Here is a 144,179-nt window from a genome sequence, read left to right as displayed (position 1 = left end):
ACATTAGACTTTCAGGCCGGGGTCGTGATGCTGATGTTGATTTTTTCTTTCTTTGAGCGCCTGCTTCGCCGATAAATACACTAAGCACAGCAACATCGACATCACCAAACAGTATTTGTGTGTCAGTTGAGCAATGTCCAATATAAAAACCAGTTCTATACACATCTGGTAAGAGTCGCGAGAAATCAGCGAATCAACAGCGAGATGCACCGACATCTTCCTTGTTCAACGTTTGTAAAAAAAAATATCAAAACTTATATTATACATTCAGAGCTGGCGCAAGCCCATACTATCCTGATATATGTATGATAGTACATTAAAGCAAATTATTTATTGAAAAAAAGCTATTTATAGTTTGTCATTATGCTTCTCCCTGTCCTTTTTATCAGATTTAAAAGACCTGGCGAGCTATAAATCACAGTCCTGCTTACCGGACGAAAAAAATTCTGCTAACAGTATCCCAGCATCGCACAAATTTTTCTTGTCTAATATATCAGGCATTGAGGCCAGGTTTTTTTTTTTTTTTTTTTCTTTCACAAAAGAGGACGCCCTATGTTGGCTATGGTGACCCAGCGCGAAGCTGTGTTTAGTGTAAGTCAGATTTCTTTGTTAGTTTGATGGGACATCAATCAGAACCTCAGTATTTACCATTGCAGCCCCAACATCATCGTTCACTTGTCCCATTGAATGTTGTAGAATGAGAATGAGTTATTATACCGACTCACCTGTAGCGGCCGAACCCTTGCGTTTTTGTTGCGATATATTTTATGCAAGAGATAAAAGAGAGGACACTGTTGTGGAAATGTCTTTGTCGCCCTTCCGACATCGGCGACAACCATCCCAAACTGAACAACGACAAAAGTGTATTCTTCTTCTAGTGTGTAGGAAAGAAGGGCCATACCCGTCCTTAATAAAGGATATTTCCTAGGTAGACGAGGAAATGGTGTGGAGAATGTGCGTTCCTGTATGTCTTTATCGTTTGTATGTGAGAGAGGGATAGAGAGAGAGATCGCGCGATCGAGAAAAAAAAGAGCGAAAAAAAGAGAGACGGAAGAAAAGAAGAAAACTAAACATTTTTTTAAATTGTGAATGATAAGTACAAAAAAGATCAGACGAGAATGAGATCAAATACAATATTGATTAAGTTCTATATCTCAAAAAAAAAAAAAAAAGAATCTGTGCATGTGTGTGTGTGTTTGCGCGAGTCTGTGTGCGTGTGAACCATAACACACCGAACATTACTCACAGAAAGCACCAAGTGACTAAGTTTTGCACTTTATTCAGCCAAGGCACTGTTTTTCATGAGAATAAGTGCTGCTTGCTGTACATACTACTTGCTAAGCCAACGAGTGATTGTCCACACCAATCTGATCTTATTTCTCCACACACTCTCTCTCTCTTTCCAATTTTCCTTTTATACATTCCTCATACACTGAGTAAGCACGCGTATACATGAACACACTGTACACATATTAAAGTACAACTCAATGCATTCAGACTTCTTTTAAGTACTATCTAATTATTGTCTGTGACACCGGTAACACTGATATCATAAACACTAGCACCTTCTAGCAAACAGCCAAGAGATTCTATTTTACTCACATTAATACAAACATGAAGAGAACTGAAAAAGTTCTGTCGATATTGCAGATCTGTGAACTTAAAATAGTTCATGAGAAAGAAATGTCTTTTGCCCAAATATCTTTGAAATGAACAAATGGAAGCTGGTGTAGACAAACACAAACTGTTCTGCTCAAGTTTCCACTCTCTTAATTAAACACTTGCACATCCACCCACACATCCTTTCACTCAATTATCTCCAGGATGTTTCAAACCTGGAAGAAAGTTCCGAGTACACTTTTTAGGAAAAATCTTGAATGAACTGTCAGTCAGCCACTGTAAATAAATGCAGGTGACCCGTTAGTAAGCAAATACTAAGTAATTGGAGATGAATTGATAGTCAACAAACAAACAAAGCTGTGACTGTACTTGGCCATGACCATACAGGGTGAGCTGCTTTTATTAGTCTGATCATCGTTTGTTTTACGGCACTGGAAATGTTCATCGAATGTTTTTTTTTCTCTCTGGGACCTATTCCTTCTCATCTACTCCCTTCCTCTTTCGGGAAGAAGTTTTTCTGATGCTGGAAGCAGGTTAAGCTGAGCTGTACCATCACGAGTTCTCTTCACCAAGTCAGTCGACGACCCAGAACCAACCTTCCGAGAATTTAATTTCTGTTTTTGAGTCGATGTGCTCAAACAATCAGTACAGTCCTGTGTTTTGGGCAAGCGAAACAACGAAAGATTGTTTGAACACAGCATATGGAGGTGGTGGGGTGGTTGTGACAGTTATGGAACGCAGACCATCTTGGCTGTCCATGAACCAAGCAATGCTTTGACACCTGAACCCATGTTCGCAGCCGGTTCGGTTCCTTGCTTGTCGAGAGGAAAATAGAAGTGCGTGTACACACCACTAGATGGCAATGAACATGTACGTGTGAACGTGTTCACAGCACACCTCGCTAGTCTAGTCATTAGAATATTTGCGTATGAGGCTTGCGTCAGGGCTTTGCCTTTGGCTCTCGTCACATGACACCCTGCGGCCTCTGGTGATTGGCTTGTGCTTGATTCGCCGCTCGCAGCACGACAGCAACTGCACCTCAGGGTCGTCCTTGATCTTCGACACGTGGAGGCGCAGGTCACGCATGCGTATGCGCAAACCTCGCGCCGGAAGCAGGCAGCCGCGCAAGATGGCGCTCATGTTCTCTCTCAGGTCGAGCTTGTCGAGGGCTAGCATGGACGAAGGATGAATGCTGTTCTTGAACTCCTCCAGCTTGAGGGACCTTTGGTCAGCGTACGGCTCAACTCTCAGGCAGGTTTCCAAGACGATCAGGCCGAAACTGTAGATGTCGTCTTCTGGAGAGTACATCTCGTTACGTAAGACTTCCGGTGACAGACAGAAGAAGGGTTTGGCGCTGACCACCTCAGCGTCCGGGGGAAACGGGGGCAGCGAGGTAGGCAAGCCCCACACAGACGAGGTTTTCCATCCCTGTTCACCTGCACACACAACATGATCATGATCAGAGACCACTCCTTCAAGCTCTCGTTAATCATGACCGTGCAACTTTCGTTTTTACCTGCCTGGTAATTAATCTGTGTCTTAATCTGGTCGTTATTGCCAGTCTCAATCTGGTTAAATGAGTTCATCTATCAAATCCAATCTCTTGACGAGAAAAAATGGGCATTCCAAACTCAGGATTGGAGAATAAAATATATTTTCCCCCTTCCGGTGTATGCGTTGGTGTGCGCGTGCGTGTGTTGCTATTTCGCACGTAAACAAGGGATAAACATCTGTTTACCATCAGCGTCTCCAGGGTAAGCTCCATGTGGACCAGCCCTTCTTTGTGCAGGTAGTCCAGCCCTCGAAGGGTTCCCTCCAGTATCAGGGGCACACTGTCCTGCGGCTGGTAGAATCCGTTGCTGAGGAAACTGCGGGCGGAGATGAGGTCACCGGTGAACAGGAACGCTGGAGGGTTGTACGTCCGGGTCATGCCGAAAAACGGGGCCACGTCCGGATTTCAGACACCTGCATCACAGCCAGAAACAAATAAATGTGTGACGATTTGAAAAGATGATACTAGCAGTAAACAGAAAGACGAAGAAAGCATAGAGACGGAAAGTAAACAAGTGTAAATTTAAGTATACAGCTTCGCTTAATTTTAGATGTTTTCTTGCATAATTATTTACTGTTACCTGTGGGGTTTTTTTTTTTTATTATTTACAACAAATTTTATCACGTGAAAATTACTGTCAGTTTCCTGTTAAGATCTCAAACAAGTATCCTCCTGCGTTTTGAGTTTGTTTTGCTCGTGTTATTCACCTACACCTATTAAAAGTTCGTAAGAGATTTTCGAAACAAACAGAAGAAAGCAACAAAAACAAAAAGAGCAATAAATTTTAGAGAATAAAATTAAAGAACAGGAAAGAAGATAGACATGAGCAGAAATTTGATCAGACTGAAAACGAGGAAGCTGATGCAGTGTACCAACAAAAATTACAGATTTTAAATAGTGATGTCCTCGTTGCCTTGGTGACAATGGACCATCTTCAGTGTGAGGAGTAAAATTTCTACAAAGGTAAGGTGACAGAAACTGCTTGTTTCACAAACAAACATAATTACACGATGAAAGAGACTGAGAAGAGCCTCACCTGAGCCTGGCTATTTCCCTGATCAGTTCAGCATCAGGTGGGCTGTGGAAGTAGCTCCGCCCCATCACCTGCTCGTCCACATCGCCGATCTGAATGCAGCCAGTGCGGAAGGCACACCACAGCCCTGGGAGGTCCCGCTGGCTTTGAAGGGACTGGGCAGGTGGGGAGGCTGTCGTAGCCAGAGTCTCCCATCGGGTGCTCCGTCAGCGAGACCATGATGGAGGCTCTGCGAGATTTCACGTCCAGGGAGAAGACGATGTTTTCGGCCGTCAGATCCCGGATGTACAAGGCACCAAAGCCGCTCAGTTGGTCCCTGATAGGCTCCAGCTTCTCCATGACCTCCAGCAACTCGCGCTTCTGGGACTGGAACTTCCGGTGGTTGACGCGGATGTCATCCATAATCTGCTTGTACAAGGTAACAAACCTGCCGACACAAGAGAATGTTGTCCAGTTATTAGTTTTGCCACAAAGGTACGACAGAAAGAAGAAAATTATGTTAATAAATTATAAAATAGTTTTGTGTTGTCTCACTGATAACGGCTTGTGGAAGACGAGGTTCGTTAAAGCTAGCAACACTAACAAAGTGGCAATACAATACAGTGTCATAAATAAAAGCAAGCTTCACAGTAAGATAATCAGTCTTTGCGATTTTTTTTTTTTTTTTACCAAGTGTGAGGAACACTGTTGTCGATGTCACTGACGAAGGTATCGAGACGACCCCGGTACTTGAGGACCATCTGCTGGTGGCACTCTTTACTCTCCTGCACCATCTTGGTCAGCTTGGCACTTCGACTCTTGAAGTACATGGCAGGGTCCGTGCTAAACACGGAGGACCGCCGACGCTCGCGAATCTTTCCATCACATCAGAGAATGGCTTCAATACATTTCTCAGAAGGTTCTTCATCGTCACCTTGGGCAGAACCATCATGGACCCCCGGAAGTTTCTGGCACCGCCGCTGGCTTTCGACATCTTGGAGAAGTTGTGCAGCTGTCGGAAGCGACCCCCACCTCGCCGGTGATACAGCTGCATCAGTTCCTCGCCGAGGTCGTCGTCAGAGGATGAGGAAGCCCCTGTCATGGTGGAGCACATGGAGGAGTTCAGAGACGTCCGGTCACTCATGTCACTCACGATGCTGTCCATCTCTTCGTCCAACAGAAGCAGGTGCTGCTGCGCCTTCAACTTGAACTCCATCTCCATGTTCTCCACCACCTTCAGTTCATTCATACGTTCGTCCACCAGGTCGACGAGCCGCCTCATGATAATAGTGTCGATCTCCTCCACCCATTTCTCCGTCTGACAACAGAAGGATTATTATTGTTGTTGTTAGTTGTTGTTGTTGTTGTTGTTATTATTATTATTATTATTATTATTATTATTATTATTATTATTATTATTATTATTATTATTATTATTATTATTATTATTATTATTATAGGTATGCCCAGCACTCCGATTTCTCCATGACTATCAATCCCACCACTTCAGTCTGGCTATTTTTTAATTCATGCATACATTTCTCTATTTAATTTTTTGAGTTTATTTTTATTAATTACTCTAGCGTAAAAACTTTATTGACTATTTATTTGTTTTGATTAATTTTCTCTAATTGTTTTCGTTAATCGCGCATGCCTTTATTTTTATTTTATTCGCTCTTGCTTGCGTGTTTTCTCTTTATCCCCATCTATCGCTTTTCATTCCTTCGTTCTTTCTCTCGCACATTATCAGATAACAGACGACAACGCACATGCTGATTACCTGTCCAGTTCCAAAGTTTGGCATAGGTGGGATGCTGCTGGGGTCCCACTTCTCCAGCTTGGACAGCGTCTCCCGCTCTTTCAGGATCTCGCCGAACTTGTCGCAAAGTTTGAGAGCCTCCTCTTCCACTGTCGTCTCAGAAGACCTGTGGTCTCCGAAGCCTTGGTGTGAAGAGCCTCCAGCTTCTGGGCGGTGGTGGTGAACTTGTCCACCAACACATCGTCCGACACGCTGCACTGCGCGATCGTGGTTTCCAACATGTTGGTGCAAATGTGCAGGAGATGTTTCAGCCATCTGCATGAATGAACACCAAGAAAGTCAAGACCAGAATGATGATTTTGTTTCATCTGTAATAGAGCTTGGACAACAGAACAACAATGAAACTTTTAGTAAGGAGCTAGTTCCTCACCTGTAATGATGGTTGACAGAATTATGCTGAGCTTTAACGAACACGTCCTTCAGTCCTTTCAGAAGTTTTTCGTATTCCTCGGTAATGTAGTCATGGTCCACGTCCCAGTGCATGCGAGCGCTCGTGGCGGATATGAAGAACGCTTGTTTAGGGTCAAAGTTTGGCCAGACATCCTTCAACTTTTGGTAAGCATTCTGCTGGACGCGTGGCTTCTGTTCCTTGGGGATTTGGTCCCAGCGGTTGCAGACGAAGATGGCTGAGCTTGGGTCGAAGACGTCCAAGCCATCGGCCATTTTGTTGTAGCTGAGAATGGACCGCAGGAACTCCAGCAGCTGTACACGGGAGGAAATAAATTAATGGTGATCCAACAGAACCACGCAAAAAGGACTGATGAGTTCACTTTGCATTCACTAAATTCTAAACATTAAAAAACAGAAACAATTGTTGAACACTCTTTTAAAAAGTAGAGCGTCAAAAGCTATTTTGATGTCCAGGACACAGAATGATAGATTTTTGGATATTGTTTTTTGCGCACAGGTAAGCAAGCAAATGTTCACACACACACACACACACCTGGTCGTCCTGCACGCCGCCGGCGTGATCCGTCTTGATGACGTAGATGTAGGCGGACGCGCTGTGGCTCTGGACGTACTCCATGGTGCACCTGTCCATGATGTCGTTCTCACCTATGCCCTGGGGTGTCCACCAGTGTCACTCCACTCTGTAACAAAAACAATTTGTCCATCCCTTTGCATTTCTTTCCTCTCAGAAGTTACATGGTGCTGTCGGGATTAATTGTCCATTCTACTTAAAACTGTTCTCAAGAAGAAATTTTGAAACTTCTTTCAAAAATCGCTTCTATACCATTCAGGTGCATTGCTTGGGTTCACAAGGAACTATATATCTATGTCTCTGCTTTCGTCGGCTAATCGGTATTTTTTAATCAGGGACCAGCTAGTAAGGAGCGGTTAGGATGAGAGCAGGATTAGGGGACCTGCTCTGGGGCCTCCACGTGTTCGTGACGCCAGGAACCAGTCGCCGGAGGGGGATAAAGGGTATTGAAATTCAAAAGTAAGATCGGCCTTACAGATACAGACAGATAAACAGTCTTAACAGTGCATGAGAGCTGATTTCTCCCGTTATCGTTCGATCATCGAGGTAATTCAAACTTGAGAAGTTAGTCTACACAGTAAGATATGATGATAGGGGAAGAAAACTGATATGACTTTTTTTCTCTCTCTCTCACACACACACACGTGTACATATAAATTATTATATAAATTTGAGTGCGGTTGTATGCGTGTGTATTATTGATGGTGTTCCATAACAGTCTCCTTTCTTTGAACCTCCATATCCCGATTTCAGAAACTGAAGTTTAAAAGTGATTTTTTTTTCGTAAATTTCTGGCATGCCCGGTCTAAAGCCTTCGGAGTAACTGCTCACCTGCAAGATGGCAGCAGGCATGTAGACATCAAGTTTGCTGAGTTTAGGCTTCTGCTCGCGCTTCGTGTGGTCAGTCTCCGCCGCGATGTCTTCCAGGCCACGGCGCGCGTCGTCGAGGTCAGTAAAGTTCAAGTGCTCCACGTGGCCGTCGGCGTAGAACACGTCGGCAGAGTAGTCGCTGGCGTAGCGGAGCGTGCACACCACGGCCGTGCAGCTGAGGATGGACGTGGGCAGGACCTCCATCCCCAGCAGCAGGTTCAACAGAGTGCTCTTCCCTGCGTTTGTCTCACCTGCAGGTGGCCAGAGATAAGAGGGAGAGAGTTAAGACATGGACAAAGTACCGAAAATGCAAGAAATAAATCTGAAAGTTCAAATCGCAAAGTGAGATAATGGAGCAAAAAGTAAACAAACCGAATCAGATGGCAAAAAACACCACAATCAAACATCGCAAATATTTATCAAGGGGCACAGTTTTAGCCCCTCCTTCACAGGACACGTATCATCAAATAAATCGCCATGGTTGACAAACACGCCGGCTACATAAAAACTTTGCCATACAAAGCCACATATTCGATGATAGATGCCCGGTTAAAGATATTCTTCTTTTGCATTCATGCAATGTAAGATTCCGAACACGCACTGCTGATTAATGTAACATCGACGACAAGGAATCTGATAAGAGACGCCATTAACATTATCAGCAGGTTGCTGACTATTGTAGTGAGCTCTTTCTTTTTCCAAGGGATTGCCGTAAGCATCAACTATTTATTTTTAAATAAAAGCCAGGGTGGAGAAACGCATTTCTCTTATAAACGCCCACTGACGAACTTCATTAATGACCCTTGACTTGCCAGCAGCCATGTACGACCCCGATATGACAAAAAAAAATTCGTTTAGAGATACCTCGGAGGCTTGTTCTCTGTCAACCCATCTGTACAATATGTCTTGCTCCAGAAAATACCCAAGTAGGACTGGCTATTTATCTGTCAGAAAGCTTACATGAGGTCTATGGCTGGCATGGAGGAGGGAGGTTCCCACAGCTTATTTCTTTCACAGATAATAAGCAACCGGGGTGGTTGCGAGGGTTAGGTGTGAGCCTGTAATTTCCTAGTCAGGGTGTGCTGAAGTATTCAGATTGTCGATTTGTGGCTGGTAGTGTGGGTCGTGGGTACATGAACAGTAAATGTTGTTAGCAGGCTGTGCATGTAAATGGACGATATTCTTAGGGACGCTCGGCGGTTGTATTGTACTGGGCGGTACAACCTCACGACTGTCCCTACATCAAGGCTAACTGCTACAATGATCTTCTTGTACCGAGCCCCTCCGGACATAACATAGTCACGCACGTTCCCTGGATTAAATGTAAATACATGCACACACACACACAGGGAGGGAAGGGAAGGTAAACATTATGCAGTGTGGATCAAACGAAAGAAGCATGTAATATAACAGAAACTTTCGTGACAGTAGATGAACACACACACACACACAAACACACACACACATATTATTCTGATCCTTAACATACCTGCCACCACCACGGAGCATTCTGACTCGGTCAGTTTGCTTATGCGCGCCTCGATTTCGCTCAAGACGGGGAGCGGGGTTCGGTTCCCGTGGTTCCTGACAGGTGACTGCAGCACCTGCTCCAGCGACTCCATCACCTCGCTCTGCAGTCCCCGCAGCGCCTCCTGCGCCGCCGACAGCTGCTGCTGCATCGACACCGTCATGCATCTGCTGGACTCACGGCGCTTCAGGGCGCTGAACTCGTGCTGAAACGATCATCATGGTCGTCGTCAATATCATTTTCATCGTCCCATCATCATCATCATTGTCGTAGTTGTCATGGGTAGTGTTTTGTTTTGTTTTGGTTTTTTTTGTTTTGTTTTGTTTTTTTTGTTTTGTTTGTTTGTTTTTGTTTTTTTGTTTTTGTTTTTTTTGTTTTTTTTTGTTTTTTTGTTTTGTTTTTTTTTTGTTTTTTTGCTTTTGGTAAGGATCTAAAAAAGAGTTGCTCTTTGCTGATTGGTCCTTTCCAGACCACGTGTCTCGCTCTGCAAGTCTCTATCACAAGTTCCTGCCGCTTCAACAGCGGTGTAGCCAGGTGTGATGGCCAGCTGGTGAGCTGTACAGGGCTGCCCAAAACATTTTGTCACTCCCACTCCCATATTTTAATTTTTACAATTTTTTTTTTATCGTGATCGTGAAGCGTGCCGACACAACCAACAACACGAGTGCAGACGGCCGAAGGCAGAAGTTGCGAGTGTTACTTTCAGGGAAATCAACAAGCCTCGTTTTCGACAAAAATCTATTCACCGACATTGTGCGCCACACCAGTGATGCCGACGTTTACTCTCACCTTTGTGCCTTTTATTATCAAGTTCGGATAAAATGGTAGAATAATTGACTGCAAGTTTAAATCCAAAATTTTTTTTAATTGAGTAAACTGATGTCCTCAACACACGCCGGCATTAACTGAAAGTGACACGAGTGCACGAGGCGCATGCGCTGACGGCGTTACCCGGCAATCAACACAACGCCTGCTGTGCGTTTCGATAAGCACCCCGGGGGTCTGTAGCTCGGGTGGGGCGCGTGTGTGTCAGCTAAAACAGACTTCGCTCCTCTCCAAAGTTCAGTCTATTACTACCTACCGTCTCATAACAAGAACAATTTTCAATATCGTTTCAGAGTTCGATAGGTCAACATGATAACAGAACCTAAATCACTTTGAGGATTTGTCACTTGCTCTCCTTCCGGTCAAAGTTCTCCGCATTTTTCTCAAAAACCCGCTAAATATAGACGATTTAATATTTTAATATCTCAAACAGCTAGTCACAGTTTACCACTCACTGACGAAAGTTTCTAAAAGGAGTAACAAGGGTTTCTTGTCAAATTAACACATTTAATTTTAGTTTCCAATTTTTTTACTTATGCTCAACTATGTTTGCGTGCAGGATCCTGGTTCATTTATTTATAGCGAAATTAGTGGTCACGAGTGTCTCCAGCGGGTCCTTCAGCACCCGGGTGTAACTCTTCCACCCACGTACCCACCCACAATCACTTGAACATTCAAAGGACACTGGTTCGCCGGGTATTATTAATCAATAGTGGTTAGGGTAAGAAAGGAGAAATTTTACCCGGGAATATAAAGTTCGTTTAGCAGTCCTTCAGACAAGCTCAGCTTGACTCTGTAACCCCACGTCAGCAGTAAATCTCCTCCATTAGTAGCATGTGTCACGGTGATATGTCAAAGTGTCACAGTGGGCGGCTGATAACAAGGGTTAGGAACAGTCGTCATTCAGAGGACGTTTGGATTTTTAAAAGTTTAAGTGTGTCAAAAAAAGAGAATGTTAAACACTTAAGATAACAATTTTATGGGAGCAAAGAACTGAGCAGAATATACGAAGAATAATTTTTGCCAATCAGAGGCTATGGGTGGTGCGCCTATTCTGCTCTAAGATTTTTACCACTTCTGTCGGTCAGTCTGATACCTCTGAGGTAACCTCAGTCGTGGTCCAGTTCTGCCGCACTCAGAAAATTAACAGTAAAACAGTTTGTGTAACATTTGAGACGATTTTCATTTATCAAATGCGATGCAGAGACGATCATCACATCCTTTGTGACGGGCAAAGCTTCCTTTTAAAGGCGAGACAACTATTGCATTAATCACTCTGGGTAAGTTAGATAGGAGACAAGCTGAAATAAATAACAAGTCAGACTGGTTAAAATAAATGAATTAAACAAATATCAGTTAAAAGTGAAATAAATAGATTGGAAAGAAAAGAAAGAAGTTGAGTCAGAAGTCTTGGTTTGACAGCAGGGAGACGAAGCCGAAGTCCTACCTGTATGTCGAAGTTTCGCTCCATCATCTTGTTTTTGTGCAGCATGAGTCTTTCTCGAAAATCGTCGAGGGACTGGCATTTCCCAAGGGGCACACTATGTTCCTTGGCCATTGATCTCACTTTGCCCAAAGACATTTCCAAAATGTCGCATGTCCTTATGTCCTCCATTTCTGTAGACTTCAAGTGACGATGTCCGATGTCTTGTTTCTTGAACTCCACGGCAGTCTTCTAGCTGCTTCTAAAACACTTATGGCTTAGTTCTTCTCAGAAACACTTGAATCAGGATTTGAGCCCTGTTTTTTAATTTTTTTTTTCTTCAAAGATTTCAGGATTTCTTGAACTCATCAAAGAGTTTCAATCATAGTATTTTTAAATCCAGTTACTTTTTTGAATTCCTTTCTAATACAGGAATCGGATTTTTTTTCCTTTGTCCACTTTCGCTGTTTTCAAATTTCCGTTTCAAGACAATTGCTTAGCGATGTCAGCCTGGTCTTGAATTGGTGTCCGTTAGTTAACCCTGCAACGACAAAAAAACAATCGTCCACTTAGTCTCAATGTCTGTTGACACGGGAACTTCTCAGTTCGTGAAAATATTTGTCTTTTTTAGAACCGCGCTCTCGTGGCGGAGTCCTGCGATGTAGGTAAGCATCGGACAGGTGGAGGGAAAATATAGACTAGGATAGATGTACGTACAACTGTACTCGACCCTGGCTATAAATCAGGGGTGTGCACTACTGTCGTCTGCTGCACACTGCGCCGTCACCTACGCCTGTTGGCGAGTGTGGGTCTGGCTGGCCGGCCGGCTGGCTGTCAGCACGTATGACGATTGTCAGCTTCCTACTCTGAAGGACAAAGTTCTCCAATGTAAGTCTAAGCGCTGATTGGTCGCTGTCACAGGATCTGATGTCCTACAACACTGATGCAATGAATACCCTGTCGTTTGGGGGTAGAAGGGGGGATGTAGGCGGTCCAGAACGCTTGTTCATCATAGGTGTGTGTGTGTGTGTGTGCAGTGGGTGGGGGAGTATATATGTATATTTTTATAGAAGAGTTCAATAAGATTCGCTTTCAGCAGTGTGGGTTGGGCTGTAAGGTTATGCATGCCTCACCTGTCCATAAATTTGAGGGGATGGCCAAGCCGCACAGACATTTCCATGTACAGAAAATTAAGGTATGCATGCCGGGTATCAGGTTTACACTGATATGATTAGTGTTCACACTTACAGTCGGTGTTTGCATTCTGTCTACGGTCACTTTGTAGTGTTCATACTAATATTCTAGGTGCTAACACTAATGTATCTCTGGTCACACTAATAGGTCTAGTGTTCACTAACATGTGAATGTTCACAAATAGACATGTTTACTGAGGTTTATATCAGAGCAGCATGTAATGGTTTGCTGACGGGGGAAATGGTAGCTACAAGAAAAGTGTTGAGGCCTCTTACATCTCGTGAAAATGTGTTTGGATTTTTTTTTTTTTTTTACTTTCAGTTGGCTTCGCTCTGTGAATTTCGGGACCTTGCGGTATAATCAGTATTGTGTGTGGTTTTTTTTCTCTCTCTCGGTCTGTTTCACTAACCCTAACCCTCTGTCCCTCTGTTTTTCTGTGCGTCTTTCTTTTTTCTCTCCCGCTTTTTTTCTTTCTCTTTCTCTCTCTCTTTCTTCATCTCTCTGACAAACAATGACCCTCTCTCTCTTTCTGTTTTTGGCTCCCCTTCTCTGTTTCACTTTCTTTTTCCTTCTGTTTTTTCTCTATGTCTGTTTATTTCTCTCTAAATATTTCTCTTTTTTGCAAATCTCTGTTCCCTCTCTCTCTCTCTCTGATTCTCTTTGTGACTGTAGCAGAGAAGGTACTGACGCTTAGAAATGTATATCAAACGATTTCTCTAGCAAACTACATTAAAATCATCAACTGCATCAAAATTAGCACAAAAACAATTCAAGTGAACACAAGTTGTAACTAATTGTTTCAAGTTTTTCATTAATGTAAGTTATTGTAAAAATAAGAAAATGTAAAATTGGATCAAACAATGATAGTGTTACACAGGATGTGTGTTTGTGTGTCTGCATTCTTAAGAGACGGAACGTGTATAAAGAGAGAATGAATGCATGATGGTCAGACATTGTTTATTGCCTGAGGGTTACAGACCTATTCCTGGATTCAAACAGAACGACAATGTTTTTTCTTGTAAATTTTTTCTATATATTGTCCTCTGTTTTGTTAATATTATCCTTGAGTATCTCCAATATCATAATTTTGATGTTAGGGGCATTAAAGGTATCGAGTGTCAAGCATCAAAGGGTTTTGTTTTATATCTTTCTGATTCTCAGTCTCTCTCTGCTTCTCTCGTTCCCTTACTCATCCCCAATCTTGCTTTCTTTTCTCTTCACATCCACTGTCTTTTCTTTTCATCCTTTCTTTTCTGATCACTTCTTCTCCCTCGTTTTTCTTCTCTCTCTCTCTCTCTCTCTCTCTCTCTCGTCACATTTATTCTCTATTATCTTCTCTCTATCTCTGTTCACTTCTACTCTCCTCATCTCACTACTTCTCTTCCTCTCTACTCCTCCCCTACCTCTCCTTTTCGCCCTACTCTTCCAACACTTCTCGCTGCATCTCTCCTTACTAATCTCTCTCTCTCTCTCTCTCTCTCTCTCTCTCTCTCTCTCTTATCTTCCTTTCGTCCCTTTCTTGTCCCTATCTGACTACTTCTATCCTTTCTGCTCTTCAATGGCGTTTACAAAACTATCTACTTCTCCTCTTCTGTCACTTTTCCTCATTCTCTACTCCTTTCTTTTTTCGTCTTTCTCCACCGCTTCCCTCTTGTTTCCCGTCACTCTTGGTTCATTCTGTAACTACTTCTCTCCTTTATACTCTTCCCTCGCTTTCTGTCTCTTTGCTCTTCTGTCATAATCTCAATCTTCCTTATTTTCTGCTGACTCTAATCCTTGGCTTGGTCTTTTTGATTTTACCTTGAATGTTTGGCCGTCCGCCACACGTAGATTGACTGACGGAGTAAACTAATTCGCGGCGGCCATGTCTCACGTGAGGAGGGGAGGGGAGGGGAGGGGACACGAGCGAGGAGAAGCTTGACAATGAAATCATCAGGAAGTGAAAGTCTATCCGGGGTATACCGAGAAACCTATCATGAACTTCACCTGTTGCGCTTTCCGTAATTAAGAACAGCTTTGTACCTCTATGTCCAACTTCTATAAACCTCTGTTCGCTCTTTAAAAGACCCTCTAAAGAACCCATACATAGTGCGGGTAGCCTATATAGTCCTTGCTAGATGGCCCTGTAAACCTACTACAAAATGATTGTGTACAACCTCAATATAAGCCTCGTATATTCCCTGTATAAATGACCCTTTGATAGCTCTGGCATTCTATAGAATGGTCGAGTGCTTAAAGAGAGATGGTTACAATAGAATCCACTATCATTTTAAAATTCTTTCTTTCTCACTTTTTATCCTCATTTCTGTCCTGCAGTAGAAAAAAGTGAAGCCTTAGTTTATACTATTCTTCCTAATATTTTACGAAAAGAAAACGGTTTATGTCCATACCTTATTGACAGCTACCGAAACTTCTGATAAACTGCTCCACGGAAATTCCCATTAGTTCACAGCGACGACGAACACACATTATCCAGACCTTCCTTGGCTGTGATTTGGAGCGTGAATGTGACTTGGGTGAAGCGAAACTGCATCCACACCTCTGTGCACTCAGTAGATATTTTATTTACTCCGGGTCCACCACTGACATGAAGTCACTGCATTAACCTCCAGCACCTGAGGGAAGAAGTTTTGTCCCGGCGACTTCAAGTGCCTCACACCACTTTGACTCAGGAGTGTCTGTTCAAGTGTCGAATATGTGGGTCGGTGGGGAAGCCGGAAGTTGCAAAAAGCGTGACGTCACCGGCGGTCCCAGACCTGTCCCGCCAATATACTTGAGGAGCTGACACCGCCAAGCTTATCTAAGCTTTTTAAAATAATTTAAGGCCCGCCCACTTCTCGTCGGGCTTATCCGGTTTTTATATTCCCTTTCAACGATAGAGGGAAGCTCACCACCGTGTCGGCCATTGCAAGGTGGATGAAGAAGTGCAGAAATGTGCGACTGAGAGTGCAGGCATTAATAACCTGTCTGTGGCTTTGTGCTTTCAAACTGTTTAATCGTCTTCTTGTCTAAAGTCCATTACCCCTTTCCCCCTTCCACCACCACCCCGAAAAAAAAGGGGGAAGAAAACAGCATGGCGACCTGCCAAATGTAAAGTACAAACGTAAGAGGAAAAAATAAACTGCGGTGTCTTCCAACACATGTGACGTAGGCGTTATGGTCGACCTCTGACCCACTTCGCTAGCTGAACTAGCCGCTCTGTACAGCCACCATGGCAGAAATGTGTACTCCAGGTACTTGAGAAAGGGGTACACGATAGGGAGTGGTTCGTGGCGGGCGTATCACAACAATCGCAACTTTCTGTCGTCGTTTCATCGATTTCATCGATTTTCTGTGTTATCGGACCTGAAGGCTGGAAGGTGTTGACGTTTCACTTCTGACAAACTGTGACCCGAGGACTCTCGACTTGCAAGCTGATGGAATGCTTGGTCACTGTGGGTAGCTAATCACATATTGGGGACATTGTCACCTGTGCTGTGTGATCTGATCCTTCGCCGATCGTTGTCGGGTACCTGTGACGAAGCCCTGGACCTAACCCCACGTGGTAGGTAAAGTTGGTTTTGTCTGCTTATCTGATGTATATTTTTTCTAATTACATATCCACATGCGTCATTATGTAGTTAGTGTTGGGGGGTGCATATTGAGTTCTCCGTTTGGGGTGGAACGTACCTGCGGACATTACGGGGCCGACGTGACCCAGACGCCCCCGTGTGTCGCCACCTCCCTAAACGTGGGCGGGTAGGGCATGCCTTGCTTGCATGTACAGGTCTGTCTGTGTGTCAGTTCGTGTGTCCTTCCCTTCGTTCGTGTATTAGTCGTCTCCTTTATCACACGCGTTGGTAAACACATCACACTGTCACAAGATATGAATGTGAACACACGCACAGCCTCAGGCACACACATTCTCCAACGCACGCGAGTAGACAATTGCAGAGACAGAGAGAGAGAAAGACAAAAATAAAGTGAGAGCTTAAGGAATATATATCTATGCACACTAAGATGTTTCAAACATACTACTGACCTCTTTCATGGTCTGCTGAGCCCTGCATTAAAACTGAGAGTAAGGCGCCTCTCGCACACCTTGACATAAAGTACACTGCTACAGACTGTCATTGAACCTCACTGATGAGGACACTAAACAAATTGTCACCAAGCTTCAACCGTGAGAATACTGAGAAGGTATGTCTGCTAAGGACCGTCACCGGGTGTTTACTGAGTAATGACACTAGTAACAATGAGCGAGGCAGGCTGATGACAGACTGTCACTGATAATGAGCACACCTGAGAGGGACGTTACCGTCACTGGGTGGTGACAACGGGTGCAACTTACAGAGACACATGTTGTAGCCTGTCAGTGAGCTGCACAGTTAATCATCATTGAGTACAGACAACAAAGTCACTCAGGCGTGACGCCTACCTGCCATATTGTCACCTGATGCCGGCGTGTGTCAGGTCGGGTCGCTAGACCTTCAGTCGATGACATGCATCATTTCTGGCTGTAGGCCTGGCTTTGGGTTTAATTATTCCGATCACCTCTCACCCCGGCGGTGATTGCGTGCTCAGCGATATTAATAGAGCTGACAAAGCGCTTCCTGCGTTGTGAGATGTCAAATACTTAGCAAGTAGACCTTATACTGCCACAGGGCACTATCTCACAGTTTATAAACCCACAGGGAAAGATCTCACAGGCTTCATTTCTGACTTTAAAGCTCCTGCTAGTTAGTCGTTGTCTCAACCAATAAAATAATCCCTCTCCTCTTCACACCATCCTCTTTCATTTTTTTTTCCCGTTTATTTTCTTCCTTAATTTAGTTTAAAGTTGCAGTCGTTATCATTCTATAAAGTAGATATCATCGTATTTGAAGTCTTCCTCGAAGAAATACAACCTGGGTGAGCGGGGTAAGTTAGGGGAATACTTTGTTGGTGGAGAGCCAAGACTAAGCGCCAATGCGAGACTGTCTCGATGAGAGGACACCTTGTCACGTGACAGCGATACCTTGTCATTAAAGTACAGTACACACCTTCTTCCCTCCACGCCCGCCTAGCTACTGCTTCACAGTATTTTTTCTAGCCATGGTCTAGGTTTCTAGGATGTAGGTGTGCTCATGCTTGCGTTCTGCCGAGCGTGACACTTGAACTCGTCAGACTTCCGTAATTATGAGCCGCTTGCCAAACGGGTAGGTGTAGTGGGTATCATAGAAATGTTAATGCTGTTTCAGATGAATTGCTGGTTTCTTTTTATTAAATAACCCCTAGTCGTATCCTTCAAAACTCAGCAGAAAGAACTAAAGAATCCTCGGATGACAGAGAACGACGCGTGTCTGGACATCCTCTGTAGGGGGCCTGCAAACCTTTTAAATAAGAAAGAAAAGAGATGGGATCGTGTTTTTCTTCTGTGATTGATTATTTGTGAGCTGTCAGGTCTTAAAGAAGCGAGTTCACGAGCGGTCAGAGCAGCAGGGATTGCCATGGTACCCGGAGTACTCCACCTAGTCGACCAAGCCGTAGAAAGAGTATTTTTGGAAATTAAACCGAAATTTGGCCTTAACATCGTCTGACTGACGACCACACGTGCAACCAAGCCCACCAATGATGTCCATTTATTACTTAACTGACAAATATTAAGATTAAACCTACAAGCTTAAGGTGAGCAAGGATTTCAAAGATATTCCAGATCATTCCTCGATCTCTATTAAATATAAGTTATTTATCAACACTAAATGGCAATTTAAAAAAGTAAACACATTAAACAAAATTTAACAGAACTAAGGCAACAGAAATAAGCGAGTGCTCTTCAACAGAAATCTATAAATATTTCTTAATAAAATCATGTACAGAGAAAGTGGTCCAAAAGATTAGTGAATATTTATCCGTTTATTAGGACACCAGGAAGTTATCCAAGTGTTGACAGCAATTTCACAATGTCCCTGTGAGCACCCGATCCCACCTGAGGTCATGTGAGACGCGATTGAGCAAAGTCTTGAAATGAGCGAAATCTTATGCAATACTGGTCCTTTCTACATGACAACAACGATCATTATAGATAACAGGAAGACATATATTTTATATAGGATGTAAGTTTTGTTGTTTGTTTATTCACGTGCATATCTTGTATATTTTTTTAACCTTATTTGATTTTTAAAAATTCGTACTTTCAACAAAATGATATGTATTATTTTGGGTGAAAATTAATATCATGTAAAACCTACTTTGACCTGGACAGAATAATACAAATGATTTGTATATCATCGAAATAAGTGACGTTTAAATTGCAACGGTTTCGTGGTTAGAGCTTGTACATATGAGTTTATTGCCGGTTTCATGAGCCTTTTTGAATCATGCATCAGAGACGACGATTAAGTTCTCTCGAACAAGGGAGTGTCATTGCATGCGGGCGTCAGTGTTCGAGAAATTAGCTGCCGATTGAAAGTTGTTCCCTCTGTCAAACTCTACGAGACCGCTACAAAGAAGTGTTGCAGAGCGAAGACACCCTGGACGCCCACATCCACGACCAGACTCCAGGACAGGTTTATTGTTCTGTCGGCTGTAAGACAAAGAACAGCAGCTGCTGGCACACGCAGGGTACAGCTGCAAGCAGCCACCAACGTAGCTGTCAGAGACCAGATGGTTCTAAACCGGCTCAGGGAGGGCAATCTTCGGTCAAAGCAACCCAGAGGTCCACCCTGTCATAATACCTTCACACGGCGATGTTGTCTCAAATGGACACGATGTAGTCTGTCATGAACAAGGCAACAGTGGACCGCAGTCCTCTCACTCATTAATCTCGCTTTGCCAGGTCCTTCCAAGATGGCTGAATCTAGAGACGACAGGGAGAGGGTCCCACTGTGGTGGAGCATGATCGTTATGGTGGTGGAATCATCATGATGTAGGGTGGGATGGGGAAGGCCTACATTACTCTCCTCTACCTGATGCAAGGCAACCTGACAAGCGGGGTATACAGAGATAATATTTTACAGCCTCTGGTACTCCCAGACTGCAGACCATTGGTCGTCAATGACTTACCGCAGCAGCACCAAGTCAACAGCATGAACAGGCCGGCCTGTTACCCAGATCCACATTCCATTGAACATCTGTGGGATGTGGGGCCAGCGACTTTGAGCAAACCACCCCCAAGAAGTTGACCTCAATCAGCTCAACCTGTTTCGTCAGCGAAAGTGGCAGGCAATTACTCAAACGACTCAGAAAACATTGATTCTACCCATGAGACGACGGTACCCTACCTTCAGTCCAATGACAATGGTCACACGATACTGACTTTCATTTTCTCTTATATCATTTCTCTAAACTTTGAAAACATGAGTTATGTCAGACCAAGCTCAGATTCTTCCTATTAAAATGATTTCCTTCTTTAAAATTGCCTGATAATGTTTAATTCAATGAATAAAGAAATGCTTTTATGCGTGTGTGTGTGTGTGTTGGTTCGAAATAGTGATATACTATACAACTGGCCTTTCCATTGTTTTGAGCAGTATAGGCGGCTTGATATGATGACGCTTTTAGTGCAAGCGTACCGTCACCAAAATTCAAAACAAAGGTGAGGAGATAATCTTACAATTGAAAACAAAGGTGAAGAGATAATACAACAAGGGCTATATCACGAAATAAAGATCAGACACCAACGACTGTATGACGTCAGCTCCGAGCAACGACCCTCGATGATAATTTCTTTCCGCCTACGCCGTCGACACCGGCACCAAAGACACGATCAACCCGGATGTTTCCGCTAGCATAAGCGACATGGAGGCCATGGAACTCATCCCATGTCTTTAATAAACTCACCAAAGGGTAGGTGAATAGTTGCTTGCACTCGCTACATTTATATCAGGACGGTTTATTGTGGACAGGAACTTGAGAGATCCTCTTATTCACTAGGCTATTTTTAGCGTCGTGACGGTTCATCGGCTTCCTTTAGGTCCTCCTAACCCAGCACCTGAGGAAGAATGGAAAAGGACAGGTGCTGACATTGTGACTTCGAAAGCCTGAAAACAGTCTATGTGCTTGTTCTCACACACTCTGAGGTGACAGATGACTCCCCGAGGAAAGGGTGTGCGGTAGCTGCACTCCAGAAGCTTGTCTGACTCCGGTCATGTACCCATCTACCCAGTTCTATGAAGCACTGTAATAGAGATTTATACTTCTCCCAGAATCTTTTTCTGCCGGAGTAGGGTGGTGAGGTTTTTTGTCCGAATCATCAGGATGAGCCCATGACACACAGAAAAACGGAGACACAAGACAGTGAAAATAAGACAAGGAGACAGAAGCAGAGACATTAAGATATCCAGAGGAAGGACAAGAGATTTAACGCCTGAAAAGAGAGATTAAATCCCTGAAACACTGAAACTATAAAAAAACCTCTTTTATCCCTTTGTATTTGGAATAAAATATAACCTGACTGCGATAAAGTTCGTTGTGCTATGGCAGCTTTACATACAGACATTTTTTCACTGGCTTTTATGTCAGCCGGTTCTTGCTAAGCTTGCCGTAGTTAAGTCCATAGGTCTGTCGGTTCATGCTAAACTTGTGGCAGTTATCTGAGCTCTATGTCGCCCTGCTGGTCTGTAGAAAGCTCTTTTTCCCCAAGGTCTTTTCGGTGTTCAGTAAAACCTCCAAAGACCTTCCATATTACGACTCCATCGGTAACGACCAAAACATTTTTCACGGACATATTTCATTTATAATCGTCATCTCTGTCATGACTACCTCCCCAATGTGCGACAGTCAGTGCTCTATTATGACTTTTTTGCAGTATTGAAAAATATGAAGTACGTTTTAAAGTACACTGCTTCTGGCCGATTGTTTACCTTACATTACGACTTTCCCAACTCCGCAGAATTCAGGTCCGAAAGACAAATCTATCTCTTATGAAAGGAGTAGCTATTAATATTATATTACCAACAGATCCATACGTTGTTCAGCCACATTCTTACTAAACAATAATGGCCGCTTGGCAATACACATTCAAAGAACAAAGTACACGAAGGCCCATAAAGCGATCCTTTCTTAAGCATTGAGTTTTTTTTATTATTGGTCGTCATTATTTTTTTAGTGTGGATGTTCATATCAAATGTATATCCGGAGGTTTAATTAAAATCGCATGATGTGCATTAACGAAGTTTTCTCCTAAATCAGGTCCCCAAAAGATCTTTGTGTCGCCATTATTGTTTGTTGTTGTATGTGCAGACGTTTGGTTACTATCAACCAGGTGTTACTCGAGCATTCATTTGGCCTGGTCGATTCGGTTGGGACGATGTAGTCTTACGTGGGACAGTAGGGTCATGGCGGGGTCGATTTGATGAAGGCGGGAGGTCAATATTGCCGGGGGGATTTTGGTTTTGTCGAAATGACCGGACCTCGTTCATTGTAGTCTCTATACCAGCGCATGTCAGTCAACAGTGCTTCATTAAAGACCTTTTTGCAGAAGTCACGTATCTATAAAAATAAAATTCTTGATAAAATACATGTCTGTTGATCAGTTGTACTTACCTACAAATCTTCAGTCAAGCACAACAATGCCAAAATAAGCATGACCAAGCGAAAGCAAAAATGACTAAAAAATTATGATAAGATTTTAAGAGCTTTATTTCAACATTCAAATTCATTCAACATTTCATCATTAAATGAACTAGACTTTTTATGCTTAAGTGCCTTAAGTCATGCTTCCTGCGATAAAAGCAGACTGGCTGATCTCTCTATTCCGACCTCTTTCAGTTACAACCTGATGTTGGTGGATTGTAGTGAGTATAAATAAAGATTTTTTACTGTATTTGCAGCTGCACTCGTGGCAAACATGTCTGGCCGCGACAGAATCCCTCGCATCAACAGCGTGCAGGACCTGTCCATGATCTCCGATCTGGACACGGCTTTGGATGTCATGGACCAGCTCGAGATCAACATGGACGGCGTCAACGACCTTGACGATGCCTTGTCCCGAATCCGCGGCAACTTCAACAAAAGTCAAGTAATAGAAATGTACATCAAGCAGGCAAGTGATTCTACCCACCCTTTGTCTGTCTGTATGTCTGTCTGTCAATCCGTGTAGCCATTCAGCAGTTCGTGCGACTGTCTTTCTGCCTCAAAATATTCGAATCGCAATGGGACAAATAAGTGTATTGTGATATTTTCTTGCTTTCACATTCGACTCCTTCTTTTTTGTGATTTATGATAACATCTCTACATCATTTTAATGTCCGTTTATGGCAAGATAACCGATGAAGGTTTATGTGTTGACGTTCGAATGTGACTCAGCCCTTTGTTTTAACAAAAGTGACAGTTCTTTCTCTGTGTGTGTCTCTTAACTGTGACGGGATGGGGGAAACATGAGGAGGAGAAGCAGCAGTGAAGGCGCGCCACTGGGTCACATCCTGTGCCCTTCTCAACAGGTCTCTCACCTGGGGGCCTGTCCACCCCTTAATGTTGTTGTGAATACCGACAGAGCAAACACATAAACACTGCTCAATGTACAAGAGGAAACGTTTGTGGACATGTGCAGTCACTAGTGTGTTACGAATGGAAGATCTTAGTCCCGAACAAGTTCCACCAAAATATGTATATATTTGCAAATAAGTTTTAGCAAAGATGGTGAAGACTTTCCTCCTTTTGCTTGGAGCACACAGTCCACGCACACACATTTGTAACATCGTCAGACATCAGGATTTTATGGCGTGTTGATCTGAACTCTGACATCCGGGACTGTGAAAAAGTATCACAAGGCTAGATAGACAAGTCTGTCTGTCTGTCTGTCTGTCAGCATCCATTGTCCTTACACTCGACAAAACGATCACATCCTCATTCTTACAATTTATATCTTTGTGTGGGTCTCTTTTTGTAAAGTGAGCTGAGCTCCCTGCCGAGTGAAGAAGTGCGAGAGATAAGTTTTATTATTATTTGGGGGGGGGACTAAAAAGTGTAAGTTTATAAATCTGCCAGAGCGCATTTTCTTCTTTAAATTATTCAGATGGGCTCAGTACCGTTAGTCCTCACTTAGCGTCGTCTTGAGGTTCTTAAAAACTTAGACTTTAAGCGAAACAATGCATAACAAAACTAGTTTTACCGTTGGTTAATTAATATACATACTAACAAAAGCTATGTTCCTGCGATATAATTCCGGTCGTCTAAACATAATGAAGCCTCTAAGACAGGGGTCTCAAACTCAATTTACCCGGGGGCCACTGGAGGCAGAGTCTGGATGAGGCCGGGCCGCATCAGGTTTTCCACAAGAAAAGCTCTTACAAAAACATTCCAATGTTATCAAATGTCTTATTTTTTCATCTTATTTTTGTGTTAAAAAATAAAAATAAATTAACAAATTCATAAGAAAAAAATAAATCAATTAGTAATAAATGAATAAATTGAAAATGAAAATATAATAATAATACAGCAGATATAGAAGACTGAAGAAAATATAGTTGCTGACCAGAGAAATGTAATTATTATTATTCAGATTCAAATGTCTGTATTAGCATTTCTTTAACATTTAACTTTCTGAACATGAATGGAACATTGAACATAAACTGTTCTGAACATGGCTTCTTCTTTCCTCTCTCTCTCTCTCAATCAATGACATACAATAGTCTACAAACATCCATGTTCAATAAAGCTCTTCATGCTTTGTACCCTTTGTTGTGCACGGTAGTTTTGAGACATTCCGATTGAAGCGAACTGCGTTTTAATAAAATGTCCTCTGTATTCGTGCCCAGGGTTAGAATCACATCACAGAATCATATTAAAGTCTTAAGTTTTATGCGAAATTTAAAAATAATCTTAGTGGACATTAGCAGTGGGCGGTGGCGTGTGGAATGCATTTGTTGGGTGGGGAATGGGTTCAAGACGCCGTGGGAACTAAACACAAAGCCGACCGTCTTCACGGTTGATTAATAATGTCAAACTAAACCTGAACATCTCACATTTATTAATTTTTGTTTTTGGTGTAGTTAAAATCTTACGGCGTCTGATGTTATGGCATGTATTTCTGGTTAAGAACGGCCAGCGAAGACACGTTCGACAACATACCACGTGGGCAATAATTAGCTTTTCTTGAAATTTGTCCGTTGATTTCCTGCAACTTAATGTCACATTTACACGACAATGTTTTTATGAACCATATGCATCTTTAACCTCAGGCGGTCCCAAAACATCCGGTACAAGATATGTTTCGTTGTTTACGTATGGAATGAAATGATGTTGACATGGTGTGTTGCATGCCGTACAAGCTTGAATGAATCATGTAACTACTAAACAACAAAGCTGTGTGTTTATTGGATTAGTTGACTTTTTCAATTAGAGATTTAATTGAGAGCCTCGAGAAAAAGGGGAACCCGGATTGCCAAGTGGTTGTGGTGTCGGTGTCATGGGATTGCACACTGACAGGTCGACCTGGCCCTGTAGAAGGCTGGCATGGAAAAATGAGAGAGATGGGCACATTCCTCACATAAAAGGGTGTCCCGGAGATGACATCTCTCTTCCCATGGACCGAAACGGCCTTCACCTTTACACCTACCAAAAGGGACAACAAAGTTACTCACGAGGCGTCCATATTCAAGAGCAATCAATGTGAACAACAGTGAACAGTTTGCGCAGACCCAGTAGGGAGAAGCAGAGGGATGGGTTGGAAACAAGGAGGTGCTTGTATCCGACTCAAAACTCTTGTCATGATAATAAATAGGGTCACAGCGAGAAAAACATTGACATTGTTTATTAACTTTGCTAATCCGAAGCAAGAGGTGATACAATAACTATTAATTATTAACATACGGTCTGGCTAGCTGTATATAAATATTCAACAGTTTATTCAGTTTTTTGAAACACATTCTTGGAAGCATGTAGACAAGTTAATAATCCATTTTGTTTAAGACAAGTTAATAATCCATTTATTTACGTTCATACATATGGACAATCATATGTACACGTCTGGCCATCGACATGGCGGCAGGTGTTCCCTGGAGTAAATTGTCACTGATGCTTCCACCCAATAGCTGCGATCATGTTGTACAGGTAGGCTTGGTCATAACTACCTTTGCTGAGGTCAACTTCTGGAAGGGGATCACCGTCGGTAATGAGTCGAAATCCTTCTGCAGAAAGTGGCAATCATGCACAATCAATGAACTTCTGATTGGTCCTCTCCACAGTGTGGATCCGTCAGTTGGACCAATGAGTGTTTTTCAGAGATGGCGGACTGGAAGCTCGTTCACGTGTGAAGAGCAAATGAACCACAAAGGGCGACCAATGAGAAGCTCTAACAGATGCATTGCCCCACCGCGGTGCCCAGTGTTCACAGCCGTGCCATCAGTTCCAACTGCCATGAAGTAGACGATTCCAGAAGGAGCTATATATAGTTCGAACGTTCTACAGCAATCTAGGCCTGCGTAGTAATGACGTCATTATTTCTAATTTTGTTTACATAGCAACGTCTTTAGACCGATAGCTGACGTCGCTCCCTCGTTGTTGCTGTGTGACGTCATTATTAATTTCGTCACTAATGCACTGAGCTGAATCGTAATAGTAATCAGTCATCAGTAATAATACGTCATCAGTAAATATCTACAAGGAAATATTCATTCAGGTAATACAGAGCTAGAGGTCAGGCAGAAAATAAGGACTTTAAGCACAAAACATTTTATATCAGAATTCTGAAGGAAGGACATTTCTTGTGGTAATAAACTTGTCCATATTTGAAATGAGGATAGGGAACTGCACAAAGCCTGACGTCGTCAACATCGGGGACATGACTGCATCCTGCTGTGCACGTGCAGCGGGCTCCCTGCACCAAGAGCAGGGGTTTGAACAGTTGTGCTTTGAGAGGGTAGTTGTCATCAGTCGGCATGTCTATAAACCAGCAGGCAGCATTATGAATGTTTAGGCACGTCAAATTTTAATGGCCTGTGATCCGGCACATAACGGCACGCTTGACTTATCTTTTTCACTTTATCTTTAGTAATGACTTTGTGGGAGATGGAGCGGGGAGGCAGCTCAAAATCTTTCTCCTTCTGTGCTCTATCATGTTTACGTCCTTTAGCACGTGTTGCCCCTAATTTGACCCTATTGAGCCTCTATATACCCTGAATTCCTCATTTGCAGTGAGGAATTTCGGTTTCGTTTCTGTATCTCTCGGTTCTTTCTCCAGCAACGCCCTGGGCGGCGAACCTTGCTCACCCTACCCTGGTCTGATGTCAACAGATTCAACTGAAGTTTACAAGTCTATTCTTTCACAAGACTAAAAGATAACATTACACATTTTTCACGACATGGTGCAAGTTAGTTAGGGAGGAGACTGATGTCGAAACATCATATATTCCATGGAGCTATATTGTATGTTTTTCTTTAATAAAGCAGGGTATATTTTTGTTTGGTCAACAGAAACATCTGCTCTGCTCGCTGAGGTGTGCGCCGACAGAAAATTACACATTACAGAGAATCCTCCCATTCTGTAAATACTGCTTGTCCTTTGTAGCGTTATAATGCAGAATAGACAATTTTTGACAAAGATAACATGACATCAGGTTGGGACAGCAGTGACAACATGGTGGTATCATTGACAGTAATGTTTTCGTGACCTGACCTGTGTTGTATTCAGAAACCACAGGTACATCGGTACTTCCAGGTTTGCATCAGACCTTCACAACTAGCACTCCTAGCTACTCTGTAGTCACAGCTTTGAACATGAATGGGTAATTTTTTCACTGTGATGCTAACATGAAATAAGATGGGTATACTATTATCCCACAGTAACATTATCATGAAACATTTCTTCTGAGACAACATCGCCATTTTCACATTATAATTTGGAAGTAAAATGTAGTCTATGTTGAAGAATTGCGAACGACCACATGAAGTGCAATATGAGTGTGGGCGAGATGGTGTACAAGCGGTTGAGCACACTAGCATGACTAAAATATACATTACATCAGAATGAGGGCGTTTGAATGGTGTAAGAAGTGTCGCTCTCCTTCATTAGCCTTAATAAGAAAGGATATAAGAACCCATATGGACAATATCATCACCTATGTCCGGTAATAACAGATCTCCAGCTTTAGCAAAGTATTGTTTACGACAATCAGGAGAGCCCTCAAAAGGAATGTTGAGAGTAGCTGTAAGAGGAATGGATGTGTAATTCGAAGAGAAAAGTAGAAGAGCAAAAAACAACAAACAGAAAAACAGAAGCTGTCATGTGCAGACTTCACTGAGATAAGGTTAATAAATGTTTAAATTTGCAGAGCTAGAGCAGATGTGAAACAAAGGGAAAAATACCAGGTGTGGGCGAAGAAACACGGAATACACAAATGTCACGCGCCAGTCGACACCCGGACGTTCTAATCAGATAATGAGATATTAACCCATGAAACCCAATCATTTAATGCCTCACCTAGCATCCAATCAAGCCGAGGTCATGAGAGCGCAATGATTTTAATTGAAAGCACCGCCAAAGAAAGTTTTACATTTTTCAGACTCCTTTCTCCATCTACCCCATAACGACACATGCAACTTCGGGGATAATGAACTCAGAGTTTCTCGTGAGCTAAGAGTTTCTCGGGAAAGATTAGATAGAAAGAAAGATGGCGTCCCCAAGCGTGTTTATACCTAATGAGAGATGAGTCGTGTTCAGTTGCAAATCGTGTGACCTTATGACACTACTCTGTGCGAGGTCACCCCTTTGTCTTTCCCCTCGCACGCTTTTTGGACAGGGACATCGGATATGGAAGGTCGGGTGCTACTGCGGGTGCTGGCGATGGTCTGGAAAGGTTTAAAGTTCAGAGCCTGCAGTGTTTCGCTGGAGATATATATTTCAGGGAAATAACGGTCCCCTTCTGGGAGGCAGATGGCGGGGAAGGATAGAGGGAGCCGGAGACAACACTATTTACACTGGTTTTAAACTTGAAACATTTAGATGTTCACTCATTCTTTTTCTTAGAATTTTAAAAAATTTTCCCTTTTCATAACTTTTTAACTTAACCTAAACTTAAATGCTACGACTTTATTCATCACTTGTTTTTGCCTGTTTTGGCTCACTCTCACCTTCTGCACTATCAGAACAAGAGTTGCCGAGCGCTTTACGCTACGACGTATGAATGACACGAGCTCGTATATCGAATTTCCACTCGTAAGTAAAAACAAAATTTCCACGAATTTTTTTAACTGTATCTCGATTTACTCGTAAATCTGTTCACTCGTCTGTAGAGGGCTTGCTGTATGTGTGTGTGTGTTTATCTGTGTGTTGACGGATGCTGATTATCCTCGCTATCTTCTGACAGCGTAGAAAAGGAAAGTGCGTGTTTATCTTGTACACGGCTTCGCTGATTAGAGGAGAGAGGAAAGAGGGAAGAGGATATGAGAGAAACGTAGACAACACACGCAGGTCTTATCTCGCCCCAGCCTGGTCCTCCCCGTCCCCTCGACAATCTGCTCACGACCTCGCCTTCGCAGTCCTACCCCACAAGGCTTCTAGAACATGCTAGATACCTGACTGATAGTGTTGAGCTTTTTACATTATCCATGAGCCAAACCCAGATTCTGAAAATAGAAATTGGACAGCCCCCTGATATCTCGTTCCACACACGCATAATACACCTTGCGACATTTCTTTCACCTGATATCTCCAGTTTGGTGACTGGAGTGTGGACGTGCAAAATTGCAGGAACTTTCTCGGAAAGTGGACCAATGTCAGCCTGGCACGTCCCTTATTGAAATGCCCTGTGGCAAGTGTCCAGTTTAGTGACGGTTTGTTGTCAACAAGACAAGGTACAGCCTCGTCATGCAAGCAACACCAGAGACTACTGATCTTCAACAAGGTCTTATTTGGCCGAGGACCGCACGTTTCTCCTCCTCTCCATCGTCCTTTCCCCTTTTGGGTGTTACCTGTTGGTCCAACATTTTTCTTCATCATGTTATTCATGTTATGTATGTTGCTGTAGACGGAGATATTTTAGCTTCTAATTGTCAAAAAAAGTTTTCTTGATTGTTATCAACAGAAATAGCAATCGGGTGCTATGTCAAGCGAACGCCGTGAATTTGACAGAAATTGTAAATATGAAACCTCAATGAGAACACCTTTGTATAGTCTAGTGAACGCTGATGTTCGGTACACTTACAGCTTTTAAACTAAGCCTTTCACTCAGAAAATATACATGACCTCTTGTATGTCGATAATCCTATTTCTGTTACTGAGCTGAGAAATATGAGTTCCGTTTTCTATTTATGTACACAACTTATTGAAATGGTAAAGAGAAGTACACACCTGTGAGGATTCTTAGAGATCCGGTCAATGAAGGTGAATCGCTACAACCGTGTTTAACCTGTTTGCTTTAAATGAGTAAGAATGTTTGTGGAATTGTATGTATGCTTGTTTAGTTGATTTGTAAATGATCACTATTTAAACTTGTTTATGCATTATTCCCTTTAATGGGTTATTCCGCAAGTCACGACAAAGTTTACATCTAGTTATCTACAGGTACAGCCCCGCCTTGAAATCGGTCGAAGACATTATCAATAATGTTCGTGCTCCTGTCTACCTTTCTTCCCCACATTCATACCCCCTCTCTCTCTCTCTCATCCCCTCTTATCCCCTGCCCCCTCCACGTGCTACTTCTTCGCCTGCGAGCCGCCTGATGCAGTCACGTGACAACTAACCTGTGCGGGGTGACAGGGGGCAGTGATTTACAAGTGGTGCAAGCAATCGCAACCTGTTTAAGTAAACGTTGATTGACCTTTCATGTCGGTCTGCAGTCTGCTGCACTCACTACCTGTCATTATCTTCGCTGCCCCCGTCTTAAAATCTCACCTGAGTCAGACACGAGACTCCAGGTTGTTGGCAAGTTTTAACAGAACACAGCGAGGTCACTAGCTTTCCTAGGGAAATGTGCTGCAGGTGTTTAGTTTGGGGAAAGCGTACCTGCGTTGCCATAAGTTCGAACTGTGGGCGTCCATGAAGACCGCAGTCTATGAGTTTAGAGCTCCCGATAATGTATTTCTAGAGCCCTCTGAACCCGGGGGCAAGCTAAGGCTTTTCCTTGAAAACTGATAAAAAAATTTTATTGTTATAATATTATTGCTCAAATTTTTAATCAGTTTCTTATTATAAATAACAACCACTCATCTGAAAATAATTGTGTACACGTATTAGCCTTTTTAGTCGGAGGTGTTCCTCGCTGACTGCTCTCCCCTGACGTTGCCATGGCGTCTCGCGCGGGTGCGAGCCATTGGCTGCCCTTATTTACCTGGTCTTTTCACCTGGGCAAAGCAGACTTACTCTAAACTTCACATCGTGGCTCAAAACGACAAACTATTAGGTAACCTTTGACTCTGGCACAAAATATTAATATCAGGGCCCGGAAGGTGGAGCCACGAAAGTGATCTCCCTTGCAAAACAAGCGATTCTCTTTATTGCATTCGCTCTTCCTTCCTCATTTTTCTGGGGCTTTTTTTCTTCTTTCTTTCTTTGCACTCTTTTACGATATTCTGATGATTAATGATTGCTGAGAGTAGAGATGTTTCATTTTTTTGCATATCCTGGAAATTAACAGTACAAATGTTGCAAAAGTTTCAGATAAAAAAGATTTAGATTCCTCTTGCAAAGCAAGAACAGAGCGAAACAAAACTCAGCAAACTAAATACTGTGCGTTTTGTCGCATTTCGTAGCTGTCCATTTCTTGAACATCGTCCATTATTTTCTCGATCATTGTAATGTTTCCTTCGACCTGTGGAGAAGCGGCCAAAAGTTTCGGTTGTAACTAAGCGTCAAATGCAGTTTTGTTTGTTCTGTCGTTTGTTCATCCATTTGTTAGTTTGTCTTTTCAGTTCCTTTCGTTTTGTTGTTTTATTTGTTCTTGTTTTTTGTTTTGTTTCGTTTTGTTTTTTGCTGTTGTTTTTGTTGTTTTGTTGTTGTTGTTGTTGTTGTTGTTGTTGTTGTTGTTGTTGTTGTTGTTGCTGCTGCTGCTGCTGCTGCTGCTGCTGCTGCTGCTGCTGCTGCTGCTGCTGCTGCTTTGTTTTGTTGGGGTTTTTTGTTTTTTTTTTTTTTTATTGTATTTTGCTTATTTGTGGGGGGGTTTTTTGTTGGGTTTTTTTTTTTTTTTGTCAAACGTACGACCAGAGAAATAGCTATCAGCAGACGACATTTATTTTTGTGTTCCTTTGTGGTTCGTGTTCCGACCCGGCAAGCAGTTCTAAGAAACAGCCACAACTGTTTATGTATTTCTTGCAAAGGGAAGAAGGTGGGATGGGGGGGGATATAGACTCCTAAAGACTTTAGAATTTTTACGATAAAATGAACTTTTTTTTTAATCGCAAACAGAAAGAAGTAGTCGAAATTAAAAAAAAAAAAAAAAAAAAAAAAAAAAAAAAAACCTTCAGGTGACAAGTAAGAAATGCTTTCAAATCGCAGCTGGATATTTTGAATCGTTTTGAAATGTAATGATCGCATTGAGGCTGACCTGCCTGTTCTCCAAACTTTTCGCCATGTTGATTCCTGCCTTTGTACTAGTGTAATATCGTCTTTGATGTGACCTTACAGATTCAGTGACCTTATGATTCAGTAACTGAAGGCCGATGCCGACGTGGAGTTTGAAATAGTCGAGACTCGATAACAGCGTTTGGGAAACCCGGAAAATTCTGGGTGCTGACTGAAGGTGTCGGGTGGCGAACAATCAGCGCTTGTCAGGGAAAACGAATGTTCACCATGGCATTCCTCACCACCTCACTCGACCTTGCAAATTCAAATCTTGTTTTCGTTTGCAGGATGGTATACAGTGAAGTAAGCGATGAAACCTCCAGGAGTCGAATTGTGTGCAGTGAAAGATGAGACGTCTGGGTGTGAATAATGTCAAGATAACAACAGCAAGGGTTAGGGAAAGACGAGATGTCGAGAGTATTTTTTAATTTGCGTGGACCTTGAAAGTTTTGGGGAAAAGGGAAGAGAATCCTGTTAGTGAAAAGTGAAGAGCGAGTGTAGTTGCATAGCATTTCTTGAACTTTCACTTTCTGAGAAATGCAGTGTTGATGGACATCCCAGGCAGTGTCTGATGTCATGCTCACCTCTTGGTCTATTGAACACAGAGTGGATGGGCGAGTGAGTGTGAATGTAAGTGAGTGAGAGTGTATATTGTGTCGTATTACTTGCACTCAGGACTTGGGGTCCAGGGCCTCGTTAGGGTGGACACTTCGGGGTGTGTCGTAAACTTCCTCTTTCATCTGCAGGTGCTACCACGCTGTCATTTGTTATAAATTGCTAAGATCGACCGTTAACAAGTGGCTTTTGTTCACAAGGTTAACTCAATGAAAACAAAGAAATTTTTTTTCCCTTGACCAGTCTTTTTTTTTTCTTCTTTCCATTTTTCTCTCTAGCTTTCCTTCTTTCTTTCTCTCCCACCCCCTTTTTTTGTCTTTTCCCTATTTCTTTTATGTTCTTTCTTTTTTCCTTCTTTCTCTTCTTCCTAAAGCGGTAGTAGAATTTTTGCGCTAGTAACCAAACCTACTATTAGGTGAACATCAACCAACAATTATAACTCTTCCAAGATTTTCTTTTTTCTCTCTCTCTCTATTTCTTTTTCTTTCTCTCTCTTTCTCTCACACACACACAATGACTATGTCCATTTGTAAAGAGTGTTTGCGTGTATGAGAGCAGTTGAAGAGCCCATACTCCATAGACTGGAGAGGAGATAATGTACGAAGTGTTCGAACATACAATGGCTCAGCTCCAGATACCAGACAGCCACGTCATAACTACAGGGACTATCCGCTCAGTAGATCGACCACATACTTAACCTTAGTCTTCAAGTTGTCGACTGCTTCACTTTCAGATCAGGTTTTCCCCAGGAACTCGAGCCCTGACATAGGTCTGAATAGGTTTTTGCGGCGTTACGTGCAGAGCATGAAAAGCCATCAATCAAGCCATGACCTGTAACTAAAGCTCACTCGTAATGGCAGCTCACGTGAGCACGCGGCGCTGGCGCACCCGGGATTAGAGAGCTGAAAGTGGCGAACTGTAATCAGGGAAACGTCTCAAGGGGAAGTCCCTAACATCCCGAGCTCGGGGACCAATCAGCGGTGTTGTTACAGGACCGTGACGGCTGACTTCGCGCGTGACGCGTGGGAGAGAGGTGGCTGGCATTGGCGGAAAGCCAGCTGCAACGATCCAGGCAAAGAACAGGCAAAGAAAATAATAATAATAATAATAATAAGCAAAAAAATAGAACATTCATTTCCCTTGAAAGCGTTGAAGTTCCTGGTTTGAGTTTGGCCATCATCATTTTACAAACCATCTGATGTTCCTTTTTTTTTTTTTCTTTTTCTCTGTATTTATCTTGTCGCTCTTACCTAGGTAATTGGTTGCTAGTGTTTACCATCCTGCACCACCTGGAGCTGTATCAATGTAATAAGGAATAGAGAAAGAAAGATAAAGACATGATCAAACAAACAAAAACTAAACAAATTAAAAAAACAAATAAAAATAAGAGAAAATAATAAAATAAAAACAATGTAGGAACAAATAAATAATAAAAAAAACAAGCACAAACAACAAATAGAAGCAAAAAGAAAATAAGAGAAAACAAAAAATATACAAATCAATGAACAGAAAACAAAGACAAGGAAGATGAAAGGCGGAGTTTAATATTTTCACTGCTGTACAAGTTTTGTATCCGTGTCCTACAAGGCCCCCAGAAAGAGAGACAGTAACCTCATCAATGCTGAGACTCCGGTCAGTAGTGGGACATGTTGCTGGAAGGTCTTCACAAGCTGGTCGCAATGATATGACAGAAAGTATTGTTTACAGTGAGATAGCTTTGCTTTGCGCAGTCACGTCAGAAGCGACCCGGGGTGGAAATCGAGAAAGGCTTGTGGCTGCAGGAGGTCGGGTGGGTTGGGGTGGGTTGGGTGTGGTGAGGTGAGCAGAGGTGTGGTGAGGGCTGGAGGGGTCACTTGCAGGTGATGTAAAGACGTTAATAGGAATCCTTTGATTCTCCCGCTCTCCACCCGCATGTCATCTTCCCGGTACACGATCGGTGGTGTCGGGTGTCAAAGAAAAGGTTCTCACATTCGCACAGCTTTTCAAGCGAAGTTTATATTTCTGGAAAGCTGACGCGCATTTTTAATGCTTCTCAGAAACCGGTCTCACAATATATAACAACGGCGCATAATAATCTTTCACTATGTGCATCAAAATTTAATTGTAAATGAGTTCAGAGAGAGAACAGCATACGGTGACTGCAATGTTTCTACTGTTCCTATTTTCATGCATCGTACTATTTATTAACTTTACTCTCGATTGGTATGGTAGATGAAAATATTCAGTTAAGATTTGTCTATGAAACCATCTTGTTATTCTTTCATCAACAACTAGTCATGATTTATATCAGCTTGTGGATGCTGGACGAAGTCTGACAACAAAAATTGTGTCTGTGCTCACCAATGGTGGTCACGTGACACGGATCTCTCAACAACCGGCAAAACTTGATGTTTCCCAACAAGTGGTCTAAAGTCATATATCTATCAACAAAAAGCTGTGTTATGTGTCTATAAACCGTGAAGTGCAAGGTGTCTATCAGCAACTAAGTCACATGTACTTTGCTAAACAAACAATCATACGTTATGAGTTAAAGACAACAATTAGTCACGTCTGCCTTTAAATTGTCTTAAGTTGGCTGCTCTAACTACCAACGTGCTTGCAAGTAAAGCCCACAAAACAAACGAAGAGAAAGAAAGATGCAACGAATGGAAGAAAGGAAGAGGAAAAGTGAATGAATAAATGGATAAAAACTATAAAATTACACGAAGTACGGAATGGAGCCAGCAAGATATTCTCCGGTGTTGAACAGAAGGTTTTGCGAGGAAAGGTCTAGAGTCTAGACGTTGGGGTGTGATTTGTGGGAGTGCTGAATGTTCATCAGCTACAAATAGCTAGGTGTTTGTGATGAGTGTCTAGCGGACTGACTGCACACAATGTTTGTTTGACACACCTGAGTGAGCAGTGAACAGCGTCTGCACCTCAGCCGATCCCTGGTCTACATCGCACTCAATGCGCGGCTGCCGGGTGTGAACGGACCAGTTTGCTCAGCTTTTGTAATGAGTTCCTTTACAATTTCACCTGGACTGGAGGCCAAACTATTTCTGAAATGTCGTCGCAACTTCACAAAAAAGGACATGGACTAAATTTTTTTTTTTTAAAACATTGAATACAAGTGTGCTCTTGAAAGAACTCCTTCATAACAAAAGAAAAAATTGAAGTCTGACAGGCATAATCCCGAACACCAGAAAATGTGACTGGGGACATTTGGTGACATGTCATCGACTTATCTTTTTTTCATCAGACATTTTATATTAGACATTTTCTGTTGAAAGAAAATGTGCTAATCTAGTTGACATCAGGCTGGTTAACCAACGCATGTGCGCAAACGAACATGAACGTAGTAGTTAGCTCCCAACTGACGTTGGGATCACGTAGCAAGAATCAGCAAACTGTTCTCTCTGAAAATAGCGAGACCTTACGATACGATACTTTGTATAGCAATATGATATATCAGGCTCCCGCACGAGTACAGCAGCACTAGTTTATATTGTTAAGATTTTAACATATAATAACCATAATTATCGAGAATAACATGCGAAAACTATGACCGAAAATGTAAAACCAACAATTAAGCTGTAAATAAAAGGTAATTATTTAATTATTTAATTTGACTATAATTTCACTACACATTTTAATACACTTCTTATTAAACACTTCTTTAATACACTTTTCTTATTATGTTCTTCATATTTCTTTAACATGTCTGGTTATGATTAAGGCTCTTGCCGTGACAAAAGGGGAATCTGACAGTAGTTAGCTGTATCGATACCTTAAGGACTCGTACAGACCAGAGCAAACAGTAATAACTAAGCACGTGTGAAGACAGCTCGGTGACGGACGTGCTGACTGTGTCATGGGTCACGTGGAGACACGTGACGATTAAAAACTCTGGGGCTGGGGAGGTAAAACATCGAGGGGGTAAGTGGGGGACTGCGGATGGTTTTTTGATGGACCGAATTAAGTTCATGTCCGATACTATTTCCCTAAATCCGGGTAATTACCCGGCTCCTTGTCTCGAACTACTCGCTACATCACCTTGCACAGCGAAAGGTCGAACTCATGACGTCAGTGTACATAGATACACCTAATTAATGTGCGGTTCCAGCTTTCTCATTGGCTGAGGCTTGTGCAGTGTAAAAGTATCCATGTCCAGTCGTGGTGTATATATAATATGTCTTGCTGACCTTGTCCTGCGCATCTGCGGTATTCACCCAGATTTGGGAAAGGTATCCAGCACTAAACTTTGGACATGTGCAGTAATGTTGACACTATGACAGGCGATCAGAGCAGTAACAATTCATGACACAGTGGACATGGATCTTCCTGTCCCTGATATTATTTACAACACGTGTGTGATATTACTCATGATTTCTTACAGTGACAGGCAAGATACAGCTGTCTGACAGAAATACAGCTTCGTCAACCACAATCGCAGTCAGGAATGAAGTAATAGTGCGTGGTCTTTTATATCAGACAGGAAGTAACTCTTGTGGAAACCTTGCACAAGATACAAAATTCAATACATTCAGTCCTTCCGATGCATTCGTGTTTTCGTGCGTGCGTTCTTGAATTTTCTAGAAAAGGAGCTGTAGCAATAAAAGACAAAGAAACAGAACCTGAGTCAGACCTGTGATCATGTAAACTGTCAGACAGCCACTAAACCTAGTTAGATATACTGTCACTGTGTCCCGAACTTGTTATCGGCAACATTACTTTACTAACAGTCTTGCTCAGTAAACAGAAAGAAGTTGGTCACATCCTTTCTCGTATTTGAATTTTAATTTAACACATATTTATGTCTCCTGTGTGAAAGCTCGGAGCTGATTTAAAACATGCAAAAACCCATTTCCGCGGTTTAAACACCTTAAGCACCGTCCAACCCCTAGTCCTCGACTGATTAAAGGTTAGAGAACTCGATTGCCAAGGTTTTATTAACATCGTGTCAACAGTAGTCAGCAAACTCGCCTGAGAGAGAAGCAAATAGATCTTTCAACACTTTTTTTTATTTCATCCTGTTCGAGGTTTTATCTGGTTCTTGAATGCTGAACACGCTCGAGCCAATGGCCCTCGTACTTGCCAGCCCACGTTGACGCTAAACAAATGAGTGCAAGACGACCATAAGGAAACATGACATTTGACCTTTCTAACTTTATGCTTGTATCCAGGTTTCTCTCTCCTCCCTCGGCTAGGTAGGCAAACGCACAAACATACGAATAAACGATTTATGCACGCAAACAAACACATACAAACAAGAAAACAACGCACGAACTTTCGTATTCATATGCCTACAAATTATAGGTGTTTAAGTGCTGGCAGGCAATAACGGTTTGTGGCGGTGTAAAACTCGTCTGCCGAGACACTAACACCATTGACTGGACCACCGCGACGCTATTCTCAGAGATGACGAGGGACTAAACAGTAAAAGACAATCCTGTACACAGCACTTGAAAATCGCTTGCAGGTGTAAGTGTTGGACAAAAGACATTAATCCCACCTTTCCTTATTACCTCTTCTGTAGTCACAGTCCAGGTGAGCAAAACGGTTGGCACTTGCACTCGCTGACCTCAGGAAAACATTACCGGCTTGACAAAAGGTCTTAGACCAGTGGTTCTTAACCTGGGTTCGATCGAACCGTAGGGGTTCGGTGAGTCGGTCTCAGGGGTTCGGCGGAGCCTCCGCCACGGAGGTCAAGACACACCTGCAATTCGTGATGACACTAAAGAAGGGTTCGGTGAATGTGCATATATGAAACTTGTGAGTTCGGTACCTCAAAACAAGGTTAAGAACCACTGTCTTAGACCATTGAGGAGTGTTAACTGTGACATGCAATCTACAGCTAATGAGTGCACAGGACGAATATGCTAATTAGGTAAAGTCATGTGTCGAGGTCTGGACTCCACTGTGCATAGATGAAAATTTTTACATCTCACGAACACGAAAGGTAAACATCCTCAAATTATGGGAATTAATGCCCTGTTATAATCATCCTCAGTCCAGTAATTATTTAATTATTTAACTTTCCAGAAGATTTGAGATTAAGTTTTCAGATTGACTAGGGTTTGCCTTTATGAAGGAGCTCGAGTTGGTCTTTAAGTTAGACTGCCACAGTTAGTCACGTGTAAAGTTCAGCTTCTTTACAACAGACTGCAGGTGATAAAGAATGGAAAGTGGGATGTAAGTGCAAGTTCCCCGCAGCTTTTCAACACCTACTTTTGTATTGGAGCTGACGTTGGAAGAAAGGAGAAATTTATAGCTGCTACTTAATGGTGGGGAAGTTATGCCCCTTTTTTGCACCTGTCCATGCAAGCCGTGCCCTCCACCCCACCCTTCGCTACTGGAGCTGTTCCGAGATCCGATGACAGTCGGGTGTTTTTATTGTTCTTTGAAGACTGCTGCCGAACACGCAAACGGACACGAACACGCGCGCATACGTACACACGGACATCTTTAAATACCCGGACATCTTGTTTCTCTCCTGACACTGAGCTGAGCTTAGCATCAGAAACTAGTTCTCAAAATCTGAAGCAAATAACACGACTCCGTTCTGTAGCAAGTCTGCAAACATCACCATCCCCAGAAAGATGTTGCAGATACAAACAAAATAAAACAAGTAATAGAAAATGTTTTTTAAAGCACACTTTTATTTAAACAACTAAAAACGGTAAAAAAAAATCCTTACGTCTCTGGATTTTCTTTGACACATATAACTTAAAATATACAAGTGTTAGGGTACCTAACAGGGACACAGAAAGAGCTCTAGGATGATGGGAAGGGAGTGAAAAATTGATTACAAAATTTCAACTGGACTCTCAGACAGACAGACAGACAGACAGACAGACAGACAGACAGACAGACAGACAGACAGACAGACAGACAGACAGACAGACAGACAGACAGACAGACAGACAGACAAAGAAAAGTGTGTAAAATGTTATAAGGGGTGAAGCAAATGAAGAGTGAGGAGAGTGGTTTGGTTGGTTGATAACTAATTGCGACAGTAGTAGTCATGTTTACAGTCATAGTTAAGTGGTTGTAGATATATAATTATATATATGTGTGTGTGTTGATGCAATCTCGCTCTAACAAGGAACATAAGCGAGAAAGGGAGAGTCGAACTCTACAAGTAACGACTAAGAGAGACTCAGACAAACAAAGCGGACACACCGTCTGACAGACAGAATAAAGTTTAAACTGTACTCACTGCCGACACACAAAAGGAACTCATGACTACTCACACTCTCTACATTTAACAATTCCTGCAGGACCGGGACATGAAGGAGGTGGTGAATGCTGACCGCAGCAACAGGGAGCAGATGATCAAGATGTTCAACGAGGCCTCCAACTACCTGAACAAGCTGCCCCCTCACTTCCGGCAGGACCTCGAGCACATGTTCCCCACTTACCTGGAATGGGTGAAGAAGATAGAGAGCGAGCTACAGAAAAGTGACTGCACCATCCTTTTCGCAGGTGAGGTATAAGGGGGAAACTCTCTATTCGGCATCACACCTCATGATGAGATGATTGATGATTGTTGAACGATGGTGGAGAACGAGAAAGATTTTTTTAAAATATTTTTATTACTCGCTTCCCCGAACTTTCCAACAGGTGAAACGGGGGCCGGAAAAAGCACCCTCATCAACTTAGTCGTCGGCTGCCAGATCCTGCCAACGGACATCATCAACGGCACCAAGACGATCTGCGAACTGCGCCATTCCGAGACGGAGAGAAAGGCGATCTTTCACTACTGCGATGGGAGAAAATCCTCCATGCTGGTGTGTCGCACAGAGCAGGAGGTCAGCCGCTTCCTGGCCGAGCTGACCAATCACGTGACCATGGTGGACCAGCAAACGGACGAAAGCCCGTATGAGAAGATCGAGATTTACTGGCCGCTTCCCATTCTGGGCGTAAGTCACGTGACTGGGAAGCTGGACTACAGCAACCCAGTCAAACACTCCACTACCTGACACAAAAACGCATGATACCCTGTACAGAACCAAGAACCAATCAAATGTCTGAAAAATAACAAATTAAACAAAAAACATGGCAAACGAGTGATGTTCGGAGATCGGGTTCCGATGATGTTTTCTTAACATCTAATCTTATTTAAGAAAACTTTCATCACTGTCACTGTCACTGTCGCTGTCATGTGAACCAGTCGTTCATCCTGACGACCATGTTCTTCATTAGTTGTTACTAACTCCGATTGGTTAAATGTTTGGGGGTCGTATGAGGGGAATTCCCCTCGGATGGTGGTGTAATTATCCCGGTATCATCTCTTAGTCAGATTACAGCTAATCTTAGAAATGACTTTGATAAGCGGCATTCACACAGGGTATCATGATTGCAGATGCCAGTGTTGGTGTTGTGTTACTGAATGTCGTTTGTGATGACTCAGTAGGTGGGATGTGTGACAGTTTTTATGTGCGGAATTCTGGTTGCTGTGAGGCAAGACGGTTCTAGGAACTGGGGAGGTGGTATTAACAAGGAACTGCGAAGCGGGAGGATTCAGAGAAAGGAAGATCGAGGTGGATAACCCCAAAACACGCAAACGTGGGTACAAGTGAACACAGACGACCTACCATGCACACACACACACACACAAGCTTACACACATACAAACACACGCCACACACGCATGTACTTAAACACGCACACATATTTTACACACACACACAATAACACACGCAAGTGTACAAATACAAACGACCGCCCATACATATGTACATGTGCGCATTAAAAACTCTCAAACATACACATGTGCACTCACCTACAAATACTTATTGAGCAAATGTATGGCCTTCATAACACTTAGTAAACGACTAGATAAATATCTCTGGTAAGTGTAAAGGATTTTTGTTTTATTTTTTTTTTTTTTTTACAAGAATGTTTCACGACTATAGTTATGTAGAAGAGAACCAAAAGGCAAAACTTGCCAGCCGTGCAATCCTTTTTTTTATTTTTATTATTGAGGTTTCTTTCAAAAGCCGCCGTTTTCAACGCCCATAAATCACAGACGTCTCACTTTTGACAACCGATTCTTATCTCTTTCATGGCGACCAGGAAGTGAGATTCATTGTGAGAAAGCTTCAGCTATGTCATGTGATGTATATTATTTTTTTTCTTCTGAGATCAGCTAAGGAGAACACAAAAATAGTATCAAGATAATATCAAGATATTGAGGCATATCATCCTGGTTGCGCAGATCTGGACTGTGTTTTTAAATTTGCGAATAGTTAAGGTTTTTAATTTTTAATTAGCTGTTTATTTATCTTAAATATTTTAAAATAAAATGGGCTTCATGTCTAATGTAATATACTATGCGATTGCTCACTGAAAAATACTGTCTGCTTAGGCAAAGTGAAGCTGATAGAGGTGGCTAAGTACAAGAGAGAACAATATATTATGGAACCTGTCATAAGATTTTGTTGCTGTTTTTTTTGTTGGAAGTTTTTTAAGCTATATTTTGACCTACCTTTTATTTAAATACTTTATAGAGTGGCAAGATATGGAACACAAAACGAACAAAGAGAATCGTCCTTGTTTATGACTGTCGTAAATATATCTGTTAAATATTTCTTATGAGAAACTCAGAGATAAACCTGTGTCAGGTCGACCTTACAGGCAGCTTCATTTTGTTGTTGTTGTTGTTTTGTTTTGTTTTGTTTTTGTTTTTGTTTTGTTTTGTTTTTTTTTAACGAAAGTCGATATTAAAGTAAAAACTAACAGATTCTTCCCATATTCACTCGGCATCTCTTGTTCCGCTCCTCCAAACATGATATTTACACTCTTGCAGTCTGGGGTCGTGATGGTGGACAGTCCTGGGGTCGGGGACAGCAGGAAGTTGTCCAAACAACTGGAGTCCTACATGTCACGTGCCTTTGGCTTCATCTACGTCATCAACTCCAGCAACGCAGGCGGCATACACCGGGACAGAGTAAGAAACAACTCCCTTTCCTCAGACACCGTCCACAACACCTATTTGTTTACTAGTTGTCTAATCATGTTGATGTTGTCACCTCCACTTCAGGTGCAAAGGAAAAGTTTCTCTTGCTCGTTGATTTTTATATTTTGTTGTAGTGGATCGTAAAGACTTGCGTTAAAGGAAAAGGCAAGGAAAATATAGAAGTGGAAAATACTGACAGATAAATTTTTTGTCACGATGTACGGTCAATTTTTTTTTTTTTTTTTTGTTGGTTTTTTTTGTTGTTGTTGTTGTTGTTTTGTTTTGTTTTTGTTTTTTTTTTTTTGTTCACACACACACTCGTAAGAAAACATTTTGCTAGAACATGGACATGGTAACAGACAGCCGACTCCGCGCCGCAAACATTTTTTTTTTCAGTCACAGCTGAGGGAGTAAAAGAAAGAACAGAGATATATATATATAGTGAAATTATTTATGCCTCTCTCTTTCTCTTCATTTTGTGATATCACTCTTCGTGTCTGCTTGCGTGAGGTCTTTCTGTAAACTTTAGGGGAAACAATTTCTTGAAGAGAAACACACCCACGTATCAGCTAGCGACATTTTTTTCAATGTCTCTAGTTGGAAACCAGAAGTTTTGAGCAGAAACGATTCCAAACTCTATTATTTATCATTTAAACTCCACTTCTTATTTTCCTTGCCTTGTCCTATTTTCAGAACCTTTATAGTTGGTCATTTGTTTGAATTGTTTGGACTGAGAGATGAGACGACAGCTCGTTTCTTCACATGTTAGTGGAAATAACCAAGAATTAGATATCATCGCACCTTATCATTATGTCCTAAAATCACATCAATGAACAGTTGGGACTATCCCCTTGATGACGTCAGAGACTATCTACTCAAGGCGAGCTTTGGTGGTGGGTTTGTCTAGCTAGGTCAGCTGCTGCGCCAGGCGGTGGAGCGCAGCGAGTTCGGATTCGACCCTTCCACCGCGCTCTTCGTGTGCAACTGGTGGGACCAGGTGCCTCCTGCCGAGCAGGAGAAGGTTCTGGGGGTGACACTCGGCCGCCTGTCACAGGTGTGGCCAGGTGTGAGACGCTCACAGGTCTTCCCCATCTCCTCCATCAGGGTAATTTTTGCCACTATTTTTTTTAGGGAGGTAAGAGGGTGAATTGTTGGTAAATATTGAGACGGTCTTAATTGCAGCACATCATATAACTTTGTAGGGCGTGTGAAACAACACTGGCTACACTGGCCTCTGTGTGTGTGTGTGTGTGTGTGTGTGTAGATGAGAGTGCGTGCGTGTGCATGCGTGTATGTGAATGTGTGAGTGTGAGAGAGAGAGAGGGGAAAGAATGAGAGAAAATAAGAGTGTACTGAAGAGAGTGTGTGTATATATCTTTGAGAAAGTGTGAGTGTATTGGAAAGTGTATGTGCACGCGCGCCAGCGCAGGTGTGAGAAATAAAGAGTATGCATTCGCGTGTTTTGTGTTGAAATAGAAGATACCATACTTGATATGTGGATGGAGAGAAATATTTACTTTAAACAAATGCAAAACGGAGACAAAAAAAAAGGACAACTGTCATTCCCCATGTGTATACAAATGTTCTTTTTCCTCTTTATTATTATATGACAGAGATCCACTGATCCCTCGTTGCAGCAGTGCAATACCTAGCCACACAGCAGTTTGGTAAACTTTCTGTGTTTTTAACCATATTTATAAATAATGTCTCACCCTGAGCTCATGGATAACATCACTCGCATTTAAGCTCAGCAGTTTGCGTCATTGGACCGACTTCTTGGCGATGTTCTTTCCATCATTTACTTGCTGTCTGACCGCAGGCCCTCAAGGCGGTGGAGTCGAGACACATTCTACCTGAATACAAAGAACTAGTGGCCGGTATTCGCTTGATGCTACCTCGCACTTTAAATTCGAAGCTGTGTACCTATTACAGGTAAATATTTGTTCTTCAGTCGCCGAAGATGTGCTGTCTATAAAGATGTGCATTAAGTTCCTGATTTATTTGTAGAAGTAAAGGAATTTTTTATGTCTGTGTATTTTTGTATCGCTGATATTCGATTTGTTTATGTGACTTACTTTGAAACACTTCCTCGGCACCACGATAGACATAATCTTTAATGTTTGTTTCTTTGTAACACAGTGATAACATGTGGGTACCGGTTAAATGATTGAAAAGAAATAAAACTAGTAAATTAAGGAAAGAGGGAAAAAGTAACTGAATGAAAAGAAGTAGCGAAGGAATGAAAGGAGAAGGAACAACGTGTTAGAGACTTTAATTCTGTTTCCTATTTGTCTGCAGATGGTTGTCGGGGGTGTTGAAGAGGTCGCTGTACTCGTTAAAGATCTCCATCAACATTGGGCGGAAGCAGATGGCTGACAAGGAGACGATGAGCCAGAACGTGCGCAGCCAGATGGAAGCTCTGGACCGTCAGTCCGAAGACAGCTTGCATGACATGAGGGACAACCTCCGCCGAGAGGTGGACGCCACCACCAGGTCTGATGGACCACTTTATACACGCCGCCATCTAGCGGCCGACTATATATACATCTGGTGGCCCACCTTATACACACCCCATCTGTCTTCTGCTACCGCCTTTGATGTCTACACCAGCTTTTACACTGCCACAGTTATATCCTCATTCTTTTTATTGTTGTTGTTGTTTGCTGCTTGTTTGTTTGGGCTTTTCGTCGGGTTTTTTTTATATTTTAATGGGGATATTCGACAGGAAGGGTGTGGATGTTTACTTTTTGAAGAGGGTAAGTGAGGTTTTTTGGTTTTCTTTCTTTTTTTTTTTTTTACTCGGTGGTGATAGCTTTTGTAATTGTTTTTCCTCTATTCATTCTTTTTCTTCTCAACCTCATCATCTCCTTCCTCTTGTTTATCTACGCGATCGTCCTCGTCCTCTCTCTTCCTCGTTCCCATCCTCCAGCTTCTTTTCTTCTGCCTTCCTTAATTAACTGTTTGTTCCTCTTATTCTTCAGTTATTCTTATCATCGTCGTCGTCGTTCTTGTATTGGTTGTCGTCAGTGTTGTCGTCGTCATTCTGTTTTATCCTACTCTTTATCATCTTTCCACCTTTATCTGTCTTCTGCAACTTTATTTCTTCTCTCTCTTTCTCTCTCTCTCTCTCGTTTTGTCTATATTTCCTGGTCACCTTACCTCCCGTGCTTAATGAGCACGGTTCACGCGCAATTTCAGGCTAAGTAATTAACAAGAGATGTGCATATGATAAAAAGATATTTTACGGGATTAAACACTTGTCACAGGAAGCTGGTGGCCTTTTTGAAGTCTGAGGATTGCATGGCCCAGCTGCGGTACTGGACTCCCACTGACTGCCCTCCTCCCGACACCAGAAACGTAAAGAATGTTGTCAAGGAGGCGGCGTCGAAATTCGCCGAACGTCTGACACTACTCGTCGACGACTGGGAGTACAACAACAACCAGGTGTCGAGAATCAAATCCAGCATCATCAAGTCCTTCCAACGCCGACTAGAACTCTTTGAGGACCAGCTAAAAAAAATCGAAAGTAGGTTCGAACGGTTCCGTGCTGTCAAAGGATTTCAGGAAAAGGTGGCCATTTGGTCAGCTCCTCTTCCCTTTTGTCACTTGCAAGATCAAAGCAAAGTCTTTCGGATGACAGTTGAAGATGCATGTGAACAAAGGGGAGGGGAAAAACGTGAAGAAATTTTTGTATTCTTCGCGTTCTCCCATTTCACTTTGTTCGCAAAATATTAATCAGTGAAGTTGATGGTGGTATCACTTTCAGTTACATTTTTGACGGCATTTCTAGTCTAATTACAGATGTAGACAAACAGTAGTACCAATATATGTTGTTATTGTTGGGTTTTTTTCAGGTGTACTGTTTGATGGTGTCGAGGGAACTGCCGTAATAACGGATTTTCACAGCTCCATGAGGCATCAAATGCCTGTGAAAAACGTGAGTTTCTTTCTCCTGACTTTCTGACTTTCCTCTAAGCTGTTTGAACACCAGCTGCAGGAGCTACACCTACAGTAATAATCGTGGTGTAGGCTGTAATGTTGTAGTAGTTGTAGTTGCTAATGCTGCCGCTGCTGCTGATGATGCTGGGAAGGAGGATAAATGTTGTTGTTTGGTTCCAGTGTACTTCGTAATGATTGACGATAAAAACATTAGTAATCAGTGTGTTAACACACACACACACAAGATTTTGATTGAAGTGGCACAACACACAGCAAGAAAGTTAATTATTTGTACAAAGGTCTGGCAGAAGGCGAGGAAGGAGAAAGTGAGCAAACCTGGGGAATCAGGCTTCTTGAGTCTTGGCAACGCCATCAGTGGGTGTCGAACCCTTGACCTTAAGGCCAAGCAGCTTCAGAGCATCTTCAAACACTACAGCAGCCGCGACCCTCGGGTCATGGCGGAAGCCTGCATGTACTTCCTGCAGACCATCAAGGAGGAGGACCTCGCCTACGCCATCAAGAAGTTCTTTGAGAGGTAGCGGACTCCATCTAGCGAAATAATTAAACAACCTGTACCACGCAGTCCACTCACCCCCACTAAATTTGACTCCAGTGTTATCGCTGTCACCCGCTAGAAGTCACGTGTTTGTACCACACAATCCGCTAAAACTGACAGACTGTTCGTCGAACCCATAAACTTTTATCTACAGCAATTCTTTGTTGGGTGATAATAACCAAACGCACAATGGCTACACGCAAGTCAAAACACAGACACTTTTCAGCAGTCTTGTATTAATATCTCTGTATGAATCAAATCTGTTTTTAGTTTCTGGAGAGAGTTATGGCACGAGTATGGAGTAATTCTGAATCGTGTCCCCAGAGTGTTAAGTCTCTAGTTGGATTGTGTTCTCAAAGTGTTATGTCTCTATTTGGATCACGTCCACAGAGTGGCCAAGCGGTTCGACGCTGCCAGCAAGCTGCTGCCAGAGTTCCTGAAGGCCGATCGGAGCCTCCTTCAGACCTTGCAGGGCGAGGTGAAGGACGAGCAGCAGATGTTGCGGGATGTGTACCCCAACCTGGTGTCGTCATGCCTCGCGCTGCAGGGTCAGCTGGACATGTTCTTCGTCAGACGCCTCATGCTCTTTGACTTCCACATGAGTGAACTGAGGTGGGTGCCACTGTCGGGATACTGATCCTGGTTCTAAGCTTGACTGTCAGTACACTGAAGCCCCTGAGCATGTTGTAGACTGATCTCAATATGTTGTAAGTGTAATTGTCAAGATAATAATCCACCTTACATGTTGCAAGCTTAACAAGATATTAACCCCTCTCGTGTTGCAAATGTGACACCTGATACTCCTTTGCATACTGTGAAAGCGGAATTTATTCCCCAGGCAATTAATTTCTATTTGCAATATATATATATGTAAATTTGTTCACTGCTTCCCTGAACACAAAGAAACCACGCATCCTCCTGGTCTGACACGCCTCACTTGCCTTGCGTGTCTCAGGTACGACGCAAGCAAGCCCATAGGCCGAGGGACATTCGCAGACGTGTACACCAGCTCCATCGCTACACAAGAAGGGAACCTAACCGTGGCCCTAAAGATCCAACGGGAGAAGCTGACCTCAAAGAACGTCAGTGACGTCCTGCTGGAGGACAGGACTCTCAGGTGTGTCCTCGATTGCAGGGGTGTACCTGTCCGCCTTAAAGACAGAACTCTTCCTTTGGTCTATATTTGTAAGTCGTAGCTAAGCATAGGGTTATCAGATGCATCCAATTGTCCTGCTCGTCTGTCACTAGACGAGCCTCAGGTGGACATCCCTAGAGATAGCATATACAGTGAACTTATCGCAGTATCCATCCAATTCTCTCATTCCGACGCTTTTGACTTCCCCTGATAAATCAGGTGTCCATATGCTGATTATTATTATTAGAAGGCAATCTAAGTTTTCAACTTAACCGAACATTTCTGGTCTGCAGGGACCTGAAGCACAAGCACATCATCCACTACTACGGGGCGGCCAAAGAACAGCACGGGGCGGACCTACGGTGGGTGATGGTCCTGGAGGCTTGTAAACGGACCATCAAGCAGCGCTTCATGAACGACTCGGACGCCCGCGTGCCGGGCCGCGTGGAGATTGCCTCCCTGCGCGTGGACGCCATGCGGGAAGTGGCGCACTTTGCCCTGCAGATCTGCAGCGCCCTCTCTTACCTTCATGACCGCAACATTGTGCATCGGGACCTCAAGTCCGATAACATTCTGGTCAGTTTTCGCATCATCATCATCATCATCATCATCATCATCATCATCATCATCATCATCATCGTCACTATTAAACCTAGCTTATACCTCATTCAAGTAAGAAAAAAAAATAATAAACAGTTTCCTAGTCTACTGACCTTTTAAGGGATTTATTGTGTTTACCTGGACCTTAAGGTAGAAGGCGAAATCACGTTTCATTCTACACTCAAATCAGTCTCAAACCTTCATATCATTTCTACCTGTACAGTTTTTTGGAATGCCTGTAGTTTTAACCCTTTCCTTACATTTGTGGACTTGTCACCAGCTCACCGACAAGGATGTGGTGAAGTTAACAGACGTGGGGCTCGCCAAGCAAGCCAGAGATATTGCTGGCACCCTTGCTGGCACACCCGTGTATATGGCACCCGAAATTCTGCTTCAGCAAGGCCAATACGACATGCGAGCCGACATATTTAGGTTAACAAAAAAATATTTTTATGATCTAAATCTGATTTTATCCTTCTTCGTTTAAACACTGAGAATATGACACCTTTTCCTTGTAGTTGTTTGTCAGTTATTACATATAAAGCCCCTCCCCGACCACAGGTGATGAACTATTCCTTCCTTTTAATGTATCTCCATCTCAACCAGAGAACGTTTTCATTTGTGAGGATCTTTGTTCACAATCCGATCTGAGAATTGCTTGTCTGTCAACAGTCTGGCTGTCATCTTGTGGGAGTTGTGGTATGGCGAGGATTCCGCCGATCACATCAGTACTCATTTGTTTGGTCGCTTGGAGGACGCCATCAAAAACGGTCTGCGCCCCTCAGTCACCATGAGTCAAAAGCCACCGGATGATTGGATAAAACTTCTACAGTCAGGATGGGAGTATGAAGCGGCAAGGCGGCCAAGTGTCAAAGAAGTAGCAGAATTTTTTGAGCGATTTCTCAGAGATAACCCAAGCTAACATTGTCACCCACAACCTTAGACACTGAGAATCCCAATCCAAGGGAGACGACCATATTATTTCCCCCCCCCCACTATCACTAGACTTGTATCTAGCTTTGTTCCATGCTACAAGACTTTGTTAAGAATAACTTAGCGCACTGGGACTGGCTTCATAACTAGCTTTCGGCTTCGTACACGACACTTCAGTCTGCTACATATCTAGGAAATGGTTGTGGACAGTGTCATCGTCGGCATGGGTCACTCTAGCGCTTCTTGCAAGTATTATGCTTCTACTATCACAATCAAACTTGTAATAAATGTTTCATGATTACTCCTATATTCTCTTTTAAGTACAAAGGTCAGTGGCCACAAATTTCAGCAGGGACGCTGAAAGTAAATAATATTCAGGTGTTTACATTTCAGTATACTGAACACACAAAATATGGCCGATTAGAAACTTGACACTGGAGTAGTTTGAACTGTGTTATGGCAAATATGTGTATACCTACTGGAAATGTTTACATAAATCACGCCTGATAAGATATAATTTTGTTTATTTGTGTGTAATCGTCTCTATATTGTGATCGTATAATGTTTTCATATTTTTCAATCCATATGTGAGCCTGTTAATGAAATATGTTCAACGTGATAGTTTTTGGAATGCACAGAAGAAGAGATCATTAAAGGTTAAGGGAGACGCTGAAATCAAGTGATGTGTGTGTGGGTGTGTGTGAACGAAGCATTTCGTGTAAGTTTTGCTTTCTACAATATACACAAGAAAGGCACCAAACATTTTAGACAAGGCCTCAGAGACTTAAAATGGCTAACAGCATTTTAAATGAATGCATAAAGTAGACGTTTTCCACAGATCCATTGTTCTGAGTTCGGACCTGAAGGTACTGTATATAGCCGACAATACACAATGCACAGCAAGCTGTCAAAGTGCTAATGCGTTCTATCGAGATCGGAAGTAAAAAGATGTTTAATTCTTGAGGTCAATATTTGTGCCAGACAAGATGGATGGCAAAGCGAAATGGTCGCTTGATGTCCACCAGTATTCATCAAAACTTCTTCCAGATACCAAAAGTTTCTCAATGTGATATTTATCCTCCGGAATTTTCAGATTATTCCTGGTCATCGGCTCCAGACCATTTTCCACCAGACAGCTGTCGTAACCTCATCAATGCTACACCCAATGGGAGAGGTGGTTCTATAAATTCAAAAAGAGATGTCCGTGCACATTAACATTCTTATGGACTGACAATTTGAAAAGCTTTAAGGAAGACGGAAGAGTGCAAGAAGGTACTCACCGCCGTCTTGCAGGGCCGCCGAGAGCCAGCCCGGGCCCCGGGACAGACGACCTCTCCGGGCCCCTTGTACTTGTAATCGTAAATTATTTTCCCAGTATATAATGTATGTTTACAATTCGAATCTCAATATCTACACTCAAACTCAACTTCTGCATGTGTAATGCTTGGGTGTTCTGTCCTTAGACCTTTCTTTAAAAGAAAAAGAAAAGGAGAAGAAGAAAAAAAAATCCACTGACCAAGGCCGGGCCCCCTTGACAGCCGCGGGCCCGGGTACACCAGACCCCTGTCCCCCCCTCTCGTCAGGCCTGCCGTCTTGTTAGCCACACGTCCGATGTCTTGTCTCATTGTCTACGCTATGTTATTCTCTTTGGTGTCTGAATTCAATAAATCAATGAGTTGCCGCAGTGATCTGTTTGATCCATACAACTGCCTTTTTTCCCAGGTCTGATAAGTTTGTTCATTTCAATGGTACAAGGGAGAAGATCCACTGCAGTGTACTCTTAGGTAAGGGCAATAATCGAGAGGTTGCTGTTCCTATCCCATGCAAACCACGCAAGGTTCGCTAGATGAACCCTTGCAGAGTTTGTGCAACTGTAGTTGTGACCATCAAACATGCCACACAAGTGATAATGACGCTTTCAATCCCTGCGCTGTGCAAGTTTCAGACAAAGGTATCTCTTAAAACTTCTGCGGTTGTGTAAGAAAATGTGAAGTTGCTGACCATGGTGCCACGTGGCCCTTGCCAGCTTCCTTGCGATTCACTATCTGGACAAAAAAAATTGTTTGGCAGTCTGCAGACCGACATATGCTGAAATAAGTCTAATTGATCCGTGACATCATTTCAGAACATGAATAGGCTTTTGTTGCCTAGACTACAGCCACTGGGAGTGCAGGGAGCCAATTAATTATTTATAAACTTGACTACCAGACTGGATGACAGTAAAACACATAGACCATCAGACACATGTAGGCAATGGAGTAAGTTAAAAGAAAGATGAAAGGAAAAAAGTAATTACTTTCATAAACACACAAATGCATGCACAAATTTAAGCCACTAGTTTGAAAATGTTTTTAATTTATAGATAAAAATATAAATTTATAAAATGTAACAAAAAGCACTATTGCTATATCTATTTAGCAAAAAATTAAATAATACAACCAACAAGATCACTCCCAAAAATATTTTAATAATGCATCCTCAATTAATTATGCTTTCATAAACTGTCTTCATGAAAAAAAATTGCCTTTAAGTATGTTTCCAACAGTTTAAAATATTACCAAGTATTAAAATCACCTAGTAAAAATAATCAAAAAGAAACAAAAGAAAAAATTCATGAAGCAATCAACCATAAAACAGCAAATTACTCTAATTATATTACTGAATGTCTTTGTTACAAACCCACCTTTCAAACAATAACAAGAAAACCTATGCATATTTTAAAATTAATATTTGCACATAACAGTTTATTATCTAAGCACCACGTGTTTGGTTCATGCATTAACAAATACGAAATGTTTAAAAAATGTTATTTACAATAAATATGATGAAACATATGCAGTGTTAAGGTGACCAGACGTCCCGCATTTGGCGGACAGTCCGCTTTTGATGAATATATGTCCCGCTTTCTGGCTTTCTGGCAATCCATCAAATGTACTTTAAAAATCACTTTTTTCGGCGTTTTTTTGACGGTGACGACACCATCATCGGCACGTGTCCCGCTTTCGCCCCCGAAACGTCTGGTCACCTTATGCAGTGTATTACAAATTTCAGTTGTTTCCTTTTGTAACTAATTCATCAACAAAAAATGTATGCTCTGCATATGCCTTTAAAGTGACATTTTGCTTAATCAGTATGCATATTAACCTATACATAAAAAACCTGTAACAGGTGTGACATTAATGCAATATAAAAATATTATAGTGTTCACAAATTTTAGAAATACAGGAAATATTACCAGTGTTACACATATGTGCGCACTGAGTTCATCCCACAGCAAAAATGTTCATACATTTTCTCAGCTTTAAATGTATTACTATGTACAGACACGGTTATTAAAATGTTGGGAAAAAATACAGTAGCAGCAAGTCTAACCAATGCACCCAACTGCATAATCACTTGAATAGCAACATTTATTGCAATGGTTCTAGTTAGTGCATATTTGATATTTGTAGATATGGGCTTTTATCTCCCAAACTTGAAAACAATTAAATTTTTTCTTGACTGTGTTCAAATTACACAAACTTAAAACTATGTTGTTTTTCTGTACTGTCTTGTCCACGTTTGGCAAAACATAGTACGTTATTCATAAGGCCTTTGGGTATTTAACATAATTCAACAAAACTAAAAGAGGTCCAGAAATAAATATTAATAAAATTGTACATTTTTTTTTTTTTTATTGTGGTAACCAAGCTACTGCTTAATTTTGTTTTAGAGACTTAAGTGTTATTTGATGGTATATTGTTATGTATCTATCATGGATTCTCTATACAAAAATAAAAAGAATTTATCCTATTTCAATGTACACAATAGTTGAAAAACAAAAAACTTTCCCTTTGCATGCACTAGGCACAAAACAAAATTTTTGTGGGAAACATTGCTAGTGTATTTGCTCTTACTCTGCTAAAAGGGTAGTTAGCAGCCGTGTTGTACAGATATTTTTATTATTTATATTTACTATGTGTATATAATCAATTTGTTATTACATTAAGCCAAAAACCTCCCTAACATTACAGCGTGACTAGCAAAAACTGCCAGTTTAAACTAATTAAAATAGGCACAAACCAAAAAATGTGACAAACTTTGCTTTAAAAAATTGTTTTTAAATATTATAACAAAAGCTAATTGTACGTGTTTTTTCTTTTAGTTTCTATTTATATTTTATAAATATTTAATTGATTCACTTTTACATTATTTATCGAATATTTATATCTGTACATTCATTAGAATCAGATTCCTCAACATGGACTAAAGTGTAACCTTGCCTTATAGCTACTACATCAGCAGAACATTGAATGGATCAGCATAATGCCTTATGCTTATATCCATGTATTCTACAGAGTCCAATTCCTCATTAACTAAAATGTTGCCTTCCCTCACATGAAGCATTGATCCATAGCCAAGTGTTCTATTTTCACCTCTTTCTGGATCTATATAATCTTCATGAGCTCTGTCTGTAAAGTTTCTCAATTCCACAGACAATTCAGCTAAATAAGCCAATGACACCTCATCAGAATCTGACACTGGCTCTAGCAGGAGAGGATTCTCGAAGTGATCTCTATCCTGCGAAAGGACTTCCTCCTGTGAAACAGTATCTAAATGAATAAAGGAAAATTAGCGATGAATCATTAGCAGCATGTAGTTCACCTGAAGACACATCCTCATCTAGCGATGGGGGCTGAGAAAGCACACAGTCCACAGAGTGGGTGTTTTCAGCAGAGGCTCCTTCTGCTGCCGGGATATGAAGAGGATTAGAAAAAAATAACTCTAAATGGTTTGCTGCCTCATCTGTGGGACCTTCCTCCACAACAGCACTTGCGTCGTTTTGTTTTAATGTGAAAGCTTCAGTGTCAGTCTCAATCTCTAAAGTGACATTAGCCTGCATTCTTTTAGGAGAAACATTCATGAAAGAGTCTTTTTTGTCACCATTCCAGTAAAACGTTCACCAACATGAAGTCCATTTCTTGTAAGCACAATATTTCTATCTGCTACAAGAGAAATATTACTAAGGGCATTGTTGGAATCACCACCATTTTGAATACTGCCACCATCGTCGATCTCATCAACATCTTGGATGTTCTCTTGCAGTTGTCTTAATCCAGTGTCACTGTTTACAACATAATCTGCCCTTCCTGACCTCAGGACACAACTTCCAAGTGCTGATGACAAGACAAAAATAAATGTTACAAATATAAAGACCAAAGAAATGATTAGTTTTTCCCAAACAATTATTATCTGTTTGAAATGAATAATGTGTTAGTAGTGTTTATAATAAGTGTTGTGTCAGTGTGTTCATTAATATAGCAATAGTACTCTCTCACACACTTCAGAGAGAGATAAATTTAAATAGCCGAGCCAACTTACCTACCCATTTTGTAGTACTAATTGCCTGATAATCTCAAATTTGTTTGAATTGCTTTCACTTGCTAGTATGATCATGAGTCTATATTATTACTTGTGAAACAAAGCAGGCAACTGTGCGGTACATTCTACAGCATAATATTATTGTTAATGTAGTTGTTATTTGTTTAGTGTATCACTATGCATGTGATAAATAAAGGAAATAAACTGAATATTGTGGACAATGAAAGTCAAACAACACTAAAAGCAAAATAGACACTACAGACAGGCAAGTCTGCCATAGAACAATATATTAAATATGCAAATAATTTAAAAAATACAGATTATGGAAAAGACATTAAATTTACAAAAAAGATGTCTGCTTTAAATCCAAGCTACAGGAGTGTACATGTAAGATATGTAAGGGAAGAATATTACATCAAGTATAACTGAAGGTAAAGGAGGCATGAATATCTTGATTCTAAATTTAGCTGATGTATATAGTGTTCTACACATCTGTCACCATGCTTACCAGCACTTTCAAAAGCATCATGGATAAAGCCATCCATGATTTTCAGATTACGATTAGCTGCATCAGGTTTTGGACTGTTCCTATGCTGATCTGCCAAACAGGAATCTTCAGATATTTCAAAAGTGAGATATACAGTCCCACCTTTTTTAGAGCAAGTCTCATTTTTTTCAAATTAGAGACTTTGCTCAACAAGCTAAAACGCTGGATGTGAAGGCTTCTTCTGCTAATGCCATTCTTGTGCAGAGCGGGCATACTCTTACAGGATCTTTTGCCTGCAAAGGATTGTACTTTATTTTTAGCAAGAACATTTTACTAACCTTCTGTAACAACATGTATGAAGGAAAGCTAGCAATTAAAAAGTCTCTAAAATATTTAAATAAAAACCAATTTCCTAATATCAATGAATTAAGTACTATTCAGAATGTCATAGACATAACTGATATCATCAATCTGCACCGCCATGTTGGTAGTTTCATTTTACAAAGATTTCACTGAAGTGGCTAAGTATAAACATATTACCAGATTTTGGACAGTTGCACACTGGTTGTTCAAACACCTGGAGACTAGAACATCTTGCATACTTGCTTACGGCAATATAAGAAGACAGCAGAGAAGGCGTGACGCTTGACAGGTGAAGACAAGGACAATCCATATCTCCTGCTTTTTAATAAATTTTTTAATATTTATGCTAAGATAAAAATCAAACTAGTAATGCCTTTTCACCACCTTCACCTTTTTTTCTCACACATACACACACACAAATGTGTTTATCCAGCAAGCAGAGGACATGCATGTTTTGTACTGAGGACTTCTCAAGTATTCAAAGAGTTTTGTGTAACATGATCTTTAGACATTTAGCAACCTTCAAAGAACCACAGTAACCCAAAAGAAAATCAGAGGCTAAATGGTATTATGAAGCACCAAAGAACCAAGAGGAAGAAATGCATGCTGAAGAATAGCAGAACATACAACTGACACTAGCAATGTAGTCTAAATAGAATCACTTGCAGTAAGGTAGATTGCAACTTTACAACTCTAAATCACCCATGACAGTTTTTATTATGGTGGAAGACTACACATAGGAGGAAACTGCAAGTCTACGTATAAAAAGCAATACTTTCACATGCTACAGCATTTCTTACCCATATTTTCAAGGATATGATAGTTGATTTTACTTTTGTTTGAAGGCAGCAGGATTAGGGTTTTGAGAACATTGGCCTAACAAAGCTACATGTATATTTTGCATGTTGAATGTATTACTAGTGATCATGCCTGATGTCAACAAGATGTTAGAAATCTTTTCTGGTAACACCAAACAGATCTACAGGGATATAGCTATCTATTCACAATTAGTGTAAGGTACATTTTGAAAGAAGGTGCATATCCCCAAAGTATGTCAGAATTCCATGCCAGATCATGCATCAATGAACACCTAGTGATGTGATCTCAAAAAGACAATGTGAACAAAAAAATATCAATATATTATCTTAATTAGATTTGTGCAACATACTGTAAAGTTTTAACAATGCATTTTAAACTAGCTCAATTTAATATAGAAGGCGGGCTTTGCAATCCAGCAGAAATTACTTACCTTAAGCAGCAAGCACAGTATCAAATACTATTATAAAAAGGAATGAAATCAGTTTAGAGTTTAGGAGTAGGGTTAAAATTAGAGCTATTTTATTCTGAACAGTGTACTAATTTGCATAACACTGTCCAGTATTTCTTACTGCTTACTGTTAAGATATTAACTTCTGCAATGCTGGAAAGCCAGCCTTCTACCTTGTTTCCTAAAATCACCAAAGTTTTTTTGACACAAGTGAGAGGTTTTTTGTCCATTAAGATTTCTCTTGTTCTCAAGAAAAACTAAAGAACATTTTGAATGCTAAGATGAAAAAAGTGCAGTTACAAAATTAGATAAGTTTGAAAAGTAAAAAATGTACAACGGCAAAATTTAGTGAACAGGTTAAGTAAGAAAAAGAAAATGCAAGAAGATAAAATTTGCAGGAGTATGATCCACCATCACATCTATTATATGAGAAACTGGTAGAATTTGTTTTAAACCCAGCTTGAATGCAGAAAATAGAAACCACAGTACAAAATTGAGTTGGGGCAAAGAATAGTAAACAGGGGGTTGTTTAAACTAAATTTTGAAAGTCACCTTTATATACTTAAGTGGCCATTTATGTCTTAAATTGAACCTTTCAGAATGTTGACATCTTCCTTTGATTTTATTGTTGCTTATGTTGACGGTTGAAAAAAGTTCTAAAGTAAATCTATTTTTTGCTATTGCGATATTGTGAAAATTAACATTATCTGATGTACCAAAGTATTTTATACTTAAAGGATAAAAGCATATTTCATGGAAAAAATAAATATAGTATTGATGATCTAAAGAAAAAAGAACTTGAGTGAACATAACTACATTGATCCATCTTAACAACTTTAGGGTGGGATTTTTTTCTTTTTATAATGTTTCAATCACTGAGACAGAAACATGCCAACCCACATAAACTGAATAATAAAGAAGCTTCTTCTGCAACTTGTTTCCTTCAGTGGAGATATGTGTGTATGTATATGTGAAGCGAATAAAAAAGGAGTCATAGAAACAGCAGCTTCTCTATTACTTTATTTATATGGGTTTTTCTAAACAGACTAAATTTTCCTGGCTTGTCCTGTATTTTGATCAGCTAAAAATAAATGAAAATATGGAGATTTTAATGAAAATTATTATTTATACAATGGCTGATTGTTTGGATATGCTGCACCATAACTAAGACTATGTCAGGGCAAGAGAATACATTATATGGATGATATATTTATACAAACCAACACACCCATACTTTTAAACAGGTTATAATGGTACACTTGCTTAAAACTTTACAGCTATTTGGTTAAATACTACTTTAATGTGACCAGTCACTAGAAATAATATGGATGCATGAGCGATGAAAGTATAATAATAATAAAGTTAATTTATAGAGTGCTTTATCCTACCATCAATTAATGGTGAGCTCAAAGTGCTTGACCGGAAAAATATATAAACACAGAATAATAATCTACATGGACACAATATTATGTTTATAGAATGCCACATGGTAGGATGAAAATATATACTGATGGTCATAGGGAAAAACTCTCTCTCACACACACACAAACATTCCACTCAAATTTATACTTTTTAAAATATTTAGGGAGAAGTCATTTACAAGCATTCTTCTTTTGGTGTGGTCCCATTTGAATCAAATTATTCATTAGATCCCTAATTAATTTGTAAACACAATTTTTAAAATATAATTTAAAACTTAAGAAAATGGACTGCCAATAATTAACTTAAACACATAAGCATGTTGTACTAGTAGTGAGCAGTTAATGTACATTTGTTTTTTGGCTAACTTTCAAAATGAATGCACCAATATGTTCGATAATAAAAGAATATGGATTTTTCAACCAATAATTATAGTGATGAAAATATGATCTGCAAATAGTTAAACATGCGCTTTTGCAGCATACGTATCAACTGTACTGAGATCATTATTTAATGTTTGTAAGTGTTATTAGTTTGCATTGTTACTGTTTGAAAATAAAATCTATAATCTAGAAATCTGATTGCATTCATTTAAAATAAAATGTATAAACCGTCATGTCAAATACTGCATATTTTTTTGAGTTCATTTATATAGGGGTATGCGGAATTATAGTTTATACATACAGATCTTACAAAACTACTTGCTATGTTTCTGAAGGATTGTTGCCACAAATCTAATTCTGTATTTTCTGCCTACAACTTGAGTGAAACAGTTTTATTTTAATCAAAATTTTAGCCTAATTATTTTTTAAAATATCTCTAAATCACATATTCCCAAGCAACCACGACAACAGCAAACACTTGAAAAAAGAAAACAGCAAGACAGAAAATTACAACAGACACAATGCTTTTCAACCTTTTAATGTAAATAAAATGCTCTGTTGAGGTACATACACAACCTATGCACAAGGACAAACACTTTCTCTTGCATGCTACAAACATGGAGTGGACTTTTTGTATCATTTCTTCTCTTTTCTCTCTTCTTTTTCTTTCTTTCTTTTCTTTTTTTTTTTTATTTTGCTGTTCTTATGCCTTTTTCATTTGTTTTGTTTTCTTTTAGTTTTTTTTTTCTTTCTTGTTCCTTTTTCTTTTTTTCTTTTTTTATCTTCTTTTATGCAAGATGGTAGCTTGCAAAATTTCTAAACAATTTTTTCCCTTCTGTTCACTAGCAAGCATCATCTCAGGATCCATTTGCACGCATGTACACAGTCACACACACATACATGCACACCCTCACACACACATACATGTATGTACACTCACACTTTTTTCCATCAATGAAATGTTATACAAGTTATCATTGTTCATGAAATTTAAAGAGCTGTTTGTGCAAACCTCCAGTTTCTGTCAGTACTTTCATTATATAATAACAAAGATAATAACTTCCCTTTAAATGATACATGTAAAATATATTTTATAATTTTTTTAATATAGAGAACTCATAATAAGGAACACCTAGAAAACTATACTACTGCAAAATGTGTTACATATATCAACATGGCTAAGTACATTTAAAATGGAAGCGTGGGAAATTGTCACTATATCATAAGCATCATTTATATATGAAAGCTGGAGGTCAACACATACATATCTCTAAATCTTGCAACAGTCATATACAATGTTTTACTAATGCTTTCATTACTTCCATGTTGACTACACTTGTGTATTCATCCATAATAATGCAGAATACCCCTGAAGAAAATTAAAAGTCATCAGTTCCAAGAAAAACTGCTGTCATCTAACTGATAGAATGTGATGCATTAAACACGAATCTGATGTTTCAAGGAATTATGTTTGTTATCAGGATTATAGTTCCTCCAAAACATGATTTTTTTTCCACATGGAGAGGGGATGGCACTGATAGCCCACAGTATGTCCAAGAAGAGCACAATTTTTCTGTCAAAAAGGCTATCTGACTCACTGAAATCTGAGATCAATGACCTGGCCTGTTGTTACTAAAGATCCTCTTCCAGTAACCAAGATGCTTACAGTGCATCACATCGTTTTCCAGGGCCTCTAGAGTTCCTCTCCAAGCAAATAAGACCAAGAAGCATTCTATCCGCCAGATTCTTGGAAAAACTACTATCACTTCACTTAATTAAACACGTGTCAAATTCTTTAATCCACTGATATCACCTTATAAAACTAAAGCATGCATGTCAAATTTTTCACAAACCAACTTCAAGCAATAAGTACTTTCTGTCAGATGCTGCAATGATGGCTCCAAAGTTTGGATTTATATCAGCATTAAGCTTTTGATGTGACCCACAGGTCATTCAGAAGAGAAAAAAAGGATGACAAAGGCAAAAAGCCTGATATTTTTTGCCAGCAATAGTAATATCAGATCCTTGAAATGCCAAAATAGCTGATAGAACCATGATGAAAATAAGACTAAGAAGTAACCATCCAGAAAATGTGCCATGCAGTTATGTTGTATCAGCTCTTCACTTCAAGCAGCCCTTTTGTCAAGAATGATCTTTGAAAATGTTTTCACTTTATGTCGAAGGGTTAATGTAGAGTTTGTTGGGTTGATATGCCAAATTCCACACAATGAGGTGACTATTTTTTTACCTGCTCACTTTCTATTTTTTCTTCAACTGGCAGACTTTTACTAGATGCTGTATCCTTATGTCAGTTTTCTCAATATATTGTTTTATTTTTTTGCTGCTAGTCATGCCCACACCTGTAAAGTGGCTTCACCTGTGCTAAATAGATTTACTGTTGTCATTTATTTTTCAAACTTTAATTCTCGTCTATGTTTCAAGTTGGCTTCTACCTCAGGTTTTCTCTTTTTGCTGCCTTTGAAATTTCTCATCCTTTAGTAATCCTTCTCATGGTTTTCAAGTACTCTTCCTCAAGAATGATTTTGATGGTTTCTAGATATCATTTTAGCTTGTTGAATTCTTAGTTTCTGTGCATTTTTTTATCCAGGTGTGGCTCTGAGGATTATGTGTTCATAAACTTTCTTTTTTGTGAATTTAGTACATCTAAGAAGAACACAATCTAAGTCATTATTAACCCTCTGTCAACTTTGCACAGCCCAGTGAGCTGAAAGCATTATCAGATCTTACTCTTCATCATTTTGAGTCATCATCATCAGCTTCCTAGTCCTTAATTATTCCATTTCATTGGGGTAACTGATAACTCTTTACCAATAACTCTGACCCTCTTTGTTTGTGGTTGTATTGTATGAAGGTCCCATCAAAAAGAGCATGTAACTATAGCCAATATCCAAGGAGACTAGGGATGAATTCAATGTTCTATGATGGTAAGATAGATTTCAGTAGGTTAAATTTGCTACAAATTACTGGGTGCCCCAGTGGGTGAGTGATACAGTGTCAACTTGTTCACTCCAGTGGGGAAAAATAAGTTCCCCCTATAAAATGATCCATTCCCCATGCCACAGGTAATGGTCCTGCTGCCTAGTGGGTAATCTTAGGAAGCATGAAAACTAGGGAAATAAACTCCTAGATCAAACTGTTAACATGGGATTATGGGCAATAGCTTTTCATACTGAAAGGTCCAGCATGGGTCAATGAGACAATGCCCACGTGTTCATGACCATAAACAGCCATCTAGTCAAAAGATTTCAGCAATCAACAAAAGGGGTGCACATCAGATTTCAACTTCCCCAAGGCATACAACTATGTAACAACTTCCATTGTGAGGATCTGGTCCAATTACTTCAGATAATTCCACAAATGTGACTTTTTGTGATTTGATTTCATGATGAAGCAGAAGTACACTTTTTTCCTGGTTATAAGCTCATCTGCATTTGAAGAACTGACCCAAGAATTAAGGAGCTGGTTATTTTAAACTAAACGCTAAATTTTTCATCCACTACTCACTTCTGAGTAAAAGCAGAATATCAGCAGCTTATCCACAATCTTGTGAGCAGTTTATAGAATCTTTTATATCTCATAAGGCTTTATTTTGAAGCCCTACATTGCCACAATTATTTAATATTTTTATCCAGAATTCTCATAAAAATATAAGTTGTTCTCATATTTTAATAAGTGCGTCAAGACTCAGATGTTGGAGGAGACTTAATCAGTCTGAATGGTGAATCAAAAGTTGACATGAGACCGTCAGATCCTTTATGTATCACCATCACATGGGGTACTGTGGACTAGGCTCACATCAGAGAAGATAAAAACTGTACGTATTGCCAAAAGGAAGTGAGGCCATGGAGATCAGACTCTATCCTACATCCTATAAGGCTGTCCCATCCACAAAGTGAGGCATTTGCAAAGCCAGCTGTAGCCAAAAGGAGTGAACCTTTGTACACTCAATTCATATGCAAATGATCTTAATCTGTCATCTCAGTTTTGCATCATTCCTTGAGAAGCAGTATTTTTTTTCCACATTAGAAAAGATGAAAACTGTATGTATTGCCAAAAGGAAGTGAAGGCCATGGACAACAGACTCTCTCCTACATCCTATAAGGCTGTCCCATCACAAAGTGAGGCATTTGCAAAGCCAGCTGTAGCCAAAAGGAGTGGACCTTTTACTCAACTCATATGCAAATGATCTTAATCTGTCATCTCAGTTTTGCATCATTCCTTGAGAAGCAGAATTTTTTTTTTTTTTTTTTTTGCACATCAGAAAAGACAAAAACTGTATGCATTGCCAATAGGAAGTGAGGCCATGGAGATCAGACTCTCTCCTACATCCTATAAGGCTGTCCCATCCACTAAGTGAGGCTTTTGCAAAGTCAGCTGTAGCCAAAAGGAGTGGACCTTTATACTCAACTCATATGCAAATGATCTTAATCTGTCATCACAGTTTTGCATCATTCCTTGAGAAGCAGTTTTTTGCACTGCAGTTGAATGAAGGTTTGTGTGTAAAAGCTGGATGCAAGAATCAAGAGCTGGTTTTATCTACGAAATTCAATCATGAAAGCAGGTAGCCCTCTAAATGACCAGATACAATGCAAGAGTCAAACTGTGTGTTGAACCAAAATAGAGGTAACTTGTGTAGTTGTGGCTTGTATGCTTAAATTTCCCAAAGTCCGCTTCCTGAAGAAATCTTTCTACACGACATCATGGGTACAAATACCTGTATATTGTTGAGCTCCACTACGTTTGGAGATTGCTTTCTCCAACCGATGCTATTCCATTTTCTTTGGCTTAGTTAAAATCCATCTCCAGTCTTCTACGATTGGTTAGCGTGTTAAATATTCCAAACAGACATTGTTATACGCCTGGAATCTTCCTATATTGCTATTAAGTAGAAGTTGTAGGCTTGGTTCTCTGTTTCCTGAACCGACAAAGGGCATTTCCTTGGCTGTATTTTTGGTCTACATATCGAAATTTTCAGCAATACGAATATGCGATCAAGTAGTCCAGAGTACCACTTAAGCAAAAGCTTTATATTTTCTTACCATGGCTTTGTGGTTCATGTTTTTTCCCCAGTCTCCTTTGTTTTTAAGAGCAGATAGTTTGTTTACAAGCTGCAATTTCAGCGCGAGCAAAGGACGGTATGCGGAAGTTAATTAGAAATCAGACTTTAAAAGTAATAAAAAAATTGCAGTTTTTATAAATATAAATTAATTTTTTTAAGCTGTATTGTTTTCTGTAGACTTATTTTAAGAAATAAGTCTTTTGATACATTCTCGGCGATAAGAGATTTTTATGATTACATCATCGCCCACTATCCTTCCACGAACTTGTATTACCAAGGTCGTGTATAGGTGGACTGCTGTCTGTCTGCCAAGACCAACGCGCAGCCTCTTGCGAAGTTGTCCGTTGTTAGTCTCGGCGAGCCTAAATAAAGAATGTGAGTAAACCGGAAGCTTTCTTGTCTTATGCCTCGTATTAGCAGTAAACTAGAAAAAAAAAAAAATCGTCTGCCAGCAGTCCAGGGACTAATGTTCGTGGTATTACTGTGCTTCGGTACGATCGTCCGCGACCTTGACCATCACTCCACTGTTTTTAAAAAGTATTAAACTGTGCTAATGTAAATATTAATCTTTTTATTGAAAGTTTATGTTGCGTTTAGCCATTTATCTAGTTTGGAGTATTTGCACAATACTGTGTTTTAAGCAGTATTTTTTCAATTCTTAAATGAAATCTTTTGATGTATTTCAGTGGACAAGATCCGCATCGTCTCGTCCATTAGTTTTCAGAAGCTTCAGTACTCTCGTTCGTTCGTACAATATAGTCCGTAACTTTTTAAATTGTACTAGTTTAGTAATAGACACTAGCTGATATAATTATTAGTGGCGTAAACTGGAATGTTGCAATCAGATAATATTTCATACAGTGTGCGCTTGCTCAGATTTTTTTATGAACGTGTTGTTACCGTTACCATATAGACGCCATGATCAATGGTCTGTGCTGTGATGGGAATTATCGTTGTATTGTATTCAGCGCGTGACAAATACAAGGTCTAAGTAGGATTAAGGTAAATCCTAATGGCTGAAGAATGAAGTTGGGGAACAGGATCTCTGAGCTGCGCTGTTGCATGCCTGCTTAGTATATTTTAATACTCGTACTTTTGTCGTTTTTACACATGCATTTCCTAGAGGATACTCCCGGCATCTAGTCATCCTACCACGCAACAGCAAATCTGATGCTTCTTTACAAACTTTAGCAAACGCTAAATATGTCTTCAAAATTGTTTTTCTATTTTTTTAAATTCTGACAATTAAGATGAAAAAGTATGTATTTACAAAAAGGGGCAGACTTTTCAAAGCCATGACAAGAAAATAAATACCATAAACTTTGCTAGAGGGTATTGCAGTATCATTTCATTACTTTCTCAAGGTGTTCATGCATGTGTGTACATTGAAATAGATGTACACTTCATTTTTTGTGAATGAATGAAACAAACATAGTGTAGCCATTCTAAACTGTTAAATTTTAAGATATTCTTCAAACCATTATTATTATTTAATTTTTTTTATTAAACATAAATATTAAAGCAGTTGATTTTCATGTTAAAACTAATATTATATTCATATTAAATATTATATTTCATATTAAACTAATATCAAATCTAGGAACATAGAGCAAATATTTTACACAAAAACTCTCTCTCAGATACACTCACTCCTGTCCCCTAAATCCACCCACACTCACAAACATGTACACACACACCCAACCCACCCTTAATAAATAATCTCTGGCTTTTTAGCTGTTAGCTAATGTCAGAATCAGGTCATAAATGTCTAGAAAGAAATTAAAACACATCATTGTTTCATTTTTATCACATGTGGTGCTAGCAATTGTGGGTCAACAACAATTTCCTGAAGAGGAAGGTCAATGTTGTAGTCATGGGTCTGGTGTTTGAGATGCAAACCACTTCGTCTCGAGGACCGTTGAGGAATTGGTAACTCTGAATGATGGGCCGGCAGCGGTTCAGTAAAGAAATATGGATGAAGAAGAGCCTAAGAAAGTCAACAACATGTCAAGTTTGACAGTCACCTTAAACTTACAGACATGTTAGGAGAACATAATACTGTTGTTCGCCACTAAAATGTGTTGTTTTTTCATTTGTTTTCCTAGCAAATCTACTTAACTTACAGCGTGTGAGCTCAAAGCACACAATAATAAACCATCACCAGAGCAGCTAGTCCACTTTTGTGACATAGCTGCAAATGTAGTTTTATCATTTTAGGAGGTTGCTCATTCTGATGTTTAAATACTTTTATATTGAGAATGAATGAGCTATTTGATCAGATTTCAAGACAGTATCTTGTAATAAACTAAAGGCAGCAACTCGAAAAAACTTGCGCTTCAAAATGCATTGTCATGAGGAAGAGGATTCATGTTACCTTTTTGGCTGATATTCGCTTCTTGGATGGGTAGACAAGAAAACATTTCAGCAGATCCAGAGCTTCAGATGATGCATCAGGGAATATTTCTTCAAGTGGTACAGGCTGGCAAGGCTCGAAAGAGATCTTGTGGAAGTCAGGAAGGTCCTCTTCATGCATTCCCTGTGGATGGTTTATCATAGCTTAAGTTAACATTTAATGCTGAAGAATATGGGATTATAGAAAAGCACCTGACTATCATTGGTAGTCTGTAACAAAATGTCCTCTGACAATTTTTTTTGTGTGGGTTGCAAAACTGTTTATAAAGTCTTCAAAAGGTGAAAAATCTATTCTTAGAATCATTGGTTAACTGATTCAGCGTTTTCATGTTTCCCAAAGCTCTTATTCAATCGGCATTTGGTGATCACAACGATCAAATGAACTAGAGAGACAAATATATTTTGCACTCAAATCAACTTACAGGCCAGGTTTTTTCACTAGGGGTTCCAAGGACACGAATAACAAGACAAAGCTGTTCAATGTCATTCTCACCCTGGGAAAAATGTAAGTGTCACATGAATGTTCATATTATCTACTACAATATTCTGAAAAAACTAAATTTCAGGCAAACATTCATGTAATACCTGGAGGTAAAAATATAAATTACTTTAAGATTTGTGTTAATAAGCAGAACAAACATTCCTTACTATTCTCAATATACACAAATTTAATTTATGTTGTTGGTTCACGTTCGGCAGCAAAGTGCACAAAGATTATTTGGACCAAAGTATTACATTTTATGTGTTAATATTGTGATAATTGTAGTATTTTTAAAATCTTGTTTAAGGAGAAGGACAGTATCACTGATGAAAATACAGATTATAATAAAAAGAATTCACTTTCACCCTGTAAATAACAGTAGCTATATCAAGCCTACAGTAAGTGTTTAGTAGTAGTTTAAAAAGTAAAATACTTACAGGAAAGACAGGAGAGTTGTTTAACAGTTCACCAAATATGCATCCTGCAGCCCTGTAAAATGGTGACAAAAAAGAATTCAGATCAGTGCTCGCATTAACACACTTTAACCAGCTTTCTAGCTAGCATAAACCAACCCTGCAATGATTTTTTTTACTGATATTTTTTATTGGTGCCATTGTACCATTGTGGTCAGCTCTTAACCATGTTGCATGCCAAAATTTGCTCAAAAAAGAGATAGTTTCTAACCCAGTGTTCAAACTAATTAACCTTCCCTGAACTTGACTTAACTGCAAGATCTCACACTTATACTTTATGCTATATTGCTGTCTTCGTGTCTATTGCTTGTTTTGAGTCAACATTTCTATATTTGGGTATTGTAATATAGTGTTGGCGCAGTGCAATCTGCCTACTTAAAAATGGTGAACTGTGCTATAAAAATATGCTCATTAATATTCCACCTCTGATTTAATCCTTTCAGTTCATTTTTCAATTTGATAGGTGTTTTTCTCCCCATAGGTGTTAAGTTCTACATGCCCCCAGAAGGGTATGAATAAACTTTTCTACCCTAACTTTCTGTTGGATACCAGTTAGCAAGTGACCAGCACCGAAAAAAAGAGAGGACTGATAAAAACGTCCGCACTTCACACAAACATCTTGTAAAGTAACCATTGTGTTTTTAACATGTTTGCATTCTTTTATTTTAATTGGAATTACAATATATTGCATGTTTGATCACTGTGGAAAACATGGGCCTTATCTTATCCAACTTCCACAAAAAAGATTTCAGTCACTTTTAATGTAAGAAAACTACAAACAGAATAATGAAATAAGTACACAGGATTAAACTACACATGTATGAAACATCATTCACAGCATCCTCAACTCACCACAGATCAACCCCTTCATCATACTTGCGAGCTCCATAAAGAAGTTCTGGGGCTCTATACCATCTGAAATTATATGAGTGTAGTTAATGATTATGGCATGCAGTAAACTGATGTTAGCAAAAATATTTTCTCATATCTCATCAAACATGTATAAATATCCCTTTGCCAAAGTTATTTTCACAAATTTATATACTATGTAATACTCTTAGTTTTAGGAATATAGTAGTGTAATCACACCAGACCTTGTGGCAACTTGATGACTATACTCCCTCTCGCCTTTGTTATGGAAGACACGTGCCAGGCCAAAGTCTGCAAGCTTTAGGTGGCCTGTTGAGCTGATCAGCAAGTTGGCTGGCTTCAGATCCTGAAAAAATCAGTTTAAATCTTAAAATATATTTATAATATATCTATTTTATAAATTCAAAATATATCTAACCTCCATACTTGCAAGGGTTTAAATTTTTAAATTAACTACATTGGCCAGGGTTTAAATTTTAAGTAAAAATTGTTAACTCTAAATAGTACTTGAGCTTAACGCTGCAGTCAGTCAGTCATCCCCTTGACCAGCACTTATCGCTGGGGGGAGCACATGGATAGGTCTAGAGCAGCCTCTTCAGGCACTTTTTCTTGAATGCCTGGATTTTCCTTTCCGTTTAAGCGAGCAGGGTCCATAAGTCCATGTATGTGTCACATCTGTAGAGCAGGATCTGTACTACCAGAGATTTGTACAGCTTGTACTTGGTAGTGAACCTGATCTTATGGCTATGCCAGATCCCATGTAATGCTCAGTGATTAAGACCCAGGAGGTTAATTGAAAGCTATCCTCATGTAGCTTAGACACTTCTTGAGCACCATCATTCAATCATAAATAGGAAGCAAATTCAAATACAGATAGTGATGTACACTTACTCGGTGCATAATCTTGTTATCATGAAGAAAAGCCAGACCTTTGAAGAGCATCAGCATATATGACTTTACTTGACCTTTAGTAAGTGGGCGCTCTGACTTACGGATCACTTCTGACAGGTCAGACAACATATACTCAAAAACTAACACAATCATGGAGCCATGGGGAAAAGCTTCACGCAATCGCACAACCTGTCAAAATTAAAAACAGATGTTTCAATTAATTCACACAAAAATTATTAGAGGTGATGCTTTTCTAAAGCACTTGTACACAGAATCTTATACAAAGAAGAAAAGTAAATGTCTAGTGTGTATGGTGTATATGTATAAATAACACTGATTCTCCCTTTTCCTTTAGTCTCAACTCTTCCCACCATCCATTATCTTGTCAATACCTCTTTTCCCCACACGTTGTCAAAGAACAAATTTTCCCAAAAGTGACCCCCCAGAATATTTATGTTGCCACATTTGTCCAATATTTTTGTTTGACAGATGTGGCAAAATAGCAAGGTAGGTCTGTCTTTAAGTGTTACAACTGCATATGCAGAAATCTACAAAACAGTTTCACATGTTCATGAATGGATCTACATAAAGAGCATTTGAACATTCATGAAAGCTGACATGGGTCATGCTGAACATGCATCATATTCATACTTACATATGGGTTATCCTCAATTAGCTGCAAAGCCTTGATCTCTCTGCCAAGAAATGAAAGTAATACAATGTACTTCACTTCTAAAAAAAATTCCAACACTAACTCGATTTAAATATATATTACTGGTGAATTTGGAACATAAAGTTAGAGAAAAAAACTCCACTATATATATATACACTACCTGAGAGCTGTATTGGGGATGCCATCTTCAGGATTTTTTAGTGAAACCTTCTTCAATGCAACAACTTCACCACTCTGCAAAACATATATGAACATATTTACGTTACATTTCCAAAGAATGGGATGTGCAGATGAGAATTTTTTACAGCATAATCTATATCAAAGACATTTTATACCACAGTTTGAGGTTAAGTAGGAATTTTTGTAATTTTAAAAAACTATACTTACAAAATTACAAAGCTGAAATAGTTTAACTGTTGTTAAATTTAGATAACTGATTCTGACAGATCTACAATTAAATAATGAAAAGATGTATATTTATATTATAGCTAGAGTATAAAAATAAAGGGAGAAAATTTAGCAGAAATAAAGAGTCACCTCAATATGTTTTGCTTTCAAAACAATGCCGTGCGCTCCTTCACCAATGCGTCCAAGGATGCTGTACTGCTCCATTCTCTTACTGAAACTAGTGTTTAAAAAAATTGGGTGGGTTCGTTAAAACAACAACCAAGGCTAAAATTAAGTCATTTACTGTGCGTAAAACACACACACACACTTCAACGAACACAAAGAACTATTATTGGTCCTAGCATCAAGTATTAGCGTATCTCAGTGCTAAGATAAATAATGTTTGTTATGCACGCTGTTCATATGTAGGAAAAAGAGCTTACACTTCAACTGCGAACTTTGTAACACGCACAATTAGTCCACTACAACTACCTGCGAACGTTTCCAACGACGTGTTTACGATGCCGTACGACTTTTCCCCCTCTCCCCGTAAAGAGTAAACTTTTATTAGAGTTATCTTCCTTATATCTAATTACTGGACGTGAGTGTCAAAACGGTTATCGTAAATGCTACATAAAAAATGTTACTAACAGTACATAACAAATTATTCAGTTAAAATTATTAATTATTAGGAACATGTTTGATTTTGAAGGTCCAGCAGTAATCGGTCATTTCAGTTCTGCGACTGGTGCCGGTTGTTCCACGGACTTGTGGGCGGCCCGGTGGCGCAACGGTTACGCCTGTTGTCATCAATACAGTGAAGGTTGGCTGTCCTGAGTTCAGCTCTCGTCTCATTCTGTCTCTGCGTATAGTATCTGCTTACATGGCTTGCTCCTTGCCGTGATATAGCATTAGTTGCTGGCTCAGCCTAAAACACCAATTTCCCTCTACCCCCACGGATCATTGCATATAATTCCGGGCCCATCTAATGCTCGTGCGGGATTAAGACCATTGTACGTGGAATTTTGTCGTGTTTGGTGTCTACTGACTGCTGTTGATACTTCTTTTTTTTTTTTTTTTTTCGTCTGCTTTATATTTTAGATCTATGTGAGTAGACAAGCAATGATGACATTCTGTGATCCCTGTATCTACAATCCTGCCTAACGCCCCATTTAGTTTCTTCACTGCCATATTGTGCTGATGCGACATCCATGATATCGTGCTTGTGCGCCGAAACGTAAACAACTCTTGCCTTGTTTTCTAGAACTCTATGACCCCGCTTTGATTGTGGGAAAAGCGCTCAAGAAATTGTCGTCATCGTCGTCGTCGTTGTTGTTGCTGCTGCTGCTGCTGATGATGATGATGATGATGATGCATAACTTCCAGTATTAGAGGATGACAGATGAAAGCCTGACCAAACCGATCACACTGCACACCAAGTGCTGCTTCTGTATCGTAAGGATGTTCTGGCGACGAACTGCTCCAAATGACGAATCGTTAGTCTACGTGTAAACAACGGAGCAAGATTTTAAAAAAAACAACAACAAAGATAATTTTTAATAACTATAAATAAAGTATAACAAAATTTTTATAGTACGGCCATATAACAGTGGTGTGACTGTACCCGCCTCCCTACCTCCACACCACACACACACCCCACATACACACACGCCCTTTCCCTCCTGTACCTCCTCTTCCCTTCCCCCCAACACACACATCTTGGCAACTGCCACAGGCTTTGCTAGCACTTGACAACGTATGAGAATGTTTGGGTGACAAGCGATTTAACAGTGCAATGATAAGACCTGCTTGAGTGGACGGCACGCAGAGCAACAGAAAGGCAGGAAGAACAACAGATCGAGGGATGTGTCGACTTGACCCTTCTGCTACACAGTAATGCCACAACGATACAGCACGATACAAACCGTCCTAACTATACCAAGATACAAAAATCAGTCACGAAACCTCGTAAACAGCAACGAGAGACTGCGTTCCTACACCAACAAACAGTTTGTCTTGCTGTGGAACGAGTTGGAGGATTTATCCAGCCGCACGATGTGAGACGACATTTAAATTTGACACACACATGACTAATAAAACACAAATACAGAAAACGAAAAAAAAAGAATCAGGTAACAAGAACTAAAAGTATCGTGATTTTGCAGAGGAAGGCTAGTAGGAAAAGTGGGAGTTGAAAAAAAAAAAGAACATTCTGTGGACTAGTGTTACGAGCAATGCTCGCGGGAGATGTGTCTTCACCACGCATTTGAAAGATGTTATTGGTGGATAGGTATTATAAATAATGTTTGAACAATGAGAAAAAACCCATTTTTAAAATCTAAAGACAAAAACAACTATACCTATAGATAAATATCCATGCTTTCGCTTTAGTATCAACACTGCGATCAGAACTAAGATTATCGACAAAACAGATGAAACATTTGACAGGGGCAACAGTTCTTCATAACAAATATCAACAGTAGCAGCAGCCCATTCAACCATTCCCCCCTTTCCATCCATCCCTATCCCCATCTCCTTTGTCGAAATATTGATCATCAGGTCAAGTTGTCAACCTTTTTCTTACTAAACACCTCCAGACTCACAAATCATTTGCACCAGTCTATAACGAAGAAAATATAATAAAAACCTTTCTGAACCATATTGTGTTCGGGTGCACTGAAATTATGGTAGTTTTGTCTATAAATAGCTTCACGAAATGAGTCTGTGTGTGTGTGTGTGGTGTCACCGCAGTTATTTAATGTTAATACGTCTGGAACCTCCAGCTTGTGCGCCCGAGAAAATGTTAGTAGGTCTGGAACCTCCGCTTGTCCGTCCCATGTGAGTGGCTTCCCGCGATGTTGCGAAAGTGCATCATGGAGCCTCATCCTTGTCCGTGTTTAGCTCCACTAATTGCGGCGTCTGCATGCACGTGCGTGTCCTTCACTCTTCAGCTCCGGTGCCAGTTCCGAGTGCGCGCCACCAGCATGGCGGACTGCGCGAGGCCCGGGGAGTGGTGGCTGCGATGCCATCTGTCTTGTCTCCCCCTCGTCACCAGCCTTCCACAGGCTCCAGCAGATGCGTGCTTGCTGAAATTGTTTTCACGGGAGGAAAAAAAAACCTTCAACTTCCAAACAGCCATCACAGGAGTAGCACGTATGCAGCTGAAATATTTGTATTTGTCTACCTGACATGTCAACACCTGCATTTAGTCGTTCCAAGCACTGCAACACCAGTGTTTGTCTACTTGACGAGTGATTTTCCCTTTCGTCTCAACGCGAGGAGTTCGCATCCTGCACTTTTCAACGCCAATATTTCTGTGAAGTATATTGTACACCAGGTCATAGCTTTCGGTCTGATAACTCTCCAGATAAGAAGGTGAAAAGAGCTGAAGTCGTATTCTTCTCTCCACGTTTTTCAGGAAAGACTTACGGGTTGTGGTGCAGGTTGTTGAGAGATGGATACTCTATCAAACACCTCAAACGTTTCGGTCGGCAGGCAAGCACCGATCTGGACCGACACCTACATCGCCCGCAACCTGGTGCTGGGCACTTCCGGTATCGTTCTAAATATCGTTACCATGGTAGCCATCATGTACGACCGTTCCGGGATGGTGTCATCCTTCCGCGTCCTCCTCCTGAGCCTGGCCGTGACGGACCTGGGCGCCATGCTGGTGTCGGTGATGTCTAGCGTCTTGGTGTGCTACCACATCATCGGCAAAACCATCTGCAAGGTCTTCGTCGCCTGCTTCTACCTCTGCGTGGACTGCACGGCCGTGACGACCTTCCTCATCTCCGCAGAACGTGGTGCCGCCATCCTCCTGCCGTACCGCTACCGCGCCTGCGCCCTCTCGCGGCAGAAGCTGGTCACCATGGTGATCTCGTCATGGTTGATCAGCTGTGCCCTCGTCGCGGCTTCCCTTGTGGGCGGGTTTGAGAACAGGTTTAAGTGCATCCCGGTGAACTCTCCCACCAAAGGTGGAGTTGTGCTGCAGGGACTCTTGCAGCTGTCGACGGCGCTGGGAGTGGGGACCATCTACCTGGCCATCGCCTTCAAGTTGAGGCAAAGCCTCGCCAAAGGTCAACGTTCGGTGACGATTCGCAACACGGCGCTTGACCCTTCACCTTCTGCGTCAAGAGGTCGCCAGCTAAGCTATTCTTCCTTCTACTTCCTGCCGCAGGACCCCGCGTTTCGAGAAACGTCTTCTCAACGTCATTCGCCGATCCTGACAGCAGCACTACCACCAACAGCAGCAGTAACAGCAGCAGCAGCAACAACAACAACAACACCAAAACGCTTCTTAATTCATCGGTGGGCTTCATCCGCGCCTCCATCTCGTCCCCAGAAGATGATCTCTCCGCCGACACCGGACCACCACTAAACACATGCGCACCAGGTCAGCCTTTGATCCTGCTGCCTTCAAACTCACCCCGCAGCCCGCTGGAGCAGGGTCGTCCCCATGTCAAAGGTCACCTCCCTGTGATCATGCTTCGACTTCAAGCCAGTCCATGGTGGATATACAGTCTCGTGGCACCTCCGCGGAACTTTCTAGAACGGCCTTTAGGCCCAGGCACACAGACCTCACCAGGTCGCAGCTGAGGCTCACGGTCTATGCCGCCATTTTGACTGTGTGGTTCTGCCTGTCCTACCTGCCCTTTGGCATCTACTACATCTGGATCGTCGGCTCGGGGGAGGACAGAGGTCGAGAGGTCAACACGGCTCGCAATCTGGTGATGTCTTTCTTTCCATTCGTTAACAGTCTTCTCAACCCTTTCCTTTTCTTCTGGCACACAAGGAAGCGGTCCCTATGTTGTGGCAGGGATCCGCGGTCAAGACGACCCAAACTCCGATCCCTCAACCACTTGGACGGTTGAACGGCTGAAATGTAGCCAACCTATGTCTCAGCGTTTCCTTAGTTCCCATGGCCGCGACTACCTTGACCAGGAGAATGCTCGTCGGTGAGTTTCTGTAAGCGCCTAATGTGGTGTAGATGCCGGGGGCTGACTGCACAGTCTTTCTAAAACTCAAATACCTACCCGATTGGTGGCTCATGTCACGTGTTAATGATCAAGCGTGACATCGCAAGGAGAAACACAAATCACGAATTAAAAAAAAAATATTTCCTCGCCTGTTCAAATCTTCATTTGGACCCGATGCCGTTTGTGACGTCAGTACCGGTGGTATCATGGCTGACCACAGCATGGCTAATGCAAGTTTCTCAGAAAATACTGAATCTTGAAAGCCCAAGTGTAGACATGGAAACTGTTGTGTCTTTGAATGCACAGGAAAACTGACAGAAAGTGTAATATGTTCCCAAAGGATTCATCGTTGTGAAGACAGTGGATGGACTTCGCTCGTGCGTGTAGAGCTGACTTGACTGCCCATACACAGTACTCTGCATGTGAACATCACTTTGCTCCTGGGTGTTACCCAATAATGTACATGATGAAGAAGCAAGGTGGATTTGAGGAACCGCAAAAACATTTTTTTCAGGCTCCTTGCCTATTTTACAGAAGCAAGCATTTTTTGTGTGTATGTGTGTCCAACAACAGAGTAGCTTCACGAACACCTGAAGTTATCTTGATTAATGTACTTCAAACTCAACTTTTCAAGCCACACTGTCAAACCTGTACCCGGCGACAAGGTATGTTTTTAGTAATGTGCACAAAGCAAATGATAACAGTATCTACAACAGTGTTCCCGAAAACGTATCTCTGCTTTTCCATTTTGAAAAATTCGTGCAGGGGAAAGTCACTTTTTTAGTGTTCTTTACATTAACAACTGTATGAGTAACTTTGCCCACATAAACATGCAAATCATTCCCATCGGTAAATTTTCACGCTTGAGGCTTTTGTGACAGTATGTAAGTAAACAGACAAACATAAATTGTGATCGTCACCTGCAGCTTGCAACATTTGATGAATATCAAAAATACTTACCTTGTGCTATTGTGAAGTAATTCTTCGTCGTCTGTTGCCTGAGGATATTGTGTTTGGGGGTTTGAACCTTCACAATCCTAAGGTTTAATGCCTTCAAGACTAGAGAACAGCTTTTCACACTCGTCTGCGCTGCTCCAGCATTATTAATGAAGTTCGTCTTATGAACTTGTATTGCTTCACCTTCTGGTTGTTATCATGCTTACCGAGACAGCGTGAACACGTTCGATATTCGAGATATATATATATGGCCGTGTATTTATATATATTTCAAATTTGACGGAAGATTTATTGGAGAACTTTCAACAACTTGTGTAATTATACATATTTTTTTGCATATACGTACGTGCGTGCGTGCCTGAGTGCGTGCTTGGAATCATCCTTCTTGTGTGACTTATACGAAATAACTTCAAGTTTCAAAAATGCTTTTTAAGAATAGATGTCGCCTGTCAGCCGTAATACCTCTCTCAGCACCTCCAGACTTCAGTGGATAGAAAGGATAACGAACAAAGACAGACATCAAAGTGGTCTCCATGACAACCCCTGACGGAGAGCAAACTACATTTAAGATAAATGATGTTTGGAGGATCCACACAGCTCAGATGACCTCCTTCACTGGACTTGAAACAAATACAAATCCCTGCTTCATAATGTTACTGCAACATAATGTTTCCATCTAACTGACTTCTAGAAACATATTTGGCTTGTCTTAGACAAATCCGGAAGAGGTGGCACCGCACGTGCATGGAAGATGCGAGGCGAACAAAAACAATGAGCTCGTTATCTTCGAGGTCGGTGTTCGAGATGTTTCTATTTGTAGAATCGTTAGACATTTTTGTTATCCCTGCAAATCTTTTTCCCGCTTGATAGTTTCTGATGTAGCTTCGAAGGGAAAATAATTATTGCTCCGAAATTATTCTTTGGAATTGATTTCTTCCATATTTTTAGAGCTGAAATGAAGTTTACATTTATCTGTGCACGAACATCCGCTGCACGATGAAGCCGGATCTCTATTTGTAATAGAAAAGATTTATGCTTTCATTTTAAGAAGCTAAATTTCTTTGTCTTTTTTATTTCTCTTGTCATAATAAACTCGAGCCATTGCAGCAGTCAGCCTAGCGTGAGAATCATTCGACCGAGACTGCGTTTCTACGAGCGGCGAACATGGACTTGTGACATGAACTGCATCTCATTGCTGTCTTTGCTGGACCTGTCTGTTGTGCTTGATACACTTTACCTTGACATCCATGCCCGGTGCCTTTTTGTTAATTCTCTTTTCTCTGACTCTGTTTTTAGCTGGTTCCGGTTGTACTGAACTGACCGCCGCACCCAGACTGTGGTACCCAGACATCTTTGCCCGCTACTTTAGAGGCACTGTTCTTGGGTGTCTGTTATTAATTGTTTACAAGAGAAAAGTGTGGGTTCTAACCCCTCATTCCACTTCTAGTAAGTTACCTTTACCTATCTTTACCTTTTTAGGGAGAAGTGGATAACAGGTTGGAGGTGCCAAGTAGTGCAGAGAGAAGCCGTGGGTTCAGATCCCGTCTTAGGACACTCTCTGCATGTCACGTGTTTGCAGGGACTGCCGTCGGGGGTTTTCTCTGGGAACTACTGTTTCCTCCCCTCCCCTCTCCCCTCATAGCGTAAAATCATCTCTGATGCACTTTGCAGTAAAAGCATCTAGCCAAGCGATTAGAGCTCAGGAGTCCGAACAGAGAGGTGCGCCGGTTCGATACCCGTGTAACGCAGCAACCTTCCCCACGTCCACCAGCTGTACATGATTACATGGAGGGTTGGGCAAGGTCAAGTAGCAAGGGAGAGGAAATGAATACCATTTAAAGCTGGCCCCGAAAAAGGGAAGTCTGTAACATCTCACTCCCCAACGACCTAAACTAGGTTTCGGGATGAGGTTTACTGCCTCCCACCTTATTTTGAAACTGTTATAGAAGTTTTCATTTATGGAGTTTTCGATGTGATGACTAGATTGCTGAGCTTGTCACATCTCGTGAATAAAGTGGTGTCATTATTTATTATGTTAACTGAAGATGTGGATCGGTTACAGTCAGTCCGCGACCCGCCGGCTCTGTCAGGATTCTGTCGACATGCACTCGCCGGCTGTGTCACCGAGGACCTGGGACAGTGTGTAGTGCACAGAGTTCACAACTCGTGTATGTGTGTGGGAAGGGGGGTGGAGCTTACCGATTTTTTTAATTTTCGGTCGAGCTTCTCCTACCTGCCATGTCTCAACTTTACCGTCAGCTGATAAATTACTGGAAAATGGTGGTTACAGGCGCACTAGGGAGCAAAATGGTTGTTAATGGTAACACTAAGTACAATAGTATTTCCACCAACGGATCACCGTGAATAACCAGATCGTTGTCACCGTTGTTAACATCATGGTGCAAAGCGAGAAAGAGTTTTTAAAGCCGAGAGCAATCATATCAGTTTACGTTGTCATGGTTACACCCAGTGGGACAGCTCCGTTACCCATTTCCGCAGACATTCCTCTCGGCCGGGCTTTGATGATGTTTGTTGGTTTGCATCAGGGGAAGGCAGGGGACTAATATGGACTCGGATATTTGGGGCAATTACATATGAGTGATTTAAAATAAAAAGTATTGCAGTCTTGCGAACATTTTCTGAGCTCTGCCGAGTGATTTAAAATAAAAAGTATTTCAGTCTTGTGGACATTTTTGATCAGCCAATGTCATGTCACTGAACTGGGAAAACTAGTCTTTATTTTCAGGAGAATGAGCAAAAATTGTCTAGAATAATGTTTACCCTAAAATATACCCACACGAGACCCACCTGCTAAGTTTGGAGGTAGGCGTGAGTTGTGGGGTGGGGTGAGGGTTATAGGCCTTCCCCTCTACAAGAATGTCTACAATGCAATCGCGGCTTACCTGGCACACGAGAAGCCAGTCACAGACCTCAAAGACTACAACCCTTATCCACGTTCGTGTGACAGGTGACAGACCCAGACTAACGAGAAAAAAAAAAATAGGGGGACAGGCCCTCCCTTCAGCTGGCGGGGTGGAGATTAAAAATCCTGCAGTTGACTGCATTGACACACGCTCAGGTAACTGCCGGCGTGGTGTTTGCTGGAACGTCAAACGACACCAACGACTGTGTGAATAATCGATAACGAGGCTTTCTTTTTTTCTCTCTCTCTCTTTCTCTCTCACACTCCCGCACACGGATCGACCAAAGTGGCGATAACCAGTTGAGTGACCCATAAATGTGAAACTGTTTGTGTGTTGGTTCTTCGTCAATCTTCATAAATGTTCGGGTGCAATGGAGAATGGGACACAATGGCTACTCCACAACGTGCTTCTCGAAGTAAGGGGACATTCTTTACTGGTTTCTGTTAGCCTGGTCATCGTTGTAATCAGGTAGGTTAGTGTGTCAGTTGACGTGGTTTGAACCCTAATTAACCTGATTTCTTTACAAGAGCCTTGCTTTTATGTGAGGCTGGAAAATATAGTCTGGTGTATTCACTCCCTCTCGTGTCTACCTATCTATATCTTTGTGTTTGTGTGTCTGTCTGCATGTCTGTCTCTGTTTCTCTTTTTTATTTTTCCCCGCCTGTCTTTGGCGTGTTTGTTCGTTGTGTGAAGGAAGTCTTATTTCTCTCTGTTGTCAATACTTGGCTGAGTGCTGCTATTTAGTAATGGAGCTCGAGCTGAATGGAGCTTCCCTGATTGCCTGAGGAAAAAATAAGGTTTCACCGACCAATTAATATCCTTCGGCTGGATTGTGTGAGAGAGAGAGAAAGAGAGAGATTTGTGAACAAGGTTGTATGGTGCGTTTTTTATGTAATACAAGACTGTGTATGCATGCGCTCGCATGCGTGATTGCTTGTGCGTGATTCGTGTATGGATGTTGTTGTATGTATGCTGCACTTTGTGTTCTGGGACCTTTTATCTGTCGCTCATATCATGATGAAACACAAGCTTTTGCTAAATACACAATCATCATTATGTTTAGTAAATAATGAACGAAGGTTGCTGTGCGACCGTTTGGTGACAAGCAGGTCATAAAATCTCCCATCGACAGATCGACATAAATTATTTCAGACCTTTCGCGTGTTTTAATTGTTTTTTAAGTGTTTAAACGTTCTTAGAAACATGATATATCATAAAATTAAAACACACACACACACACAGAACTTCTACAGTGACTTGGTATCCACACAGGGGGCGGCAACCAAGCCAACAGCGACGATAAGAGCGAGCATGTAGGTAGACAGTCCCCTCCCCAAAAAAAAACAACAAAAAAAATGCCTTTCATCGTTTTCTCTCGAGTCAGTGAACGAGACCAAGATCTGAGTGCTAGAATTCAGCCCACAAAACAGCAACAAAACCGACATGGCGTGAATTTTTGCTGTTAGCGACCTTACCTCCAGTGTGAACATGGCTGTGACTTTGTTCAGGTCTCCAGGGGACCCTAGGGAACAAAGCGAAGCAAAAAACCGTGAAGCCCGACCTCCTCGGTCTATTGAACTCGCGATGCACCGCGACGATCACGCAAACCGATGATAATAAAATCCTCCCACCGCTGCCTGGCAGTGCAGGAGATACTCCTCCAGTCATACCGCGCTCGTGTGTGTGTGTGTATACGTGTGTGTGTGTGTGTGTGTTGTCTTGGTAACATACACCAGCATGGCACTACAAGACAGATAAAATAGCAACACACTCCTGTATCAGTCACAGGAGAACTGCTTTCTTTCTGTTCGTTTTATGAGCTTTCATTCGATCCTTCCTTTATTTCTTTCTTTAATTCTGACATTCTTTCTCCTTTCTATCCATTCTATGTATCATTATTTATTTTCATACACACGTACTTTCTTTTTTCTTCCTTTCTTATCCGTTTTTAAATTGCACACGCAGGTTTTTTAGAAAATGTTGAACTAGTAAATCACTGAGCAGACCCTCGCCGTTTTTTCTGCCCATACAGCTATTCATTATGACTACGATAAGACCAGCATCCAAATGATTAATTAACCTATATATTAGGGACTAAATCAGGTCACGTGATTCAAAGTCTTGGCACGAAAAAATCCACCACTTGTGATGTTCCTGGTATTTTAATGGGTTATAAACACAGAGAATTTCTTTCAATTTAAACTTGCTGCTGAAAACAAAGTGTTTAACTCTGAAATACGATGTTTAATTCTTTCGTGTGTAAATGTTGCTCTTGCCTCGCGACAATCCCGAGAGCTGACTAAGAGAAATGTTTAGGGTAGAAAGTTGTCCACAAACCTCCGTTGTTTCCAGGTGTTGGAAAGTTCTGTCTACATGGTTCTAGGCAAGGACAATCATGTCTCGGTGGCCGCCAAATCCATTAAGTCCAGCAGTGATAATGACAGCTGCTGACGTCGTCGCAAGAGGACGGTTGAGCGGAAAGCAAGGTCCTGACGTCACAGCCGATAATCAATCTGTCGTCTGATATCGAGGGCCTCTCAGATCGCCATCTAGTTTCGTTTGCAATATTGGGGACATGGACACACCCCTTCTCAACAGAGAGAAAAACAGTTGAAGGCAGGTGAAAAGCTAATTGCTTGAGTTTAAGAAGAGATATTGTTTGTGGTGGTTAAGTGCATTTTGGTTGTCGTTAGTGAAGAAGGATGAAGACACAGCTGCTGCTGACCACCTGCCTCTGATTGGATAACGAGGTTGGTTCTTCTTCTTCTTCTTGGTTGTTTCCTTCTTTCCATACATACGCGCACACACTCTCGTATGCGTGATAAATGGTGTTGTCTCGTATTGAGAACATTGTAAATAAGGTATAAGCCGTTGATTGAAAACTTCCTATCCTGAGCATTCCTCCCTGTAAACCAGCCTTACTAACCACAAGTCTGTCTATTCATGGTCCACTAGAAGTAGCGCCGGTAATCTAATCCCAACCTTTCATGGTTCGAATTCTATCAACGCTGTCAGGTCGGAGGTCTACACAATGGCACCACCGCTGGAATCCTGTCTTCAGGACATGAGAGAAAAGTAGAAGAAACAACTTCACTGCTAAGTGCAGGTGACTGCAAACATCTCAGGTACCCGCTTGTGGAGGAACAGGCTCGTACACGCGGTCAGACATCGTGGGAGTGAAGGGCAGGTACCAGCAGACTGGTTCTAAAAAAAAAAATAGACTATAATTTTGTTTACCTAGCTTCACAACACACCTGCCCTTTTGAAATCTCAAATAACCGCCAGTCCTTAGTTTCTCAGCTCGAAGCCCTCGGCACAGCTAATTTACAGCCATTTATTTAACATACATTCTCATTTATGTCCACTTAGGACTGTGTGGTGAGAACCCAAGAACTAGCTAGTTCAAGAGAGGTGTCGGAGAAGTGTTCCCGATACGCCGGTGGTTGGGACAGAGCAGTGGTAATGACATTTCCTACATCAGCCACATTCAATTTGTGGCCAAAGACTTTTTACAGGTTTTAATTAGCGAGTGCTTTCAAAATACTCTGGGGAAAATATGTCTCGAGGTAAGGGAAAATTTCATAAACACATAAATCCCTGGACATACAGACTCGTTTAAGAAAAAGATAGAAAATAATAGAAAAAAATTTAGAATGACCTGTGAATAATGCATTTTCCAAAAACGCAGAAATTGTTTTTGATTTTGAGCTTGAGAACTTGTAAATGTAAAAAAAAAAAAAAATCCGTTACACCGGCAATGTAACCCTGACGCTTGGTTTTGTTCACTATATATAATATGTGTAAAAATGTGCATATATATATATTATGCTCCTATACCTTTATCCTCTATTTTTCATTCTTTGTATTCTGATTGTACTCGGGTTCTTTCTCTGCATGTGGCACCTTCTTGCAGGGCCTTGTGCTTTGTCGTGATATTGGATAAGTTGCTGGGTAGGACTAAACCACCAATATTCCACCTACCCCACCCCCACCCCCCACACACCTCCGATCGTACATTTTCCTCTCAAAGTTCGTAAATCACATTCTCAAGTTCCCTTTTTTTTTTTAATTAGTGCCTCTAAAACCAATCTCTCGCCCAGCAGTATTGCGCCACGAAAGGCGAATATCAGTTTTCATTGAACGCACTAGTGGGATTGATGACAACTGCCTTGAATATTTGGTAATGAACACCTAGTGTCTACCCAGTGACCCCGACATCAGGTGCTATTTGAGACAGGATATCGAGGACACATTGGACACAACAATGAAGTCACAACAGGTGTGTACGGCCAGGTGAGCAGCGCATGTTAGCGCCCACAGTATGAGAAGTTATGTCAACAACACCTGTTTATATTCTCATGACAAAGTGTTGTCTGAACAGGAGCTACTGCTGACCAAAGATACAGAATGTTGGTCCTCACCACTGCTCCACTTGCTGAAGATGTTATAACTATATAAAGGACGCGTCTATCAGGCACTTAACTGAGTAATATTCCATAACGAATGTATCAGTCTATAGCAGAACTTCTAGACAATGCTCCTGTAAGATATCAATTTTTGTTGGGATCCAGGAATTTTTTTTTTTTAATTTCTAAGTATCAGTTTTCTGGTGATGTAAATCGCGTTGTAAGTTTAAACTATGATGACAAGTTAATGAAAAATACACAAATTGCTGTAAGAATTTAAATTGAACAATTTAAAAAATAACAATTTACTAGCTTTGTCAAATTAACATACTTATTTCTTAAACTAACGAAAAAAAATTCAAAATTGTTTAGAGGGGCTTCAGGGAAGAAAGTTCTTGATCGATTCAATGTTCGTGACCAGAAAATCTCGGAGCGGGACCTTCTTCTTCCCGCCGCACTGACTAACCCATCTAGCCACTCTGTCCGAAATAGCACGTGAGGTCCGGGTACTCTCGCGTTGCGAGATTGAGGGAAGTCTTACAGCTTTCAACAACATTTAAAAAATGGAAGAGGTTGGTAATTTACCGCTGTGAACGGAATCCAAGAATTGATCACAATACAATATAAAAAAAGCTCATATTGCTTGAACACCGGAAATAATGTCCATAGCAAATTTCAAAAGGAAGAACAGGATGAAGACTTATTGTTTAAATGGAGACAGAAATGAAAACCCATAATAAAAGAGAAAGGAAAGCGCATATCTCTTCTAGAATTAGAAACTATTGTTGAAAAAGCGAGTAAATATAAATATTATTTTCAATTGAATACGGTGACTTTCGGAAATTGAGCGCAAGTTAGCGAGCATCTATTGTTGTCGTTTTTTTTCCTTTTTTATTATTGTTGTTGTTGTTCCTTCTAAAAGATCCACAGCTGTAACTGACGGTTGTTCACTCTGTGAGTTCGAACGTTTGTCAAGACTGATCTTTCATACATACAAGAAAAAAAAATCAAAGAACTCATGAAGTTACGAAGGTCTGACATATTGATCCCTCAAGGACTTGCTAGTCTTCCATCGCGTGGCAAGAAACATGTTCACTTCTTTGAGCAGCTCTCCTCCCGGCGTGGAAACTGGCAAAAACATTTACACTGCACATTGCTCGACTGGAAAATGTCAATGATGTACTAAACTTATTTTTATGTATTGACCTTCCATTCAGCTCTTTGTCAGACTTTGCTTTCATGCTGGTGTCACGGTAGCCTCCTGCTTTTCCCCAAAGAACCTTTGGAACAGTCTGTTAGGTTCTGTCGCAGTCAATAGCTATCTTGGTTCCCCATCTTGAAAATAAACTTCTTTGTGAAGTAGTTTCAACTCAAAAAATGGTAAAATGCGATTTATATTTTACAGCCTCTCCTTCTGTCAGTCCTGAATAGAAAAGCGGTATTCTGTTTTCTGGATGTTAATTCTCTGGAGTATTTTGTTTGGGTGTAAAGTACGGCACGGTCACTTCGATTCGATGATTCTTCACTGAAAGGAATTTTTTTTTTTTTTTTTATCTTCCAAGATGTGACTTTTTCACGAGAAACACTAGCTAAAAGGTCACTCCAAAAGGTCACCTGCGTAAGATGTTGCATACACCACCCGCATTTTTAACTTTCCAACTGCTATCGTCCGTGTGCGTGGTGAAGTTCACAAATGTTGGCGATACCCGGGAATGAAGTCTTCAAAGTCAGTTTATGGCCTACAAGGCTACGGGTAGCAGGGTGCAAAGCTACTGGCACCCGTAACCACTCAGGGCTTGTAAGTGCTCGACTTTTACCCTTTTTCAACCCCCTTAAACAGGTTGTTGAGAGTTAAGCGGGCAGAGAGAAAATAGCGTTAGGGAGGACACCTTGTAGGGTTGGCACTGGCAGGAAACCCGGAGGGAGCGAGAGAAGGAGGGTGGGTATCGCTCGTAAATAAAGTTCCGCAATTTAGTGTCTATCAGCTTACGGTGTTCTCTCTCTCTTGTTTAGGACCACCAGTGACTTTAATAAATGCAGTTTTAAATACACCTATTGGGTGTATACATGCTTGAAGACACTATGTATATATTCAAACGTGCATACACACATACACATCGTGCTAACATACAGACAAACTATTCTTTAGAGTAGAAAGTAGATCTTTATTTGTGTAGGTCAGTGAATGTTCAACTATTGTCATGATGAGGTGGAATGTTGTAATGCTAGAATTTCGTATTTACTCTCGTAAATAAATTCCCAATACTTTATTCAAACCGCTTTAGGCCCACCCACCCACACTCACACATACCACCTTTTGCTTACAACAGTAGCTATGATAAGTACAGTTTGAAACATATGTAACAAGCCTCAGTACCTACACATAGAAACCAACAAATCATATTTTTAAAGAAGTAGATAGCTGCATTAAAACCATTAGTACCTTCCGGTCTCTCTGGAACTAAAAAGATTTTCGCCACATAGCAAATTAGGGCCGCGGGCTTTTGTCCATTCTAAACTCTGTGACATGCTATTACTAGGGGGTGAGCAGGACTGGATTCGTGTTCAACAACATTTCACAAGAGTCGTCCGCCATCCCCCTGTCAGCTCTCCCCCTTGGCGCAAATTAACGGTATTTCACAACAGGAGAGCCCCTGGTGCTAAAGTAGCTTTGCCCTCCGCACCCACAGAAACCTCTAATAATCACGACTGCCCCGAGAGTGCTGGGCACGAACCAGACCATCCCTGATACAGCCATCTGATCCACTTGTCTCCCCGGACATACGTTCTGAAATAAGCGACTGTGACCCAGTTGTCTGTGACCGTCCGGTTAATTAGGAAGGCTCTTGAGAGAGGTGTCTCTAATGACTGGCACAGAACTGCCATGAAGATCTTGCTTTATCACCCTGGGTATATCTCAGAACGGAAGACTTCTGACTATTATTAGTAAGCTTTTTATTATTTTTTATTTTTATTATTATTATTATTAAAACAGAAATGTCACGTCACTCGTGGTCCCTCTCAGCCATGGTAAGTAATGTTCAGGCGCTATCATCATCTTGCCTTATGTACATAACATCTAAACCCAGTTATAACATCATCTAGTCATTTCTAGTTAACCACTAAACCCGATTCCAATATGCAACCTCCAGTAGCAAGTTTTTTAGGAGACTTGTAAAGCCCACTGAACAGTTCAAACGCCGTGCAGTCAGTTCGCTCATCCATCTTTTTGTGCTCCGTGAATACAGAAGCCAACGACAAGATGATGTATTTTAATGTTTGTTTATGTTGTGGTTTAGGCTGGGATGGTAAAGATCTATGGATCTGAGCTCGACAGATATTATTTTACATTGAAATTTGATCGCCATGTCTGCACACGTGTCTGCCATTAGACTGAAAGAACAGATTTTCAAACAGATATATATATCCTCATTTGCAGCTGTATGAGTTTTACACAAGGTGCTGTGCTGCTAATGTCTACCGATGTCATATTATTCTACCCATTTTATTGTTTTTGTTTACTTCTGGGGAGTATTTTAGATTTGTGAAATTGATAAGCAACGGTTTTGTTTTTACTGGGGTCTTAGTAAAGACATCTCTCTCTCTCTCTCTCTCTCTCTCTCTCATAATTTTGTTTATTCTTTCATTCTCAGAATTGCCCTCTGGGACAAATAAAGTCTTATCGTATCGTATCGTATCTCTGTGTGTGTGTGTGCGCGCGCGCGTGTTTTCTTATGCGTGTGTGTGTGTGCGTAGATGTATGCAGTAGGATTTATATTCCACTGGGTTATCAAGCAAATGTCTGCTCTGCGTCACATGTCATCGATAATAATAACGACGACGACGATGATGATGATTTGTAACTATTCTTCTTCCCTCTCACACACACACAAGGAGGAAGTTGTAGAAAGTCGCACTGTTGTGTTGTCTTTCTACATGCCTGCTGCCACGGAAGAAAACATCCTGGTTAACATCAAGCAGACAGAAATAAAATCGATGTCACATGGAACCCTCTGTGAGAATTATCCTCATATCCCACCATCTCTGCGACCTTTCAAACATTTTTAGAGTTCATATTTTCCAGGACATGATAAACAACAAAGATACGGTTGCGGTATTTATAGGTGTTGTGTCTGCCAGCATATTGCTTTGCATCTTATTTCATAAATCCTGTTTGTCGGCATTGGGTGATAAAAACCGTTCATGCAAAACAAAGTTTATATTTTTATTTACTTTGTTATGCCACGCCTATAGATATCAAACCTCATAACAAGTACAAGCAATCAGTCAGAGAGTAAGTTAACTAACAGACAAAAATTAACATCCAAGAGAAGGAATGAATGAGGACAAAGACAAGAAAAGAGGACCATGGACAGATTGATGCTGATGTTCTGCCATAACAGACAGAAATTAGTCATTTGTAGTTTGATAGCAGTCAGCGATCTGGTCTGTCAGCGTGGGTCCACACTCTCTTATCCTCATTCTTCTCCCTCCCCCTCCACACACACACTTTCCCCTATCCCCGATCCTGGTGCTATTCATGTTTGTGCTCGCGGATTTAAAATATTTTTTTGTCTTTGATGGCTTTCCATAAGCTAGTGTCTCATCTACCTTCATTTCTTCATCTCCTGATTTATGTGTTATCCTCTAACTTTTCAATGGATAAAAGTAAATTTTCCGCCTCAGCCAAAAAAAAAAAATTATTAGCGATTAAACATTTTAAAAATAAGAAAATACGAACTTAGCGCATTATTGATTTGTGTGTTGTCTTCTTTTTCATTAATGCCAGCTATTTTATTATTTTGGTCGCTTTTATTCCAGGAATGGCATCTACTTTTTTTGTAAAATGCTCTGAAACAACTGCGCCTGAGGACCCTATCGTCACCACACATCTGTCATCAACACAGATGTCGTCGCGTCGTTAAAGATAAGGACAAGGACAGAGACAGGACAAGAACAAGACAAACATCAATCAAAGTGGCATCATCTAGAGACACTGACGCCATCTGGTGGTCTTGCAACAGACGCTAGGTGTCGTTATGTTGTATGTTCATGGGAGTCCAAACACAACCTCACGTGGAGTCCAGGCAGACGCACAAACAAGTCATTTCGCCACCAAACCTCACGGAGCTGGGGACGACCAAGCCTGTCGGACAGGAAGTGGCGGAGCTGGGAAAGCCTATCGGACAGGAAGTGACGGAGCTGGAGACGAGGAAGCTTGTCGGGCAAGAAGCGACGGAACAGGAAGTGACCACGCCTTTCAGACAGGAAGTGACGGAACACGAAGAAAGAGACAGCGAGCTTGAGAACAATGCGGCTGCTCACGATCCGGAAGTGCAGAAGAGCCTCAATATGGTTGGCCAACAAGCCACATGGGAAAAGGTTAGTCTTGATCGATCTGGCTGGGATCTTTCCACCGGATGTTGAGTGATCACTCTTTTCCGCGCTGACTATTTGCTTTGTCTTTTTGTCTTCCTCCTCCTCCTCCTTCTCCATCATCATCATCAATCATTGGCTAACTGACTGATTTTTTTGGGGGAGGGGAGGTAGACGGATAGCTTAAGTAGCCAGACTTATTTTCGAACTTGAGAGCAAACATGATGTACAGGAAGGAGCTTACAATCCTATTAGGAATATATATGTATACACTTATGTTGTCAAACGGTAGCCAATGAGAGCCAATCTTGTGGCTATAAAGAGATGCATCCGTCAACATTAGTGACATCTTGAATTCGACCTCTATCTGTAGATGGTGAGGTAGGTCGTACCTCGAGATACAGGTAAAGTTCAAGAAAAAAAAGTCAACAAGCCATGATGCAACATGTAACACAACAACAACACGCACACAACCACGCTGCACCAACCTATTCCCTGTCGGACCAGTCACTCCTTCAACCATCGGACAAACCGCTTTGTCAACAATGGGACAAACCGTTTCTCCTCCCTACTCCATTTTCCTCAACCTGTTCACACAGTTTCGACTGATCCGACTTTTAAATCGCTTAGGGCGTCACCTGCCCCGCCAAACTATTTTCTTTTCATTACACGCCGACATCGCCGGTACCCACACCCAATCGTTTAGACTTTTTTTCTCTCCAGCCCCAAGTTTGATACGTGTGAGGGGTCACACAGCCTTGGCACCTGTGGACCTTTCTGTGGAGGTTTGCGCTGGATTAAAAGAGTAAACAGGTGCACCCAGGTGACGCCTGCCTATCGCCCTGGCATTCAGGTTTGACAGAGCCAGCGGCCTTCCATCGACAGTCGTCTGGCACCGCCATTCTCTGCCAGACAAATCGACTTTCAAAGAGTCGAGGACAAGAAGGACCCCGCCTCCGCACGGCGGGGAGGACAAAACACGAGGCGATAACTCGTCTCCATACGTTGTTGTATGTGTGGGAGGTTGTTTTTTAAGGTGGGGGGACTGTTCAAAAGGTTCGTGAACTAAAGGCCACTACTTTGTACCCGTATGTCATTGACAAATGGCGGTACAGAAGGTACAGAAAGGCTGAGGTGCGATTATTTCGCTGTAAACCGGGCTTTGAAGGTGTAAAAGTGTGGACATTTGTTTTTCTAACAAGACAGCACTTTCCCAACTCTACTTGAATAACACCCATATTGTAAACAAGAAACAGTGCCAGGACCATGTGTTCATGAGATGTGTCTGTTGACATTCGTGAATAAACTTAGGTTCGTTCAGTAAATGCTATATTTCGAGTTTTTCAAGCCTGTATTGAGAAAAGTTGAGGGTGAGGAGGATATTAGTATAGTCAAACTCTAATGCAGTCAGTGTTTTAGAAATAATGTATCCCTTGTAGCAAATTAAAACCTGAGATTGGGAGGGGGCCACTCTTCGAAACCTTTAATAATAATAATAGGGAATTTTTAAAGCCCAATACCTCAAAGGCGGGCTCACTGCGCTGAACAAGATCACAGAATAGTAACGAAGATGTGGAACAAGTAAACAAAAATAGAAGATGGCACGTGCCACAGAAGCACTTGACCATCTCAATATTCAGATATTAACGATTTTTTTTCTTCTTGTTCGAAAATGAAACTGTTTCCCAGATGTGCAATGTTGACAATGTGTGCCGCGTGCAATGGGCAGGTGTGGACAGGCCCGCTCTTTGAAAGTTGTTTACCAATGCCTCATTGCTTACCCTTGTATCGGATTCTTTGTCATCTTGTGTGCAATGAGCTATGTAAACAGTCCAAGCACGTGTTCTTCTCAAAAGAACAAAAATGGTTTGTGTGGACTGCCTTCCTTAAAAGCCTCCTTAGCCAGGAGAAGTACCAAAGCGTCAAACCTTTAAAGAACTAAAATTTCTCATTGTGTTGGCAATGTCTGGGCAAATAATACTGACTCAGATTAACATGTTGCTCAAAGTTTTAAAGTCCACAACGTTTGCCCCTAAAACCACTGGTTTTTTTGGAACCTTCACAGAACTTTGTAAAAATTGGCCAGATGTTCGACATTTACTCGGTTAAGAAGTTAGGACTTGGTCGGTTGGGCTACATGCAAATCGGAGAAGAAAAGTTGTTTCGAAATATTTTATGCTTATATGAATACATATATGTATATATACACACCCGCAGACACATCCACATATTCAAACATACATCAGGGAATATACATGCATGCGTTCATACAAACATGCATATCCAAAATTGATCAACTGATTGATTAATTAAACAATGTAATCATTGTGTGCATTATTTATACAATGTGGGGAAGATTCAATATCTTCTGACATTACCAATAAACTGATTGATATATATATTTTTTAGGTCCCAACATTTTCAGACAAAAACGATGAGAAAAGACATCTTGTCATCAAAAGCGACAGAGATGACAGCAAACACATAAAAGCAGCAGCTGACAACTTCCACGACGATATGGAGAAGAACGATGGTCCAGGGAACCACCAGGTGGAGACAACTGCAGCTGAAGGGGGAGGCGAGGAAGATGAAGAGGACAACGATAACGAATCAGTAGAAATGACGGCAGAGGAAAAAGAGGTATGACATTATTTCCCCCCCCCCTCTCTCTCTCTCACACACACACACACAAAATACTTGTGTGTTTAGTCCCTTCATTTATGCTGTCCCTTCTCTCAGCCGGCTACATATGCATTATCGACAAACAATGGCTTTACTATCTATATATATAACAAAAAATGTAGGTAGTATGTATTGCCTGGCTATATCTTGTTGCAGAATGACTTTCTGTTTGGAGACACAATAGCCGCTTAGAATTGCGAAGCACAACCGTGGTTCTCACGATAAAACCGCCATAAATCCTAGTGGAACCGAGCTGTTGAGCCAATATTTGTATCTTGTGCCCATAAAGAAGCCATAAATAAATTTGGTTGGTTCAACGCGCAAAAAAAAAATAAATGCATATAAAAAAAATCAAAACAAAAATTAAATTTAAAAAGGCGACTTACGATTGGGTGAGTGAGGTCAAAGGTCATTGCAGTGTCTGTGATTGTTCTACAGGAGATGAGAAATGCGGTCAGAGATGGCGACATTGACCGGCTGGAGGACTGTCTGGACAGGCCTGGCGCTGACATCCGCATGATCTACGTGAGTTGAGCTCAGTCTCTGATGTGTAAGCCAGCGTGTAACCTTTGACTGCGTGTGAGCTTGTGTGGACCCACGAGAGCTTCAGCCTACTCTTGTGCAATGTTTCTCATATTAAAACATAATGAGGATGAGCTACTAGTAAAGTCCACTAGCTACGTGGTCAGTGAAGGGAGAAGTCTTGGCTCTAGAGTTTGCTGTCACATTAAACATAAATCCCAGCCTTGTGCTTCTGTCCTACCTCCATCCCCATTATATCTTACCTGTAGCTTACCTGCAAAATCAGATACCCATTCACTGCTAATAGATGCTGGTCCGAACTATCCTCCCTATACCCAGAAGGCTACAGTGAAATTTAAAAGAATACAGAGTTCTCTTGCCGATGAGAGCCAGGGCAGTGAAAGCCAGACCCCGGTTCTTTCTTTCTGTTGTCCTTCTGGTGCCCAACGGTTAGCGCCTGTCACCAATACAGTGAAGGTTGGTTGTCCTGGGTTCAACTCTCGTCTCGGGCACGCTGTTCTTTCTCTACATGTGACATCTGTTTACATGGCTGGCTGCCTTGCCCAGATATAGTCTTAGTTGCTGACGGATTAAAAAAAAAAAAAAACAACCACCCCACCCTCTTTTCTGTCGTCCATCACCCTTCCTGATAAATTCAATGTCCCATCTGCTGGGTTGGCAGAGGAAAACGTTCCCACTCCCGGGCCCGGGAAGTCTCGAACCTCCGGCTAGTATTTTTGTCCGATGTCGAGCGCACTACCAGGGAAGGGCGCCTGTCAAGATAAAGGTCATCACACTCACATCAGCTCTTGCTCTAGGAATAGAACTGTTCTGATTGTTGGTTCCTAAGATTACAAGATTTGTATTTCCTTTACGTGTCATGAGTGTGACCAGCAACCTGTAAACCGTTTGGGGTTTTAGGGGGTTGGGGTGGGGAAAAAGGGGGAGTTGTTCGACGAACAGAGGAAACCCGCTACTCTTTCCATCCTCCAAGCCCATCCTTAAAAAAAAAACACTGCAAACACAGATGTCGTCGCGTCGTTAAAGATAAGGACAAGGACAGAGACAGGACAAGAACAAGACAAACATCAATCAAAGCATTGGTTTTCCTTTTTTTCCACGGTATTGTTTGATCCTCTGATGCATTTTTTTTTCTTTTGAAGTATAGTATCCGATAAACAAAGACAAAGATTTGCCATTGATTTCAGCTGACAGAAATAGAATGATGGAACAAAGGAGAGTACAGGTCTGCGGAGGCCGGACACTATTTCTTCTTATTATCGGCAGGAGAACAGAATACCGCAGGCCGCACAAACACTAATAGCCTTTCCCCTTTTCTTCCTCAGGGGAAAAGAAGGGAATATCCAGAGTAATATTTGCAGATTCAATGAGAACAAAAACCGAAATTAAACCTTTTCACCATTTCAGGGAAGACATCAAGCACACCTTCACATACACAAACCTTTCTAAACAGGTTAAAATAATTATACAAGTAGATAAGGCGAGAAAGAGAAACAGTCTGAATAGTAAAAATATGGTTTACTTCGTAGCAAGTGTGAAATAACTTTTTTAACTTTGATGTTTACTTCTGTGAAAAGTTTAAAGAAAACCTACTCATGACTGCCATTCGAGCCGACCAGGTCCATATGGCGGAGTTCCTGTTGGATAATGGAGTGGATCACAACTTTTCCACGATCTTGCTGGTGAGTTATTCATGCATTGCAACTCGTTGATTAAGTAGAAATCGCGTGAAAGACATTGGCAAAAAAAAATAAATAAATAAAAATTAAAATAAAAAAACCGAGTCCCGCCACTCCAATGGCAATGAGTTGCATTAACATGAACTCTAGAAACTGTTCAAATTTACACACTGATGGGGGAGTGAATAGGGAGAGGACCGGAGACAACTGATAGTTTCGATGAACAATTTGAGGTAACGACTTTCAGAGCTGGGAAATTGTCTCTTGCTTTTGTCTTCAGAACATGAAGGACACCAGAGGCGCGAGTCCCTCCCACACACTGGAATGTTACAAGTACTCCTGCAGACAAATGGCTTATGACAAAGGTCTTCTCGAGATCGTCGAGATCATTGACATCCTCAACGGTCGCCTGTTTCCAGGCGTGACGCCCCGCTCGCGGTTCCCACGTTATCAGAGACCGCCAAAGTCTTCGTCGTCGGGAGACGATGACTCCGACGATGATTCCGACGGCGAATTATCGTCGACATCAGCTGATCAGTCGAATGCTGCAAGACCAGGTGCCAAGAACCGCAGCAGAACTAGCAGCAAGGATGGTGCTGACGCCTTTCCAGGAGAAGGTGCAAAAGACTCTGAAGGACAGAGAGGACGATGAAGAGAAGTTCGAAGACGTTAGACCTGGGAACAGAGGTCAAGGACGTGCCAGAGACATCTTTAGGGCTCGAAACTCTGCATGGCAATGGCAGTCATCACACCAATGACAAGGGCACTAGAGAGAACAACGACGAGGGTCAAAAAGATCTCGGAAAAAAGAAAAGCGTCAAGAGGAAAGAAAATGAGAAACAAAGGGATGGAACAAAGGGCCAAGAGGAATTGACATCAAAGCACTCTGCCGCAAGCAAGAACTTGCTCGAAGAGATAATGAAAGAGGCAGACGGCAAGGATGTGGCTGGGAAACCTGAAGATAGCAAGCAATTCATGGAGCACAGTGACGAAGGGTACGAGACCATGTCCCCCTCCCCGCCACTCAGACAGCAACACCTGTCTCCCAAAGATCAGGTAAGCTACAAGCCGAGGTTTAGTTGTAAGAATAGTTTACAGTGGTGCATGAGCACAAGATGGTGTGAAGATATGTTCACTTAAAGGTTAAAACGTACTAGTTGAAATAAGTCGTGTGAGCGCAGTTTGCTATTGTATATTAAAAGACATTCGTGCCGTGGAGGACACCGGTGGGTCCTGAAGCGGCTTCTCAGGCTTGCGGGGCGACCACCTGTGATGGATGCACTGTTGTATTTTTTAAAGACATGTAAAACTCGTAAATAAGCGAATAAACAAGGGAGAAAACACGGGAACCTTTAGGACTTGTTCCTCCAACGATTGCTTCCCTTTAAAGGCTGAATAATTCAACCAATCATGTGTTTCATCGTGTTTTCTGCCACTGTATAGTTTGTTTACACGTGAGCGCCATATTGAAATTTTTTTGGGTCGCTCGATTTGACGTGGATTTGTACTCAAACAACAGAAAATGAGAAGAAAACAGTGAGTAATATTAAATTCTAATGTATATTCTAATAAAATATGATCTTTTTTGGTACTTTATGCTTGTATATATCATGTAAAAAATTGTCTTTAATTTCTGACGTGTGACATTCCGATCGGGTTGTGAAATCTAAACATCTAGATCTAAACATTTACTATCTTTCATGTGAGCTTACTACAAGAAATCAGAGCCTATAATTCTTGAAATTAACACCACGCAAATGTGTTTAAAATGCTCTTTTAAACGGCGTATCACATATGTTTGTCTTTTTTGTAGTTTAACAGATATAAATTTTTTAACACGGGTGAAAATTAGGCACTCAGTGCTCCATAGTGATTTTTTTTCGCGCCGCTCTGTACCTTCTTAGCGTACCGATAATAATATTATTAAATGCATCAATCTGATTTGGACAAGAACAATCATTTCAAGTTTATATACAGTTATCAAAGTGTGATTCCTGGAGGTGTAACTTGTGCTAGCATAATATATTCTGTGCATCCCTGTGTGAAAATTTTTTGAAAATTCAATTACACCTACCTTATTTGCTTTGGATTACCAAAAATAGTGACTATTCATGCAGGATTCACATAGGAATATTTTTGTTTTACTAAGTTCAATCTCTTGTTATCATTTAAAAAAAAATTCTATCTCTTATAGTTATTTTTTAATGATTTTTTGAAATAGGTGGATTTCCATGCTTTCCATGCATACAGGGTAATGTGACCTAGTAGAAGCCTTCCGGCACGATAGAGTTAAAAAGATGGGTGGCTAATTTTTTCTGGAATTTTTGTTTATTATTATTTTTTATTCTTATCTGCCTGTTCCCAGCCTTCAGCCATCCAGACGAAAGCGACCAAGGGGTTCATGGGCCTGAAACGTGCCACAGAAAACCACCTCCACAACCAGCTGACCGCCAAGTACAACGAAGCCCGGCCTCTGAGGTGGAGAAAAGTCAAATCTGCAGGAAGCTACATTGTGGAAAGCCCTCTTTGGCACCAGTCCCTGCCTTCGCACCTCCTTCCCCAGACATCGTCCCAAGTGGACATCTTGTCATCATCACCACCATCGTCATCGTCAGCATCATCCTCCTGCAGTTCTTCCACACCCATCACAGAGAAGCGCTCCGCGAATGTCACCGTGGAGTTCGAATCAATTCAGGTTCTGGAAGACAACAGCATCACAGTCCCGAAGATTCTGCGACCATCCCAAAAAGTGTTTTCTTCCCCCGAGTCCTCTGCTAGCGGAAGTGCAAGTCCCTCCTCCTCCACCTCGAGGTCGAGCACCTCGAGTGCCATGACCTACCCGCTGAAGCAGCGGGTGGCCAACTACATGCGAATGACAGCCAGCAGCTTCGTCAAACGACGACTGGAATCCAGCTTCAGCCAATCGTACAGCTCCTTAGACTTCGTGAAGTCGACCTCCATGGCTGGAAACGGCAACAGTCGTCACCTCAAACGCGTCGTTGTCGTTTGCCCGCAGCAGTACTGATAACTCTGAACGAAAGTTAGATGTGACACGTCATCAGGCGGGTCACAGAGGTCACCTCCCTCAGGACGTGCAGGTGTCACCGACTAATACGTGCGCGGCAAGCTTCAAACTCGGTTCCAGAAGTGATATAAACACCAGCTTGCTGGAGATGACCGTACCAAACATCAGAAACAACAGGAATGTGCAGATGTCCAGGCAGACATCTTCGTCCAGCAAATCCAGGTAGCACGTGCACAGGCCGTGGCTCCACGCTTGGAGACTTACATGAAAGAGTCGAGAGACCTGAGATCCACATGAAATGGATAATGTGTGGCTCACCTTGCAGATTGCTAGTCTACAGCTCCTTGATCACTGAATAATGTTGATGAGATACCTATCACTGCTTTGAACACTTGTAGTAGTCTGTACTGGACTTGCAGAAGCCTTCAGGGACAAGACCATCCCCCACTCCCGCGCCCCCCGACTCGCCAGTTGACACAACAGTTCCAAAGCTGCAGCTTTGCCTTGGGAACTATTTTTTACAAATAAGACTTTTTTCTATACTATGAAAATATTCTGTACTATGAAAATATATACATAGGTAATATGTGCATCACCATTGCTGCTGATGCTTTTTACCTCACTTCGATTTTCTTTTTTTTTAAAAACTGATATTGATGAACCTGTTCAGTGTTTGCATGTTCCACGTGCAGAGGCCATACCTTATGGTGGAGGCGGGGATGATTTCGAAATGTTTCATTAAAGTTGGCGCAGATTTTTCAGGGATCGCCATCTCTTCGTTGTTAAGAAAAAAGTTGTGATTAAGCATTCGTTTTCATTTAGTGTTTACGTGTTTAAATCCTTGCTTTTTGCATATTTTTGTATGCAGATTTATTTATTACTGCTGCTCAGGATTGTGTGATGTTTCAGTACTGTAAGTAAAGCCTACCCCAGAATGTGCCTTTGCGCTGTTATGTACAGGAAGGCACTGGTCTTCACAGATGTTTTAAACCACGAGACCTTCACACTTACATACTATATGTATATGATATCATTTAGTGCGTGGCACCCACATAGTTTGCACTTCATAGTCATTATCTGTAATTCTTTACTGCTGTTTGCAAGAACAGATGTCACCGAAACACTTTGGCTTTTAATGAACTTATGTAGAGCTGATCCTTGATAGTATGTATATCTCTCCCACACATAAAACCTGATCCGGGTACGATTGTTTTAAACAATAGGGTTTAGGTCTTATTGAGATGCCAGTTCCACCAGTTACTACCACACCCCACTTTCAGGACTATAGACGGCACATGAGCCTCCAACCTTGTGTAGAGTCTTGATATCATATTGCCTTTTCGTTGTCAGGTAACAGATTCAATAAAAAAAACTCAAACAAAACTGAAGTGGAAGTTATATCAAAGTAGCTGCTGATGTACATTTCTGGGGAATGGCCGAATGGGTTCTGGTTTAGGTGTGGGCATACACGGCAAGTATTTGCCAGAAGACTGTGATATATTGTTACTTGTTACTGGCCTTTTATTTTTATTCAGTCTAAGAAATATTTTGTTTAAAATTTCATTCTTTGTTCCTGAACTGGTTTAGTACTAAATATCTGCCACAAATTAAAAATTATCTGTCTAGTCTCTCTTTGTGCTTTGACTTTCCATGTGTAACATTTACAAGGAGGCCGCCACCACTTTTTTTAAAATTCATTTTAAATTCAAAATCAGCTGTCTGTCTGCCAGTCCCATCAGGATTGCTTATCTCATGATCTGTACATCGAACATTTTGTCGAAACCCTAGTGAAATAATAACTTTTTTGTGCTTCAAAATGAATGGCCACGATTTTCCATGTTTTCAGTATGTACATTATGTGATGATTATGAAAAACTTGTCTCATCTTACTAACCTTCTCTTTTATTCTTTTCCTGGCAAGCTTTTTATAATTTCTTTTAGCATCAGTACCTATCCCTCACCTCCTAAAGTCCTGTCTCAGTCAGCTGCCTCACATTTAGTGTCTGGGTGTCAGCCACACTGAACTCCAATGTGACATTATAAAAGCTTCAGAACCGCATGTTCTTGTAATAAAGTACCCTGATTAAAAAGCACAATTAAGCACGTCAATATTACTTTTTACAATGATTGGTTTTGCTGCAGTTTTCTTATAGCTTTGTTCACTTATTAACTCTGTACAATCTAGCCAGCTCATCCATGTAATTATGCAACATAAGTCAAATCTTATTAGTGCAGGCCATAAGACTGTAAAACATGCAGCCATGTGGCATCGTGACGTTTACGAAACTTGACACACACGCACACACATTGTATTTTTTACATGTACACATTATACTCTAAATCAGGCATGTCAAACTGAGGGCCACAAGCAGCACATTTGTGCTGTCTTTTGTGCAGGCCACAGGTGTTTGCAAAGGGCCGCATGTTTGACAAGCCTGCTCTAAATGACTTTCCAACTCTCAGTCACAAGAAATCTCTTCTAGAGACCTACATCCAGCTGTCCTTTGCACTTGGTCCTTTTGCATCTCTCTCCGGAAAAATATTTCAAGAAGAGATGTAAAGGCATAAATGAGAGATGGTCCAATAGGATATGCTAGATAAAACGATACCTTATATACTCACAGTGAGGATAGTAGGTCAAATTTCTCTCTAGATGTCCCTCCCCACTTTCCCAAGTGCAAAATCACCACAAACTAGTCAACCAAGCAATCTGTCGTTAGATAATGTTCTATTATGCAGTGGAAGCAAACATCCAGCTGCTGAACAAGTTTGGAGCCTTATAGATTCCTTACCTGATCACATGTACAAGTAAAAATTAAAAATGCAGTAACTGCTATTTCCACACATAAAGCAAACTAACAAAATAACTTACTGCCATATGGGTGTCAATGGTCTGGTTTATTTAAAAATAGATAAACATTTCTGATTGGTGGGTTAGTATTCCAGATACCAGTTATGTTCATGAATGTCACAAATTATACTCACCATTGAAAGAAAATACTTTTTTCATATTCAAAAACCTGGATTCAAATTCTCCATACCATTTGAATGCTGCCTTAAAGCAATGGTTTTCATTTTACCATAATAAAAGATGTAGAAATGAACTTGAGTGTTACTACAATGCAGACAGTCAAGTTTAAATATACTGAAGAAATCTTGGAAAACAAAACTGCTCTATTACAAATTTTCAGCTAAGATGAAATGCTCAGAATAAAAAGATTGGGAAATCGATTTTTGAACATCATTTGATATCCAGTGACTATTGAAAAATGTTTCAAAAACGTTTTCTATGTTAGCAATGCTTTCAAAGAGCATAATATATACTTTATGTCTACTGTTGGCATTTTGTTACATTCTTAAAATTGCAACTTTTTTTAAAGTGTTAAAACATGTATAAGGCACTTCTAGCTTTACTTCTGAACACAGTCCTTAAGGAGAAGCATCAACATTAATGCCAGTCCCCCAGCATGCATTTGCCAATAAATTGTACTTTTGCTGAAAACAATCCTGAGTGTGCATATTTTATAACAGGGTAAAGTGGTGGGTAAGGAAGGACAAAAACAACCACGTAAACTAATGAGACAGAAAAACCAGTCTTAGCTGAAATATTAAGCAGCAAGACATTACAGTTTGGGTCTACATTGATATATAAAAAGGTCATATTTAATTCTTGAAAAAAGCAAAAGTGAAACTGCTGACTGAAAAATACATTACATTCATGCAATAACAAAAGGAAATATTAAAAAATCTCTCCTTCTTGCACCTTACAGTGTTAAATACAAAGCAGTTTTTTCACAGCACAGCTAAAATATTTTAATGTTATAATACCCCTTTTGTGTTTGTTTTAAATGCTTTTGATCATGCTGCTTCAGTAAGCAATGTACCTTCAAAATTGCACTCTCATTTGCCAAAGACACAATGTTTATTTCCACAAATGCTGTTAGAAATTGAGAGGTGGACAATAAATGTAAAAGGAAAAACAAAAAATTCTGACATTTTTCCTCATTTGAATCAGGCTTCTGTTTTATAGTCAATTGTTCTCAAGGCATTCTCACCTCAAAATTAACAGGAAGACATTAAAAAATGAACACAAGCTTGAGTATCACTGCAGTGAGCCTTCTGGTCTTGTAATCAGCTTCCCTTTATTTACAAATCAGCCTTCTGTCCTATGTAGCCAGTTTTCTTTTATTCAAACAACAGTTTTTTGGGGGGATTATTCTGACTTTGCTCTTACTAATGTTGCAGCAGCTGCCCAATCAGTGATGCAAGATTCACTTTTCAAAACAATAGCCAGAAAGTTTTACAGCAGCCAACCATCAAATGTTACCAACAATTTTGTTAAACTTGTGATCTGAAAAGGCTTGTCCATATGGTCACTTGATCTCCCAACAAAGTTTGCAAGAAAAATAACCTTAAGTATTCTTCTCAAGGAATCCATAAATGGAGATAAGTATAAATATCAGCAAAACGTGCTTTCAAAACTTCATGTTGGCAATTGTTCAAGCAAATCTTCTTTGATTGTTTAAGTACCCTTCATAAGCAAACAAAGATCAAGTTCATGTTAAAAAATAGTAGCTATTCCCAAACCCAAGCTGACACATCATCCTCACAGTTCATCTATTCACAAAGATAAAGCTTTATACACAGAGATCATTATGTTACAGTATCTGTACTCAAAGTTCAGCAGTTCCTGGAGATCCTAAGGATGAATTGATCTCACTTCAACATTAATCTGTTACTCTGTTGCCAGGCACCATTGCAAATAATCCATACTTAAGGTCTGTCAGAAATTCATAAGCTTTTCAGCTTTCTCACACAGGCAGGGGACTACTTGCTGCAATGTTTATTTCATTCTCCACTTCAGGCTAGTTTCATTTTTTCCAAAAACCAGTTGCCATGGCAAATATCCAACATTTGATATCGCCCCCTGCCTACTACAACCCTAATTTTTAGTTAAAAGTGCTTTTTCAGTCTCTTGTTTTCTTCTTCTAAATGTTTCACTTTCATCACAAGTTCTCGATTCATGTCTGCATAGTGTGTAAGGTATGACTGCAGTTCCATCTGCAAACAGAAGATGGTGATACTGTACAATAAAAAGGAAAAATCTGTGAGCAAGACTACAAGATACCAATCACATTTCAGCACAGACATGCTAACTATGAAAATGCTATGATACAGCTGCATCAATACATCCATACAGCAGTACATCATCAAACATCTAATTTGCCATTTAATTTTTGTTGGAGAACTGACTTTCTACATTAGACACAGGGAGCTTCTTTTCAAGACAACCCATCTGAGTATTTTTATTTTGTTCTTTTGTGTTCCCGAGATCATGCCTGTCAGGTTTGTTTTTGTTGACTTTTTTTTTTTTTTCTTTTTGTTGAGTTTTACTTTTTGTCAACTCCTTATAAGCAGCTTATTTACAGAATAATTCTGACCCCTGTTGCTAATGCATGGAGCGACAAAAGGTCATGACAGAGATTCACTGTGCTAGACTTTTTTACACACAAGCTTGCAGGAAGAAAGGAAGAAAAAAAAACCTTACGTGAAAGGTATGGAACTGACGCAGCATGTCAACATGCAAGGACTGGATATCATGATGAATTTCATCCCGCAGCTCTTCCATGGCATCAGCTACCAAATTACGCAGAAATTCTGTCTGGAATGCCTGCACGTTGCTACCCACATCAGCATCTGCTCCAGCACCATCGACTGCACCGACAGCCACTCTCTTAGATACACTTCCTGGAAGCTAGAAGTAAAATCATAATTAAAACCTTTTCCAGCCCCCAAGGTGTATTATCACAAATACATGGGTCAATTGTCTTTTAAATACATCCTGTAAGTTGACCTTGTGGACAAACTCCAGTGCTCTTGGTTTTCATCCTTTGAATCAAAGCAACTTTCAGAAGCTTCCAGGGAACTCAATAGTTTAGAGGTTTAAGCAAGAATTAGTTGATTGCATCAAACATAAAGGCATGCACACTAGCCTGTTCAATGGCTGTGCTTCTTAATATATTTCCCCAGTTGACCTAGCTATAGAGAAGGTACCTGAATTTGTTAAGGGTAGGGAAAGGTAAGTTGAGGAGATAGGTACTGTCCTCACAAAAGCTGGCTCCAAACCAAGGGGTCTATCAACGCACTCCACTACAAAAGTAAGGATAAATGCACTCCACTACAAAAGTAAGGATATCAGACTACCATTACTTTTATCTTACAAGCTTCCTATGGTTTGGCAACTCTTAGTAAGAAATTTCAATATAATGGCTGTTTCTTGGTGACTGCTGCATTCTCTACAAATCCCTAACTCTTCCCTAATGTGTTGCTCCTGTAAAAGCAAACATCTTCACAACCACAGTGACTGTTTCACATACTGTATTGCAAACTGGATGACAACATAGCAAAAAACATAGTTTAGTTATATAACGCTTAAGAACTATATGTGCAAATAAAATTCATACAGCTATTATTTTGTTTTCACAAACCTGGCTAGGTTTGCCCCACAGCATTGACGAAAACTCCTGTCGGAGCTGTTCACGGTATTCTTTTAGGTCAGCTTTAGCCATTTTGAGAGAGCAGAATGAGAAAATGTGTGTCCTCTGCGCCCAGGAGATGCCTCTTGAGAAGAACGTGTGGAGGAGGATGTATGAACATCCTCGCAATCCTTTACAGAGCTGCCTTGCGGATCAGCCTCATTTTCTTCTTCACCATTGGTTAAGCCTAAATCCTGGAATTAATGTATCAGTCTCAATTTATTTTAAAAAAGTTCCTGATTTGTTAATTTTTTTAAATTTTCTTCTTTTAAATGCTGAAATCTCAAGAACATTTAGCAATAGAAATACTCAGCCCTTTTTTCCTTCCAAGTACATTTTGTCTACAAACTTTATTGATGAAGGATGAATGATAATAAACATGTAAAAATGTAATAATGTAATTAACTCTGATATTTGCCACTCAAGTCTTGTGAGCAGGGAATCACAAGGTCATGTACAGTTAGTTATGCTTGTGCATGCATGTGTGTGCACACACGCAATCACACACAGCTTTCTTGATCTTCAATCATTATACTTCTTGCCTGTGAGGGAGATAACTGCAGGACTGGTAGTGGTGCTATCTGCTCTACAGATGAGGCAGTGGCAGCAGAAGGGTCATGGAATGAAATGGCATCAAAAGAGTATTTGTGAGCGCTTGGAAGACTGGGTGATGCTCCAGAACCCTGCGGTGAGTGAGGATGTTGAGAAGAAGTACTCTGACTAGCATTTGGAGCAGTAGATCCTGAATAAACATGGAATAAACAGGAGTAATTTTAAATGTATAAGACTATCAAGAATATTCACTTTTTATTCTGCTTTTCAAGAGAGTTTATTTACTATAGAAATAAAGAAAAAAATCTAAGAAAGTACAAGCTGAAACATGGACTTTATCATGCTATTATTAGAGATCTTGTGTAATTGATACACACAAACGTTTGCATGTACCAGCTTACAACTCTCAAACTTTCAGAAGATTCCTTAATCTGTTCTACTAAAGAATGTCTTGAAGAAAAAAATACTTGACCCTACATCAGAAGAAGCTAAGAAATTGTGTTATTATATCTGATAATCATAAACTACAAGGACATTTTCACAATTAAGTTACTTCTTTATTACAAACATTACTATTAAAAAAATAATAGGTAATAATAAATGTTATTTTATGTGGACAGTACGAACACAACCCACCAGCATAGTTGCTGCTGTAATTAGTAAGGGAATTGCTGGTTTTGTTAAGCAATCCACTGGACATGTGATGTGACTGATGTACAGGTAGAGGAGAGTGAACACTGCTTCCTGCCTGTCCCAGGAAAAAAGGCACACTAGAGCATTAACATTATCAACTTTTTACAGACTTGCTTTATTATATTTTGTCGTAACAATCATATAATCATTTTTATGTTCTTTGCATAATAAATAGGTAGCATGTCTGGATTAAATGTGCAGTGAGCCAAATTCATAATTCTCTGTAACAGAGAGGATACGCTGCAGCCTTCAAAGCAATGAAAATGGATATCTGCTTTCAAGATAGCAGCTGAATGCAACCAGGGTAAACTATACTATAATAATATTAAGCTAAATAAATAATGGAGGGCAAGGACAGCAAGATTAATAAATATATATAAAAACGGCATACTTGGCCTAAAAAGGAGGGTGTTGAAAGAAGAGAACTTGTGCCGTGAAAGGAATGTGATGACAGCTGCTCAACTTTTCCATTTGTTAATGGTGAAAACACACCTGCAAAAAGGTCAAGAAAATTTCAAGGTTTTCTTCTGTCAATTTGGACAACAGTTAGCAGGCTAGGGTACCTCACTGATTTGAAGAAGATAACTACACTATCCCTCACAATGGAGCAACACTGTCCTACAGCTATTAATTACACCCTGTATTATGCAAACAATCAAAAACATCACACTCCATATACCTGCATAAGAATCTTCACCACGGCTGCTTGTAAGGCTCAGTTGTGTTGCTGACAGTGAAATGTTGTGACAGTGCTGGCTTTGAACACCTGCACAATAACAACTTTTGCAATTACTGGTGCATTTTATGAAGTTAAACATAGATGAAAGACCAAGAAAAAAAATCCCTAGATAAGCATAAAAGCATAAATCTTAAATGATTCAATGGATTGCAATATAATAACTTCTATAATTTCATTCAGGTAATTATTTCTGCTGCATTTTCAAGCCAGCGTTTTGTCAAAATTTTCCCTTAATTTCAGGCTGATATATGTTTAGAAAAAAATCTTAACCAACAAATTAGCTGTGGCACGCATACTGCGCAAGATAAAAACAGTCACTAATCTTGTGTTTTTTTTCTCATAAGCTCTCTTACAAAATATCAGATCAAAATTTTTCTTTTAAAAATTATCTGGATATATGACTGAAATGAGAAAGAAATGAGAAGTGGAGAGCAAACCTTCTGCTGCTGGAGAGAATATATCTACTGTTTGTTCCAAAGTCTGAGGGTGTTTGGATGAAACAGAATCAGGCACTAAGCAAATAACAAACAAATCATTGTAATCACAAACATAAGCAGCAAATGAAAAAAACACAAAAAATATATAAAGATAAAACTTTCATGCTATCAAATGAAAAGTAAAAGTTAAATGCAAGTGTATTAGTGACATCAAAGATTGGACAGTAACAAACAAAATTAAACTCAACAACGATAAAATGGAAGCCCTCCTATGCTTGCGAAGATGAAAACAGTGTCAGTCTGCACATCAAGGTGGGTGAAATAAACATTGCCTTTATGTTATCTGTCAGGAATCTGAGATTCAATGACACTGCTGATATGACCCTAGATAGACAAGTTACAGCTGTCTGTCAGTCAGCTATTATGAACTAAGTAAGATCAGTGCCATCTGCCACATTCTGTCTACACTCTGTGTGTGTGTTCATTCTAGGTCTGCTTGCTGCAACTCCTTGCTCACAGGTTGCCTCTAACTTCTCATTCACAAACTGCAGAAAGTACAGAACTCCACTGCACATCTGGTGCCTAGACTTAGGAAACGGACCACTTATCACTCCTCTCCTTCACTTTCTGCACTGGCTGCACATTTGTTCTTACATCCAGTACAAACTGTTCGTGCTTTACTTCTTTACAGGCTCCTGCCCTGACTATTTCTCTGAACTTCTTTCCCCCTACATCCCTGCCAGACAAATCCACTCTTTGTCTGGTGAATGTATATTAACTATTCCTGTCACCAGAACATCTGGTCACAGGATTTTTAGATACTGTGCAGCAAAACAATAGAGCTCTCTCTCCCCTTCCATATCCACCACCTACCCACCACTGAATCCTTTAAATGTGTACTGCAAACACATCTCTTCCTTGAGCACTACTCGTGTCCGCAGAATGCTTGTACCTTTTTCAACCCCTCCCCTTTTTTCTGTTTAGGTCTTGTTCTTGTATCAAGCACTAAAAGCTCACTCCTTACGAGCGTATGTGCTATGCGAATCACACATTTATTATTCAATAAAAGAAAGGCAACGTTATAATATGTATGACCAGTTTTGTAAGAGTTCTATTCCCCAGACTCATGCAAATTTTCTTTACTAGAATAAAGAAAGCTAATACTTAAAATACTAATGACTAATACTTGTGTTTAATTTCTTAAATTTTAATGTTTATCTTGAAGATTAATCTTCACAAAAATTAAAAATCAATCATTTTTCATTACTATTGCTTTAAAATTATAATAACTCCAATCACAATGTAAAAACCAAAAAGTAAAACAAATTGAAGCAACATGTCAGATAAAAACTGCAAATCTGCTTACTTTGTCTGTTTGGTGTGATGTTCTGCATGGTTCGTGGAGACAGAGGCAGCTGACGTCTGTGGCTGGACATAGGTTGCATGTTTTGCATTCCCTCTGCTATTTCATTCTGATTAAAGGCATAGAAGGGAAAATAGTTCAGTAACTAGGGACAACAAAATAAGAGTTCAAAATAACAGAGGCAGTACATCAGTTTTGAAGCTCAGGTACAGAAGGGTTTCAGTTGCTATAATGTTGTTTCCCCCAGCAAAAGAGTGTATAGTGGGCAGAGGAGACACATCCTGTCACTTTCTCCCAAATGAGTAGTTAGTTATTCAGCAACTAAACTATCAGCCTGATAGTTCTAGGCTCTATTCTGAATAACTTCAGACAGCAACGTTCTGGCATACTTGAAGAAACATAAACACACTCCTCTGCTATGAGTGCCCTGCCACTCCCTAGCTTCAAGCGTATACTAAAATTAACTGAAACAATAAAAGACAAATAAATACTAACAATGTTCTCAATACATAAAATATTATTCTTTGAGCATAAAAAATACTCCATTGGCAAATGTAATTAAAAAAATGTAGACTATATACATTGTTTTAAAGATCATACTGAGTATTTATTCATAACATAACCTACCTATACATTTTCTCACCTTGATTTTAACTAAAGGCATAAATCGAACAGCTTGAACAGATGTTCTGTGTGCTTGAAATGCACAAACAGGACTTCCACCACCTTGCCGCAAATCATAAAAGTAAATCTTGCCACGTGTGGAGCCCACTGCTGCAGTTGCACCATCGTGCATAATGTCGATACATGTTAGTGGACTTTGTGTATCAATGGCTTTCAGCATCCTGCAACACTAGGGCTGTCATAATCTTGCACCAACAGTTTAAGATACCTATCTACAACAATTAATGGATACAAACAAGGCAAGGAAATCAGTCCTCCCTAGGCTAAATATAAGCTGATGATGGGTAAATATGAATGAAGCGAACTAGCAACCTTTGGCTGTGAACATGTGGAGACCTCATAACTGTGCTAATAATAATAATACAGCACATTGCATTTATATTGTGCAATTTCATATATATCTTCATTGCACTTTACAATATACTAGCTATCTTGCATCTAATTCACAGCCGCAGCACCAGGTAGCTAAACACTGCATTTCCCTCATTTCTATTTACATAGGATGATGTAGATAATGTATCCAATAATGTTGCTCATTTTATCAGTGTGTACTCATCTTTCATTTTCATCTCATTTAAGCAAAGAAAAGTTAATTCTGTCATTTATCACTGTATTATCCCTGCAACCATTCCACTTACTTTTTTTTCTGGATATCGTAACAGACCATACGTTTGTCAAGTCCAACACTTATCATCAACATTTCATTGATGGGAGAGAAGGCCAGGCCAGTGGCTGGTCCGACATGGGCCTCCTGAAAGACATGTAACTGTCGCCTAGCATTAGCATCCCACAGTGTCACAACTCCGTCATCTGATGTGCAGCCAAACATAGACTTCTTAAATCCTGAGTATTCTAACTGTCTTATTGCCTGCAAAAAAAGAAAGAAAATAGCTGCACATTTGTTTAGTTAGCATAGCCTCACACAGCTAGCAAACAATAGCTATGATAAACAAACAAAACAATGCAACAAAACTATTCATTTCTTGGTTTAAAAAAGTGTGTTATCTCCAGCTGGTTATTGCATGAAAGACTTTCCATTTAAAAAAGAATAGTTGAAGAAAAATATGCTTTTAAATGCATGAGATGATGACAGCTGAGACATATGGGCATCTTTGATTTATTTGCATGCTGTGTAATTTTCTAAAAGTGAGTTGGTCATTAGTTTAAAATAAGGCATAGGAATATTAGAATAGAACTGACAATTTAATGAAAAATTACCATAAAATATTTTGCTTGATAGTAAACATATGAGCTTTTGTAAATAACGATAATATTTCATAATTACCTGCGCTGTGGCTGCTAACAAAGGGCTACTGGACTGGCCTGTGATTGTGTTATGAAGAATTATTTCCCCTGTTTCAGAGCCTGCAGCAATATACGAGTCATTCCAGTTGTAGCGTGCTGCTGTGATTGGCCCTTTGGCTTCCTGTAAAACAAATAAATGTCTATCAAACACAGATACTTGCTTCCTTTCCATTCCCAGAATTACTCATTTAGCAATAACTTGTTGGAACTTACTCCCTAGCGTGATGTGCCACCAGCAGATAAGTCTTTCAACACAGCCCTTGAAACACATTAGTTAAAAAAAAACACTGGGAGTTTAAGGCCACAAGTCTGTCTGGCTATTGTTCCATATCATCTGTAGGTTTCAGCAAGCTCATTTATTGTACAATTTTTACATAGTTGATTTTTGTTCACATATTTGATAAGCACTCAGAGTGTAGCCCTAAAGGCATGGTAGTGTTATAAAAATGTACTTTATTAACCTGACTATGCATTATTGATGCACATGTACTACTAAAATAATCATAAATCATGAATAAACAGACAAGCCTTGACACAGACTCTAAGACAGTAGTGATATACCATCAGCTAACTTTTCAGCTAAATAAGAAAATACTCAACTCTATTGTTAACACAGAAATCAACAAATCATCATAGCCTTCACAAACACCACCATCACTAGTCATTAGTTCATCAGCCTTAACTGAGGATGAATAACAATCTACCAACTATTGCCATCTCTCTTTGTGTTCTCTGTACTGTTACGCGTTTCTCAAGCATGGAAACTTTACTTTTAGGCAGCCTTTGGTTTCTGCCTCTCTGTTGCAACAGTCCTCTTCCATACTCTCCTTTTATGTGCTCACTTTGAAGAAAGAAATCCTGAAAATCTGAGCTATGTTACAAAATCTGCTTCAATTCCTGATAATGTTCTGTTACAAGGAAAAAGGTAGAGGTAATGATTCCAAATTTTTCACCTGCACAGATAATGAAAACTCACCTTGAAAGATTTTTTAAGACTTTTAGTTTTCAAGTCCCAGACAGACACTCCATCAGTTCCACCACAAAGTATGTAACGGGAATTGGAATTGAAATCAACACACTGGACCCCTGTCTGAAATGTACCTCATCCATAAATGGCCAGTAAAATTAACTTTAGACAATCAGACAATCAATCAAATCTCTAGTCATGATTTGACAACTAGAAAGCATTGGTTATCAACTCACTTTTACGTCTATTATATTTTAATAATCTGCATATATTATCTAAGGATTCAAGTACCCTGACCATTAGGTCAACCCTGGAAAGTATTCTACATCACACAGGTATTAATCCATCTAGTGTACATGCCTTTGGCTTTGGGTACTGTTGCTGTAACCACTAGGCTTCACCTTCACCTGATGTATGCATGAATTTAAAGGACAAAAGCAGATCTTTTAGTCAACAATTTTTTAAGCACAAAAACCTAGCTATGCTTACCCCACACTGCAAATCCACTGATGTGAGGGCATTATTTTTTGTGTATGTCAGCACTACAGCATCATCATTTATGGAACAGCTGGCAAGAAAGCTGCCTGAAAGGAATCAACATATTTTCTTTAAAATTATACAGTGGAAGAACAGTGGAAAGGGAGATGAAAGGAAAGGGCTGGACATGGGGTCACCTAGAGCGGGTTTCAGCCGATCGACATCGGTGGCAAACTCTGGTTGAGGCCTTCTGTGCAACCTGATGCACAAAGAAGATTAGCTAGATAGATAGATCCTTCTTATGTAGTGATTTTTGTGATTAAAGAAATGTGTGTGAAGTTGGGGGCATTGCAATTGTTTGTAGAAAAGTCTTTCCCTAACAGTGTGATAGGCAGTAGAAGCCTAAACATGTTCAATGATGTGACGTCGTATTACCAAAAAGTGTTACAAAAAAGGCAGAAGCAACAGACACTGACAAGTTTTTTCCTTCAACATCAAAGCGACAGAAAAGTGAAGTCACCCCCGATTTTACAATGTCACATGTGCTCATGGAGGGGGAATCCAAGCAGTAATTCTACCCCTTCCTCCCCACACCTCCATCCACCTACGCCATCAAAATGGCAAGTTTTTTTATGTTTAAATGCTTTCTTTAATGTTTTCATGTTTATTTAACTCCATTTATATTGTATTATAACTGTACTCATTCAAAAAATACCTAAATAGCCTGTAACTTAAATAATAGCGAGTCAACATGGGTTGGGAACCAATGAAATCTATTTCCTTTATTTCTTGTGGGGAAAATTGTTTTGGATACTGAGCATTTCGGATACCGACCAACTTTACAGAATGGATTGTTTACCGAGGTTCCACTGTATTTAATTCATAAGGCAAACTGTAGGGGATTTAGGAGTCCTGAACTACTGCTTGTAAAATTCTGAAAACTAGCTTTTAAAAAACTTTCACTACAGCAGAGGTTAAAGGAATGGGACATAAATTGTTTAATTTGTGCGCAGGACTTTATTATTCACAGTTAATTGAGTAACTGAAACTGAAATAAGCTACTCACCATCAAAGTTCCATGAGACAGATGCTACATTATGATTATGGGGATTGAATTGATGCAGCAGCACGACTCCTTGGCTGCAGTCCCACAATTTGACATCGTCACCAGCTGATGCCAAATGGAGACCCTCCATGATACTGCTGAAATCTTACTTCTTTACAAATTTAAGTCCATTTGTTGCTTGGTTTGTTCGTCTACATCATTGTGCTTTAGTCATATTCTGAACTGCCGTTGTTTTCACTGTAATTTCTGGGAAACATCCAATTTAAAATATAAATTATTAATTCATAAGAAAAATAATTTATTGCTGTCTGTTTTTTTTTGTTTTTTTTAAGCAACATATCTGTAAAGGAAACTTTAAAGCAACTGATAAACTTGCAATCGGAAGCTTTGTGTACTTGTCATAATTAATTTCTTCTATTTATTACACACTCTTTATTATATGGCTTAAGAACATAATTTACAATGTAATAATCTTACGCACATAATTATTTTTAACTGATAATTACTATAATGTTGTTAATTACAACATGTTCATTGATTCACAGATCGCGATGAAAGCAGACGACAGAAGAGAAGTATAGGTGAGCAACAAATAGACAACAGTTTTACTTACGTTTTTAGAGTATCTGAAAAATGACTGAAAATTTTACTTACTACACATATCAAATGTGTATTCTACACATCATTTTATAAATAACTTAAGTTTCGGATGGTAAGTTATACCCGCCAAGGATTCAGGTGCCATGAGCACACGCAAACGAGGCTGCGAGCTGCGCAGCTAAAGATCACTAGCTCGATGCAATGTATAAAACATTTTCAAAGAAAGCCAGATTCATAAGAATAAATAACTGTATAATCGTTGATAATTTATAGTCTGTTTTTGATCTCTTAAAATTTCATTTACAAAATATAAGTTCTTAAAAAAATTAACTTTCCCTAAATTTTTCGTATCCTTATTTTTGTTTTGTCTCTTTTTCATTTCGATCCGCTGGCTTTGCGTAACTTCGGGAGTGTTATTATGGCGGCGGAATTTGTTAGCGCCTATTTCAGAAAGTGTATGTGAACACCTCCTTCTTGTTCTGTTTACCTAAACCCAGGAAATCATCCTGCTTATTGATAAGCTTTGATCAAAAAGGGGTAAGTCTTTTATCTCTTTCCAGTCTTTATGCAAGATAAGTTGATAATCAATCTGAGTAAAGAGTTTTTATGCGTACTCGAAAGTGCGACCAAAGAGGATCAACGAGTCCTCTTTGGCGCAACTGCAATATTTAACCATTAAATATTGTGATTGTTAACTAAGTATTTTAGTGCTTTCATATATTCGGCAGCAGTAAATGAGATACTAAAGAAATCGTTGTAGCTTTTAAACAATCTTACAGAAAATGTGGACAGAAAGTTTGTGTTCAAAAGGCGTGAAACGCGCTTCGATCGGTTCGAGTTGGTTGGGGTGGAAGCTTGCTTTCAAAGATGTGCACCGTTTAAAAAAGAAACATCTTTAATTATTTTGGTGTTGGTTTTTCGTTCCGTCATTAGAATAAGTGAAAATTGATGCACGTTATTTGTATCGTTTCTATGTTATTAATGACAACAATATATACTCAATACAATAATTAAGTGCAACAGAGAATTTTTTCTTCGTTAGAGGCCACATAAGCAATAACTAAACAACATTCAATCGCTTTCCCACACACATTCATACAATTACTACATTCTTAACCTTTATAGCACTGCATACAAGTATAAATAGGTACTAAAACAATTGACAATTTCACATGGGCTACAAGCCTTCATCAACAACATCAGCAAAAACCTATCTGCATCAATTAGCAGCAAGTAAACTGGCACAAATATCTTAAAAATCACTGGCAGAGTCATTGTCAACAACTAATTTTCACTGGTGTCACCAACTAAGTCTTCTTCGGCGCAATCGCTTGATGCATCAATCATATTTTTTGCATCACAAAATCGCTCTGAAGAGGTTAAAAATGGCTCGAAAACTGTACAAAGAAGTCCTCAGAATAAAAACAAAATTTCTGATTAGTTGCTTTCAACCAGGTCAGCCAACAGGAGAGCTTTCATTGGGTTGCGTAAGCAGAACCATGATTGTGGTGCATCATGCTGTAAGGATTAAACCACCCTTAGCAGTAATTATCATAGACACACCCATATAGTAAACTTAACTTGTCTTTTCTCCCCACAGCCTTAGTCAAATCGTCCCTGGCCCAAAGAGGAATCAATCACCAAGGACACAAATAGCTATTAAAATCAAATGGTATCAAAAGAGCCATACGTTGTTCAAACAATATTGATATAGATATGGCTGCTTGGCAATACTCGTGCAAAGAATGTATCTGACAATGGCAAATAAAAACAATCTTTTAAAGATTTTATCATTTTATTGGAAACTTGTATTTTGACTTCTTTTGGCTTATCTTTTTTATTATTGTATGCAGAGGTGTCGGTGTTTGTGGACTCATTTATCTTGAAGCACCTCATACTACAGTAATGCACCAACACCACAGTAATGTGTATTGCCAAGCGCCCATTTTTGTTGAGTAAAATGGGCGGCCAATAATGGTAGCAAATTATATGGTATTCAAAATGATATAAACTTTATAATCGCATACTAGGTTTGCAAGTCACAGTGAAAAAAATCCCTTGCATCTTTGATTAATGCCTTAGTTTTGTAGTAGTTTTTTTTTCCCCCTTTCATTAGATCGAGGAGTAGATGTAAAAAAAAAGCCTAACTTTCATTTATTCTGTTACCCTGTCATTTCTGTTTCTTGCAAAGGCAAAATGGTTGGCAGAGGGAGAAAAATTAGTAAATACTTTTGTAGCCTAGAGAAAAGAAACTATGTCAATAAAAGAATTATGAAACTCACTAAAGATAATGGAAGTTGTATTTTAACTGTATTTAGTTTTTGTATTTATTTTGGCTTTACTTCATGTGAACTTCCATTTAATTTGCAGAGATTTTTTTTCAAGCATCTGTTAACAATGGATGCAGAGGTTCATTTAAGCTCAGCAGCTGCTATGGATGAGGCTCCAAGTTTTGAACCTGTGGAGTAAGTTTTTGTTTTGGGAAGTGTGGGGTGTACATTCTGCAATCTTTTAACAAAATGGAAAACTGGAGTTCGAGATAAAATCATTTTCATTATTAAGTATATGCTACTGCTTTTCAAAATAACCAGAAATATAATTATATCGCAATGAATGATGGGAGCAAGACATCTAAAGGTCCCTATGTCCATTCTATGGACTGTTGGTTGATGTTTGTTGATAGGGTTATCATTATTTTACATTAGTAGTTACTTGCACTGAAGTTTTACTTGGATTTTTGTTTTTAAGTAGCACGCCACAAAATAGGTTAACTGGAACAACCCCTGTATTGACCATAACACCACCATCAGACTCGGAGGACAACGCAAGTAACAGTACAGCAGAAAGGGTGTTTGCAGATCAGTCTGACCAGCTGAGCTCACCTCAACACAATGAGTCAGTATTTTACTTATTTAGAATGCAGCATATTTATCATTGTTTTGCAAGAAACTTCTTTTGTTGTAGTGTTTTAGTTTGTGCCTAGAAAATCAGTGTCCGGTTGTGAAAACTTATTTGTTATTAAATCAGTTGTACTTTTAAAATCCTGAATGTTGCTCTTTGTTGGAATAAGTGAATTAAGCTATGTTTACTGTTTTCACTTTTTTAAAAAAGAGGTACTCCTAAACCACAAAAGGGGCCAAAGTTGCCAGAAGGATGGAGTCGCCAGCTTGTGACAAGAAAAGTAGGGAAATCTGCTGGTAAAGTTGACGTGTATTACTTCAGGTGCGTACTTTATATTAGTAGCTTTAAGAAAGAACATGTTAATATATATTTATTGCAACTTGTATCTCCTAAAGTTTGAAAAGTTAAAATTACATTTTGTAAATTAAGAAGGAGTTATAACATTTTTGAGGTATGTATTTTTATGTTTGGATTCAAAGAAATTATTGTTATATCACACTGAAAGGAAGAATTTAAATTTGTCAGTAATCTGTGACCACTTGCAGCCCTTTGCTCCACTGGGGGTGATTAGGAACAAGAAGAATCTGTAGCCACAACCTTATCTTTCAACATTATTGTCACTTTGTCATTTACATGTCAGAAGTTTAATCAGAATAGAAAGTTATTTAAATGCCTGTGTGCCCTTAAGTGTGGCACCAATAATGAGATGTTTGAAAAATCCCCCTCCCCCTCAAAAAACGCCAATGTTTCATTCAGTTATGCAAATTACAAAGAGTTTGTTGCATTGGAGTAGAATCAAAAATAAACCTGACTATTTCAGCCTTACTTAATTAAACTTCTATAGTAGCCATGGGACATAATAACTGCTTATGTTTCCTGTTAGCTTCATACAATGGCAGGCTTCATATTAACTATATGATGACTATTTTTCTTCAAATATTTTTGTGCAAAGATAATAGCACAGTATTACAAATCACTTAGTATTTGCATTTCTTTCTTTTACAGTCCTGATCACATCAAGTTTCGATCCATAGCTGGACTTCGCCGATACTTTCTAGAAAATAATCTCCCCTATGATGCCAAAGAGTTTGCTTTGTCATTTGGTCAGTTGCCAAATGTTGGCAGCACCTTAAAAAACAGGCCACAGCAATCAGATGACACTTCTGTGGGGGAAAAAAGTGAAAAAACGCCCAGTTCCAAAAAAAGAGCTTTGAAGGAAGAAAGTGCTTTTGTGAAAGAAAGGGAGCCTAAACTGTCCAGTTCCTCCAAGAAAAAGGCACCTAAAACAGTTGTTTTAACAGAGACAAAGGCTGAAGATAGTACAACCCCCAAGAAGAAGCGAGGCAGACCACGCAAGCATCCTGTCATCCTGTCCACCTCACCAAAGAAGGATGGGAAAACCACTGGGGTGAAGCTTGTCATCAAGCTTCCTTTTTCCTCCCAGTCTAGTCCTGAAAAGCTATCACGATTTCAGAAAGCTCCAGGAGGACAGCTAAAAATTCACAAAACTGAGGATGGCAGTGAAAACATTGTGGCTAACACTGAGGTAGACAACCAGCAGTGTGATAGTGACATTGAGAAGGGTCAAGAAGTGTATCTTGCAGAGGAAGAAGAGGGCATCATTGATTCTGACCAGGAGAAGGATGAGAATGGAGAAAAAGAAGCCAACAATAAAATCACAAAAGAAGGAAAGGATGATTGCAGTCATTCTGCTGTCCCACCTTTTTATGTTACTTCTTCCAGTGACATTATGATTGAAAGTGAAAATGAGTCAGTTGGCAGTTGTTTTCCTCTTGTTTCTCTAAATGTTGATGAGAAAAGCCAAGCAGCCTCCAATCAGATAAATGCTTCCCTTACAGTTGCAAAGACTGCCAAGACACTTAACACTAAAGGTAAAAGGTTGGTCAGTCGTAAAAGGTCGCTTTCTGCTTCTGGCTCTGACTGTCCTCCAGGAAAATCCTTGAAAGTGGGAGATAGTGACTTGGAAGCTGAAGAAGACCTACGTTCAGATATTTCCATGGGATCACAAGAAGATGAAAATCAAAATATGACAATCAAAGTGCAAGATATGCATCTCTCTGATAGCTCTAGCAGTAAAGATAACGCCATTCAAGGTTCTTCAGCTGAAACTGACAAAAAGCGAAAGCATCTGTCGCCCAAGAAAAAGTTACACAGCAGATGTAATGCTCAAGCATCACCATCTCAACCCTATCAAGGCAAGACTGCCAAGAGTCCTGTCACACAGAGTGAGTACAGGCTAGTGCTTGAGGTGACCCTTGGCCAAATTTAATTTAGGAAGTAGAATCTTTAATTGTGAAAAGTGCATTCTCCAACTTGATAATGCTTAGTGTTTTTAACTCTTACATGTTTGTTAGTTATTTGCAAAATAATGCAGTTACAAGCTTGATTGTAGTTGCCATTTTGTGAGAAAGAGTGTTAGAATTCATTTTATCTATATGTTGTAGATGTCTAGAAAGAATACATAGAATTATATCGTTTAAAGGGCAACACGTGAGACTTTAAGTTGGTTATGAACATTATAAAGCATTTCTGTTTTAAGTTGTGGATTGTAAAAGAATTTAGTTACATTAGTGTTGGGGGTTAGCTCATGGATCATTCATGATTGTCACTATGTTTCCATCCTCTTTCACAATGAAAATAAGCTGACCTAATTTGTTACATAGTTTGTACCAATGACAATACATCATTTATTCCTGTGGAAATTAAGAAATTAAGCACCACCAGAAGTCACCCTTATAGTAATACAGTATTAATAACACCTCTCCATGCAGTCCACACTGAAATACATTCATCTCTCACTATTTAACCTAGCAGCAAAAATTCATAGATTAACCTCTTAAGTTGAGAGGTTTGACAGCTGCTTGAAATGAAAGAGCTAAAATCTCAGGCCTGCACTTAAGGGAGATAAATCTGCAGCTGACTTCTCTTCAAATGCTGGGAGGTGGGTGGGGGATTAGTGTTTAACATGGAGCCAGTGACTAAGATTATATCATGGCAAGGCAGCCAGTCCTGTAAACAGATGTCACATGCAGAGAAAGAACATAGTGCCCGAGATGAGAGCTGAACCAGTACAGCCAACCTTCACTGTATTGGTGACAGGCACAAACCATTGCACACCAGACCACCATGCTCCTCAAATGCGGGAGGATGGAGTGCAGGATTAATTTGAAAAATAATGCGCATGACCTTGGTGACCAGTCTCTGCTTCTAGATTGCATCTTCCAGCTCAAGACTTTGACCCACAATGAGCTGGTTTTATTGATCCCCTTATTTAATCCACCTATATAACATGTCGCATTCATGTCCAGCACTCACATGCAAAGGATCAGCGCAGTACCAATTATACTATAATGAAAATATATATAGTAGCTTATTACAGATATTGAAAGATCCAAGTGTATCACTAGAGTGACCAATTTAGCATATTATTAATCACAACCCTTGAGCCAGGTACTTGCTTCATTTTGTGTGTTAAGGTCTGTACTAATTCTACTTCCAGTACCACCGGATTCAGTCTGAGGAGTTTTTCATTTGTGGCAATTGAATTTATAGAATGCGTTTCCCCATGTGGAGGGAAGCCCAATGCTCCAATATATCAATATGCTATTTGTCTGGCAGTGATGGTAAACATCAGTATTTCACAATGTTTTGATATTTCTTCAAGAATCTATGAACAGTGGATGCAAATGTTTATTTGAGCTCTGTAGCAGCTATGGAGAGAGGTAATTTATATTCTTACCGTTTGCAGGAAGCCAGTACTTTAAAACAAACGGTGCTCCTCCAAAACTGCCTCGCCCTCAGCTTCGTCGTGAAGAGAAGTGGACACCTCCTCGCTCACCATTCAATCTTATCCAAGAGAGTTTGTTCCATGACCCCTGGAAGTTGCTGGTAGCAACTATTTTCCTCAACAAGACAAAAGGTGGGCAGTCAGCTTGTACATTGCAGTTTATATTCCTATTTTATACCCTTAGTTTTTGCGCTGTTGCTTAAACCTGTGTGTGTGTGTTTAGGGTAGGTAAGGAGGGGATGCATATGTTTGTCTTATTTTATGTAGAACTAAAAAAGACAGATGTTCTTGTGTAAAATTTTTTTAAAAAACCAAGTGGCCAGATCAGACTAATATCTCGAGAAACCATTATTTACTCTTGCCACAAAGACCTGCACCACGATCATACCCAGGGAGTAACACTGCTGATGTCAACAAAGGCACTGATGGCCTGGGAACCAGTCTCACCACGGCTCATGACAGCAAGATTTAAAGCTAAAGGAAGGAAGATCACCATCATCCAGTGCTATGCACCAACATTCCTTGCAGTCTCTTGTTGACCGCATGCCAAGAAGAGATCTGAAGATCATTATGGAAGACCTAAATGCTGTAGTGGGAGATGATAACACCAAGAGGTAACTCATCATGGGAAGTCATGGTGTAGGCACCTGCAATCTTCACAGACTTCTGCACTTTCAATGACCATGTCAAAGGTGACACTGTGTTCCAACACAAAAATATACACAAGACAACTTGGACTTCCCCTAATGGCCAGATGGAAAACCAGATTGACCATATAACAGTTACTCGAAAGTGGAGGAGTCTCCAAGATGTCGGAGTGAGAGGAGGTGCAGATGCTGCTTCAGACCACCAGCGCCTAGTAGCAGTCTTTAAGATTAAGCTGAAGTCCTTCATTGATCCTGCAGGCAGACCACACCACAAGTTCAGTACTCAATACCTCAAGAACAGACTGAAATCTTGGCCACCTGGTCAAGTTACCAAAGAAAGGAGACCTCTCCTAATGCAACAGTCATCGGGGGATCATGCTGTTGTCCATCCCCAGGAAAGTCTTGACAAGGGTAATACTAGAGAGACTGAAGAAGGCACCAGACAAGATACTGAGACCAGAACAAGCAGGGTTTCGCCAGGATAGGTCATGCATTGACCACATTGCCACCCTCCTTATCACCATTGAGTAGTCTGTTGAATGGCAATCTCCCCCTATGTAACTTTTTTGGATTTTGAAAAGGCATTTGACAGTGTTGACTGTGAAGTCATATGGAGGCTGATGATCCACTGTGGCATTCCATCTAAGCTGATAAACATTATCCAGGGTTGTATGAAGACTTGTCTTGCCAAGTTATCTACAACGCCAAACTCACTGAGCTTTTCTTAATAAAGACTGGCGTAAGACAGAGTTGCATATTATCACAAACAATCTTTCTGATAGTCGTGGACTGGATTATGCACAAGACAACCCAAGATAACAACACCAGTATCCAGTGGACATTCACCAAACAGCTAGAGGACCTGGACTTTGCAGATAACATTAGTCTTCTATCTTATTGGCAGCAACATACACGAACTAAACTGAGCAAGCTAGCAGAGGAAGCAGAGAAGAGTGGCTTAAAGGTCAACAGGAAGAATACTGAAGTGATAAGAATCAACAACAAGCAGGAACTTCCAATCCAACTTCAAGGAGAGCATCCTGGAAACAGATTGCTTTCTGTATTTGGGGAGCATTTTCAAGAAGGATGGTGGATCAGGCGATAACATCATAAGCCACTTCAAAAAGGCCAGGCATGCTTTTAACAGCCTACATCCCATCTGGAACTCCTGAGCATTATCGTTCCGCAGTAAGACCCACGTCTTCAATGCCAACGTGAAAGCTATCCTACTATATGGTTCTGAAACCTGGAGGGTGACAAACACCATCAACAACAAGCTCCAGACCTTTACCAACTGATGCCTACGCCATATTCTGGGAATAAGATGGCCTGAAAAGATGTCCAACAGCACTCTGTGGAAAAGAACTGACCAGAATGCCACTAGCCAAGACATAAAAAGGCGCAAATGGAGGTGGATAGGACACACCCTGCCGCAAACCAGCTGACACCATTGCCAAGCAGGCACGTGACTGGAATCCTCAGGTGAAGAGAAGAGTTGGGAGACCAAAGAAGACTTGAAAAAGAACAGTAGAGAGCAAGGCAAGGGACGTTGAAACCACATGGGCCCAACTGAGGGTGGCTGCCCAAACCGGGTCTGTTGGCAAAATGTTGTTGCAGCCCTTTGCTACTCGAGGAGTAACAAGGAATAAACAAAAACTAACTTAGCTCTTGTGTAAAATTAAGAATGATTTGGAGATCTTGCTGAAGATTCAAAAACAGTTGTCTTCTCCTCAGCCCTTTTTAAAAATTCCACTATAGTTGAATTCTTTTTGTTATTACCTTAGTTATAGCACTTAAAAGGTGTAGATGTGTAAAAATGTTTGTACATGATCACGGTCACAGTATTTATTTCCTGGTTACTATATTTGAGCAAATACTGTACTCTGTGTATTTACTGTCATGTTAGATACTGGCAAAGGTAAAGTTTGTGAATGCTGTATCTGTCTTGTGTAGCTACTACATCTTTTAGAATAATTTAGATGTAATTATAATTGAACAAAAACATGTTTCAGCTGAATCAGCTATTCCTTTACTCTGGAAATTTTTGAATCGCTGGCCATCACCAGAGGAGGCAAGGCAGGCTGACGAGAGTGTAGTAGCTCGCATGTTGCAGCCACTTGGTTTGCATGAAAAGCGCGCAAGTATTCTCATCCGTTTTTCAGGTGAGATTATCATATTTAGGAAAAATAGTGCTGCTTTGTAGCATGATAGTTTTTTTCTGGATTCAGAATATGTCTTTTCTGTGACCTTTGGCCATGACTTAAACCAAGGGTAAAATTTGCTGCAGTATCATTTTTGTGATGAATCGTTGAATAATTTAAATTATTTAAAAATGATCTTTAATACTCAGTAAATGTAAATATTTATATTCCAGTGCAGATATTTGGTTTAATAGTAATTCTAAAACAAGCACAGTACAGAGATGGCTAACAAGTGAATGAGTCTTAACATTCTTTGTACAGTTTTGATCATGCTAGTTTTTGAAAAAAAAATTCCAGATGAATACCTCTCCAAAAACTGGAAATACCCAATTGAATTACATGGAATTGGAAAATATGGAAATGATTCTTACCGAATCTTCTGTGTCAATGAATGGAAGCAGGTATGTTTGTTTGAATGCTTTGATTTTTTTTTTTTTTTCCCCATTTTCATTTCCTAACAGCAGATTAAAATGTTGCCAATTAACCGACAACTTTCTCTGTTATAAAAGAGTCATTGAGCTTCTACTTGCTTCTTTCTCTTTCTGCCTTTGAGGTTTGTTTGTTTTTTATTTTTTAAAGAAGCTCAAGCACGATGTGTTGAGGAAGGAGTGAAAGATGGATTTTGAAGTCTGTGCAGCCTTGATGATGACATAAACTTGGTATTATCTCTTGCCTTCCCAGTTCATGTGTTTCTTAATTTATTCCAGGTAGAACCAGATGACCACAAGCTGAATAATTATCATAGATGGCTTTGGGATAATCACCAGCTTCTTTCCTTGGACTGAATATGGACTTATGGAAGTGCTTTTGTAATGCACTCCTTTGGAAAAAGGGTCATAATCAAGGGTCAGTGATGGAAAAACATGACTTTCCTCGAGCCTTGGGTGAACTGTCTTTAGGGAAAGGCTGATGGTGGTAGGAGGACAGGCTGGGCATTTTCTTCCACGTGCTGCACCTTAGAAGGGGTGAACTACTTACGGTTCTTTGCCCCTACAGCAACTGCCCAATGGGACTTTAATATTTAGTGAAAGAAATAGTTGATTTGAGGTGGGTTTTTTTTTTTTTAAGCAATGTCACAATGGTTTGACAGTTATTAAAAAAGATTTGATAACTTGCTGTTTTGATAACAAAAGTTGAACACATTATTTTTGCATCTTGTGACCAAAAATTTTAAATATGCTAAGTTTGTGGTGCTAAAGAAACAATGTGCATTTAATAGACTGGTTTCAGTTGAAAATAGGTCTTCAAGCTTAAGTGAAACTTAAATTTAATTACAGAGGATTTTATACTGATCTCAAGCATAAATGCAAGTTATTCAAAGCATTCATGATTTAAAGCTTTTAGACTAAATGACTGAAAGATAAAATTGTTTTTGGTTGTTGGTTTTATTTTTGAGAAATAGTATTTTGGCTTTTAGATTTTCTTCCCGTGAACTTTTACCTTGTCTAATCATAAAAGAAATCAGAATTTTTGTGGATTATTTCTAAAGACACATGGTCCTTTTAAAAGTGTATATTGAGTGGTATGTGATCCGTATTTTGGATTCCAATGTGGTCTATTTACTTCATTGAAAAAACAATGCAGTGATTATTTTTAAAGTCACTCGTGCATTCAGGGCTAAAATTTTTGCCTAAAGCCATAAACTTGTGAAAGTTGTCAATGAAATCAGGTTGCTTGCATACTTTTACTATTCATCACCAGCATATTTGTGCCCATCTTAACAAGATTTATAAAGATTTCGTGGCTTTGCAGTTAGTGTGCTTGACTTGGTCACATGTTAAAGACACAGTCTGGCAAGTCACTACAGTCATCTCTTTCCATGCAACAGGGATGGATATCAGATTTACTAGGGAAGGTAAAGAGATACAGAAGGCAAGAAATAGGCTGCAGCTTCTATTTGCTGTAAACCCATTAAACCACTTCAGTTCGTGTTGTATGTAGTCTTTTTTACTGTGTAATTTTTAACTTAACTGGTATGTTTTGCTTTTGCTTCAACTATAATAATACAGTTATATGTCATTGTAAAAACTGTTCATTGAAACACTTTACCCATCGGCATCTCACATTTTACATGTGTGTGTGTGTATATATATATAAAGATATTCAAATTAATTTCAAAATGTCGTGGTTTTCTGTGTGAACCAGGATGAGATGAAGCTGTTTTAAGATTTGCCTATCCTAAAATATTTCTTCATTCATTTTTTTTTTTTGCAAAGGGTGTGATAAAAATATGTAATTGTTTGCAAAATGTGACAGTGTATTACCAAATGTAGAATTCCCAGGAAGAATTCAATGTGCATTGATTGAATTTACAGAAGTAGTGTACTTGTGTGTGGATGATGCGAGAATGTATGTCTCTGTGTGCATGTCCCATGTTTGCATTTACTGCATTATTGGTTTGTTCCTCCTATTGTCCATTTCAGAATAAATTTGAACAAGATTAGGTTTAAGTATATTAAAGGAGGGGTTTTGTGCTGAAAGCTGACCTTGCAAAAGTAATGCATAATGTTTCTGTGTAAACATGGGGCAAGACTTAACTTGATCTTAGTTTAGTTAATTTATTCCTTGTTGCTCCTTTGAGGAGTTTAGGGGCGCAACAATACTCGCCAGCAGACCCAGTTTTGGGCAGCGCCCTTCAGTTGGGGCCAGGTGTTTCTGATGTCCTTTGCCTTGCTCTCTACTGTTCTTTTCCAAGTCAGCTTCGATCTCCCAACTCTCCTCTTCCCTGGAGGGTTCCAACTTGATCTTGGTGTACTGATACTGGCATTCATTACAGCCAAAGCTTTTGCAGCCAGTGAACATCTGGACTTGCAGTTATTTAAAAAAAAAATTGTACTAATGAACTATCTACTTGAGTACAGTAGGAAGTGCTGGAACAGCAAGATACATTATAAGAGTGTTGTGTGCTATGAATCTTATTTATTGTGATTTGAGGATTAAGTTCTGTTCTGCATGAGGCCAAAGACAGCTCGAGTGTTAAAGTGGTTTCATCACACTGGACAAACACTTACCATGCCATGCTAAAAATGGAGTGTTTCTTCCCATAAACATCCCACAGAGGCTTACAGGATCCAACATACTAGCTAAAAAGTAGACAGAGTATGCAGGATTTGCATTATTTTTAAATTAAAATTTAATGTGTTTGCTTAATTTTTATGAAGTTGCCCAACCTTGATTGTTATAACATGTTTAATGTCTACTTTCCACGATATATTCAGACTAGATAGTGTTATATGCACTAGGATGCTGTGCTGTATAATCATTTTTATTTAATTTTAAAGCAGAAGTACTTTTTCTATCAGTTCCTTACTTATTTTGGGAATGAAAATGATTTTATAGTCCTCTTTTCTTCAGATTTATTTGCTTAAGTCCCTTCTGTTCTTATTTCTGCCTGTTTAAATATACTCTAATAATTTTCCTGGGTCTTACAGGGGTCAATTTTGGCCATCAACTATTGATGTTTCTGAAACTTTTTTTTCCTCACAATGCTTATGATGCACACATATGAGCTTTCTTTCTATACATATACAACACTGAAATGCCAGCTTTTCACACTGTTTCATGAAAAATTATTTCACTTAGTAGTAAATTTCCTATCTTTGGCAGACTTGTGTGCATTTTTGTAATGTCAGACATTCACATTTCTGATTCATGTTTTTTTGGGTTTTTTTTTTTTGTTGTTGTTTTTTAACAAATTGGTGAGAATTTTTATGACACGAGTACAGAGTTTCTAATCTTGATCTCTCTGCTGTTTGTGTTTCTCCCACCACCTTGCAGAATATATATTAAGATAGCATTGTTATAAACTTCCCAGCTTTGTGTATTTTGGTTTTTGGTTTTTTTTTTTCTTGCTTAAATTTGGGATTGTAAAACAGGGTCTTTGGTAGCACACAGGTGAGGAGCTGTTTGTAGTTTGAACATAACATTTATTATTTGGGCCCTCTGTATTCATTGGAAAGTCAGTGCAACAGGCCTTAAGCAACAAGTCTTTATGTTTTCACTGTTGCTAGGAAATGTTGCTGTATAAATTCCTGTTCTATAGAAATAGACTTAATTTTTTCAAAATAAATTTTTTTATTGTTGCTGGAACTTTATGACTTAATATAAGGAACTTAAATTCGTCAGAAGCTTTTATAATGTTCAGGATTACAAATTCCCATCTGAAATAGAAAACAGCTACTTTGGGGGGTGGGGGGAGTTGGCTTTCTTTTTAAGATTGGGGTCCCGATGGAAGGGTGGTTTCTTTCTCACCTTTCTTTGATAATACAAATAACTATTAGTCTAGAATCATCAAACGTGTAATTAAAAGTAGCACACTGATTTTGTGATTGCACTACTTGGAATATGTACATATTGTCTGAATTTTTGTGTGTGTACTAACCTACTGTTAGTGTTGATTTTGTTGTCTGAACATATGTCTGCATGTTTCACATTTTTTACTGTTACTGTAACCCACAAGTTCGTCACTTGTCAGGCACTGAAAGTTGTTGCTCATGCTTGTAAACTGCTGAAGTCTGTGTACATGCATGTGCAATCATGAACGCACATGTATGCTGAGTAGGTTGTCTTTGGTTTTTGCAAAAGAGAATTTGTGATAATAGAGGCAGCTCACTGAGAAGGACTATAAAGTTGGATACTTTCCTGTCTTTCTGTTTGCTGTTGTTTTGTATGTGAGTGAGAGGAAGAGAGCTTGTTTATCTTTCTGACCAAAATAGAAAAAGGATGCATCACTATTGAGGGAAGAAAAATTACAATGCTGGCATTCTTTGACATCGTGGGCACAGATCCTATTCTAGTTCTAAATTTCACCTTGAAACATCTTTGTCAATAATGCCCTCCAGATATGCAAATGACCATATGAGAATTTTATTAAAACAGTTAATTATTGCAGCTAATGAAAACTGTATATGTATGATCAGGCAAAAGATTTGTTTACCTCAGACATGGTCTTCCATCAGTAAACAGTTTTATAAAATAATAGAGGTTTTATTATCTAACAAATTTGTGTATACATTTAGAAGAACATTAAATAAAATTTTAAAAACTACATCGTTGAAAAATATCAGTTTGCATATTAAGTGAATTTGGGAAATTTGTATTAAAAAATCTGTACGTTCATGTGAAATGACAACTTTCGACTAGAACGGGAAGGTCTTCATGACATTTTATACATATTATTTATTGCTAATCCACACCCACTGATGCCAGTATTATCGACCACCTCACTTCTCCATGAATGCATTATCAGTTTCATGCACGAAAATACTACCTGGCAATATAAAACAGTGAAATGCTTTATTATCTAAAAACAAATACCAGATAAATGAAACCGGTTTACACACACACATTAACCTAGTCCATTTTTGGCTAATTTAACTTCTTCCTTTCGCAGTACTTTTCAGCTCGGTCCTGGGGTGATATTTCGTACTGACAGGACTGGAAAAAAAGAAAGGGAACATCAAACAATCTGACAGCTTTGTAATTACAGAAAATAAGGGTTATAAAGTGACGTCTTGCTATAGACCACGATAGACCAAAGCTTTCAGACAACCTGTCCTCTTTCGCAAGAAACATCTGAGCGGATGTATCATCCATGTCTGTTAGGAATATGTAGCCATTGTAGGGCGTGCAAACTTCAAACGAAACCCGTAGTTGGTACTTTGGGTAGGGAACGTGGTTCCACTCTGAGGTTCGCAGCTCAACTAAACCGGTAGTGACGAGGAGCGGCTTTTACAGTTCTAGCTGTGCCACACAGTCCTATCCCTTGACTCCATCATCGCACTCCCAGCCACCACGGGAGGACCCTGAGATCCCTACCTGTGACATCGCCGCGGGCTGTTACGTGCTGTCCACCGGCAATTTACTGTGTTCCCCGCCATACCAATACCGCATCCCCAATCTCGGATCAGTGTCTATCGTTGGGGTTATAGGTCACAATACGCAACAGACATTGAAAATCGGGGGAAGGGGGAGGATTTGCGGTTTGCAAATGAATGTCGCTCCTATGTACGAATGTATGTTTGGCGGATATGAATATGCTGTGGTATTGTTTTGTGTTTCCATATCCAGCTGCCCCTAATTAACCTCCGGGATAAATAAAGTTGTACCTTATCCTAATTCTTTCCAAAGCGTTTCTTACCTTACGTAAAATATACTTTGTCATCTTCTTATTAACAATTAACAAGCTATAATTTGCTATATCTCATTTTAACTCTATTTTTAGAATGTTTTATTTTTGTCTTGCCATTAAGTAAATGTTACATTTTTTTCAATCCTTATCTTTGGTTATTTTATCTTAAGTTGTAAATCAGCCTTTTTTAAATCAAATATTTTTCGGTTGTCCCCGAACCTCGTTGCCCTGGGATGTACAGCTGAGGTCATAAGCTGAACATGTGCTACACACACCGCGTTGTACATGTTACACATACACATCACGTGACTATGTATTACGTGGGGCCACAGTCTCACCCTACGTCAAACCCTTGAATACCACTACGCATGCGCGGCGTTGACCAAACAGTTCTACTCGGGCGATTGCTTGCAAGAACAACAGCAGCCAACGATTCTTTATTTGAAGCTTTTTTACGTAAGTATTTTACTTAATTTTTGTTTTAATTTTGCATATTTACAGCTGTATGTCTTGTAATTATTTTTATACCTCAGACATCCACGTGCTCGCTCTCTCTCGCGCGCACACAAACCACAACACGTGAAAAATTGTAGATCACCTGAACTCGATCATCTCAATAGGGTAACATGCACTGTGCACACTTCATGGTTCAACAGTCGATGTCTTAGGATGAGATAGCTACACCTGAAACAGGAATAGATACTTTTCACAAAATTTGGAATGAAGATATGTTCATGTTACGGTCGTTAGAAAACACGTTATGCTCCCGTGATAGCTCAGTTGGTAGAGGGGAGGACTGTAGTGGTCACATTCGCCTATTCTCACTCTGCAATGTTACCCTCCACCCGTTATGGACGACCTCTCACTCCCCCCCCCCCTCTCAAAGTATTGATACTGTCCGTACCAGGGCCGGCGTTAGGGGGTGGCAAATGGGGCGGCCGCCCCAGGCCCCGCTCTCGAAGGGGCCCCGCGCTTCAGCCCCGAGGTAAGGTGACCAGAGGCTTTTGACCTCGTGTTCCGCCTGCTCATAAAATGTCCGGGCGGGACGCCCAATGTCTCGCTTTCTGGCAAGTCCACAATGTCCAGCTTGTCTTTAAAAATACCGTACACTGATTCTCATCCGCACCTTTGGTTGTGGCGGTGTTTTCTTGATCCCGCTTTACTTTTCGTCGCTGTGCGGGCTCCGGTGTTTGACCCGTGACGACAATGACCTGCCGGCCGACATCTTATTGCACGCGCCGCTGGTACATCGCCGGTGGTCGTCTGCTCGTCCCTCGTAGGTGTCAGCTTCTTTGGTTACTGTTGTCCGAGTTCCCCCACTTCCCAGTGGCAACCCACGCCAGCAGCTGACTACACCCCAAACCTAGTGATAATGGAATGGACAACACATGAGCACACAATGGCTTTCACCTGCCGACTTTATTGTGTAAAGTGAAGCTGCTTGAAGTCGCTCGTTTTCCTTTGAAGGCATCCTCTAACGAGTCATGTCAGCCTGTTATTATTTTTTATCTTTTAACTTTGTGTTGGAATGCTACAGACTGCCGATTTCTGTGTTATACTTGATATAATACATTTTTAGAAAAGTAAGCTAGGCTAAATTTAAAAAAAAATGAAAACAAGTGCATTTTAGATTTTGGCAGACGATGCCGATCCAAAGGGTATAGAGTTGTAGACTAATGTAGTTTGCATTGGTGATGGAGAGACGGGAAGAGAAAGTTTCACGGTGTCGTGAAGTAACTATGGGAAACAAGCTCCTTTGACATCTCTCACTTCGGGCTTAGAGGTTGCAGTGTCAGTGGTGGGGCCCATCCTTTCCATTCATAGTGGCCATACATCAGTAACATATCCACCTTTATATTGTCGATTCCAACTTGCTTGCGGGTCCCCCATGTGGCACATTAATCCAGCGACCTCAATGCACGAACATTCTTCTAACGGTTCATGCGCCATAAATCATTGTGTCCAGCGGCCCTCTGACACCTGGCCCGTACCACGACTACCCCGCCCACCTTAGGTCTGGAAATTGTATACTGCAGACTGCTTGGGTGTTCCTTCTTCAGACCTTTCTTTAAGAGAAAAGACAAAGAAGGAAAACAATCCATTGACCAAGGCCGGGCCCCTTCACAACCTCGGGCCCGGGTACATCAGATACCCTGCCATCTCATCAAGTTCTAATTAAGCAAATTATTGAACCCATGTCTTCACGTTAAGCCCGACAATAGTAACAAGCAGTTTATTAAGTTATCGTCACCACATTATTTCGCTTTAAGAAAAAGCCGGTACTGTCACAGACGGTTACCAACAATTAAAACACTAAATTCGTGGTTATTTCGCGAAATTAATCCAGCCTAACTGTATATAAATCAGTGCTTCCTGCATCATATCAATAGGGATGTTGATACACGTACTCAATGTACCCGGCCGCGCGGATGGTCGGCCCCAGGCCACGCGTAGTCCTAACGCCGCCTCTGCTTTTACACCTTAAACCCCCATCTTCATTTCCAAGCATTTTTCGGGTGCTGTCTGTAGGCAAACCGTTTTCTTATTATCTTCCTCCTTTCTGTAATATTTAGTCCCATATAGAGTTTCTCAACTCTTTGCGGTAAAGAAAAAAAAAAAGTTGTAAGGGGGGGGGATGCCTTTTTTTTTCATTTCAAGTGAATTTGTGATAGTGCTATCTATTTCTTGGTCTATTTAAAGCAATAAAAGTAGACAAAATATATTGGACAATTTCGATCAATATTTCCAAAATGTTGCTAAATTTGACCCGCATCGATGGAGAACACGTGGACTTTCATTGAGCGAAAGGCACACCAGAATAATCTAAATACGTTACCAGCCACTACCAGGTGTGTGTGTGTGAGAGAGAGAGTGGGGGGAAACATAAATTATTTTGCACTGTAGGTTGGGCGTGTCGTTTAATTTAAGATTATATTTAGTCTCTGTCAGTGAGTGTGCGGCTATTTTATAAAGCTTTGTAATGCTACTTTCCTCGCCTACGGCCATACCACGTTGAACACACCGGTTCTCGTCCGATCACCGAAGTTAAGCAACGTCGGGCCCGGTTAGTACTTGGATGGGTGACCGCCTGGGAACACCGGGTGCTGTAGGCAAACCTTTTGCTTTTCTTCCGTTGATTTCTACTGATTTCATCTATTCATAGTTTTCTGTCTATTTTTCAGAGGCGGCCTTAGCAGCAGTACGCGGTGCCCTGCTGTTTGGTCCTATGCATAAACTCTTCAAATATTTCATGGCATCTGCCAGGCCCATTAGTACGTGGCATTAGATAGGCCCAAACACTCAACGGCGCAGCAGATTGCGCCTATAGCGACAAACATTACGCATTAATTATCCACATATTTTAAAGAAAAAGAAAAGGGAAAAAGTCAGCATACAAACATCCTCAGATGCACAAAAATACGAATACTACACCTTTCTAGGAAAACGTACCCTCCACTCCTCCTCTGCACGTAGTGTGTCGGCATTCGCCGTGTTTCTCTGCATGGAAAGTGAAGCGCTGACCGGCAACAGTCTATCCCCTTTTCTAAAATAAATAAATAAGTAAATAAATAATAAAAACTCTGTTAGACATTCAGCAGGTGGGCTCAGCCACCATCGATGATCACACGAGTTGTTAGCCTATGACGTATAAAGAATATATCGTGTAAAAAAAAAATGTTTGGAGAGAAGCACAATAGAGGCTGAGCAGTGGTATGGTCATTTTAAGACAGTACTTGAAGCTAGCGAGATAGAGAACCCATCCATTCCAAACACTGTAACGGATAAGTACTTAGTAGAGGGGGTTAGGAGGGAAGATCGACAACCGTGGTTGATCTGATTTAGCGTAGTGGGCTGGAAGTTGTTTGCCCTTGAGCAAATGACGCAAACTGGGACGTCAAAATAAGGTGACGTAAAATTTAGAGGAAAATAACGTTAGAGAAAATAACGGTGGGCAGAGAGCAGACGGCGAAACAAAAGTTGGAGCTGGTGGATTTTTCTCGGGACTTTCTCGCAACTGCTGCGACAGCGGAAAAAGTATTACGGGAAGTAATACCGTGGGTAAACTACAGGTGGATGTACTTCACAGGTCGTGAGTCACTGTAGTCCGTGTTCGCACCGTGGGGGAGCTCTGTGGCTTGGGCATCCCAGTTTCTTGGCGGGGTCAAGAAACTAAACACTGGTATCAGCGAGAAAAGAACAGAAAACTTGGTGCAAGACTGGGGCACCGACTTCCATCTGTCGCCTGGAAGGGGCAGCTCTTCACAGCCTGAGAGTAAGCGCCGGTGGAGGAAAGGTTTCCTCCCGGCCTTCAGCGAATCTAACATCATCCGGCCAAACATCTAGGAGGCGGCCGCATGCGCAAGATCGAGACGTCTGCTTTATAAACTGTGGGTACTGTGAAAACCATTTATTTTCAATCATAAATAGACTTCGTGGAAAGAAGATCAGTGGGATTAATTGGAATAGAGGACTTGGGAGGGTCTCAAAGACTTTAAAATATAGAGGTTGATGTTTCATCGGAGCGAACATTGGGTTCTTCATCAGTGACAATAATTTAGGAGAGTCGATTTTATTTGTTACCTTTAATATTATGTGGGATGAATGATAACATATTGGTAATACATCTTGTGTGGCGAATGAAGGAGTGAATCTATGAGTGTGGATTTTGCCTTTGTTTCATTTGACTTTGTATTTGATTTGAATAATTATTTGTGCCTCTAAGAAGGTACGCCCACCCTCAAGCGATCAGGATATTTTGGTTTGTGGAAAGAATGCGCATGTCTGCGGACGGTCCGTGACAAACACACTACAAGAAGATGCGAACTTGGATTAACCTGTAACTAAAATTGAGGTTGTACAAGCCTAAACGTCATATATTTAATATAAAAAATAAAAAAAACCACACACACAAAAAACCAAAAGTCAAAAACCAAACCAAAAAACTAAAAAATGGTTTATGACAATAATTATGCTTACATATAGATGGTAATGGAGGCCCGCGATAGGAGATTCTTGTGGTACGGTATGCAGCCTACACTTACGGCTCTCGGCCCTCGCATAGGACCAAACAGCAGGGCACCGCGTACTGCTGCTAAGGCCGCCTCTGAAAAATATACAGAAAACTATGAATAGATAAAATCAGTAGAAATCAACGGAAGAAAAGCAAAAGATTTGCCTACAGCACCCGGTGTTCCCAGGCGGTCACCCATCCAAGTACTAACCGGGCCCGACGTTGCTTAACTTCGGTGATCGGACGAGAACCGGTGTGTTCAACGTGGTATGGCCGTAGGCGAGGAAAGCAGCATTACAAAGCTTTATAAAACAGCCGCACACTCACTGACAGAGACTATAGCAGCGAAGGATCAGAATTTACAAGTATACAGGAGACAACCCCCACAGCTTAAGATGCTGATCAAGGTTAGGTGAGCCAGTACGACCAACGTAGTCGACAACAACTTCGCCAGACACCTGCTCTACCCCCCGACCAACACGTACGATGACGTAAGATCAATGGAGACAGCAACCGGCGCACTTTGTCACGAACTAATTCTATCGCTATATCCGTTCATAGTTTGTTGCAAAGCTAGCGAGGGACTCACTCACTCGTGTTGTTTCCCTTGTGTCGCTCGGAGAAGACAGCTGCAGTTTTAACCCCTGAACGTTGCTCCGCTATTTCATAGTGACAACGTAGCTGCAGAAATACGGTAAATCTTTGAAGATAGTATTTGCAGTCAGAATTTCATGCACTTTCTTAAAAGCATGGCGACTTTCTACATTGAAAGCTACTTAAATGGCATGCTAGTTTGCCAAACCCGAATGTGACGGAAAGCCAGACGATACTGTGATGAATGTCTGGCATATTCTGGTTATCGCTTCTCGGCCTTTTGGCTAAGATCAAAGTGTAGTTCCGTAAGTTTTGCAATATCGTGGCCTTTTAAGGCCGGATACTCCGAGCGGCAACTGCAGCGGCGACTCCACGACACAGCAAGAGGAGTCAGCTACACAGCAGCGACCCAGAGAAGGCTCAACGGCTCAGCACCGACATCTTCCAGACATGCCTTCCCTGTACTCGGAGATCGTCACCGGCGGCAAGGACACCACCTCAGCAGCAAGACCACCAGGCGGTTTCATCCCTCTCTCGGAGGTGGGAGAAGTCTCCCTCACCCTCATCGACGAAGACTGCGATGATCTCCTAAGAAGATCAACGATCCAGCTGCATCTGTCAGGCCGACACGCCCTCCTCACTAGAAGGGAGGCCATCGTCGCCGTCTTGATAGCGTCCGGAGTACCAAAGGCCGAGATAATCGGCCTGTGGAAGGGTGAAAACCCCCGCCTAATCAATGTCACCTTTACAAGACCAGAGTTCGTACCGACAGTCCTTGAGGCCAGCCCCATGACACTTCCACAAGGCGTCACGGCACATGTTGAACACGCGGACTGCGCAGTTGTGGAGATAAGGATCCATTGGGTCCCACTATATATCCAGAACTCTCTCATCACTAGGAGCTTCGAACAAATAGGGAGAGTGAAGGAAATTCAGACAGAACGAGAGGACGACGGCAGCGACAAAGGTACAAGATACCTGAAGCTTGAGATACAGAGAAAGAAACATGGGGAAAATCCCCACCATTCACTGTACCAGAACTTTCTCTCAAAATGTTAGTGACAGTTAAAGGCAGAGCGTCAACCTGTCTGGTTTGCGGACGGCCGGACACACCAGGCGAGACTGCCCCGACGTCAGAAAACAATACAGACCGGCGACCGGACCCACTGGCCACAGCAAAAACCACCCCCAGGCGAGACGACAAAGAGCCAAGCACAGCGCCGACACTCACGGTCCTCGGCAGGTTAAGCAAGGCCTGCCCCGAGACGCAGAGCCAGTGGACCAGCCGTGGGAGTCTACGCCGGGCCTCCGACCCCGCCGGCCAAGCAGGGCAGCACCCCCACCTCCCCTCCACCCTTGACCCCAAGCAAGACAAGCTACAGCCAGGAGAGCCCCACCGCACGCCCCCAAGAAGCGCCATCAACGCAGCTCCCGAGGGGCTCTGTGCCTAAAAGGACTTACATCGACAACGTAACGACAGACACAGAACCTAGCAAACGCAGCAAGGAGACGCGTCACCGCCCGGATGACAACGCCTTTTTGACCGACGACGACGACACTATGTGGCAATAACATGTGTTACCTGTGCCGAAAGTGCCCCTCTTTCAGCACGAAAACAACGAGGGAGATTTCATAGGATGACCTGCGCACCTGAGTGTTCCTCACCTTGGATAATGCCGCCAACGCACCTGTGGACAATAACTCTATTTGGCCTAGACGCCAACAACGACCCCTGCCTTCGATGACTGACGCTACAACCTGTGTGTTCCTCACTTTGGATAATGCCGCCACCGCACCTGTGGACAATAACTCTTTTTGGCCTAGACGCCAACTACGACCCCTGCCTTCGATGACTGATGCTACAACCTCCAACCTCGCAGTGAGTACCCTCCACACCCATTACCAGAACACCACGCACCTCGGAGCGACCTGATGGGAACGACAGCAGCAACAGTGCGAGAGGAGGAAATCCTCCCCTCCACACCCCACGCACCTCGAAAAAAGAAATAGTTGAAAGCAACGAATGAACAATGACTTTTCGTAACTCAGATTTCGAATAAGTGAAAGGAACTCTTGTTTTTAACACTTTTACATTCTTGTTAATATTTTGTTTACCCTTGTTTTTAATGTTTGAATAAACAAACATGGAAAAAAAAAAAAAAATCTGTTCTTATCAGCTTAATATCTGATACGTCCTCCATTGGGGGACTTCGATATTAAACTGATTTTTGAAACATGACGGAGTGTTAGGGGCTTGCTCCACCTCTGTCACGGGTCGGCCTGGTATTGCAGTACCTCCAGGATCGGCCCACTCTCCCACGGAGAGTAATCATGATCAATGTCAAATATAGAGCTTCTTCGATGAATATCGCTGCTCAGTAGAGACAGTGCATGTTGGAATCCTGAGAGGATTTTCTTGATTAAAGAAAGTCGAGACAACTCTCTTTTCACTGTATCGTTAGTCACTGGGAACTGATATTCTGTAAATCTGTAACTTGAAAAATCTTCCAAACTTACAAATTATCTACAATCGCAAAAATAATCACACAAACAAAACACAACTGACGTCTCCACTTGGGGAAAGATGTTATACTCTAAAGTGTACGGGATTTCTGGACCTGCACTAGCGTGGTTTAGCTATCTCACTGATAGGACGCAGACTCAAACATCTCGCCCTTCTCCACTTTCTTGTGGAGTCCCCCAAGGCTCAGTACTCGGCCCAGTTGTTTATTCTGTAAATGAAGCCAATTTCATCCAGTCTCACAACATTTCTCTTCAATCATATGCTGATGATATGAAGCTGTACTGCTCCACTCCACCGGCTGAATCTCATTCTCCTACCAGCAAAATAGAAGTCAATAAAGAAGTAATAATGAAGTCAAAGACTGGATGGTGTCAAACAAACTGAAACTCAATGATGATAAAAAGGAATCCCTGCTATGTTCGAGAAGAAGAAATCCATTACAAACTGTTCGTGCTGTGTTTTAATATCTTTGCTGGCACCTGCCCTGATTATTTCTCTGAACTGCTCTTCCCTTACGTCCCAGCTAGACAACGATCCGCTCGTCGTCTGATGATCGTCTCCTTACTCTTCCTGTCACCAAAACAACAGTTAACATATATGGCCACAGTATTTTTAGTCATTGTGCAGCGAAACAATGGAACTCCCTTCCTTTCCATATCCGCCACCTATACCCACTATTGACTTCTTTAAAACCTGCGCTGAAAACACTACTCTTCCGTTAACATTACTCCTAACAACCTTTCCCATAATGCTAGTCCCTTTTCACGCCCTACCTTTTGTAATATCATGTTACTCTCAGCTCTTGTTCTTGTTATTTGGTTCTTCTTTGTGTTTCCTGTATTTTATTTTATTCTTCGTTTAGTGGGTTGTTTTTTCTTTTATACTTCATGTTTTGTTTGTTTGTTTTCCTGTCCCACATACGCTGTCCATGTTTCGTTCTTGTTCTTAATCGCTATGAGAACATGCTCCTTAGGAGTGTGAGTATGCGCTTTACAAATTTTGTTATTATTACCACCTTTAGCTGTACCCCGCTCATGTACATCCGTTAACTGTCATTAATCATAACTTTGGCCTTTTCAGTGCCTGTCTCCGCATTCGAACTGTTAATTGTCAGTCTGTTGGTGAGGTCTTGCAGTTGATCTTTGTACGTTAAAGCCTGCATGCTAACAGATCTGTCATTTCCAAAGCTTATAGGTTGTAGATCGGCCTTACACCAATCGAAATATAAGTACGTGTATGATGGTCATGATCGAAGGGTTGCAAGCACGATGTTCTGCAAGAAAATATTAAACTGTAGGGCCATATGCTATTTCAGTTTAAAAATAGCGGTTGTTACAAAGGATATAGGAGGCAGTAGTTAATAAAAAAAAAAAGCCTTTCACTAACCGCTTATTTCGCTTCATTTGGGTGACCACTGTAAATTAACTATTGTTAACTATCTCCACTCTCAAAGTGGTCTCGAGTGTAAAATCTTTGCGTGTCTTAGCACGAAATTACTGTATTGACTGCTGGCAGACGATTTCCCCTGTTAGTATGTCTGTACTTCTCTACTGACATGCTTGGTCTGTGTACGAATGTGCTTTATGCATTTTTGTAGTTGAATATCTTTTTGTTTGTATATATCGCACTGAGCTTACTGTAACTTTGGGAAAATGTGCTTTGAAAATTATTTGTTGTTATTATTATTGTTGTTATTATTTTGTGGTACAAACCCTCGCCACACAAACACACATAAACTCAAACTCACACACTTATTCGTTGCTACTCTTCACGCACACAAATACACTCAAACGCCATCTACAGTAGGACATGCTTGTCCTTTATATGAAACAATACTTGTACTAACAAGTAGTTAGCATTTTCTTATCTTTCTTTTGTTTTTACAAAAGTGTTGAAAAATCTGTTAGCGTCTTTTCATTTCACAAATCTCGCAGGCCCGTATAGAAGTACTTCTGGATTGTGATTTGTTATGACACCCAGACACCCGCTACAAACAGCGTCTAACAAGCGCGAAACATTTTTGAAAAAAAGCAGTTAGGCTGTGCCTGCCTCCTCATGACAGCCAGAGATGTGAAAACCAGCGGGAACTACTGCAAACATCCTTCTTCTGGATTGGTCCATTTTTTGATGACGTCACACGGCTTGCTGCGCTTTCCCCGAGAGCTCCGCCCGTGTCCCCATTGCACGCTGAGCAGCGACAGAGAAAGGTTCAAAGAGCAAGGCATTAAAGAACGATAACTATTTTCTCCACACAAAACGAAGAAAATAAAAGATTTGTGTATCAGGACTTTACAAAAATTACATGAAGATGAGTAACCAGCAGCCAATCAAGGTCTGTGATGAAGCCTTCCTCCGCTGTGCGCCGTGGACACCAGTTACCTTCAGACTGCAACGGAACAGGATACTACAATCAAAACCAGGCTACAATAGACAATATATTGAAGCTATAAAGTGTTTCGAGGCTTTTGGTATTCGCAGTGATATTGACTCTGTGTGCGCACATCTGACAACTTTTAAAGATTCTGAAATCGCCAAGAGAGTGTTCTGCAATATTCGTGAATTGCCACAACGACAGCCTTGGAGCTTACCTGCTGCTGTCGACCTTTCTGTTTCCGTGGAGGCAGGAGACCCCTTGGTGTACCAAGCTAGAAAGCTCTTTAAGGAGTTCCTGCGTGTCTTCCTTGGTCTCTGCCAGAACCTCATTGAAGATAATCAGTCTCTTGAGCAGAGGCTGAAAGGCGCTTTCATTGATGTTTTTGAAGGACTGACGGATTCTAATTTCAGTCTTGAGCCTCACTGGAACGAAAAACCCTTACCCAAGCAAAGCTCTATTTGTTATGCAATACATCTCGTCCATCGCACCAAAAGAACATTTCCAGAGTATTACGAAACGATGATCAGTTATCTGGCCATCCTTGCTCCTAAAAACTGGGGAATGTACCGGCGAGGAAATACGTATTCAGGAGTCTACACAAATTGGTGTATACCTGAAACATTTAGAGGATTTGAATTGGACACCGAATCTGACACACCAAGGGACTGGGATGCCATGCAGGGAGAAAGGATAGCTTATGCTGAGAGGTCTACATTACTGTCTCGTTACAAACGTACAAGAGTGGCGGATTCGTCGAGTTCGGAGGAAGAAGGATCGTCCTTACCTAAGATGAGGCGCACAGAGCGCTCAAACTTGACATTGCGACAATCTACACCACCTGACATTGTCGATGACACTTCTTCCTCCTCTCCAGTGTCATCACCATCAGAGGAGGAAGCATTTAATTATGAAGGACTTGACAGAGAAAGTGGCAATACCGAGGACGAGGTGGTGACGAGAAATGCAGCAAACATGGACACGGCTAGAGCGCTGACCTTTAGTCCTCAGCCTTCTACCTCTCGTGAAGAGGAACAACCGTCGACTTCTAGACAAGCAGACGTCAGGGCCGTGGAGACAAGTGATATAACCGTCTCCTCTGGTTCTTCTACAGGAGGCATCAGACAAGCATCTTATGCAATGGATAATGCTGGAATATTGAACAAAGCAACACAGACACCTGTTGTTTCCTGGTTTGTTCTTGAAGAACTGATTCGTCAGAAATGCAAGGATATGCTAGGTAAACGTGGGCTAACTAACGATTTCACAGAATGACTTTAACAAAGTTTATATTGCAACTGATGGCTTTGTCAGAAGTGCAGTGTCAGAAACTCATTTTGTGAACACGACTACAGCTCGGGCAAGTGGATTTTTACTCTGTTACAAAAATGGTAAACTTTATTCATTTGATATTTTTCGTGTAATTCAAAACTTATAGAGGCCGTTTTTACTTAGACCTTTTTTCTTCTTGATATATTTGCTACCGTTGTGGTTATTTCACGACTTTCAATCATTTTTCTAATATTCGATCTTGTTCAATAGTCTCTTGCATTAATCTCTCGTAAGCACTGATTTGTGTTCTGATCTTTCAATCTTTCTCTGCCTGTGTTTATTATGTGCCTGTAACCTTGACATATTTATCATATGCTTTCGTTTTTTTTTCCTTCTAAAATGAGGGTTCAAGTAACGGACCAAAACACATTATAGCATCTCTTTAAAATGTGTATTCTTCTCTCATTCTGTTTTCACACACACATACATAAAGTTTCCTGCAAAGGAACTGATTAGCAGAATGATAATGTATAACTTACAATATTTTGCTATTTTTCTATATTTTGCTACTTTGTATACGGTGCTGGTGTAAAGGTATTGACAAAGTGCGTGAAGCTTTCCTGTTTGTTGATCACAAATAGAAGCTCAATCCACCATTTCAGTTGCCTGCAATGAGGTTTTCTTAACGGCACAAAAATTATCCATTGTGCAACCCAAAATTATGATCAAATATGACTCAGTATCATCTACCACTGAAGCACATATTACCAATATTACCAGTTGATTTGTTTTATCTTTTAATCTACATGTCGTTTCGATACACCTATCTTGGTCTATTTAATACTTTAAGCTATCTTCATATTGATTACAATAAGAACAACTATCTACATGTTCAACAGCTGTTACCTAACAACCGTGTCTTTATTTAATCAATTCCTCTAAATAGATATTTCATGTTGTTAGCAATATTTTTGTTTTTCACTTAAAATCCACTATTTACTATTTTTTTTCTTCTTCAACTTAATTCACGTGTCGTGGTAATTCGTCCTGCCAGGGTAACTACTGTGGAGGATGTAATGCCGATGTCTGATGATCTTGTGATGTCTTGAAAGTCCGATAAGAATAAAACCATGTCTCTCTTCTCTAAAAGCGTCTGTTGAAGCTTAAGTTGAAAGTAATTCGTTTTAATTGACACATTAAAAATACTATATACCACAAAGAGATCAAAGCGTTTCATTTGTGTGTGAGTAATACTCTGTGTTGCTCATCCGTGAACCTTCAAAGGTTTATAAATCTCTTTGAAATTCATTGTTTAATCTTCGTGATTGACGAGAATATGAACTTTCAAACTTGTTGACCTTTCAGCCCTACGCAATGAGACTAAACAAAGAAAGAAACTAAACCAACAACAGCTGTGAGTCTGTGACTACCGGTCAGAAAAATATTGATGCATTTGGCATTTATGGGGCACCAAGAGGGATTTAAAAAAATTCCCATCATCTTTCTCCATCTAGACAACTCATTCTACAGTTATACAACTCTTTTCATAGCCAAACAATTCATTTCACACGGACGTATTCGTGATTTCGTAACTATAGAATACATTCTATAGCTAAACAATTTATTACATAATTTATTTTTTAATGAAAATCCTCTTATGGGGCCCCACAATAGTGTATTTTTAGCAGGTGGGTCATTCACCGTGAGGAAAGTGCAGTGTGCACAAGATAATTAGCTGGACTATACATGTATATATATCTGCAACTGTCAGCCGACACTTACTTATTCCAGTGTCTACGTGTCACCTTTCTTCTGGCGACGTAGTTCAGGTCTGATAAGATGAAACCATTCATCCCTTGTTGAAAACCATGTCCTGAAAATCTCAGAAATTCATTTGTAAGGACACAATAAAGTTCTAGGTACCACAATGAAATTAAAGCGTTCATTCTGTGGGTGGTTTGGACGGTGGCAGTGATGGTGTTTCAAGAATTGTTGTACAGGGTGATGTAACTATTCTCTAAATTCTCTGCATACTGGATGTATTACATGCGGGGTTTATTTATTTATTTATTTATTTAATCAATCTGCACAGCCCCTCTGTAGGCGATTGCAGGAAGGAAAGCTGCAGAGTTCTGTAAAATGACATGTTGATAGAGAAGCATCATCTCAATATTGTGGCACTGGTACAGCAACACCTGCTCACCGGACTACAACAAGATGCGCATGCGCGCGGGTGTGTGTGTTGATTGCAGTGCCAGAGGTTGTCGCGTAACGCGATCGGGCGTTGTGGGACTCGCTCTCTCACACACACACTCGCAATCACACAGACAAACCTCCGCGCACCCGACGCGAGCAGCGAAGCCAATCACTCCTCAGTGAAGACAAAACGCGCACACGAAGCGACAACACAAAACTAAAGTTTATTGGCGGTCGCACTATACGACCGCCAGCTCAAAGAAAAATAAAATAAAAATATGGAAGAACGGAAAGAAAAAGAAAACAAAACCCCTTTCATACAGGTGGCCAAACAAAACAAATAGGGGAGAGCCCCACCATAACACGCACGCACACACACACACAAAAATCAGACACACACCCAACAACTGTCACCACAGTTCAAAAGGTTATTCCGCCTTCCAGGCATCTGCCTGAGTCACCCGCCGTTCACAGCGACGGACCAATCACAGTGTCACACCCTCTGCTATTGTGAGGAACACAGTTCGTCCTCGCGACTGGGGTGTCGGGGCTTGGCCAACGGTCTGGTCACATGCAGGTGGTCAACGGCACTCCGTTCTCAGTTTTTAAAAAAAAAAAAAAAAAAGAAAAAGAAAACAAGTGCATTTTACATTTTGGCAGACGATGCCGATCCAAAGGCATCCACTTCCAGTAAACCTTTTCTGTCAGTACGGATCAGTGACGACACCATCATCGGCCGCCCCCGAAACGTCTGGTCACCTTACCCGAGGTCATCTTTATGACCTATTGCTAGCTGTGTTAAACAAGTTGTGACAAAAAAATTGACGTTCAGAAAACACTTCTAAGTTCTAATTAAGCAAATTATTGAACCCATGTCTTCACGTTAAACCCGACAATAACAACAATTCTGTTTCGCTGCCTTCTGAAAACCGTAATAAGAGAAAGAGGGGAAGGCCACGTAAACTGCGTTTAAACGGCGAAGCTGAGGTGTGTTCAGTCGCTGAGAGTAACGCAGCCTCTGACGTTTCATCGGGAACACACAGAGTCACATCGAAGAGAAAGCAACTGCGGCCAACCAAGTTTACAGGAGATCTCCTCGGATGACTCGAGCCACGAACTAATATCCCTGCACTCCTGACAGACGATTTTTTTCCAGTTAACTGCTAAAACGAGACATGAGACGACAAAGTTTCCGGTTTAGTCACTTTCTTTGTTACGGCTCGCCGAGACTAACAGCGGATCACCTCGCAAAAGGCTCGGCGTTGGTCTTGGCAGACAGACCAATACACGTCCATCGAACGGCACTAAAACACCCTCTACTTCTTCTCTCAACGAAAACAAAGAGAATCTTGTGTATGAAAGGCAGACAACAAGGGGTTCTGGCCCAGTACGCCTCTGTTCGAGCCGCGAAAGACATACAACAGTTTCTAAAAATGCAGACTTTTGGTCGTTTTGGAAGTGGTTCAGATGGTCTTTTGAAGGAGAAGGTGGTCTTACGCAGTCCCGACAGAAAATAGAGCAAGCAGTCGACACCTCAGGCAGGTGTAACAGCCGTGTCGTGAGAGACGGAGAGCTCTCGATGATTTTACTAACCTCCATGGAGTACAAGTTCAGAATGCTCTACTATATAACTCACACAACCCCCATCAAAAACGCAAAATTGGTGTAAGCACAGCCGAATCTTGACTATCCAGATGCAAGCAAACAATGTAGACCTTGGGTATCATAGCTCAACGTAGCGATTTTTAACTGATAAAAAGCAGAGAAGGTTTTTTTCAAAGGTACTTAGTGAGGAGAAGAGGAAGAGGAAGACCAGTGTCAAAATTCTATTGAGAAATGTCAAAAAGAAAAAAAGCGATGGAAAGTAGAACATTGAAATGCGTTGTATGAGACAGTATGCAAAAAAAAAATTCTTAGAAAAGAACAATGCTTAAGTGCCGTCTTTTAACGTCTTCTAGTTTTCCATTCCCCCCCCCCCCTCTCCCACG

The 144,179-nt window shown here is 40.6% G+C and overlaps 6 protein-coding genes, 1 long non-coding RNA gene and 3 other non-coding genes across 17 annotated transcripts; 5 read left to right on the top strand and 5 right to left on the bottom strand.

Annotated features, from left to right (window-relative positions):
* Positions 1-1,262: 1,262 nt before the first annotated feature.
* On the bottom strand, positions 1,263-15,502 carry LOC112572227. Its single transcript, XM_025251800.1, is given in 14 exon segments — positions 1,263-3,056; positions 3,137-3,188; positions 3,359-3,579; positions 4,277-4,632; positions 4,875-5,059; positions 5,119-5,502; positions 6,048-6,258; positions 6,374-6,705; positions 6,947-7,066; positions 7,068-7,094; positions 7,817-8,106; positions 9,345-9,588; positions 11,656-12,172; positions 15,216-15,502. Coding segments are annotated over 13 exon segments (3,120 nt in total). The 5' UTR covers positions 11,824-12,172; positions 15,216-15,502; the 3' UTR covers positions 1,263-2,526.
* A 220-nt stretch (positions 15,503-15,722) lies between these two features.
* On the top strand, positions 15,723-50,668 carry LOC112571715. 3 transcript variants are annotated; one of them, XM_025250939.1, is made up of 16 exons: positions 15,723-16,369; positions 22,617-22,828; positions 40,159-40,363; positions 40,502-40,800; positions 42,690-42,830; positions 43,747-43,944; positions 44,659-44,771; positions 45,138-45,332; positions 46,106-46,365; positions 46,694-46,776; positions 47,078-47,313; positions 47,725-47,946; positions 48,290-48,451; positions 48,763-49,045; positions 49,350-49,501; positions 49,742-50,668. In XM_025250939.1, the coding sequence occupies exons 2-16, from the start codon at positions 22,634-22,636 to the stop codon at positions 49,989-49,991; spliced, it is 2,994 nt and encodes a 997-aa protein (XP_025106724.1). In that variant the 5' UTR covers positions 15,723-16,369; positions 22,617-22,633; the 3' UTR covers positions 49,992-50,668. The 3 variants fall into 3 exon arrangements, with proteins under 3 accessions (XP_025106724.1, XP_025106723.1, XP_025106722.1); XM_025250938.1 differs by having other exon boundaries at positions 15,723-16,373; positions 49,350-49,497; positions 49,738-50,668; XM_025250937.1 differs by having other exon boundaries at positions 15,724-16,369; positions 49,350-49,497; positions 49,738-50,668.
* Positions 50,669-53,504: 2,836 nt separating this feature from the next.
* Positions 53,505-64,455, bottom strand: LOC112571879. The gene is made up of 2 exons (XR_003100903.1): positions 55,872-64,455; positions 53,505-55,158 (listed from the first exon to the last, which is right to left on the bottom strand). It is a non-coding gene; the product is annotated as an uncharacterized LOC112571879 (long non-coding RNA).
* A 1,408-nt stretch (positions 64,456-65,863) lies between these two features.
* On the bottom strand, positions 65,864-71,093 carry LOC112571983 (cyclin-dependent kinase 20-like). Of its 2 annotated transcripts, none has more exons than XM_025251444.1 (11): positions 71,042-71,093; positions 70,700-70,787; positions 70,323-70,396; positions 70,145-70,184; positions 69,490-69,678; positions 68,823-68,944; positions 68,581-68,643; positions 67,693-67,744; positions 67,197-67,268; positions 66,737-66,898; positions 65,864-66,349 (listed from the first exon to the last, which is right to left on the bottom strand). In XM_025251444.1, exons 2-11 carry the CDS (start codon positions 70,772-70,774, stop codon positions 66,152-66,154), a joined length of 1,047 nt encoding a protein of 348 aa, XP_025107229.1. In that variant the 5' UTR covers positions 70,775-70,787; positions 71,042-71,093; the 3' UTR covers positions 65,864-66,151. The 2 variants fall into 2 exon arrangements, with proteins under 2 accessions (XP_025107229.1, XP_025107230.1); XM_025251445.1 differs by having other exon boundaries at positions 70,993-71,066.
* An 8,402-nt stretch (positions 71,094-79,495) lies between these two features.
* On the top strand, positions 79,496-98,934 carry LOC112571519. 4 transcript variants are annotated; one of them, XM_025250544.1, is made up of 8 exons: positions 79,496-79,874; positions 88,634-88,969; positions 89,003-89,194; positions 91,598-91,828; positions 92,309-92,395; positions 93,991-94,095; positions 94,373-95,148; positions 96,458-98,934. In XM_025250544.1, the coding sequence occupies exons 2-7, from the start codon at positions 88,859-88,861 to the stop codon at positions 94,742-94,744; spliced, it is 1,098 nt and encodes a 365-aa protein (XP_025106329.1). In that variant the 5' UTR covers positions 79,496-79,874; positions 88,634-88,858; the 3' UTR covers positions 94,745-95,148; positions 96,458-98,934. The 4 variants fall into 4 exon arrangements, with proteins under 4 accessions (XP_025106329.1, XP_025106325.1, XP_025106327.1 ...); XM_025250540.1 differs by having other exon boundaries at positions 88,634-89,194; XM_025250542.1 differs by lacking the exon at positions 79,496-79,874 and adding an exon at positions 81,674-82,865 and having other exon boundaries at positions 88,634-89,194.
* A 1,051-nt stretch (positions 98,935-99,985) lies between these two features.
* LOC112572226 (protein NEDD1-like) lies at positions 99,986-112,722 on the bottom strand. Its single transcript, XM_025251798.1, has 17 exons — positions 112,550-112,722; positions 111,937-112,182; positions 110,883-110,977; positions 110,403-110,516; positions 109,407-109,547; positions 108,760-108,989; positions 108,081-108,282; positions 107,441-107,546; positions 106,075-106,149; positions 105,578-105,664; positions 105,290-105,390; positions 104,842-104,953; positions 104,196-104,395; positions 103,678-103,847; positions 103,264-103,267; positions 102,666-102,872; positions 99,986-102,178 (listed from the first exon to the last, which is right to left on the bottom strand). The coding sequence occupies exons 2-17, from the start codon at positions 112,064-112,066 to the stop codon at positions 102,071-102,073; spliced, it is 2,082 nt and encodes a 693-aa protein (XP_025107583.1). The 5' UTR covers positions 112,067-112,182; positions 112,550-112,722; the 3' UTR covers positions 99,986-102,070.
* A 158-nt stretch (positions 112,723-112,880) lies between these two features.
* On the top strand, positions 112,881-126,739 carry LOC112571518 (methyl-CpG-binding domain protein 4-like). Of its 2 annotated transcripts, none has more exons than XM_025250539.1 (9): positions 112,881-113,073; positions 114,907-115,001; positions 115,288-115,431; positions 115,648-115,758; positions 116,443-117,683; positions 119,207-119,377; positions 121,905-122,054; positions 122,391-122,494; positions 122,801-126,739. In XM_025250539.1, the coding sequence occupies exons 2-9, from the start codon at positions 114,934-114,936 to the stop codon at positions 122,876-122,878; spliced, it is 2,067 nt and encodes a 688-aa protein (XP_025106324.1). In that variant the 5' UTR covers positions 112,881-113,073; positions 114,907-114,933; the 3' UTR covers positions 122,879-126,739. The 2 variants fall into 2 exon arrangements, with proteins under 2 accessions (XP_025106324.1, XP_025106323.1); XM_025250538.1 differs by having other exon boundaries at positions 112,887-113,073; positions 115,285-115,431.
* Positions 126,740-131,217: 4,478 nt separating this feature from the next.
* Positions 131,218-131,336, top strand: LOC112573025. The gene has a single exon (XR_003101134.1). It is a non-coding gene; the product is annotated as a 5S ribosomal RNA (ribosomal RNA).
* A 2,060-nt stretch (positions 131,337-133,396) lies between these two features.
* On the bottom strand, positions 133,397-133,515 carry LOC112573013. The gene has a single exon (XR_003101125.1). It is a non-coding gene; the product is annotated as a 5S ribosomal RNA (ribosomal RNA).
* A 2,429-nt stretch (positions 133,516-135,944) lies between these two features.
* LOC112573014 lies at positions 135,945-136,145 on the top strand. The gene has a single exon (XR_003101126.1). It is a non-coding gene; the product is annotated as a U2 spliceosomal RNA (small nuclear RNA).
* The last annotated feature ends 8,034 nt before the right edge of the window (positions 136,146-144,179 follow it).

Source organism: Pomacea canaliculata, linkage group LG9 (genome assembly GCF_003073045.1).
Source record: "Pomacea canaliculata isolate SZHN2017 linkage group LG9, ASM307304v1, whole genome shotgun sequence".
Lineage (NCBI taxonomy): Eukaryota > Metazoa > Mollusca > Gastropoda > Architaenioglossa > Ampullariidae > Pomacea > Pomacea canaliculata.
The sequence above is the reverse complement of the archived record's forward strand: the minus strand, read 5'-3'. Positions and strand labels throughout refer to the sequence as shown.

Bases quoted from the DNA above. Each gene is read 5' to 3' on its own strand.
- LOC112571519 (XM_025250540.1), top strand. From the start codon at position 88,859: ATGTTCATGGGAGTCCAAACACAACCTCACGTGGAGTCCAGGCAGACG. The intron at 89,195-91,597 runs GTTAGTCTTGAT...TATATTTTTTAG, and splicing joins AACAAGCCACATGGGAAAAG to GTCCCAACATTTTCAGACAA. The intron at 92,396-93,990 runs GTGAGTTGAGCT...TTCTGTGAAAAG, and splicing joins CTGACATCCGCATGATCTAC to TTTAAAGAAAACCTACTCAT.
- LOC112571518 (XM_025250538.1), top strand. From the start codon at position 114,934: ATGGATGCAGAGGTTCATTTAAGCTCAGCAGCTGCTATGGATGAGGCT. The intron at 122,055-122,390 runs GTGAGATTATCA...AAAAAATTCCAG, and splicing joins TATTCTCATCCGTTTTTCAG to ATGAATACCTCTCCAAAAAC. The intron at 122,495-122,800 runs GTATGTTTGTTT...AATTTATTCCAG, and splicing joins GTGTCAATGAATGGAAGCAG to GTAGAACCAGATGACCACAA.
- LOC112571715 (XM_025250939.1), top strand. From the start codon at position 22,634: ATGTCTGGCCGCGACAGAATCCCTCGCATCAACAGCGTGCAGGACCTG. The intron at 22,829-40,158 runs GCAAGTGATTCT...CAATTCCTGCAG, and splicing joins TAGAAATGTACATCAAGCAG to GACCGGGACATGAAGGAGGT. The intron at 47,947-48,289 runs GTGGGTGCCACT...TGCGTGTCTCAG, and splicing joins TTCCACATGAGTGAACTGAG to GTACGACGCAAGCAAGCCCA.
- LOC112571983 (XM_025251444.1), bottom strand. From the start codon at position 70,774: ATGGAGCAGTACAGCATCCTTGGACGCATTGGTGAAGGAGCGCACGGC. The intron at 67,745-68,580 runs GTGAGTTGAGGA...ACCATTTTACAG, and splicing joins GATGAAGGGGTTGATCTGTG to GGCTGCAGGATGCATATTTG. The intron at 67,269-67,692 runs GTAAGTATTTTA...CATTTTTCCCAG, and splicing joins ACAACTCTCCTGTCTTTCCT to GGTGAGAATGACATTGAACA.
- LOC112572226 (XM_025251798.1), bottom strand. From the start codon at position 112,066: ATGGAGGGTCTCCATTTGGCATCAGCTGGTGACGATGTCAAATTGTGG. The intron at 110,517-110,882 runs GTAAGCATAGCT...GGTACATTTCAG, and splicing joins CAGTGGATTTGCAGTGTGGG to ACAGGGGTCCAGTGTGTTGA. The intron at 103,848-104,195 runs GCAAGAAGTATA...CATTAATTCCAG, and splicing joins TGCAGTTATCTCCCTCACAG to GATTTAGGCTTAACCAATGG.